General features: G+C 42.4%; 2 protein-coding genes, 1 long non-coding RNA gene, 1 other non-coding gene and 1 pseudogene across 6 annotated transcripts in view; 3 read left to right on the forward strand and 2 right to left on the reverse strand.

Annotated features, from left to right (window-relative positions):
- Positions 1 to 35,826: 35,826 nt before the first annotated feature.
- On the reverse strand, positions 35,827 to 92,560 carry LOC120058543 (ankyrin repeat domain-containing protein 50-like). Of its 2 annotated transcripts, none has more exons than XM_039007325.1 (5): positions 92,360 to 92,560; positions 59,134 to 59,893; positions 43,796 to 44,031; positions 37,946 to 41,495; positions 35,827 to 37,170 (listed from the first exon to the last, which is right to left on the reverse strand). In XM_039007325.1, exons 2-4 carry the CDS (start codon positions 59,553 to 59,555, stop codon positions 37,960 to 37,962), a joined length of 4,194 nt encoding a protein of 1,397 aa, XP_038863253.1. In that variant the 5' UTR covers positions 59,556 to 59,893; positions 92,360 to 92,560; the 3' UTR covers positions 35,827 to 37,170; positions 37,946 to 37,959. The 2 variants fall into 2 exon arrangements, with proteins under 2 accessions (XP_038863253.1, XP_038863252.1); XM_039007324.1 differs by having other exon boundaries at positions 59,134 to 59,899.
- Positions 92,561 to 93,593: 1,033 nt separating this feature from the next.
- Positions 93,594 to 98,879, forward strand: LOC120058554. Of its 2 annotated transcripts, none has more exons than XR_005478022.1 (3): positions 93,594 to 93,747; positions 94,849 to 94,871; positions 98,831 to 98,879. It is a non-coding gene; the product is annotated as an uncharacterized LOC120058554 (long non-coding RNA). The 2 variants fall into 2 exon arrangements; XR_005478023.1 differs by lacking the exon at positions 98,831 to 98,879 and adding an exon at positions 94,978 to 95,660.
- Positions 98,880 to 102,293: 3,414 nt separating this feature from the next.
- On the forward strand, positions 102,294 to 113,317 carry LOC120058553 (annotated as a pseudogene).
- Positions 113,318 to 116,468: 3,151 nt separating this feature from the next.
- Positions 116,469 to 116,545, reverse strand: trnap-ugg. The gene has a single exon. It is a non-coding gene; the product is annotated as a tRNA-Pro (tRNA).
- Positions 116,546 to 133,862: 17,317 nt separating this feature from the next.
- The window catches only part of LOC120058545 (hemopexin-like), a 13,217-nt gene continuing 2,900 nt past the window's right edge, over positions 133,863 to 144,179 (forward strand). Inside the window, exons 1-5 of the mRNA XM_039007328.1 lie at positions 133,863 to 133,998; positions 136,756 to 136,878; positions 140,510 to 140,667; positions 142,653 to 142,806; positions 143,692 to 143,904. Coding sequence (XP_038863256.1) covers positions 133,914 to 133,998; positions 136,756 to 136,878; positions 140,510 to 140,667; positions 142,653 to 142,806; positions 143,692 to 143,904 — 733 coding nt within the window. The 5' untranslated portion in view covers positions 133,863 to 133,913. The remainder of the gene's footprint in view (positions 133,999 to 136,755; positions 136,879 to 140,509; positions 140,668 to 142,652; positions 142,807 to 143,691; positions 143,905 to 144,179) is intronic.

Below are 144,179 nucleotides of genomic sequence, written 5' to 3' on the forward strand. Positions count from 1 at the left end.
AGCTTTCCTCCTCCTCTTCCTCCTCAAGGGGCAGCAGGGCCTCGCTGGAGATCTCCTGCGCCTCCTGGTAGTCTGTCACCTTGCGATGCTGGTGTTGCTCCTTGCTGGGAGACGGGTCCGGCAGGTGGAGGGCCGAGCTGGACAGGGAGATTATGGAGGGGTGGGAGAAGTTGAACGCTGGAGGGGGGAAAACGGGAGGAAGGTGGTTATAAATGGATCTGAATCTGAATTTGGAAAGTAAGGGAAGTGTGCATTGTGTTTGTGGCATGAAGTGGGATGGGAGAAGTTGAACGTTGGAGGTGGGAGATCAGGAACGGAGGTAAAGGAGGTTTATTATCAGGAGGTATAAAAGGCACATTATTTGCATATATCACTTCATTGGACAACAGAGTGGAGGTTAGCTAACCAAACTGGGAGAGCAGGCCCATCATCTTGGGCTCAGACACCGGTCTACCTGCTACCAGAGACGCATAGTCCGGGGAGTCGAACTTGGCCCACCTGGCCTTGGGGTGTAGGTAGCTGCCTTCCCAGCCGTCACACACCTCCACCAGGCCCGAGGGAGAGACAGAGAGCCTGAGGCAGGAGAAGGCCAGAGGGGTGTTGGGCCCCAGCCTCAGCTCTGTCCTCCTCTCCATCCCCAGCACACGCAGTTTGGCATCAGAGCTGCAGTACACCTCGCTCACCTGGAACCAAGAGATAGAAAGAGATTAGACCAGGGCTCTCCAACCCTTTTCCTGACAGCTAGCGTCCTGTAGGTTTACACTCCAACCCTGTTCCTGAGAGCTAGCGTCCTGTAGGTTTACACTCCAACCCTGTTCCTGACAGCTAGCGTCCTGTAGGTTTACACTCCAACCCTGTTCCTGGAGAGCTCCTGTCCTGTAGGTTTACACTCCAACCCTGTTCCTGACAGCTAGCGTCCTGTAGGTTTACACTCCAACCCTGTTCCTGACAGCTAGCGTCCTGTAGGTTTACACTCCAACCCTTTTCCTGACAGCTAGCGTCCTGTAGGTTTACACTCCAACCCTGTTCCTGAGAGCTAGCGTCCTGTAGGTTTACACTCCAACCCTGTTCCTGAGAGCTAGCGTCCTGTAGGTTTACACTCCAACCCTGTTCCTGACAGCTAGCCTCCTGCAGGTTTACACTCCAACCATTTTCCTGAGATCTAGCATCCTGTAGGTTTACACTCCAACCCTTTTCCTGAGAGCTAGCGTCCTGTAGGTTTACACTCCAACCCTGTTCCTGGAGAACTAGCGTCCTGTAGGTTTACACTCCAACCCTGTTCCTGGAGAGCTACCATCCTGTAGGTTTACTCCAGGGCACTCAACCCTGTTTCTGGAGAGCTACCGTCCTGTAGGTTTACACTGCAACCCTGTTCCTGAGAGCTAGTGTCCTGTAGTTTTACATTCCGACCCTGTTCCTTACAGCTAGCGTCCTGTAGGTTTACACCAGGGCTCTCCAAACCTGTTCCCGGAGAGCTACCTTCCTGTAGGTTTACACTCCGACCCTGTTCCTGGAGAGCTAGCGTCCTGTAGGTTTACACTCCAACCCTGTTCTTGGAGAGCTAGCGTCCTGTAGGTTTACACTCCGACCCTGTTCCCGAGAACTAGCTTTCTGTAGATTTACACCAGTGCTCTCCAAACCTGTCCTTGGGGAGTTAGCGTCCTGTAGGTTTTTGGACCCTAATCTAGCGCACCTGATTCTAATAATTGGCTGGTTGATAAACTGGATTGGGTTAATTACAACGGGTTGGAGCTAAAACCTACAAGAAGGTATCTCTCCAGGAACAGGGTTAGAGTGAAACCCCTACATGATGGAAGCTCTCCAGGAACAGGGTTGGAGTGAAACCCCTACATGATGGAAGCTCTCCAGGAACAGGGTTGGAGTGAAACCCCTACATGATGGAAGCTCTCCAGGAACAGGGTTGGAGTGAAACCCCTACATGATGGAAGCTCTCCAGGAACAGGGTTGGAGTGAAACCCTACATGATGGAAGCTCTCCAGGAACAGGGTTGGAGTGAAACCCTACATGATGGAAGCTCTCCAGGAACAGGGTTGGAGTGAAACCCTACATGATGGAAGCTCTCCAGGAACAGGGTTGGAAAGCCTTGGATTAGACCATGCCCACTGGGTACAGACATCAGTGCAATGTTTAGTTTTGATTAACATTTGGTTGAGTTTTCAGCTAAAGTGAATTTAATGTGAAATCATCAAAAGAATTCACCATGGCATTGGATTTAAGTTAAAAGGTAAACAAATCTAAAATCTTAATCCCTTACGTTGATTGCTTTAAAAAAAAATCGAATTCGTTTTTCACGTTGATTCAACGTCATCACATTGAATATTTTGGTTGAAATGACGTGAAAACAACGTTGATTCAACTGGTTTTTGCCAAGTGGATGATGTCATAAAAATCGAGACTTCTACGGTGCACATATGCAATGGGAGCCACGCGAGTCCCATTCCCCCACTTCCTGTTTGTGTCAGACATGGCAGTTGGTCCAAGGTACCCGATATAGTGCATAAAAAAAAATTGCTGAGATTATTCTACATTATTCTGATGTTTATCTAAATCCAGTGTCTCACCAGGTAGAGGCGGTGTACAGAGTCCAGCCAGGGCAGGTTGTCCCTGAGGGACAGCTGTCTGTGTGGGGCCAAGGGACATATTGCTGCCTCCTTCCTCAGGTTGCTGACCTGCACACGGACCCTGCCCACGGCATCCAGGAACTCCTCGTGCAGGAAGTCGCAGCGCACGGGCCCCTCAGTCTGCAGGGAGACCTCCGGGGCACCGGCCGGGTCATCTAACAGGTCCTTCAAGGGACCAAGGGGGAACAGGGAGCGGACCTTACGCACACGCAGCGAACGCTCCACACGCTTCCCGATAACGCAGAGAGGACGGAACATCTGGGCATCACGCAGGTGGGGCATGGCCGTCACATGGGGGCCACACAGACTGGAGGCCACCTGACGAAAAAGAAGAGAGAAAGAGACAAGAAAGGGAAGAGAGAGACAAGGAACAGAAGAGGGAAATAGTTGTGACACGGTGAGTAGAATTACATTTTCATCACATATGGAGGAATGTGGTGAGGTGCAGAAACTGGGAGAAGAGAGAGAGATGTCCTCGTATAAGCTCACAGTCAGAAACAAGCAGGGCACAAACTTCACTTTGATCTGAGATCAAGAGCCGACCCGAGATCAACAGCCGACCCTGGGTCAACAGCAGACCCGAGATCAACAGCAGACCCGAGATCAACAGCCGACCCTGGATCAACAGCCGACCCTGGATCAACAGCAGACCCGAGATCAACAGCAGACCCGAGATCAACAGCCGACCCTGGATCAACAGCAGACCCGAGATCAACAGCCGACCCTGGGTCAACAGCAGACCCGAGATCAACAGCCGACCCGAGATCAACAGCCGACCCGAGATCAACAGCCGACCCTGGATCAACAGCCGACCCTGGATCAACAGCAGACCCGAGATCAACAGCAGACCCGAGATCAACAGCCGACCCTGGATCAACAGCCGACCCGAGATCAACAGCCGACCCTGGATCAACAGCAGACCCGAGATCAACAGCTAATCCGGGATCAACAGCCAATCCGGGATCAACAGCCGACCCGAGATCAACTGCCGACCCGAGATCAACAGCCGACCCGGGATCAACAGCCGACCCGGGATCAACAGCCGACCCGGGATCAACAGCCGACCCGAGATCAACAGCCGACCCGAGATCAACAGCCGACCCGAGATCAACAGCCAATCTGGGATCACCTCTCACAAGACTAATAATACATTTATTGTATTACATTTTTATACAATTTTATTTTATTATTTATTATTTTACTAGAATAGTATCCTGAATGTCCTAAAAGTGTCAAAGTGTGCTGGAGTTTGCGTCTTAGGTTCCTACTCAGCAGCGAGGGCTGGCTGACAGCAGAGACACATGTGTTAAGTTTCATCAACACAATTATTCTGCCCAGCTGCCTCTCTGAGTAATTGCCTGACCAGATGTGAAAATATGTTTTTTCCCCTCCACTTTTACAAATAATACAAATGTTATGTTATGGCTATGTTCATCCAGAAGCGGTGCTCCTAGTGGCCGGGGACTTTAATGCAGGCAAACTTTTGTTTAATGCAGGCAAACTTTAGTATATTTAGTAAATATACCTAATTTCTACTAGCATGTCACATGTGCAACCAGAGGGGAAAAAACACTCTTGACCAGCTTTACTCCACACACACAGACTCATAGAAAGCTCTCCCTTGCCCTCCATTTGGCAAATCTGACCAAAGCTCTATCCTCCTGATTCCTGTTTACAAGCAAAAACTAAAAGCAGGAAGTACCAGTGACTCGCTCAATATGGAAGTGGTCAGATGACACGGATGCTACGCTACAGGACTGTTTTGCTAGCACAGACTGGAATGTGTTCCGGGATTTATCCAATGGCATTGAGGAGTATACCACATCAGTCATCGGCTTCATCAATAAGTGCATCGACGACGTTGTCCACACAGTGACCATAAGTACATATCCTAACCAGAAGCCATGGATTACAGGCAACATCCGCACTGAGCTAAAGGCTAGAGCTGCCGCTTTCAAGGAGCGCAACACTAACCCGGACGCTTATAAGAAATCCCGCTGTGCTCTTCGACGAACCATTCAACAGGCAAAGCGTCAATGCAGGACTAAGATTGAATCCGACTACACAGGCTCTGACGCTCATCGGATGTGGCAGGGCTTGCAAACTATTACGGACTACAAAGGGAAACTCAGCCGCCCAGTGACGCGAGCCTACCAGACAGGCTAAATGCCTTTAATGCTCGCTTTGAGACAAGCAACACTGAAGCATGCATGAGAGCACCAGCTTTTCCGGACAACTGTGTCATCACGCTCTCAGTAGCTGATGTGAACAAGATCTTTAAACAGGTCAACATTCACAAGGCCGCAGGGCCAGACGGATTACAAGGACGTGTGCTCAGACCATGTGCGGACCAACTGGCAAGTGTCTTCACTGACATTTTCAACCTCTCCCTGACTGAATCTGTAATACCTACATGTTTCAAGCAGACCACCATAGTCCCTGTGCCCAAGGAAGCGAAGGTAACCTGCCTAAATGACTACCGACCAGTAAGCACTCATGTCTGTAGCCATGAAGTGCTTTGAAAGGCTGGTCATGGCTTACATCAACACCATCATCCCGGAAACCATAGATCCACTCCAATTCACACAACAGTGGTAGGCCTGATCCCCGACAACGATGAGACAGCCTATAGGGAAGCGGTCAGAGACCTGGTAATGTGGTTCCAGGACAACAACCTCTGCCTTAATGTGAGCAAGACAAAAGAGCTGATAGTGGACTACAGGAAAAGGAAAAGGGCCGAACATGACCCCATTACCATCAACGGGGCTGTAGTGGAGTGGGTTGAGAGTTTCAAGTTCCTTGGTGTCCACATCACCAACAAACTATCATGGTCCAAACACACCAAGACAGTTGTGAAGAGGGCACGACAACACATTTTCCTCCTCAGGAGACTGAAAAGCTTTGGCATGGGTCCTGAGATCCTCAAAACGTTCTACAGCTGCACCATCGAGAGCATCCTGACCGGTTGCATCACCGCCTGGTATGACAACTGCTCGGCATCCGACCGTAAGGCACTACAGAGGGTAGTGCGAACGGCCCAGTACATCACTGGGGCCAAGCTTCCTGCCATCCAGGACCTATATACCAGGCGGTGTCAGAGGAAGGCCCAACATTTTTCCAAAGACTCCAGTCACCCAAGTCATAGACTGTTCTCTCTGCTACCGCACGACACGCGATACCAGAGTGCCAAGTCTAGGTCCAAAAGGCTCCTTACCAGCTTCTACCCCCCAAGCTATAAGACTGCTGAACAATTAATCAAATGGCCACCTGAACTATTTACATTGACCCCCCCCCCTCCCTCCATTTGTTTTTACACTGCTGCTACTTGCTGTTTATTATCTATCCATAGTCACTTTAACCCTACCTACATGTACAAATTACATTGACTAACCTGTACCCCTGCACATTGACTCAGTATATAGCCTCATTATTGTTATTTTATTGTGTTACTTTTTATTTACATTTTTTATTTTGTTTATTTAGTCAATCTTTTCTTAACTCTATTTCTTGAACTGCATTGTTGGTTAGGCGCTTGTAAGAGAGCATTTCACGGTAAGGTCTACACCTGCTGTATTCGGCACATGTGACAAATAAAATGTGATTTGTTATCTTATGTTATGGCTATGTTATCTAATATTATGGCTATGATATGTAATGTTATAGCTATGTTATCTAATGTCATGGCTATGTTAAAGCTATGTTATCTTATGTTTTGGCTATGTTATCTAATGTTATGGCTATATTATCTTGTGATACGCTATGGCTATGTTATCTTATGTTATGGCTATGTTATCTAATGTTATGGCTATATTATCTTATGATATGTTATGGCTATGTTATCTTATGATATGTTATGGCTATGTTATCTTATGATATGTTATGGCTATGTTATCTTATGATATGTTATGGCTATGTTATCTTATGATATGTTATGGCTATGTTATCTTATGATATGTTATGGCTATGTTATCTTATGATATGTTATGGCTATATTATCTCATGATATGTTATGGCTATGTTATCTCATGATATGTTATGGCTATGTTATCTTATGATATGTTATGGCTATATTATCTTATGATATGTTATGGCTATATTACCTAATGTTATGGCTATATTATCTTGTGATATGCTATGGCTATGTTATCTTATGTTATGGCTATGTTATCTAATGTTATGGCTATATTATCTTATGATATGTTATGGCTATGTTATCTTATGATATGTTATGGCTATATTATCTTATGATATGTTATGGCTATGTTATCTTATGATATGTTATGGCTATGTTATCTTATGATATGTTATGGCTATATTATCTTATGATATGGCTATGTTATCTAATGTTATGGCTATATTATCTTATGATATGGCTATGTTATCTAATGTTATGGCTATATTATCTTATGTTATGGCTATATTACCTAATGTTATGGCTATATTATCTTATGATATGTTATAGCTATATTACCTAATGTTATGGCTATATTATCTTATGATATGTTATGGCTATGTTATCTTATGTTATGGCTATGTTATCTTATGTTATGGCTATATTATCTTATGATATGTTATGGCTATATTATCTTATGATATGTTATAGCTATATTACCTAATGTTATGGCTATATTATCTTATGATATGTTATAGCTATATTACCTAATGTTATGGCTATATTATCTTATGATATGTTATGGCTATGTTATCTTATGATATGTTATGGCTATATTATCTTATGATATGGCTATGTTATCTAATGTTATGGCTATATTATCTTATGATATGGCTATGTTATCTAATGTTATGGCTATATTATCTTATGTTATGGCTATATTACCTAATGTTATGGCTATATTATCTTATGATATGTTATAGCTATATTACCTAATGTTATGGCTATATTATCTTATGATATGTTATGGCTATGTTATCTTATGTTATGGCTATGTTATCTTATGTTATGGCTATATTATCTTATGATATGTTATGGCTATATTATCTTATGATATGTTATAGCTATATTACCTAATGTTATGGCTATATTATCTTATGATATGTTATAGCTATATTACCTAATGTTATGGCTATATTATCTTATGATATGTTATGGCTATATTATCTTATGATATGTTATAGCTATATTACCTAATGTTATGGCTATATTATCTTATGATATGTTATAGCTATATTACCTAATGTTATGGCTATATTATCTTATGATATGTTATAGCTATATTACCTAATGTTATGGCTATATTATCTTATGATATGTTATGGCTATATTATCTTATGATATGTTATAGCTATATTACCTAATGTTATGGCTATATTATCTTATGATATGTTATGGCTATATTATCTTATGATATGTTATGGCTATATTATCTTATGATATGTTATGGCTATATTATCTTATGATATGTTATGGCTATGTTATCTCATGTAATGTTATGTTATGTTATGTTAACTTATCTTGTATTATGTGAATGGCTTTAGTATATAACCTCTCTCTCACCTTGTTCTTGACACACTGCCAGATGTCATCAGCCTTGTCCATATCAAGTGATGATATGTATGGACGACCTGTGCTGGAGCAGGCCATGCTGGATTGGCTGGTGTTCTGGGCCATAGTCGGATATGTGGGTAGGTAGGACCTCTGTTGGTACCAGCTCTGGTAGATCTATCTACCCTTTAGGAAGCTGGGGATTCTAAATGGATACTGTATCAGATGGAACCCTGGGTGTCACAGTGCATTGATGATGCCATAAAGAGATTGACCCCTCTGATTCTATTCTGAACATTCCTCTCTGCGTTCCACATTCTACTCGGAACATTACTTTCTTACAATCTAGATAAAGGGTTGCTTGGGAACTTGCCAACCTGGAAGGCAGCAATGGAACGTATGGTAGTTCAATGCAAGCTAAATATAGGGAAGGCACCACAGACATCAAACTGTTCCTAGAGACTTTCGAGCACAGTTCTATCCTGACATACAGCATTCAGCACAAAACTGACATGATTTGATGCCGGCATGTTTTGTTTTGCATGACTTGATGCTGACTTGCCTAGTTAAATAAAGTTTAAATACATTTTTCTTTAAATGTGAAGGAATGTGATGAGGAGATACTTTTTTTATGACTCTAATCCTTCTTCTTGGGCAGACAGTGCCACGGGGCAGGTGTAGATAAAACGATCACCCCAAATGTTTGTCTGTCATACAATAAGGTTTGATGTGTTTGCCTACATGTCATATGATAACGTTTCATGCTCATTATATTGTCTGATGAAGTGTCCTTCTCATCAAAATGATCTAAACCCCTTCACCCTCCTCATCAAGCGATATCCAGTGAAGGAAACAAATATATTAAAAAACATTTGTCAGAGCCGATGAATTCCTTCACTTTGTGTACCGACCGTGAGACTTGGCCCTTGGAAACGGGAGTTGGCTTGGCTGTCTCCTAGCAACAGCCAACAAACTAACAAAACATCCAGGTGTGTGTGTGTGTGTGTGTGTGTGTGTGTGTGTGTGTGTGTGTGTGTGTGTGTGTGTGTGTGTGTGTGTGTGTGTGTGTGTGTGTGTTTGTGTGCGTGTGTGTGTGTGTGTGTGTGTGTGTGTGTGTGTGTGTGTGTGTGTGTGTGTGTGTGTGTGTGTGTGTGTGTATCACTCAAACCACTCAGACCTTCTCATCTATATCACTCAGACCTTCTCATCTATAATGTAGAGTGGTAACGTCAGGAGAAACCTGGGCCGGTGACTGACAGCTAGAGGGTGACTCACACTGACGTTGGCCAACACTACTTACCTCCAGGCTGCACCACAACTGGCCGTGCCCGTCAGGGCGGCGCACAATTGGCCCAGCGTCGTCCGGGGTTTGGCCGGGGGTAGGCCCGTCATTGTAAATATGAATTTGTTCTTAACTGAACTTGCCTAAATAAAGGTTACATTTACTGCCACATGAGCAGCCTGACAGACAGACAGACAGACAGACAAGACACCCTTAGCAAACAACATAAGTGTCTCACAGTCAACGGTCTCTGACACAGCATGAGATGATGAGTCTACTCCACAGTGTCATATAATGTTTACTGTTTTATCATACAAATGTGTTGTCTGTTAACTTTTTATTGCTTTATTATTTAAACCCTTGAATTTAATGAGGAGAGATTGTAGCAGGAGCTCCTATTTCCTCTCTTCAAAGTTTTAGAGGACCATGTGATGAGATCACTGCGGAAAATGTTTTATTGTCAAGACCAGATTTCCACACCTGCCCCGTGGCACTGTCTGCCCAAGAAGAAGGATTAGAGTAATAAAAAAAAGTAATAATTCTGCTATCTCCTCATCACATGGCTGTTCCCAGGGGCATCAGTCTGCTATCTCCTCATCACATGGCTGTTCCCAGGGGCATCAGTCTGCTATCTCCTCATCACATGGCTGTTCCCAGGGGCATCAGTCTGCTATCTCCTCATCACATGGCTGTTCCCAGGGGCATCATTCTGCTATCTCCTCATCACATGGCTGTTCCCAGGGGCATCATTCTGCTATCTCCTCATCACATGGCTGTTCCCAGGGACATCATTCTGCTATCTCCTCATCACATGGCTGTTCCCAGGGGCATCATTCTGCTATCTCCTCCTCATATGGCTGTTCCCAGGGGCATCATTCTGCTATCTCCTCCTCACATGGCTGTTTCCAGGGGCATCATTCTGCTATCTCCTCCTCATATGGCTGTTCCCAGGGGCATCATTCTGCTATCGCCTCATCACATGACTGTTCCCAAGGGCATCATTCTGCTATCTCGTCATCACATGGCTGTTCACAGGGGTATCATTATTGTCATAATACATCAGGAAGACAGATTGGAAGAACAGACATCTTTTTTTCACTGCTGTTTCTCCCTCACTGGTCTGACTAGCTTTGCCTCCTTCTCTGGTCTGACTAGCTTCACCTCCCTCTCTGCGCTGACTAGCTTCACCTCCTTCTCTGGGCTGACTAGCTTCACCTCCCTCTCTGGGCTGACTAGCTTCACCTCCCTCCGTGGTCTGACTAGCTTCACCTCCCTTTCCGGTCTCACTAGCTTCACCTCCCTCCCTGGTCTGACTAGCTTCACCTCCCTTTCCAGTCTGACTAGCTTCACCTCCCTCTCTGGTCTGACTAGCTTCACATCCCTCTCTGGGCTGACTAGCTTCACCTCCCTCTCTGGTCTGACTAGCTTCACCTCCCTCTCTGGTCTGACTAGCCTCACCTCCCTCTCTGGTCTGACTAGCTGCACCTCCCTCTCTGGTCTGACTAGCTTCACATCCCTCTCTGGGCTGACTAGCCTCACCTCCCTCTCTGGGCTGACTAGCTTCACCTTGCTCTCTGGGCTGATTAGCTTCACCTCCCTTTCTTCTCCTATCTAGAGGATTCTGACTGTCTGCCTCCATTTCAAACGCTAATAGACTTCTTATGCCAATGCACTCTTTCTCTCTCGCTCTCCTCCCTTTCTCTTTCTCCTCCCCTCTCTCTTGCAGGCTACTTTCTCTATCAACAAAGACTGTATCAGCTTTCCATAGGCAAGTATTACTGTTAGTGTAGCAACTGCCAAAAGGTTGCTGGATCGAATCCCTGAGCTGACAAGGTAAAAATGTGTTATTCTGCCCCTGAACAAGGCAGTTAACCCACTGTTCCCCAGTAGGCCGTCATTGTAAATAAGAATTTGTTCTTAACTGACTTGCCTTGTTAAATAAAGGTTATATTTAAAATATGTACATTTGAAACTGCATGCAGGGGTTAAATTGTCTTGGTGGAATTTAGTTTATCTTATGATATCCTCCATGGAACCATGCTAATTGGCTCATATACAGTGCATTCAGCAGGTATTCAGACCCCTTGACTTTTTCCACATGTTGTTACGTTACAGCCTTATTCTAAAATGTATTAAATCGTTTTTTCCCCTCATCAATCTACAGTTAGACCACTATAAATCATAGTGGGAGGAACAAGCAAGGAGGTGAGCAGAGCCAAGCACTAGCTAGTGAGATCCTGTTGGCACGTTCTAGCATGTATTTCCTTATTTCCGTTAGGGAGCGCCGCCTCTGTGAAGTGCGAGTGTGCAATAACTCCATTTGCCCTTGCACCAGAGGAGGCTCCTCAGAGGAGGAAGGGGAGGACCATCCTCCTCAGTGAATTAAAAAAAAAATATATATTGTTAAACATTTAAAAAGTTATACATTTTAGATAACACTATACTAAATATATTCACGTCAACAAATAATTGATTTAAAAACACACTGTTTTGCAATGAAGGTCTACAGTAGCCTCAACAGCACTCTGTAGGGCAGCACCATGGTGTAGCCAGAGGACAGCTGGCTTCCATCCTCCTCTGGATACATTGACTTCAATACAAAACCTAGGAGGCTCGTGGTTCTCACCCCCTTCCATAGACTTGCACAGTAATTATGACAACCTCCAGAGGTCGTCCTCCAACCTATCAGAGCTCTTGCAGGGTGAACTGACATGTTGTCCACCCAATCAAAGGATCAGAGAATGCATCTAGTACTGAAAGCACAAGCATAAGTGAGTAGTTGACTCAAAGAGAGACAGACAATAGTTGAACAGTTTTTAACAAATTAATTTCTTTAAAATTGAAGGAGAAGCAAGAGAGAGATTTTTTTTTTTTAATAAAAAAATGTTTCATTTTCTTAGCTAGTTAATGCAGTTAGCTAGTTTAGCTTACTGAAACACAATGCTCAAAACAGAGGGGTGCTATGTTAGCTGGAGTAGCTGTCTATGATTATTCAAAACAACACTGGAACTCTACCAAGTCAAGGTAAACTTTTGGTTTTACCCATTTATTGCCACCTGGGCCAGCTGGTGTAACTGCTAAACTGTTTACTGACTGTACACTGCAAAGTTACTGCATGACTGTAGCGGGTTTACTAACGCGTTAGTTCTATCAGCTGATGTTGACTATGACGTTACTATGACGCTAACGATGTTGGCTGTGTATAGCGGTTATGATATGGTGTGGAAAGGCATTTTCACCTGGTCACGTACAGCTGATGTGTTGTGCATTGAAGTCTACAGATGAAAGGGAAAAGGTGAGAGGAGGAGAGCGCGTAGATGCGAGAAGGAATACACCGCGGCTGATATGTGCACCTACGTCGTACATTTTCATTCATCATTCATAGGCTCCCCTCTGGGCGCAGGTATAGGGCACCCCTCAGCAGGAAAAATAGAACGAGACAATCATTTGTGCCAGGTGTGATATCCCTCTTAAATAGCTCGGGCAAATGTTCCCATTGACCCCGTAAGGCCAGCAGGCTAGTCTTTGTTTTAAATGTTTTATTTCTTATTTCTTATTTCTTACTATTATTATTTTTTTTTTATTGGTGCGTGACTGTTATTGAAAGTTGTATTGTCAATCTTGTTTTGTATTTAACGCCACTTTAAATGTGTACATGACACTGCAACAAAATTTCCCCATGGGGACAATAAAGTAAGTAAGTAAGTAAGGTTGTAGCAACCTCATGATGGGTTTAGGGAACATTTTAGTATGATGTAGTAGCCTAAACCTATCAATGTTACAATGAACTGGGTGAATGGAATATGAATGATAGTCATTCTATACGCTGTAATAGAAATACGGCCATGCTCATTAAAAAATAAAAATCGTTCTTAAATGGTACTGACCGCCACTGCCTTGCACTCCTTCTAAACAATGCCATATTTTAAAACTTTGGCAAAGGGTAAAGTCTACAGAACGTAGTCCACTCTGTTCGTAACAGATGTTAGTTTTGGGAACAAAAAACTGTATTGAGATCAAATGTTTAATTGATGAGAAAATTTGCAAAATGTCGGGCAAAATCCATCTCGCTCCATCTTCTCCGACTGCCAGCCACTGTGCTTCCATATTTGGTGGTGAGTTGTAATGCTTCAGATTTATACATCTGGTGAAACATCTGGCTCATTGTTCTATCTGTGCTTTTCCTTCTGCATCTCTTTCTCCCACTCATCTCATCATTACACAAAGGCCTAATGAAGTTTTGTTGACAATTTAATTAAAGTAATTTGTTGACAATAATATATATATATTTTTAAAACTGTAATTTAGTCTTTTTGCCATTATGTAAATGTTAAAAGTCAGTAAAGTCAAGCAGGTTTGATAATATCTATTTTTCTGTGTGTCTGGGAGGACAATGTGTCACAACGAGTTTGTCAGTTACACAACAACAGGATGCAGCAGGTCTTTAACATCAGACACACACACACACACACACACACACACACACACACACACACACACACACACACACACACACACACACACACACACACACACACAGCCACACACACACACACAGCCACACAAACACACACACACAGCCACACAAACACACACACACACACAGCCACACACACACACACAGCCACACAAACACACACAGCCACACAAACACACACAGCCACACACACAGCCACACACACACACACACACACACACACACACACACACACACACACACACACACACACACACACACACACACACAGCCACACACACACACACAGCCACACACACACACACACAGCCACACAAACACACACACACAGCCACACACACAGCCACACAAACACACACAGCCACACAAACACACACACACACACACACACACACACACACACACACACACACACACACAGCCACACAAACACACACAGCCACACAAACACACACAGCCACACAAACACACACAGCCACACAAACACACACAGCCACACAAACACACACAGCCACACAAACACACACACACAGCCACACAAACACACACAGCCACACAAACACACACACACAGCCACACAAACACACACACACAGCCACACAAACAAACACACACAGCCACACAAACACACACACACAGCCACACAAACACACACACACAGCCACACAAACACACACAGCCACACAAACACACACACACAGCCACACAAACACACACAGCCACACAAACACACACACACAGCCACACAAACACACACACACAGCCACACAAACACACACAGCCACACAAACACACACAGCCACACAAACACAAACACACACAGCCACACAAACACACACAGCCACACAAACACACACAGCCACACAAACACACACAGCCACACAAACACACACAGCCACACAAACACACACATCCACAAAAACACACACAGCCACACAAACACACACATCCACAAAAACACACACATCCACACAAACACACACACATCCACACAAACACACACATCCACACAAACACACACAGCCACACACAGCCACACAAACACACACAGCCACACAAACACATTAAGTGTGATAGCCATAGTCAGACCTCTTAAAAATGATACAGATTTCCCAGAACACTGATCATAGGTCATTACTGTACGTGTTCGGATTATTTTACAGTAATTCGTTGCCGTGAAAAAACATTAGCTTCTTATGGCTGGGGGCAGTATTGAGTAGCTTGGATGAATAAGGTGCCCAGAGTAAACTGCCTGCTACTCAGACCCAGTTGCTAATATATGCATATTATTAGTATTGGATCGAAAACACTCTGAAGTTTCTAAAACTGTTTGAATGATGTCTGTGATGATAACAGAATTCATATGGCAGAAAAAAAACTGGAAAAAATCCAACCAGGAAGTGGGAAATCTGAGGTTTGTAGTTTTTCAAAGTCATTGCCTATCGAATATACAGTTTCTATGGGGTCATATTGCAATACCTAAGGCTTCCACTAGATGTCAACAGTCTTTAGAACCTTGTTTCAGGCTTCTACTGTGAAGGAGGGGGGAATGAGAGCTGATTGAGTCAGGGGTCTGGCAGAATGCCATGAGCTGATCACGCGCGCTCCCGTGAGAGTTAGATGCATTCCATTGCATTTCTACAGACAAAGGAATTCTCCGGTTGAAACATTTTTGTAGATTTATGATAAAAACATCCTAAAGATTGATTCTATACTTCGTTTGACATGTTTCTACGAACTGTAATATGACTTTTTTGACTGAACTTTCGCCTGGACTTGCCTGCGCCTCGTGAGTTTGGATTGTGTACTAAACGCGCGGACAAAAAGGAGGTATTTGGACATAAATGATGGACTTTATCGAACAAATCAAACATTTATTGTGGAACTGGGATTCCTGGGAGTGCATTCTGATGAAGATCATCAAAGGTAAGTGAATATTTATAATGCTATTTCTGACTTCTGTTGACTCCACAACATGGAGGATATCTGTATGGCTTGTTTTTGTGTCTGAGCGCCGTACTCAGATTATTGCATGGTGTGCTTTTTCGGTAAAGTTTTTGGGAAATCTGACACAGCGGTTGCATTAAGGAGAAGTGTATCTAAAGTTCCATGCATAACACTTGAATTTTCATCAACATTTATAATGAGTATCTCTGTGAATTCATGTGGCTCTCTGCAAAATCATAGCATGTTTTTGAACTACTGAACATAACACACCAATGTAAAATGAGATTTTTGGATATAAATATGCACTTTATCAAACAAAACATACATGTATTGTGTAACATGAAGTCCTATGAGTGTCATCTGATGAAGATCATCAAAGGTTAGTGATTAATTTTATCTCTATTTGTGTTTTTTGTGACTCCTCTCTTTGGCGGGAAAAATGGCTGGGTTTTTCTGTGACTTGGTGGTCACCTAACATAATCGTTTGTGGAGCTTTCGCTGTGAAGCATTTTTGAAATCAGACACTGTGGCTGGATTAACGAGAATTTTATCTTTAAAATGGTGCCTAATACTTGTATGTTTGAGAAATTAGATTTATGAGATTTCTGTTGATTTGTATTTGGCGCCCTGCAATTTCATTGGCAATTTCATTGGCTGTTCCGCCGCTAGCGGAACCCCAGTCCTAGACGGGTTTTAAGGCTGCAGACACATCCATAACCTGAACGGAAACCATATTGCATAGCAGAGAGAATACTATAGACATCAAGAAAGCCTGTCAGTTGATTATTGACAAGTTCTTCCAACACTTTTGATAAACAGGGCAAAATAGAAATTGGCCTATAACAGTTAGGATCAGCTTGATCTCCCCCTTTAAATAATGGACGCACTGTGGCTGCCTTCCAAGCAATGGGAACCTCCCCAGAGAGGAGAGACAGGTTAAAGAGGTCAGAGATAGGCTTGGCGATGATAGGGCCTGCAACCTTAAAGAATCAGATGTTTTTTGGTGGTCAAGTTTAAGGAGCTCCTTTAGCACCTCGGACTCTGTGACCGCCTGCAGGGAGAAAATTTGTATTGGGGCTAGTCGCATTAGAAGAGGTGGGAGATGAGGAAATGTTGGATGGGCAAGGAGGCATGGCTGAGTCAAATAGGAATCCTGACTTAATGAAGTGGTGATTAAAGAGCTCAGCCATGTGCTCCTTGTCAGTAACAACCACATCATCAACATTAAGGGGCATGGGCAGCTGTGAGGAGGAGGGTTTATTCTACAGGTCTTTAACCGTTTTTCTCCAGAGCTTCTTGGGGTTAGACCCACAGAGAGAAAACTGGTCCTTAAAAGGTTAAAGTAACTCACTTTGGCCTTTCGGACAGCCTAAGTGCACTTATTTATCATTTGCCTGAACGAGATCCAGTCAGCCTGAGTTTGCGTGTGCTGAGTCTTTCGCCAAACGGAATTCTTGAGGTGGAGTAACTCTGCCAGATCACAGTCGAACCAGGGGCTGAACCTGTTTTTAATTTATATTTTCTTTGTGGGGGCTTGTTTGTTAACAATACCACTGAAAATATATTTTTTTAAAGGTCAGAGTGTCTTCGACAGAGGGGATCAAGCTGATTGTATACCAATTTACAGAGGCCAGGTCATGAAGGAAGGCTTGCTCATTAAAGTTTTTTAGCAAGCGTCTATGACAAATCAGGCCAGGACGTTTCACTGAGCAGCCATTACGAACACAGGCTGTAAAACAGTGATCACTAAGGTCATTACAGAAAACACTAGACTGATACCTATCAGGATTATTTGTAATAGTAACATCGAGTAGAGTAGCTTTTTCTGGGTGTTTGGAGTCATACCTTGTGAGATCGGTAATAATCTGAGAAAGATTTTGGGAGTCCCATTGCAGGAAAAATTCAGACTTAGTGTAAGGGGCCAGGAGAGAGTTTAGGGCAGGTAGGGTACTGGTAGGGTGCTGATGGTGGACGATAACACCCAGAAACAGTCAACAAAGAGCTATTTGAAAGTTTAATGCTTTAAACCAGCTAATCAAATTATTTGGGGACAGACTTGGTGGAGACAACCGAGCACTGAAGGTGTTCCTTGTTAAAGATTGCAAAGCCACCACTTTTGGAAGATCTGTCTGGACGAAAGAGGTTATAACCATAAAGGTTAACATCAGTGTACAGAACACTCTTTCTTAACCGTGTCTAAGTAATGATCAACACATCTGGATTGGAGCTGTGAACCCAAACTTTCAATTGATACATTTTAGGTAATAAGCTTCTAGTGCAGAAAACCCTTTTACGAGAGCAGAAATCAGTGAAGCAGATATTACCGCACAAGTCAGAATTGGGGCTAGCGACAGTAGATGTGCCAGGATGTACAAGCACATTTCCCGATATCATCAGCAGTAATACAATCAGGGCACGGCAGAGGACAGGGAGAGCTCTGCAGTATTTTATGACATTTGAAGATGCATCAGATTGCAACAAGATCATATTGTACAGCAATTCCATCAGGTAACATGAATACAAAGCTGGCGAGAGGTGGTTAGAATAGGATGGGAGGCCAAGAGTCTGTGTAACCAATAGAGAGTCAGATTAAACAAGCCAGTTCATAGTCAATAAAGCACACAGGAGTCATGAGGCAAATAGCATAAAGAACAATAAAAATATAACGACTTGGGGCTAGCCATTGTTAGTTCAAAGTGTCACTCCCCCCCAACAAAATAACTTGAGAGACTAGCTCTCTATGAGTCCAGTAGGCTATTAAAGAGATAAAATAAATAAATAGTAGACCTATACTAGTTAATTAAAGCGTTTGAGTAAGCTCGCATAATAAGCTTCACAAGCTAAATAGCCTACCTAAAATTCCGATCAGTCTAAAGTCTGCTGTGTGTTTAAGTGCGTGTGTACTGGAGGTGAGCGAAAACTCGGGAGAGAGGGGGGAGTGTAGCGGGGGTACCTGTACAAGACAGGGGGAGACAGTCCAGGGCAGAGGGTGAACAGATCACCAGGTGGAATCCAAGCAGCAGTACAGCAGGCAATGGCATTAGATGTCACACCCATTTGGGAGTATTTTTTTCTAACGTACGTAAATCCCAGATAGCTAGCTAACGTAGCTAAATCCCAGATAGCTAGCTAACGTAGCTAAATCCCAGATAGCTAGCTAACGTAGCTAAATCCCAGATAGCTAGCTAACGTAGCTAGCAAGTCTCTGTCCACTGTTTTTTTTCCATGTGCAAAAAGGCTAGCTATATCTCTTCACTTTCGGCGAATGGTCCTTTACGATGTCCAAACAAAGTTGTCGTGGCTGTTGTATTTTGGAGATGTGATCTTCTGATGTGATCAAAGCAACAATATTGTTTCTTATTTACAATAGAAGTGTCCTAGCGGCATATCAGTTCAGAATAGAGATGAATCCAGGGGGTACTGTATTGTAATGAGCTACCACAGAGGGAGGGAGCTTCAAAGGCCTCTGCATTTGGGTGGGCTGGGAAACTCTCCTGCTATTGTTGGGCTCAAGGGCTTTGACATCTCTCACTTCACACCTCAGTGCTATTTGAAGATACAGCCAGATCTGTTCTGTCCTAGCAAGCTTGGTACCCTTAATTTAGCATTCATTCCTTATAAAGGAAAATATATAATTGAAATACATATTTTTTTTCTTGGCTTTAAAAGTAGCTTCAGACTAAACATTACTCAGCTCCAGGTTGGATGGTGTTTTCAGGTTTCTGTTGTGCTTCTTTTGTTGGTCTTTGGTTTTCCAGAGCATTAGCTGTATAGTCCTTGGAAATAAGAATGTTTGGTAGTAGGAATCTTTCCAGGTAATTTTGTCCAAAATCAGGTTGTAGGTTTGGAGTTTTGAATTGTAGTGGAGGGTAGTATCCTGTATATGTCCATGAGGGGAAAAAAACAAGTTTATCTTTTTGTAAAAACATGCTGAAAAATGCGGGAGCCCATCTGCTCATGATCTCTCTACTCTTATCCAATATTTTTCACCGGATTAAGCATTTCCTAATCTAAATTTACAAGTATTACTTCCCATTGCAAAAAAACATTTCACATTCAGCTACAAAGTAACCGGTGATCTAAAGTTTAAATGCAACAATGTTCCTCCTTAACACTCAAGGAAGTCCGAAGTATGATCCCTACAACAGTTGTAACATTTTCCATTCACAGATTCTTCAAATTCTTCAACTTCTTACTTAATCCCGTCGGCCAACATTTGACATGACCATATCCTTTACAATTTCCATACTGTAACGGTTTGGACGCAAATGCTCTCACCGCATGCTTCACATATTCAGGTAGAGTCTCCTCAAACGACGATAATATTGACAGGTTTTTCTCCTTCCATCCGTTTATCATACGGGTCAGGCGACGTGCACTGACCACTCCTGTGATTTTCTGACTAAGGTACTCATCATCTATATCCAAGGAGACTCTAGCTGTAACTCCTTTGGCAGGCGCCCTGCTCCGAAGATCAATACAGGTTACTTCTGACGTGGACAAGTTTGCCAGATGCAGTGCACACTTCTTCTGTTCATCATTAACACAATTAACCAAAACAAGGCCGCTTCTAGTCACCTTGATTGAATCCACCTTTCCCACTACTTTCTTTACAGTCCTCGATATTACAAATTGATTTCCCAAATGAATCTCCTTGTTCCAAAAAAACACATCCCAATAAGAAATGCATTATTGCACCAGTTCTTGTCTTCTACTACAACTTTTGCTTGTTTTGTTTCATTCTTTGATTTCACTATTTTCCATTCATTATCACACACTTCAATTGCCGCACTATAGGATTCAAGCACAGTCACCATTTACTCCTCCTCAACCTATCCCGTCGCCTGTTGGCCTTCGAGAAGGCAGACGTTTCCATATGTTTTTGTAGAAATGGTGCCAACCATTACAAGTCAACGTGATTGGTTTATTCCACTGTCCTAATACAATTGAATGGCAGATGCCTTCTATCAAGCTTCTGATGGCCTAGACTTGGGATTCACTCGTGGCCCCCCCTTTCCAGCATTGGGGAACATCCCGTGTCCCCCCTGCGCGCACGAAACGTCTATTTCTATGGGCATAAGCACTGTTCATGTCTAAAAACTGTTCACAACTCTCTTGTTGGTAGAGAGAATTTTGCAGGTTTAAAGCTTATTTCCTGCATTTCTACACATTTTGTCATGGGGTGCAAATAACATTTTGCCCGTTATTTGCACCCCATGACAAAATGTGTAGAAATGCAGGAAATAAGCTTTAAACCTGCAAAATTCTCTCTACCAACAAGAGAGTTGTGAACAGTTTGTGACATGAACAGTGCTTATGCCCATAGAAATAGACGTATCGTGCCAAAAGAAAAATACTGATTTGGATATTTTTTTCTCTTCAGTGTTAACCCTTTTCTTTCTAACTAAAACTCAGATTAAATCAGAACATTATTTAGATTTGTTATTTTATAAATCCTTAGCCTTTCTCTGAAAGTGTAAAAGGCCCTCATTGTTCCCCACTGTGTTTGGGTTGGTAATATTTTGTAGCCCCCAGAATGCATTTTTTCACTGTTCTGAACGTCTAAAGAATTCACGTGTTCTTCTGAAATATGAACACAGAAATACTTTACTAATTTCGTCCCCCTGGCAGCCTAGGGGCAGCCAGAAGAGACGACGACCATAACGGGACGAGGAGAGGGAGAGGACGGGAGAGAGCGCAGCACTTCGTGTGACAGTTAATCCCCCACCAGTGCAAAGGGATGGAGGAGCTAATGTGTCCTTTGTTAATAAAGAATGTGTTCCATTTGACTTTGTCACAAGATAACCTCTTTTCCATAACAAAATTGAGATCGCTCAGGTTCCCCTCTCTCTCTCTCTCTCTCTCTCTCTCTCTCTCTCTCTCTCTCTCTCTCTCTCTCTCTCTCTCTCTCGCTCTCTTGCTCTCGCTCTCTCTCTCTCTCTCTCTCTCTCTCTCTCTCTCTCTCTCTCTCCACTCTGTGTATAGCACAGCTGAGCACACACAGGTGGACATTGTAAGTGGGAAAGACATGAGGGAAGCAAGACGGACGCTCTTAATGAGCTGTCATGCTATACCTCATAACAACCCTACACTACACACTCAGGAGTGAGGTGGCTAGGGGTTTAAAGAACAGTCTGCGTACACAGCCCCCCACAGCAGTTAGTGTAGCTCAGACCCGTGCTGAGTTCACAGAGGGCTGGAACCACAAGGTTACGAGTATAACCAAATTGTCGGCGCTCCCGTTTCTCACAGAACGCGTCAATATTTCCTCCCCCTTTCGGGAGGGGCCTGTCCCACTACTTCAGTGTCGAGGTATAGCAGCGGCTTGGGCCATAGAGGAATACAGGTACTTCCTACTGTCTGTACCACAGCTTCGGGCTCTCAGAGCATTACTTGGAGTGGCAGCGAAGCTAAGTCAGACGCTGGAGATGCTATCCAATTCCACCGAATTCCTCCCCCGTTTTCGGGCGTGGTGCAGACGGTGACGAAGGCGCCAGAGAAAGTAGCCGCTCTTGTGAAAGGGAACTTTTGGCGAAGGAGGCGGTCACAGTAGTTCCCCAAGAGCAAAGGAACAGTGGGCTATATTTGCCCTACTTCCTAGTGCCAAAGAAGATGGGGGGAATGAGTCCAATATTGGATTTACGCATTGGATTTACGCACTCTCAATGAGAGCGTAGCCAAACGGCCCTTTTGAATGCTTACGACAAAACATCTGCTGGAATGTTTCTACAACAATAACTTTTGTATAAGCATAGACCTAAAGGACGCATACTTTCATGTGCCGGTGCATTTGCGTCACAGGAAGTTTCCGCGTTTTGCCTTCCAAGGGGTGGCGTACGTGTATGCAATCGGATACGCCCTGGCACCTCGCACCTTTTCCAAATGCGTGGAGGCAGCATTGTAACCGTTGCGTCGTCCGTCAAGGGATACGGCTACTAGCCGACCTACTGGTTCTCGCCACGTCAGCAGAGCTGGCGATCGCACACACGACACAGACAGTGATTCATCTCACACGTCTGGGGTTCGCTGTGAATTGGGAAAAGAGCACGTCAGCGGATTGTCTACCTGGGCTTACAGCTAGACACTGTGACTATGAAGGCTCGAATTTCGGATCCTCGGCGGGCTGCCTTGTTGCTGGCCCTACGAAGGTTTTACATGAATCACATGGTGATGGCGCATGCCGTCATGACACTCTTGGGTCTCATGTTGTCTGGCCACTCCGTGGTTCCGCTGGGACTTCTGCACATGCGCAGGACACAGCGATGGTTTTCCCAACTATGACTGGACCCAGTGAGGCACTGTCGTCGGTTGTTGGTAGTTCCCCTCTCGCTCAGAGCAGACCTGAACTATTGGAGAGACCCGTGCATTCTGACGCAAGGGGTCCCAATGGGCAGAGTGTCCTCCTACATTCCAGTGTTTACAGACACTTGTCTGACTGGATGGGGAGGGACATGTCAGACTCGGGTGGTAAGAGGTGCGTGGCCTCCCTCGTTCCGTAACATCAACCTCCTGGAGTTGGAGACAGTTCTACTGGTTCTGACACACTTTGTGTCTACCCTACGGGGTCACGACGTGCTGGTCTGGTCGAGCACAACCGAAACCACAGTGGCCTACATAAATCGCCAAGGAGGAGTCAGGTCTCCTGCACTCCACCGGCTGGCGGAGGAATAGTGGCTGTGGGTTCACGAGCACCTTCGCACACATTTCAGGATATCAGAGCCCACGCCACTCGTGGAGTAGCGGCGTCTTACGTTCCTTTTTCAGAGGAACAGGCGTAGAGGATATTTGTGCAGCGGCGTCGTGGTCGTCTCACCGTCTCCTTTTTATTCCGATTCTACCTGTTAGACGTGTTGTCTAAGTCTCGAGCTCGTTCGGTACTCAGCGTGGCTGAAGGGAGAACTGGACTTCAGAAAAGATGCTAATGGAACGGGTTCCCAATACGGGGACTATCATCTATCTGTTGAGGCAGAGTAGTTGGCCCCATATTCTATTATCTGCCCACGAATCATTGGCTTTGCCTATGGATTGAGTGTGGCGGGTTACCCTGAGGAATCAGTGAAGAGGGTCTTCTACATTGGTTCAGCTTGTACTCAGCTTCGCTGATGGGAAGGCTAGAATTAAGGAGGAGGAAACGCAGGATCAATGGACAGTGTTTCCATCAGGTCCGCTTTCTCCTATTAGAATGACTACATGACGTGACTCCTGAGTGGCACAGCAGAGTCGTGTTATATCCTGCCCACAAGTCTATGACTGTGTTTGGGCGGAAGGATTAGGGATTTAGTGTCTGTAACTGGTGTTACAGTACTATATGACCAATCTTTAAATACCGACAGAGTTTTGAGTTCATCTATCTGCTTGTACAGACTAGTATGGCTCATATTCTGTTTTATCTGGCCACTAGTCATCGGCGTTGCCTCTGGACTGAGTAGGGCGGATTAGACCGAGGACGCAATGCATTGTGACACAGTCTGTTTTCACAGTGTGTTACAGTATTGCTGGACCAGACCTTTTCACTAAGTTGGGAAGTGTTATGTTCGGCAAGGAGTATGTTTTTGGAGCTCTGCACTATTTTCATTCTGTACTGTTAAATCATGACCTGTAGATGTCAGCATTGAGACAAAACAAAATCTAAATTATAAAGTATTTCCTAGAATCAAACCGTTTGGACTATCGTTGTTTACAGTAGTTCATAGGGGACTGTAATCAGAGTACACACACACACTGGAAACTGACCGCACCAGCCTCGTTGTCATGTGATTACTCATAAATGCTTACCATTCATTACAGTTACATGTTGTAAAGTTTAGAAGACTCTAACACTATTTCCCTGTTCAATGTGATATTTTCTGTTTTATTCCTGTGTTGTAAAAATAAATAAAAAATAATTCTTGACTTATCTGGAATCTAGTCACAGTGTCCTCCGGTATTTCCGGAATCTTGTGGACAGTTTAAGAATGTTCCCCCATGTGTCATGTGTTCTTTTTTATTGACAGTGTGATAAACATTTGTCTCAGGCTAGAGGCTATATGCTTCTCCTCCCCTCCCACTCAGCCCCAATCACAACTTATTTAGCTGTCACAGACATATTCTCCACTCTGGGACAGATATATGGGGAGACATAACACCCCAGTACATTCAACACAGACTAGACAGCTGTCCAGCTCCTCTCCTCACTAGTGTGCATCTGAAGGTCTGTTAATTGAAGGATGTGTCACAGAGGAAGCTCGTGATGCTAAGGATTAAATGTGGAAATGCTAATTTATTCATCCAGAATAAACATAGCAGAGGCATCATTACACATCAAGAAGTGTATGTTCTTTTCTGTTAGATATTTTATTTTTTCCTAGTCTGTCTCAGTGCAGTGAAGGACTTGTTTTCCTCTCTGGCTTTCTCTCATATCTCTCCCATGACAACACATTTTCTCCAGCTCATCATCTGCATATTTAATCAATACAACTTCAGCTTTTCATGTTTTTTTTTTCATTTGCATTTAGCTTGCTTTGCACTCAGTTCAACTCAGCACCTCCACCCTAAATAATTTCTGTACTGTGTAGGCTTAAATAAAATCCAATCCCTTCAAGACTCCACCTGGTCCTACAGATATGACCCAATTCCAGCCTTCAAGCGTCACAAGACACCTTTCCCGAGCTGGTGAAGCTTGTAATTATGAACGTGAAGAGCGAGGTGAGAGAGCGTGAGGTAATATGGCAAACATGCGAGGCAGCCGGGGTAATGAGACACAAACCGGTTCCACCTGTCCTCCACATGAACTGTTTCTGCATGTGTACAGTAATAATAAAATACATCATTTGTTAGGTGCTTATATTTATCCTTTTTCCACGCATGAATTTGAAATGTGCTTTTTTGCATATTCCAAACTCTCCCTGAGACACCCTCGGAGAGTGGGGTCATAGGAAGGGGTTCAGTAATTATCAACAGCAACCCTGGAGCAATTAGGGGTAAAAGCCCTTGCTCAAGGGCACATTGACAGATTTCACATCTCGTTGGTGCGGGGATTTGAACCGACAACCTTTTCGGTTACTCGCCCAACGCTCTAAATGCTAGGTTACCTGCCACCCTAAACAGGAAATAACCGTTTCCACCCAGTTCCAAACCGGAGACCTTGAGAACCACTACATCACAGTAAGAAAAGCAGTGTTGTTGCAAGACCGTGTACCGTTTTCTTATATAAATATCATCTTCCCATAACAATCGCTGCCTCTCCTCTTTGACAACACGCTGGTCTTCGTGTTACTAACAGTCATCTTCCTGTGTCGTGTCCCAAACTGCTGAAACCGATAGAGGTTAAATCTGCACTCTCACACCTGTATCAAGTCTCAAGGTTCAATCTGCACTCTCACACCTGTATCAAGTCTCAAGGTTCAATCTGCACTCTCACACCTGTATCAAGTCTCAAGGTTCAATCTGCACTCTCACACCTGTATCAAGTCTCAAGGTTCAACCTGCACTCTCACACCTGTATCAAGTCTCAAGGTTCAATCTGCACTCTCACACCTGTATCAAGTCTCAAGGTTCAATCTGCACTCTCACACCTGTATCAAGTCTCAAGGTTCAATCTGCACTCTCACACCTGTATCAAGTCTCAAGGTTCAAGGTTCACCCTGCACTCTCACACCTGTATCAAGTCTCAAGGTTCAACCTGCACTCTCACACCTGTATCAAGTCTCAAGGTTCAATCTGCACTCTCACACCTGTATCAAGTCTCAAGGTTCAATCTGCACTCTCACACCTGTATCAAGTCTCAAGGTTCAAGGTTCACCCTGCACTCTCACACCTGTATCAAGTCTCAAGGTTCAACCTGCACTCTCACACCTGTATCAAGTCTCAAGGTTCAATCTGCACTCTCACACCTGTATCAAGTCTCAAGGTTCAATCTGCACTCTCACACCTGTATCAAGTCTCAAGGTTCAATCTGCACTCTCACACCTGTATCAAGTCTCAAGGTTCAATCTGCACTCTCACACCTGTATCAAGTCTCAAGGTTCAAGGTTCAACCTGCACTCTCACACCTGTATCAAGTCTCAAGGTTCAATCTGCACTCTCACACCTGTATCAAGTCTCAAGGTTCAACCTGCACTCTCACACCTGTATCAAGTCTCAAGGTTCAACCTGCACTCTCACACCTGTATCAAGTCTCAAGGTTCAACCTGCACTCTCACACCTGTATCAAGTCTCAAGGTTCAATCTGCACTCTCACACCTGTATCAAGTCTCAAGGTTCAACCTGCACTCTCACACCTGTATCAAGTCTCAAGGTTCAAGGTTCAACCTGCACTCTCACACCTGTATCAAGTCTCAAGGTTCAATCTGCACTCAAGTCTCAATAAGGATCATGCTCTCATTGAATTCTACAAGTCGATAGTGTACGAGTTGGGCGAATACAAAAAAAGAGGTGGCATAGTTGTTCATGTTAATGTCTTTGTCAAACAATCATGGTGGTACCGCTATCTCCTAGCTACAGGCATAAACAGTAGACAGACGATGATGATCTAGCGGTAACTGGAGTTGTTGTTTTCACGTGTTAGTGCTACACACATACATGACAAGTAGGACATCAGTATGCATTAGATGAGTCAACACCAAGTCTAAAATATGAATCATTCAGAAGTATCACTCCCCCAGACAGACAGACAGACAGGCAGACAGGCAGACAGGCAGGCAGACAGGCAGACAGACAGGCAGGCAGGCAGGCAGGCAGGCAGGCAGGCAGGCAGGCAGGCAGGCAGGCAGGCAGGCAGGCAGGCAGGCAGGCAGGCAGGCAGGCAGGCAGGCAGGCAGGCAGGCAGGCAGGCAGGCAGGCAGGCAGGCAGGCAGGCAGGCAGGGATCAGACACACTGCTTCCTCGCTCTCAGCCTGGCCTCTATGCAGTTAACACCTCAGCACTGCACTCAACTCTCGATTCAAACTGCACTCAACTCTCGATTCACACTGCACTCAACTCTCGATTCACACTGCACTCAACTCTCGATTCACACTGCATTCAACTCTCGATTCACACTGCACTCAACTCTCGATTCACACTTTATCGCCTGCCTGAATGTTCCTTGATTGCAGTAGTTTTTTCTGCTAAGTGGGAGTGGGGAGCTAGCCTGTGTACTGTAAAAAATGAAACTGAAAATGTAGCTACTTCCCAGGGAGCTCTTCCTAGTCCAGGGTTGAGAGCACAGAAACCTCCACTGCATGGAAAGGAATACAAGCAGAGGCTACAGTGCTGTTCTGTCTGGAACCTCCACTCAACCTTTCTGTTGGAGCGAGGGGAAGATGGGGCCAGTCAAATTCCTACTGTAAAATACTGTCCTGATGCTTAGACAGAGGTCTCAGCTATTAAGGCATTAGGAGGAATACTACTCACTATGTGTCAGTTACTGTATATTATTCTGTATTCAGCACTGTGACTGGCAGGCCTGGGGCTTGTTTTTATTTCACCTTGAAGAGGAGGCCGTGAAGCCAGTTACTGAGACTGGCAGTGAAGCCAGTTAATCAGGCTGGCAGTGAAGCCAGTTACTGAGCCTGGCAGTGAAGCCAGTTAATCAGGCTGGAGGTGAAGCCAGTTACTGAGACTGGTAGTGAAGCCAATTACTAAGACTGGCAGTGAAGCCAATTACCGAGACTGGCAGTGAAGCCAGTTACCGAGACTGGCAGTGAAGCCAGTTAATCAGGCTAGCAGTGAAGCCAGTTACTGAGCCTGGCAGTGAAGCCAGTTACTGAGCCTGGCAGTGAAGCCAGTTACTGAGCCTGGCAGTGAAGCCAGTTACTGAGACTGGTAGTGAAGCCAGTTACTGAGACTGGCAGTGAAGCCAGTTAATCAGGCTGGCAGTGAAGCCAGTTACTGAGACTGGCACCAATACGAGAAGGAAAACCCTCTTCGGACGTGTTGACTCTCCTTCTCCACTTACAAATGATGTTTACATGGTGGAATCACAAAATACATTTATAAAGTGATAAAACTTCATGTAGCTAGTTGTGCAAGACATGTTATAGATAAAATTATAAGTATCGTGTCATGCTTTTCTGTGCGTGCTTTTCTCCTTGGGGAAAATAACAGTTTATTGAAAAGGGGTATGGCAGGTTTTTAAACACCTCCACACTCGCTGGCAGTATACTCTGGCGTAGGTACATCCTCTGCAGAAGTAGGTCATCGAGGAGGTGAACCTACTAGTCTATTGACACTCTCCTCGTCCACTCGGTTTCCGGGTCAAGGAAGAGAGAACAGACTTTTTCCCAGTTGAGAATCTCCCCAGATGATCTGAAGTACCAGTCAAAAGTTTGGACACATCTACTCATTTAAAGGTTTTTCTTTACTTTTACTATTTTCTACATTGTAGAATAATAGTGAAGATATCAAAACTATGAAATAACACATATGGAGTCATGTAGTAACCAAAAAAAAAGTGTTAAACAAATCAAAATATATTTTAGATTCTTGATTCTTGAATGAGTAGGTGTGTCCAAACTTTTGACTGGTAATGTATATATAACCTGAGGCTACCCACTGGTTGAATGAATGTTGTTTCAATGTAATTTTATCAATGTATTGTGTAAAATTGCATTGGATTTGAAAAAAAGTAATCAACCAGTACTATTTATCATCTCATTTCAACCAGCTAAACACTTAAATACAATGACTTAACATGACTAACAGGTTAGTACAGCAATCAAATGTCACCGTAATCATCAGATCAATGTACATGTAGAGATTACATTGGAAATGCCACGTAAATCTCCCCCCCTCAATAAAAAATACTATTAAATTTCATATTTGATTAGACATACACTATATGACCAAATGTATGTGGACAACTGCTCGTCCAACATCTCATTCCAAAAATCATGGGCATTGATATGGAGTTAGTCCCCCCCCTTTGCTGCCATAGCAGCCTGCATTCTTCTGGGAAGGCTTTCCACTAGATGTTGGAACATTGGGGGCGGCAGGGTAGCCTAGTGGTTAGAGAGTTGGATTAGTAACCGAAAGGTTGCAAGATTGAATCCCTGAGCTGACAAGGTTAAAATCTATCGTTCTGCCCCCTGAACAAGGCAGTTAACCCACTGTTCCTAGGCCGTCATTGAAAATAAGAATTTGTTCCTAACTGACTTGCCTAGTTAAATAAAGGTAAAAAATTTAAATAAAATTACTGCAGGGACTTGCTTCCATTCAGCCACAAGAGTATTAGTGAGTTTTTTTTATTTAATTTTTTTTTTTTTTTCACCTTTATTTAACCAGGTAGGCTAGTTGAGAACAAGTTGAGATCATCAGATGATCATGTGCAAGTAGAGATACTGGTGTGCAAAAGAGCAGAAAAGTAAATAAATAAAAGCAGTATGGGGGTGAGGTAGGTAAATTGGGTGGGCTATATACCGATGGACTATGTACAGCTGCAGCGATCGGTTAGCTGCTCAGATAGCAGATGTTTAAAGTTGTTGAGGGAGATAAAAGTCTCCAACTTCAGAGATTTTTGCAATTCGTTCCAGTCGCAGGCAGCAGAGAACTGGAAGGAAAGGCGGCCAAATGAGGTTTTGGCTTTAGGGATGATCAGTGAGATACACCTGCTGGAGCGCGTGCTACGGGTGGGTGTAGCCATCGTGACCAGTGAACTGAGATAAGGCGGCACTTTACCTAGCATAGCCTTGTAGATGACCTGGAGCCAGTGGGTCTGACGACGAACATGTAGCGAGGGCCAGCCGACTAGGGCATACAGGTCGCAGTGGTGGGTCGTATAAGGTGCTTTAGTAACAAAACGGATGGCACTGTGATAAACTGCATCCAGTTTGCTGAGTAGAGTATTGGAAGCTATTTTGTAAATGACATCGCCGAAGTCGAGGATCGGTAGGATAGTCAGTTTTACGAGGGTAAGTTTGGCGGCGTGAGTGAAGGAGGCTTTGTTGCGAAATAGAAAGCCGACTCTAGATTTGATTTTGGATTGAAAATGTTTGATATGAGTCTGGAAGGAGAGTTTGCAGTCTAGCCAGACACCTAGGTACTTATAGATGTCCACATATTCTAGGTCGGAACCGTCCAGGGTAGTGATGCTAGTCGGGCGTGCGGGTGCAGGCAGCGAACGGTTGAAAAGCATGCATTTGGTTTTACTAGCGTTTAAGAGCAGTTGGAGGCCACGGAAGGAGTGTTGTATGGCATTGAAGCTCGTTTGGAGGTTAGATAGCACAGTGTCCAAGGAAGGGCCAGAAGTATACAAAATGGTGTCGTCTGCGTAGAGGTGGATCAGGGAATCGCCCGCAGCAAGAGCAACATCATTGATATATACAGAGAAAAGAGTCGGCCCGAGAATTGAACCCTGTGGTACCCCCATAGAGACTGCCAGAGGACCGGACAACATGCCCTCCGATTTGACACACTGAACTCTGTCTGCAAAGTAGTTGGTGAACCAGGCAAGGCAGTCATTAGAAAAACCGAGGCTACTGAGTCTGCCGATAAGAATATGGTGATTGACAGAGTCGAAAGCCTTGGCCAGGTCGATGAAGACGGCTGCACAGTACTGTCTTTTATCGATGGCGGTTATGATATCGTTTAGTACCTTGAGCGTGGCTGAGGTGCACCCGTGACCGGCTCGGAAACCGGATTGCACAGCGGAGAAGGTACGGTGGGATTCGAGATGGTCAGTGATCTGTTTGTTGACTTGGCTTTCGAAGACCTTAGATAGGCAGGGCAGGATGGATATAGGTCTGTAACAGTTTGGGTCCAGGGTGTCTCCCCCTTTGAAGAGGGGGATGACCGCGGCAGCTTTCCAATCCTTGGGGATCTCAGATGATACGAAGGAGAGGTTGAACAGGCTGGTAATAGGGGGTGCGACAATGGCGGCGGACAGTTTCAGAAATAGGGGGTCCAGATTGTCAAGCCCAGCTGATTTGTATGGGTCCAGGTTTTGCAGCTCTTTCAGAACATCTGCTATCTGGATTTGGGTAAAGGAGAAGCTGGGGAGGCTTGGGCGAGTAGCAGCGGGGGGGGCGGAGCTGTTGGCCAAGGTTGGAGTCTCCAGGAGGAAGGCATGGCCAGCCGTTGAGAAATGCTTGTTGAAGTTTTCGATTATCACAGATTTATCGGTGGTGACCGTGTTACCTAGCCTCAGTGCAGTGGGCAGCTGGGAGGAGGTGCTCTTGTTCTCCATGGACTTTACAGTATCCCAGAACTTTTTGGAGTTAGAGCTACAGGATGCAAATTTCTGCTTGAAAAAGCTGGCCTTTGCTTTCCTGACTGACTGCGTGTATTGGTTCCTGACTTCCCTGAACAGTTGCATATCGCGGGGACTCTTCGATGCTATTGCAGTTCGCCACAGGATGTTTTTGTGCTGGTCGAGGGCAGTCAGGTCTGGAGTGAACCAAGGGCTATATCTGTTCTTAGTTACATCTATGTACCCTGCTTACCTCTATGTACCCTGCTTACCTCTGTGTACCCTGCTTACCTCTGTGTACCCTGCTTACCTCTGTGTACCCTGCTTACCTCTGTGTACCCTGCTTACCTGGATCTTTGGAAGTTTAGAAGTAGTTTCCATTACCCCTATAAATAAACAAGGTCAAATAACATACACTATATATATATAGTGAGGTGGTTGGGTGATAACGCCTGGCTCGCAGTCGACGTTCCAATTCATTCCAAAAGGTGTTCAATAGGGTTGAGGTCAGGTCAGTCAAGTTCTTCCACACTGATCTTGACAAACCATTTTTGTATGGACCTCGCTTTGTGCACAGGGGCATTGTCATGCTGAAACAGTGTGGCCTTCCCCAAACTTTTGCCACAAAGCACAGACCATTATTCCTCCTCCACCAAACTTTACAGTCGGCACTATGCATTGGAGCAGGTAGCATTCTCCTGGTATCCAAACCCAGATTCATTCGTCGGACTGCCAGATGGTGAAGCGTGATTCGTCACTCTAGAGAACGGGTTTCCACTGCTCCAGAGTCCAATGGCAGCGAGCTTTACACTACTCCAACCGACGCTTGGCATTGTGTATGGTGATCTTAGGCTTGTGTGCGGCTACTCTGCCATGGAAACCCATTTCATGAAGCTCCTGACGAAGAGCTCTTGTGTTGACGTTGCTTCCAGAGGCAGTGAGTGTTGCAACAGAGAACAGGCCATTTGATTTTTACACACTTCAGCACTCGGCGGTGCCGTTCTGTGAGCTAGTGTGGCCTACCACTTTGCAACTGAGACGTTGTTGCTCCTAGACGTTTCCACTTCACAATAACAGCACTTACAGTTGACCGGGGCAGCTCTCGCTGGGCAGAAATTTGATGAACTGACTTGTTGGAAAGGTGGCATCTTATGAGAGTGCCGCATTGAACGTCACTGAGCTCCTCAGTAAGGCCATTCTACTGCCAATGTTTGTCTATGGAGATTGCATGGCTGTGTGCTCGATTTTATACACCTGTCAGCAATGGGTGTGGCTGAAATAGCCGAATCATCACATTTGAAGGGGTGTCCACACACACACATACAATACACTATATATATAAATAAACAAGGTCAAATAACATACACTATATATATAGTGTATGTTATTTGACCTTGTTTGACCTTGTTTATTTATAGGGGTAATGGAAACTACTTCTAAACTTCCAAAGATCCAGGTAAGCAGGGTACACAGAGGTAAGCAGGGTACACAGAGGTAAGCAGGGTACACAAAGGTAAGCAGGGTACATAGAGGTAAGCAGGGTACATAGATGTAAGTAGCCTTCTGGATGGCAGACATTACGCCGCATATACCAGTCAGGAATCGCTGCTCAGTCAGGAATCGCTGCTCAGTCAGGAATCGCTGCTCAGTCAGGAATCGCTGCTCAGTCAGGAATCGCTGCTCAGTCAGGAATCGCTGCTCAGTCAGGAATCGCTGTTCAGACTGTGGCTTCACATTTTCATTTCAATATACTGTTACCTCTTTATTTAGGTTGATGGCATGATGTTGATTCATTTTACTCTCAACATTGAAACAAGGTGAAATAAATAATATAATCAAATATAAAATGTTGCATAATTTCACCCACTCAATGGAGTATACCTACCAACCCGCCCCCAGAACAGCCTATGAACGCGTCGAAAGCGTTCCACAGGGATGCTGGCCCATGTTGACTCCAAAGCTTCCCACAGTTGTGTCAAGTCAGCTGGATGTCCTTTGGGTGGTGGACCATTTTTGATACACATGTGAAACTGTTGAGTGTGAAAAACCCAGCAGAGTTGCAGTTTTTTTTTAACAAACCGGTGCGCCTGTCACCTACTACCATACCCTGTTTAAAGGCACTTAAATATTTTGTCTTGCCCATTTACCCTCTGAATGACACACATACACAATCCATGTCTCAATTTTGTCAGGGCTTAAAAGTCCTTCTTTAACTTGTCTCCTCCCCTTCATCTACACTGATTGAAGAGGATTTAACCGGGGACATTAATAAGGGATCGTAGCTTTCACCTGGTCAGTCTATGTCAAGGAAATAGCAGATGTTCCTAATGATTTGTCCACTCAGTGTATATTGAATATAGGATACAAAATATGTTTTACATTTCTATGTGGAATTGTATACATAGTTCTTGCAAATTATGTTGAAATTAGATTGATTTAATCTGACTAACAGGTTATTATATCAATGTATTTAAGTTGAAGTTTCACCGTTTACAACGCTGGTTGAAATGAGATGAAAACAGAAATGGTTGATGACTTTTTCTCAAATCAAAATGTATTTTCCACGTTGACACTTTACATTGAAACAACATTGATTCTACCAGTGGGTTCACTCTCTGTAGCTGAAGAGAAGCCTGCTTTCAGGGCAGCGACCTTCCTGACCTGCTGCAGCTCTGATGTGCATCTCTGATGTGTATCTCTGATGTGTATCTCTGATGTGTATCTCTGATGTGCTGCTCTGATGTGCTGCTCTGATGTGTATCTCTGATGTGCATCTCTGATGTGTATCTCTGATGTGTATCTCTGATGTGTATCTCTGATGTGTATCTCTGATGTGTATCTCTGATGTGCAGCTCTGATGTGTATCTCTGATGTGTATATGTGCTGCTCTGATATGCTGCTCTGATATGCTGCTCTGATGTGCATCTCTGATGTGCATCTCTGATGTGCATCTCTGATGTGCATCTCTGATGTGTATCTCTGATGTGTATCTCTGATGTGCATCTCTGATGTGCATCTCTGATGTGTATCTCTGATGTGTATCTCTGATGTGCATCTCTGATGTGCTGCTCTGATGTGTATCTCTGATGTGTATCTCTGATGTGGATCTCTGATGTGCATCTCTGATGTGCATCTCTGATGTGTATCTCTGATGTGTATCTCTGATGTGCATCTCTGATGTGTATCTCTGATGTGCATCTCTGATGTGCATCTCTGATGTGTATCTCTGATGTGCATCTCTGATGTGCATCTCTGATGTGCATCTCTGATGTGTATCTCTGATGTGTATCTCTGATGTGCATCTCTGATGTGTATCTCTGATGTGTATCTCTGATGTGCATCTCTGATGTGTATCTCTGATGTGCATCTCTGATGTGCATCTCTGATGTGCATCTCTGATGTGTATCTCTGATGTGCAGCTCTGATGTGCATCTCTGATGTGCATCTCTGATGTGTATCTCTGATGTGTATCTCTGATGTGCATCTCTGATGTGCATCTCTGATGTGTATCTCTGATGTGTATCTCTGATGTGCATCTCTGATGTGCATCTCTGATGTGTATCTCTGATGTGCATCTCTGATGTGTACCTCTGATGTGCAGCTGGTCCGTGAGGAAACCACGTCTCTTTCATCTCGGTCTTTGTGACGCAAACATGCCATCTATAACACCTCCGCCTCGTTCCACAGATGCAAGCTGTACACTAAGAGTACAGGCCCACGCTAACACACACACACACACACACACACACACACACACACACACACACACACACACACACACACACACACACACACACACACACACACACCTCAAACAGTGTTTGACATTAGTTACAGCACGTCTGCAATTTTAATTAAAGAACGGCATTTTGCTTTCAAATATGAATAAAATGGTAACAAGAACAAATGGAAGTACTTAGGCCAGATCAATGATTTAAAATGAATAGCTAGCTAAACTCCTACCTTCTGTCTTTCTTTCTAATCTATCTTTAGATTTATGTCATCATTAGCAGTTCCTTTCCAACAGCATTACTCAGAGCGTGCTAGAAGAACATTCCGCCTGCTGGTTGGTTAATGTCATTAACATAGCAGCATTTCAACAGCATTGTAGGCTAGGTCAGGCTTTTGGTAGGACTGCGGTCTTTTCTGCTGACTTGTATGGCTCGTGGCCGCCATAGATGCACGTCGACAGACTCCAAGCCGCCATAGATGCGCGTCGACAGACTCCAAGCTGGTAATACCTGCCATGTCTCGGGGTTTTAAAAGTAGAGAGAGCAAAAGTCTGGAGGAAGATCGAGGCATCAATAGTGCCCTCACACAGGCAGGAGAATCGTTGCTTTCAAAACAGCTACGGTGTGAAAAAGAGCTCCTAATATAAAAACTATCTTAAGTCCTGTGTGAGTGTGTTGTCGTGGGTCTCCTTGCCCATCTAGTCTCATCTTAGTGAGAACCCTTTCACACGTCTATTATGGCTGTTCTGTCCTGGCTTCAAATGAATGTTTTTCATCCACCGTAGACTAGATTTCTGAAGAAGTCCATTGATGATTGGTTAAGCGTCAAACCCTGGTGAGACCACAGCCCTGTGTTGGGCCTGTGTGTCACAGAATTGTCACACACACACACTCTCTGGTCTGTTACTGTGTGTCAGAGAACTGTCACACACACTCTGGTCTGTCTCTGTGTGTCAGAGAACTGTCACACACACTCTGGTCTGTCTCTGTGTGGTAGAGAACTGTCACACACACTCTGGTCTGTCTCTGTGTGGTAGATCAGCAGGAGGGTGGACCGATAGCCCCTCTCCATCCGACTTGTCCATGGCACTCATGACAATGTCAACTCCACTGAAGAGAAGAGGCAAGGCTTTGTGTCTGAGGAATGTGTGTGTGTGTGTGTGTGTGTGTGTGTGTGTGTGTGTGTGTGTGTGTGTGTGTGTGTGTGTGTGTGTGTGTGTGTGTCCCCGCTATTTAGTGACAGCTGCTCAAAACAGGCGACGGAAAAAGTCTGGAATGTAAACGGCTTTGAAGTCTTTCAGTCTCTCCATTCTTCCTCTGGTCCGCTGAGCTGAAGGCGGAGAGGGTGGGGGTGAGAGAGAAGCCCCTTCCGGCTCTCATCTGCCCCGTAAGAACCATTATCCATTCTGAAAACGGACCCTTGAACTCCACGTCCACCTAGAACCTACAACAGAGAACGCTGTCATTAAAATGTCAAGCATTCCTCCAAATGTACCACCTGAAAAAGGACAGGACATGGTTTGCGACGTGCCATCCTTGAGAGGTCACAATGTCATGAAGCTCTGGTTTTAAAAGGTGGTTTATATAATATAATACCACTGTAGACTTGACTTTAACTCTGGGGAAGATCAATGTGATGAAATAGAAAAATGGACACAAAGTAACACCAACTGGTGTCCAAATAACAGTTGCTTTTGAGTAGGAAGTTAGTGAGAATTGATTTCTGACGTAACACCTCTCAACATTCAGCATCTCTTAAGACAATGAAGGAAAACATCAGGGTGCCTTTAGTTTGGAATATACTAATAATATACTAATAATATACTAATGATATACCAATAATATACTAACAATATACTAATAATATACTAATACTATACTAATGATATACTAATAATATACTAATGATATACTAATACTATACTAATGATATACAAATAATATAAAAATAATATACTAATAATATAAAAATAATATACTAATGATATACTAATACTATACTAATGATATACAAATAATATAAAAATAATATACTAATAATATAAAAATAATATACTAATGATATACTAATAATATAATAAAATAATAATAATATAATAATAATATTATAAAATAATGATAATAATAATAATATTATAAAATAATGATAATATAAGCCTCTGTCTCACAGCTTTTACAGTTATTCTACTCTCTTTGGTGACCAACAGGCAGGTACTCACCGTTAGGTCGGAGTTCACAGGGGCGTCTCCCTCTTGTATAAGGCAGCGCTGGTGGGCCCTTCAAACTGCAGCTTAATGGCCTGTTTCAGGTTGAGCTGGGGGTCTGTGGTCGTCATGACCACCATGCAGGGAGGAGATAAGGCACTACCGGGGGTTATAGACATCTTCTGGTTCTCCTCCCATGTCTCTCTCTGGGCCGGGCTCTGGACCAGGTAAGGGTAGCCCATAGGGAGACTGTCCCTGTTTTTGGGGCCATCTTGTCCAGGCGTCACCCCTAGAGAAGCCATGACAGAGTTCCACCTCCCCCCTCCGTACTGAGACCTCTCCTCCTGGATCAAGCTGGGGGAGTTGTGTTTACTGGGATAGTCGAACCCTGCTGGGTAGCCTTTGTAAGTCTGTTCAGAGTCATGCACCATGGCCGTGACTGTGCAGAGGGTGGGTGGAGGAGGGCTGGCCTTAGGGCACTGGGCCCTGTGGCTGGTTCCGTGCAGGCTGCCACGGGCAGAGCCGGGTGGAGGCAGGGTGGAGTGGCGGGAGCGGCAGCGTGGAAGGGAGTGCTGTTGGATCTGCTGGGTGAAGGACAGGCTGTCAGCGGGGACGGTCTGCACCGTGGCCTGGGAGTGGGCTGTGGAGCAGGAGGCTGTGGAGGAGGATGTCTGGGAGCTCTGGATGGAGTGGAAGTGCTCGGCTGTGGAACCTGGGGAGCAGGAGGCTGAGGAGGTGCTAGCACCATGATGACGCCCTGCCTGGGCCACGTTACTCCCTGAGCAGGCGGAGGACGGGCTCTTCACAGTGGATGACCGTGGCGACAGGGTGTTGGGCGGGGGCAGACGGACCGAGTACGGTTTGGCTCCGTAGCTCTCCAGCAGCCTGACGATAGTGAAGTGGCCCCTCTTCCCGGCCACCTTGACGGGGCTGCGGCCGTACTTGTCTATGTGGTCTGGGTTGGCCCCTCCCTCCAGTAGCATGGCAACGATATTGGCGTGGCCCTCCTGAGCCGCAATGCTCAGTGCCGTGGCCCCCTGCTGGCGGCAGGCCAGATCCACGTTGACCCCCCTGACCTCCAGGAGCAGACGACCAGGCTCAACATGACCCCGCCAGGCTATGGAGTGCAAGGGGGGTCGTCCCTCCCCGTCCTGGGTGTTAGGGTCCGCCCCATGGCTCAACAGCAGCCCCACTGCCTCCAGGTTGCCCTGCCAGGAGGCCACGTGCAGCGCCGTGCGCCCCTCCCCGTCCCGGGACTCCAGGGGCACGCCTCCTTTCTCCATGATGAGGGCAGCCATGTCCAGATGATCCTCCAGCACCAGGAGGTAGAGCAGTGGGCGGCCCTCTGCGTCCCGTACGTCCGTGTCCGTGCCCCGCCTCATCAGTAGCTCCACCACCTCAGCGTGGCCCTCCAGGGCGGCGGCGCTCAGCGCAGAGTGGCCGTCGTACGCCCGGTGGTCGATGAGCGAGCGGCGGTCCAGCAGAAGCCTCACCGTGCCACAGTGGCCCTCCTGCGCGGCCAGGATGAGGGGCGTCCGTCCCTCGATGTCCATTTCTCCGACCCGCGCTGTGCTCCCACGCTCCGTCAGGACGGCACAGACCCCCCGGTGGCCCTCGCAGGCGGCGGCGTGCAGCGGGGTCCAGCCCAGATCGTCTTTATGGTTCTCATCCAGCCCTCGGTCCAGAAGTGCTCTGACCACCTCCACGCTGCCCCGTGCTGCTGCCAGGCTCAGAGCTGTACGACCCTCCCCGTCGATGCCATCCACCGTAGCGCCCCAGAACAGCACCCTGCCCACTGTCGCAGAATGGCCCATTGCAGCAGCCGCCAACAGCGGGGTGACGGCAGCAGAAGCGGCGGCGGCGTGTGGCCCGGCGTTCTCGTCTACGTCGGCCCCAGCCTCTAACAACAGTTCTACCACTTCCTCATGACCTTCATACGCCGCCAGCAGCAGAGGGGTCATCCCATCCTGGTCCCTGTGCCCCGGGTCCGCCCCTCGCTCTAACAGCAGGCTGGCCACTTCGCCGTAACCTTTGACTCCAGCCGCTGTGGGCACACAGAGAGAAGCCACTGACAGGGCAGTACGGCCGTCTCCGTCGGCCAGGTCGACCTCTGCCCCGTGGTCCAGCAGGATCTCTACCGCCTCCCGATGGCCCATGTAGGCGGCGGCAATCAGTGGCGTGCGGCCCTCCCGGTCAACCTTGTCCACCTGCGCCCCGTGGTCCAGCAGAGTGAGGAGGATCTCCTCGTGACCCCCCCAGGCCGCCGCTCTTAGCGCCGATCGGCCTTCAGCATCACACCCGTCCACGTCCGCCCCTGCATCAAGGAGGAGGTGCACGGCCTCGGTGTGACCCCCCCAGGCCGCTGACCGCAAGGCCGTCCAGCCCTCGCTGTCTGCATGCTCCACCATCCCCAAGCCGGCCTCCTGCTCCAGCCCTCTGGCCCAGTCCAACAACATCCCCAGCACCCTGACATGGCCCTGCCTGGCAGACAGCGTTAAGGGGGTCTGGCCCTGGTGGTCACTGATCAGAGGGTCAGCCCCTCGGAACAGGAGTAGGTCGGTCACGTTGGCTGAGCCTGCATGGGCCGCACTGGCCAGGAGGGTGCGTCCGTCTGTGGGGTCGGCCCGGTTCACGCTGACCCCGCTGTCCAGTAGCACCCTCACTGTGTCCTGCCTCTCCAGCGCCTGCCCGATGATGGTCCCCCCTCCTCCTGCACAGTGTACCCCCACGCTGGGGCCTCCATCTGGGGCACAGGAGGGAGGGAACACCCCACTCTTCATCAGCAGCTGGAGGACCTCCTGCCTGACCAGGACAGGGGGCTGAGAGGCAGGGGAAGAGGGGGAAAAGGGGCTAGTCAGAGGGGGCACATCAGCCCACAACAGCCACAGGGCCAGGAGGGCAGGGTTGTCCTTGTGCATGCCTGAGCTGACCAGGTGCGAGCCCATTTGACAGGTGTCCTCTGTGTTAAGGTGTGGGGCGCGCAAGGTGAGAGCCATGGCCAGCATGGTGTGTCCCTCAGACATGCTACACAAATACTTCTGGGTGCAGTACTTCACGTCTGTCAGCCACTCTGCAAAACTAGTGTGGAACAGGAGCTTTCTGCCTCCAAGTCCGTCGATGAGCAGCGTGGACAGAGCCTGTAGCCTGCTCTGGAAGTCCAGAGGGCTGAGGGACATGTCCTGGGTCCAGGTGGCGGTGTAGAGCTCCTGGGTGGTGAGGGGCCTGGGGGAGGCCAGGAGGGCGTTGAGGAGGGGCCTGACTTGGAGGAACAGGCCCCTGGGGAAGAGTCTCTGACAGAGCCACAGGTAGAGGCCGTTGAGGGTCCCGGGGATGTCCCGGATCTCCCGGAGACCCACCAAGGCCCCCGCCACGCCGTCTAGAACGCGTTCCAGGAACAGGAAGCAGCCACCACTCTTGATGTGCAGCAGGTTGAGCATGTCGGCCGTCTCGGGGGTCAGCTGTCGGCGGAGCGCCCCCTCCTGGTCCAGCCTCCGCAGGATATAGTGCTGCACGTCACGCACCGGCGCAGGCTTACGCAGATCGTCCAGACACAGCTTACGGAAACCTACCGAGAGGAGAGAGAGAGAGAGCGACAGAGAGAGAGAGAGAGAGAGAGCGAGAGAGAGAGCGAGAGCGAGAGAGAGAGAGAGAGAGAGATATACTGTCACTTAACGTAACTTCAGAACAAACATTAGCTACTTCAGGAAGAGGTATTGGACTGTAGAAACAGATCTATAAAAGGTGTGGTAGCAGCAGTCAGCTTCAGTCAGCCAGAGGGATATCTAGACTACCATATACTGGCATTGGATTCACACTTCCATTTTTCACCGTTGGTGCCAGAGAGATATTTACTGGTGTTAAGCAGTGTGTGGTGGAAATCTCTCCTCCTCTCCAGCACAGACGTGTTCAGATGTCACCCACCCGATAGTAATGAGAGCATGGTGTTCTTCCGCGTTCTAAAATAAAACGACATTTTTTTGTCCTGTGTGGTTACTGAACATTACATCAAGCATTCAGCACGCCTGGGAAAAAGGACAGAAACACAACGGTTTATCGCTTTGTTGATGAACTGTTATTAACAGCCTTTCTGTTCTAGCAGTCACACTCTTTTTTTCTTATTAGCACCGACTTGGCTGATAGCAACTTTTCCCTCGATATAGCAGCTTACTGCGTACGGCCCAGTACATCCCCGGGGCCAAGCTTCCTGCCATCCAGGACCTGTATACCAGGCGGTGTCAGAGGAAGGCCCTAAAAATTGTCAAAGACCCCAGCCACCCTAGTCATGGACAGTTCTCCCTGCTACCGCACGGCAAGCGGTACCAGCGAGCCAAGTCTAGGACCAAGAGGCTTCTAAACAGCTTCTACCACCAAGCCATAAGACTCCTGAACATCTAATCAAATGGCTACCCACTATTTGCATTGCCCCCACCCCCTCTTACACAGCTGCTACTCTCTGTTGTTATCATCTATGCATCGTCACTTTAATAACTCTACCTACATGTACATATTGACTCTGTACCGGTACCCCCCCTGTATATAGTCTCGCTATTGTTATTTTACTGCTGCTCTTTAATTACTTGTTACTTTTATTTCTTATTTGTATTTTTTTGAAACTGCATTGTTGGTTAAGGGCTTGTAAGTAAAGCATTTCACTGTAAGGTTGTATTCGGCGCATGTGACTAATAAAGTTTGATATGTGGTTGTCTCACCTATAACATTCTGACCTTTATTTTAGCTGGGAGTCTCTGCTAAAAGGTGACTAACTGTAAGTCGCTCTGGATAAGACTGTCTTGCTAAATTACTAAGATGGTAGAAAAACGGCATTTACATTACAATACCCAAAACATGGAAAAACAAATAAGAAAAATGTCTATTCTAGAAACGTTTTGTTAAAAAGCCTGACTGGAGATATTGTCCACGCTATATATAGGCTTGTTGAAAACACAGAACTATCAGTTGATCAACATGAGATACTATTGTTAGGCCTGGATTCAATCCTATCAAGCGTTAGAATAGCCCGGCGTTTCCTCAGATGATTTGGCGGTGTCGGAGATGTTAACTGCGTTGGAGCTGTCAAATCGCTGAGCGGCTGCTCTTGACATGGTCCTAACTACATACAAAGGACACAGGAGGTCTGGACCTCGGTAAACTGTTTAAAAATAAATCTATTATAAAAAATATATATATATATATATATATATTTGTACACAAAGAAAATCAGTTACGGTTCAACATCTAAATAGGCTATTTCTCCCAACATCGATCAAAACTCAGAACGCTTATGTTTTATTATTATTGTTGTATTATTATTATTATTGTATTATTATTATTATTGTATTATTATTATTGTATTATTATTATTATATTATTATTATTATTATTATTATTATTGTTGTATTATCATTATTATTATTGTATTATTATTATTATTGTTGTATTATTATTATTGTTGTATTATTATTATTATTGTTGTATTATTATTATTGTTGTATTATTATTATTATTGTATTATTATTATTATTGTTGTATTATTATTATTATTGTATTATATTGATCTGACTGAGTTCTATTACCGCCTGCTTCTTTGTGAACGAGTGGAATCAACAACAGTGGTTTTTGTGTTTTTTTTTCCCCCTTCGCTATGTTCGTCTGCCTCCCGGATTTGCCTTTTTTAGCAGCACATTCACTACTCTCTAACGGCTAAAGAATTAACTTTCCCCGGCACAGGCCGAGACATGAAACGATCAACACCCCAGCTCGCAGACGCCTCTGCTGACTGTGTGGTTTGCTGAGATGCTGGATAAAAGACCATTTTAAAAGCGTCCCGCAACTCCTGCCATGTCTATAGACATCTCCCAAACATACCTGAGAACATCTTACACACAGCCTTGTTCTGTCTGCGCACAGAGCAGACCAGGAGCAGCCAGCTGGGCAGGAGGTGCTGGTGACTGGATAGGAGCTCTGATATAGAGCTGCTCCTCCCTGGAGCCCCAGCACAGCTGGACACCTCACCGGCCCCATACCCCGATTCCAGGGAGTCTACCACCAGGAATAGGGACTGCTCTGGGGGAGGGAGGTTCAGCAAGGGCAACAACACCGCCCTGGAGGGGGGGGGGGGGGGGGGGGGAGAGAGAGACAGAGAGAGAAAGACAGCGAGAGAGAGAGAAAGAGAGACAGAGAGAGCGAGGAGTCATTTATTGAAATGTAATGTAGCTGGTATTTCATCACACATGGAACATAAACAGACCCAACAGCTGCAGCATCATCATTACATCATCATTACATCACATTACATCATTCAGTATATGGACATCATCATGACATCATCATTACATCATTCAGTATATGGACATCAACATTACATCATCATTACATCATTCAGTATATGGACATCATCATTACATCATTCAGTATATGGACATCATCATGACATCATTCAGTATATGGACATCAACATTACATCATCATTACATCATTCAGTATATGGACATCATCATTACATCATCATTACATCATTCAGTATATGGACATCATCATGACATCATCATTACATCATTCAGTATATGGACATCAACATTACATCATCATTACATCATTCAGTATATGGACATCATCATTACATCATTCAGTACATGGACATCATCATTACATCATTCAGTATATGGACATCATCATTACATCATCATTACATCATTCAGTATATGGACATCATCATGACATCATTCAGTATATGGAAATCATCACTACATCATCATTCAGTATATGGACATCATCATGACATCATCATTACATCATTCAGTATATGGACATCATCATTACATCATTCAGTATATGGACATCATCATTACATCATTCAGTACATGGACATCATCATTACATCATCATTACATCATTCAGTATATGGACATCATCATTACATCATCATTACATCATTCAGTATATGGACATCATCACTACATCATCATTACATCATTCAGTATATGGACATCATCATTACATCATTCAGTACATGGACATCATCATTACATCATCATTACATCATTCAGTATATGGACATCATCATTACATCATAATTCAGTATATGGACATCATCATGACATCATCATTATATCTGATTCAGTATATGGACATCATCATGACATCATTCAGTATATGGACATCATCATGACATCATTCAGTATATGGACATCATCATGACATCATTCAGTATATGGACATCATCACTACATCATCATTCAGTATATGGACATCATCATGACCTCATCATTACATCATTCAGTATATGGACATCATCATTACATCATTCAGTATATGGACATCATCATTACATCATCATTACATCATTCAGTATATGGACATCATCATTACATCATTCAGTATATGGACATCATCATTACATCATTCAGTATATGGACATCATCATTACATCATAATTCAGTATATGGACATCATCACTACATCATCATTACATCATTCAGTATATGGACATCATCATGACATCATTCAGTATATGGACATCATCATTACATCATTCAGTATATGGACATCATCATGACATTATCATTACATCATTCAGTATATGGACATCATCATTACATCATCATTACATCATTCAGTATATGGACATCATCATTACATCATCATTACATCATTCAGTATATGGACATCATCATTACATCATCATTACATCATTCAGTATATGGACATCATCATGACATCATTCAGTATATGGACATCATCATGACATCATTCAGTATATGGACATCATCATGACATCATTCAGTATATGGACATCATCATGACATCATTCAGTATATGGACATCATCATTACATCATTCAGTATATGGACATCATCATTACATCATTCAGTATATGGACATCATCATGACATCATTCAGTATATGGACATCATCATGACCTCATCATTACATCATTCAGTATATGGACATCATCATTACATCATTCAGTATATGGACATCATCATTACATCATTCAGTATATGGACAATATCATGACATCATCATTGCATCATTCAGTATATGGACATCATCATTACATCATCATTACATCATTCAGTACATGGACATCATCATTACATCATTCAGTATATGGACATCATCATTACATCATTCAGTATATGGACATCATCATTACATCATTCAGTATATGGACATCATCATTACATCATTCAGTATATGGACATCATCATGACATCATTCAGTATATGGACATCATCATGACATCATTCAGTATATGGACATCATCATGACATCATTCAGTATATGGACATCATCATGACATCATTCAGTATATGGACATCATCATTACATCATTCAGTATATGGACATCATCATGACATCATTCAGTACATGGACATCATCATTACATCATTCAGTATATGGACATCATCATTACATCATTCAGTATATGGACATCATCATGACATCATTCAGTATATGGACATCATCACTACATCATTCAGTATATGGACATCATCATTACATCATTCAGTATATGGACATCATCATTACATCATCATGACATCATTCAGTACATGGACATCATCATTACATCATTCAGTATATGGACATCATCATGACATCATTCAGTACATGGACATCATCATTACATCATTCAGTATATGGACATCATCATTACATCATCATTACATCATTCAGTATATGGACATCATCATTACATCATTCAGTATATGGACATCATCATTACATCATTCAGTATATGGACATCATCATTACATCATTCAGTATATGGACATCATCATTACATCATTCAGTACATGGACATCATCATTACATCATCATTACATCATTCAGTATATGGACATCATCATTACATCATTCAGTATATGGACATCATCATGACATCATTCAGTATATGGACATCATCATGACATCATTCAGTATATGGACATCATCATTACATCATCATTCAGTATATGGACATCATCATGACATCATCATTACATCATTCAGTATATGGACATCATCATTACATCATTCAGTATATGGACATCATCATTACATCATCATTACATCATTCAGTATATGGACATCGTCATTACATCATCATTACATCATTCAGTACATGGACATCATCATTACATCATTCAGTATATGGACATCATCACTACATCATCATTCAGTATATGGACATCATCATGACATCATTCAGTATATGGACATCATCATTACATCATTCAGTATATGGACATCATCATTACATCATTCAGTATATGGACAATATCATGACATCATCATTGCATCATTCAGTATATGGACATCATCATTACATCATCATTACATCATTCAGTATATGGACATCATCGTTACATCATTCAGTATATGGACATCATCATTACATCATTCAGTACATGGACATCATCACTACATCATCATTCAGTATATGGACATCATCATGACATCATTCAGTATATGGACATCATCATTACATCATTCAGTATATGGACATCATCATGACATCATTCAGTATATGGACATCATCATGACATCATTCAGTATATGGACATCATCATTACATCATTCAGTATATGGACATCATCATCACATCATTCAGTATATGGACATCATCATGACATCATTCAGTATATGGACATCATCATTACATCATCATTACATCATTCAGTATATGGACATCATCATTACATCATTCAGTATATGGACATCATCATTACATCATTCAGTATATGGACATCATCATTACATCATAATTCAGTCTATGGACATCATCATTACATCATCATTACATCATTCAGTATATGGACATCATCATGACATAATTCAGTATATGGACATCATCATTACATCATCATGACATCATTCAGTATATGGACATCATCATTACATCATCATTACATCATTCAGTATATGGACATCATCATGACATCATTCAGTATATGGACATCATCATTACATCATTCAGTATATGGACATCATCATTACATCATCATTACATCATTCAGTATATGGACATCATCATTACATCATTCAGTACATGGACATCATCATTACATCATCATTACATCATTCAGTATATGGACATCATCATTACATCATCATTACATCATTCAGTATATGGACATCATCACTACATCATCATTACATCATTCAGTATATGGACATCATCATTACATCATTCAGTACATGGACATCATCATTACATCATCATTACATCATTCAGTATATGGACATCATCATGACATCATCATTATATCTGATTCAGTATATGGACATCATCATGACATCATTCAGTATATGGACATCATCATGACATCATTCAGTATATGGACATCATCATGACATCATTCAGTATATGGACATCATCACTACATCATCATTCAGTATATGGACATCATCATGACCTCATCATTACATCATTCAGTATATGGACATCATCATTACATCATTCAGTATATGGACATCATCATTACATCATCATTACATCATTCAGTATATGGACATCATCATGACATCATTCAGTATATGGACATCATCATTACATCATTCAGTATATGGACATCATCACTACATCATTCAGTATATGGACATCATCATGACATCATTCAGTATATGGACATCATCATGACATCATTCAGTATATGGACATCATCATGACATCATTCAGTATATGGACATCATCATGACATCATTCAGTATATGGACATCATCATTACATCATTCAGTATATGGACATCATCATGACATCATTCAGTACATGGACATCATCATTACATCATTCAGTATATGGACATCATCATTACATCATTCAGTATATGGACATCATCATGACATCATTCAGTATATGGACATCATCACTACATCATTCAGTATATGGACATCATCATTACATCATTCAGTATATGGACATCATCATTACATCATCATGACATCATTCAGTACATGGACATCATCATTACATCATTCAGTATATGGACATCATCATGACATCATTCAGTACATGGACATCATCATTACATCATTCAGTATATGGACATCATCATTACATCATCATTACATCATTCAGTATATGGACATCATCATTACATCATTCAGTATATGGACATCATCATTACATCATTCAGTATATGGACATCATCATTACATCATTCAGTATATGGACATCATCATTACATCATTCAGTACATGGACATCATCATTACATCATCATTACATCATTCAGTATATGGACATCATCATTACATCATTCAGTATATGGACATCATCATGACATCATTCAGTATATGGACATCATCATGACATCATTCAGTATATGGACATCATCATTACATCATCATTCAGTATATGGACATCATCATGACATCATCATTACATCATTCAGTATATGGACATCATCATTACATCATTCAGTATATGGACATCATCATTACATCATCATTACATCATTCAGTATATGGACATCGTCATTACATCATCATTACATCATTCAGTACATGGACATCATCATTACATCATTCAGTATATGGACATCATCACTACATCATCATTCAGTATATGGACATCATCATGACATCATTCAGTATATGGACATCATCATTACATCATTCAGTATATGGACATCATCATTACATCATTCAGTATATGGACAATATCATGACATCATCATTGCATCATTCAGTATATGGACATCATCATTACATCATCATTACATCATTCAGTATATGGACATCATCGTTACATCATTCAGTATATGGACATCATCATTACATCATTCAGTACATGGACATCATCACTACATCATCATTCAGTATATGGACATCATCATGACATCATTCAGTATATGGACATCATCATTACATCATTCAGTATATGGACATCATCATGACATCATTCAGTATATGGACATCATCATGACATCATTCAGTATATGGACATCATCATTACATCATTCAGTATATGGACATCATCATCACATCATTCAGTATATGGACATCATCATGACATCATTCAGTATATGGACATCATCATTACATCATCATTACATCATTCAGTATATGGACATCATCATTACATCATTCAGTATATGGACATCATCATTACATCATTCAGTATATGGACATCATCATTACATCATAATTCAGTCTATGGACATCATCATTACATCATCATTACATCATTCAGTATATGGACATCATCATGACATAATTCAGTATATGGACATCATCATTACATCATCATGACATCATTCAGTATATGGACATCATCATTACATCATCATTACATCATTCAGTATATGGACATCATCATGACATCATTCAGTATATGGACATCATCATTACATCATTCAGTATATGGACATCATCATTACATCATCATTACATCATTCAGTATATGGACATCATCATTACATCATTCAGTACATGGACATCATCATTACATCATCATTACATCATTCAGTATATGGACATCATCATTACATCATCATTACATCATTCAGTATATGGACATCATCACTACATCATCATTACATCATTCAGTATATGGACATCATCATTACATCATTCAGTACATGGACATCATCATTACATCATCATTACATCATTCAGTATATGGACATCATCATGACATCATCATTATATCTGATTCAGTATATGGACATCATCATGACATCATTCAGTATATGGACATCATCATGACATCATTCAGTATATGGACATCATCATGACATCATTCAGTATATGGACATCATCACTACATCATCATTCAGTATATGGACATCATCATGACCTCATCATTACATCATTCAGTATATGGACATCATCATTACATCATTCAGTATATGGACATCATCATTACATCATCATTACATCATTCAGTATATGGACATCATCATGACATCATTCAGTATATGGACATCATCATTACATCATTCAGTATATGGACATCATCACTACATCATTCAGTATATGGACATCATCATGACATCATTCAGTATATGGACATCATCATGACATCATTCAGTATATGGACATCATCATTACATCATTCAGTATATGGACATCATCATGACATCATTCAGTATATGGACATCATCATGACATCATTCAGTATATGGACATCATCATGACCTCATCATTACATCATTCAGTATATGGACATCATCATTACATCATTCAGTATATGGACATCATCATTACATCATCATTACATCATTCAGTATATGGACATCATCATTACATCATTCAGTATATGGACATCATCATTACATCATTCAGTATATGGACATCATCATTACATCATTCAGTATATGGACAATATCATTACATCATTCAGTATATGGACAATATCATGACCTCATCATTACATCATTCAGTATATGGACATCATCATGACATCATTCAGTATATGGACATCATCATTACATCATTCAGTATATGGACATCATCATTACATCATTCAGTATATGGACATCATCATTACATCATTCAGTATATGGACATCATCATTACATCATTCAGTATATGGACATCATCATGACATCATTCAGTACATGGACATCATCATTACATCATTCAGTATATGGACATCATCATTACATCATTCAGTATATGGACATCATCATGACATCATTCAGTATATGGACATCATCACTACATCATTCAGTATATGGACATCATCACTACATCATTCAGTATATGGACATCATCATTACATCATTCAGTATATGGACATCATCATTACATCATTCAGTATATGGACATCATCATGACCTCATCATTACATCATTCAGTATATGGACATCATCATTACATCATTCAGTATATGGACATCATCATTACATCATCATTACATCATTCAGTATATGGACATCATCATTACATCATTCAGTATATGGACATCATCATTACATCATTCAGTATATGGACATCATCATGACATCATTCAGTATATGGACATCATCATGACATCATTCAGTATATGGACATCATCACTACATCATTCAGTATATGGACATCATCACTACATCATTCAGTATATGGACATCATCATGACATCATTCAGTATATGGACATCATCACTACATCATTCAGTATATGGACATCATCATTACATCATTCAGTATATGGACATCATCATTACATCATCATGACATCATTCAGTACATGGACATCATCATTACATCATTCAGTATATGGACATCATCATGACATCATTCAGTACATGGACATCATCATTACATCATTCAGTATATGGACATCATCATTACATCATCATTACATCATTCAGTATATGGACATCATCATTACATCATTCAGTATATGGACATCATCATTACATCATTCAGTACATGGACATCATCATTACATCATTCAGTATATGGACATCATCATTACATCATCATTACATCATTCAGTATATGGACATCATCATTACATCATTCAGTATATGGACATCATCATTACATCATTCAGTATATGGACATCATCATTACATCATTCAGTATATGGACATCATCATTACATCATTCAGTATATGGACATCATCATTACATCATTCAGTACATGGACATCATCATTACATCATTCAGTATATGGACATCATCATTACATCATCATTACATCATTCAGTATATGGACATCATCATTACATCATTCAGTACATGGACATCATCATTACATCATCATTACATCATTCAGTATATGGACATCATCATGACATCATTCAGTATATGGACATCATCATGACATCATTCAGTATATGGACATCATCATTACATCATCATTCAGTATATGGACATCATCATGACATCATCATTACATCATTCAGTATATGGACATCATCATTACATCATTCAGTATATGGACATCATCATTACATCATTCAGTATATGGACATCATCATTACATCATCATTACATCATTCAGTACATGGACATCATCATGACATCATTCAGTATATGGACATCATCATTACATCATTCAGTATATGGACATCATCACTACATCATCATTCAGTATATGGACATCATCATTACATCATTCAGTATATGGACATCATCATTACATCATTCAGTATATGGACAATATCATGACATCATCATTGCATCATTCAGTATATGGACATCATCATTACATCATCATTACATCATTCAGTATATGGACATCATCGTTACATCATTCAGTATATGGACATCATCATTACATCATTCAGTACATGGACATCATCACTACATCATCATTCAGTATATGGACATCATCATTACATCATTCAGTATATGGACATCATCATTACATCATTCAGTATATGGACATCATCATTACATCATTCAGTATATGGACATCATCATTACATCATTCAGTATATGGACATCATCATTACATCATTCAGTATATGGACATCATCATGACATCATTCAGTATATGGACATCATCATTACATCATTCAGTATATGGACATCATCATGACATCATTCAGTATATGGACATCATCATTACATCATTCAGTATATGGACATCATCATTACATCATTCAGTATATGGACATCATCATGACATCATTCAGTATATGGACATCATCATTACATCATTCAGTATATGGACATCATCATGACATTATTCAGTATATGGACATCATCATTACATCATTCAGTATATGGACATCATCATTACATCATTCAGTATATGGACATCATCATGACATCATTCAGTATATGGACATCATCATTACATCATCATTACATCATTCAGTATATGGACATCATCATTACATCATTCAGTATATGGACATCATCATTACATCATTCAGTATATGGACATCATCATTACATCATAATTCAGTCTATGGACATCATCATTACATCATCATTACATCATTCAGTATATGGACATCATCATGACATCATTCAGTATATGGACATCATCATTACATCATAATTCAGTCTATGGACATCATCATTACATCATCATTACATCATTCAGTATATGGACATCATCATGACATAATTCAGTATATGGACATCATCATTACATCATAATTCAGTCTATGGACATCATCATTACATCATCATTACATCATTCAGTATATGGACATCATCATGACATAATTCAGTATATGGACATCATCATTACATCATCATTACATCATTCAGTATATGGACATCATCATTACATCATTCAGTATATGGACATCATCATGACATCATTCAGTATATGGACATCATCATTACATCATTCAGTATATGGACATCATCATCACATCATTCAGTATATTGACATCATCATTACATCATCATTACATCATTCAGTATATGGACATCATCATGACATCATTCAGTATATGGACATCATCATCACATCATTCAGTATATGGACATCATCAAAGGATGCTGCTATCTAGGAAGTGAAACCTACTATGGACTTGCTCCCCCCCCTCACCTAGACCAGTATATGTATTATTACAGTATAGTAAAATACACCTGGACAGGACACCTCTATATGGTGTTCTATACAGTCCCCTGGGACAGGACACTTCTCTATGGTGTTCTATAGAGTCCCCTGGGACAGGACACTTCTCTATGGCGTTCTATAGAGTCCCCTGGGACAGGACACTTCTCTATGGCGTTCTATAGAGTCCCCTGGAACAGGACACCTCTATATGGCGTTCTATAGTGTCCCCTGGGACAGGACACTTCTCTATGGCGTTCTATAGAGTCCCCTGGAACAGGACACCTCTATATGGCGTTCTATAGTGTCCCCTGGGACAGGACACTTCTATATGGTGTTCTATAGAGTCCCCTGGGACAGGACACTTCTATATGGTGTTCTATAGAGTCCCCTGGGACAGGACACATGGTGTTCTATAGAGTCCCCTGGGACAGGACACATGGTGTTCTATAGAGTCCCCTGGGACAGGAGAGTGGCTTCACCACACTTAGGCCTTGTAAAAACCATTGAGTAATCCAGGAAGAGTGGGAGTTTAGTGTGTGTGTGTGTGTGTGTGTGAGTGAGTAATTTAATGCGGGTGAAGACATTATGGCATTGCAGTTATTTTAACAGTGTCTGTCACCCTGCTAGTGTCTGCTTCAGCAGGGATATAAACGCAATGAAGTATTACATATAACACTTGTAAAAGGTTATGTAACAATATTGAAGTCTTTGTTGAACAGCCTTGGTCATTCACAGCCATTCAACAATGGATTCCACACTCCTACACTTAGACTCTTCTAGAAGGATCCAAAGGGAAGGTGTCAGCTCATGTAAACATACAAAACAGCCGTTTTGAATCAAATCAAATGTTATTGGTCACATACACATGGTTGGCAGATGTTAATACGAGTGAAATGCTTCTAGATCCAACAGTAATATCTAACAATTCCCCAACAAAAACTCGGTTTAATGTAAGTGGTTAATCAGAAACAAAGGCACATTCCCTCTGTACCGTCCTGCTCTAACTAACCTCACAATTAAAAGGTAGTTACCTTATACAAACAAATCTAAAAGGGATGGAAAAAGAAAATGTATACAGGTGAAGTCAGAAGTTTACGTACATTTAGGTTGGAGACATTAAAACTTGTTTTTCAACCACTCCACAAATGTCTTGTTAACAAACTATAGTTTTGGCAAGTCGGTTAGGACATCTACTTTGTGCATGACAAGTCATTTTTCCAACAATTGTTTACAGACAGATTATTTCACTTATAATTCCAGTGGGTCAGAATTGTACATACACTAAGTTGACTGTGCCTTTAAACAGCTTGGAAAATTCCAGAAAATGATGCCATGGCTTTAGAAGCTTCTGATAGGCTAATTGACATCATTTGAGTCAAGAGGAGGTGTACCTGCGGATGTATTTCAAGGCCTACCTACCTTCAAACTCAGTGCCTCTTTGCTTGACATCATGGGGAAATCATAAGAAATCAGCCAAGACCTCAGAAAAAAAATTGTAGACCTCCACAAGTCTGGTTCATCCTTGGGAGCAATTTCCAAATGCCTGAAGGTACCACGTTCATCTATACAAACAATAGTTTGCAAGTATAAACACCATGGGACCACGCAGCCGTCATACCGCTCAGGAAGGAGATGCGTTCTGTCTCCTAGAGACAAATGTACTTTGGTGCGAAAAGTTCAAATCAATCCCAGAACAACAGCAAAGGACCTTGTGAAGATGCTGGAAGAAACAGGTACAAAAGTATCCACAGTAAAACGAGTCCTATATCGACATAACCTGAAAGGCCGCTCAGCAAGGAAGAAGCCACTGCTCCAAAACCACCATAAAAAAAGCCAGACTATGGTTTGCAACTGCACATGGGGACAAAAATCGTACTTTTTGGAGAAATGTCCTCTGGTCTGATGAAACAAAAATGTAACTGTTTGGCCATAATGACCATCGTTATGTTTGGAGGAAAAAGGGGTAGGCTTGCAAGCCGAAGAACACCATCCCAACCGTGAAGCACGGGAGTGGGCAGCATCATGCTGTGGGGGTGCTTTGCTGCAGGAGGGACTGGTGCACTTCACAAAATAGATGGCATCATGAGGATGGGAAATTATGTGGATATATTGAAGCAACATCAAGACATCAGTCAGGAAGTTAAAGCTTGGTTGCAAATGGGTCTTCCAAATGGACAATGACCCCAAGCATACTTCCAAGGTTGTGGCAAAATGGACTAAGGACAACAAAGTCAAGGTATTGGAGTGGCCATCACAAAGCTCTGACCTCAATCCTGTAGAAACTTTGTGGGCAGAACTGAAAAGGTGTCTGCAAGCAAGGAGGCCTACAAACCTGACTCAGTTACACCAGCTCTGTCAGGAGGAATGGGCCAAAATTCATCCAACTTATTGTGGGAAGCTTGTGGAAGGCTACCCGAAACATTTGACCCAAGTTAAACAATTTAAAGGCAATGCTAACAAATACTAATTGAGTGCATGTAAACTTCTGACCCACTGGGAATGTGATGGAAGAAATAAGAGCTGAATTAAATAATTCTCTCTACTATTATTCTGACATTTCACATTCTTAAAATAAAGTGGTGATTCTAAATGACCTAAAACAGGGAATTTTTACTGAGATTAAATGTCAGGAATTGTGAAAAACTGAGTTTAAATGTATTTGGCTAAGTTGTATGTAAACTTCAGACTTCAACTGTATATAAATATATGGATGAGTGATGACCGAGTGTCATAGGCAAGATGCAATAGATGGCATAAAATACAGTATATACATATGAGATGAGTAATGTAAGATATGTAAACATTATTAAAGTAGAATTGTTTAAAAGTGACTAGTGAGTCAATGTAGGCAGCAGCCTCTGAGTTAGTGACGGGCGGCAGGTAGCCTAGTGGTTAGAGCATTGGGCCAGTAACCGAAAGGTGGCTAGATCAAATCCCCGAGCTGACAAGGTAAAAATCTGTTATTCTGCCTCTGAACAAGGCAGTTAACCCATTGTTTCCCGGTAGGCCGTCATTGTAAATAAGAATTTGTTCTCAACAGACTTGCCTTGTTTTATTTGCTGTTTAACAGTCTGATGGCCTTGAGCTAGAAACTGTTTTTCAGTCTCTCGGGCCCAGCTTTGACGCACCTGTACTGATACAATACAGCCTCGTGAACACAATATTAAAGGTTGCAGTCCTTGTTTTCCATTACTGAACGATAGACTCAGCTTGAGTTTATGTAAAAGCACTTTGTGCCTTTTAAATTCCTTCTCTTAAAAGTGAATGCGCCATTCCAAAACTTCTTGGTCACAAGCTTGTGTCTTACTAATTGGATAACAGGGAAGGTTTGTGTGTGTGTGTGTGTGTGTCTTGAGCACATGCATGCCCAGAACCACATTAACGGCCCTTTAATTGACTGAGGGCCTTCCTGCTCCATCCTGTCCTCGTGGTCCTGGCCACAGGCTAACCTTTGACCCTCTCAGCCCTGCTGTAAATTGGACACGGTGTGGAGAAGAGGCTGACAACACAGGCCCTGTGAGCCCTAATTCGCCCAAAGTAAAAAATAAAAAAAATGGTTTAAAACAGACGAGCTTTTTAGCAACGGGCCAGCCTTGTGGAACAGCAATTAGATTAGACTAGAGAGAACAGCGTAGTTTAAAGGACGGTTAAGGACAAACTTTACGAGGGAAGATAGCTGGAAGAAAGGCAGTGGAAAAGGTGGTTGGTAGTTGGGTCGACTAGCCATTGTTGATGTTGACAGTGTAAGCTAAGCGGTTATATAGGACTCTAATGGCTCCAGCTAGCATCTGTTCAAATCTAAGGATTCTCTGTATATTCGTTCGCTGCCACTCCAAGCTCACGTTTCCCCTGTTTGTTGACCACTGTTTAGTGTTCACATGACAGTGGCTCAACCACAACCCCTTTCTCTCACTCAGGCGCCAAACACACAAAGATCTCTCCAGGCTATGGGTCAGTCTGAGGGCAAATGTGGAATGTATCCCTAATACTTGACACCAGAAACACAGCAAACAGAGAGGGAGAGCGTTCCTCCACAACCAGCGTCAACATCAGACAGCAGCGGAGAGACAGAGAGGGTCCCCTCGTGAGAATGACGACCTCACCGAGCGGTACCAACGACTCAAAGTCTCTGCGAACTCGAGTGAACGCATTTTTCACGTCTTTGTCTTTGTTTCTAAAAGGACGTGTCATAAATAGCATTGTAGCGTTCATTCAGACTGAGAGGTCGATTGTGAGAGCACTTGAATGGCTTGTATTATGAGGGGAGAAATACATTCTTATACAAACCAAGGAAAGCGGGACAATCGCTCGCTTTTCACTATGGCTCTTTTGGTCTTCTTTGTTTGACTAAACAACACGAGCAGTGACAGGCTTTTAGTACGGAATCTGAATGTTCATGGAAAACTCACTTATTACCTGTAAGAAGTGGTCACGGACAGTCATCTTGGAGAACTGGTCTGCTTGGTGATGATGTCACTTCCCTTCCAAATGCATTAACGCTACTATGACTATTCGCATGCTACTGTGAACAAATGAAACAATGGGTTTCTTTGTCCAGACATATGTATCACTATCAATCATGACGGACTCAATGTTTGAGTTTTGACAAACCTCAAATCTCTCTATAGAAATTTCACATCCATTTTTTTTTTTTTTTTTTTTGCAGACAGAATGTGTTGAATTCACATCAAAAGAGAGCAATTCACAAAGCTGTCTAGATAAGTTGATTAGTAACGCTAGGGAGTAATATAGAGTGCAGACCTTTTGAAGGTGTCATCCGGGTCCCTCTGGCAGTGTAGGGGCTCCAGGGTGGGAGCCACCAAGGGGGTGTCCAGTGTGTCCCTGTACCCCAGGGGGAGGAGGGGGCTGGCCCTCAGCTGATCCACTAGGCCCAGGACAAACCTCCACACCGCCATGCTCCTTCCATCCTCCCGCTGGCAGAAGTGAAATGCAAGGCAGTGGGGTGCCAGCCCCACCTGCAGCCCTGTGTCCGAGGTGGGCCATACTGCCTCCGTGCATAGAGCTGTCTTTCCTGCCCCGGGACCCCCAGTTACCAGGATCCCCGGGGGCCGGCCGGGAGCGGGCTTGGCCTCCAGACAGCGCTGGAGCTTTTCCAGGGCCCATTCCCGGCAGTAGAAGCGGCGGCCCCGTAGCAGGCTGGTGTTATGGCTGCTACCACTCATCGGGCCCCTGGGAACCAACCAGGAGTCACTCCAACACGGGTCCAACGTCCCATACTCCCCAGCGTCTCTTATAGTTTCTCTTTCAATTTGAACGTACTATACAACACCTTTGGTAGCTCTGGCAGTGACAAGGTGACAGGGTACTGTCCTGGAGGTTCTGCGTCAGACGTTATGATCTGGGGACTCCTCCAGATACCATCTCAGAGTCTCTTAATCCTCCCCAGTTGTCTGTAGGCAACTTGGATCAGTCCTCTGGATACTCTGGTGCGTGGCGAGAGATCCTTTCATCTCTCCACAGGTTCCTCCAGTCAATCGGTGTGTCTCTCTGCCGTCTCAACCTGGTCCTCAGGTTAGAAAAAAAAAAAAAACAAGGAAATGGACCATGAATAGAATGTATCTGCCGCTACAGAACTCCAGTACTGACACGCTCGCTCACACACCACTCCTGTCCTCCGTCAGAGAGAGAGGAAAAAAAGAGAGAGAGAGAGACAGAGTGAGAGATTACCACAAGGGCTCACTTAACCACAGATAAAAAATCTCCTTGTTTTATCTCCCCAACCCTTCCTAACATAACATGCTACCTAAATCTTCTGTGTCTGCTGCTGACAGTCCTGCTTCCTCGCTTTTCTCTTCTGGAGTCTCTCTGTACAGTTGGCTCATATGGAATTCCCTCCTCTTTCACACGCCCATTCTCTCTCTCTCCACCCTCCCACCCTCTCAGCTGCTCTCCGGTTTTTCTTGTCCTCTTTTTTTCTCCGCTCCTCCCCTCCCGTTTCTCAGCATGTCAGGGCATGTATTGAAGCAGAGGCATTTAAACTGCAAGCGAGCGAGTGAGGAAAGAAGAGAAAAGAGAGAGTAAGAAACGTGATCCAAGATAGGAGGAGTTGGACGGCTTGTTTGGGGTCAAAGTTCATCCACAGCAGCATGCTTTAACTGAGGCTCACACCCCTCCTGGGTCCACCTAGTCCTGGGTCTGGGAGCGAGGGACGAGCTCCAGCACTCCTGTCTAAATACTCCTCACATGGTTATTATTAAACAGATGTGATAAAAACAGAACCCTGCTGTTGCCGCAGGAACGCAACTGAAGAATAAATGTAACCTTCTTCCGTCGCTGACAAAGCCACTTTGTCGACTTTATAGCAAGCAAAAAAAGGGGGTACTGATGCCGACTGTGCTTAAAATAAATTGAGAGAGCGTGCAAAGCTCAGAGAGGTGTTTCAAATAGGCTACACATGTATTATTGTATCCCTATATGAACTATGAGGTAATGTTAAAATACATGGATTTGGTGTTTCTCTGCGACATCCAGAGAATAAAGGGTATTCAAAGCCCTCTGTGAAGAAGTAACTAGTCTATGGCCGGAGAGTAACAGATGTTCAAAGCATTTCTTTTTTCAACTCGAAGCAATGAGCCCAATCAGTTCTCCATGACAACAAAATCATAAACAGAGTAGGCTAATAAGTGCTTCGTTTTTGAGTTATGCTCAGGTAAAACAACTTGGCTAATATATATTTACAAATCCTATAAATGGAAGCTCAAGGGGTATTCAATTAATTGGAATGACTGCAAATCTCACAGAGTTCAGTTTTTAATTTAAGATCTAACCTAATTGTATTATTAGCTGTAGTAGAAAGCAATGGGTTTGAAGAAGCCTACATAACAAATTAATTAAGTAAAATACAACATCCATTTACAGCCAGCTATGTAAACGCTAACATGGATTTATCCTGCAATAGATGGTCGTTCCATTGGTAATATAAACTCAGTAAAAAAAGAAACGTCCCTTTTTTAGGATCCTGTCTTTCAAAGATATTTGGATTTTTACAAATTAACTTCACAGATCTTCATTGTAAAGGGTTTAAACACCGTTTCCCATGCTTGTTCAATGAACCATAAACAATTAATGAACATGCACCTGTGGAACAGTTGTTAAGACACTAACAGCTTACAGACGGTAGGCAATTAAGGTCACAGTTATTCAAACTTAGGACACTAAAGAGGCCTTTCTACTGACTCTGAAAAACACCAAAAGAAAGATTTCCAGAGTCCCTGCTCATCTGTGTGAACGTGCCTTAGGCATGCTGCAAGGAGGCATGAGGACTGCAGATGTGGTCAGGGCAATACATTGCAATGTCCATACGGTGAGATGCCTAAGACAGCGCTACAGGGGGACAGGACGGACAGCTGATCGTCCTCACAGTGGCAGACCACGTGTAATATCTGCACAGGATCGGTACATCCGAACATCACACCTGCAAGACAGGTACAGGATGGCAACAACAACTGCCTGAGTTACACCAGGAACGCACAATCCCTCCATCAGTGCTCAGACTGTCCGCAATAGGCTGAGAGAGGCTGGACTGAGGGCTTGTAGGCTTGTTGTAAGGCAGGTCCTCACCACACATCACCGGCAACAACGTCGCCTATGGGCACAAACCCACCGTCACTGGACCAGACAGGACTGGCAAAAAGTGCTCTTCACTGACGAGTCACGGTTTTGTCTCACCAGGGGTGATGGTCGGATTCGTGTTTATCGTCAAAGGAATGAGCGTTACACCGAGGCCTGTACTCTGGAGCGGGATCAATTTGGAGGTGGAGGGTCCGTCATGGTCTGGGGAAGTGTGTCACAGCATCATTGGACTGAGCTTGTTGTCATTGCAGGCAATCTCAACGCTGTGCGTTACAGGGAAGACATCTTCCTCCCTCATGTGGTACCCTTCCTGCAGGCTCATCCAGACATGACCCTCCAGCATGACAATGCCACCAGCCATACTGCTCGTTCTGTGAGTGATTTCCTGCAAGGAATGTCAGTGTTCTGCCATGGCCAGCAAAGAGCCCGGATCTCAATCCCATTGAGCACGTCTGGGACCTGTTGTATTGGAGGGTGAGGGCTAGGGCCATTTCTCCCAGAATTGTCCGGGAACTTGCAGGTGCCTTGGTGGAAGAGTGGGGTAACATCTCACAGCAAGAACTGGCAAATCTGGTGCAGTCCATGAGGAGGAGATGCACTGCAGTACTTAATGCAGCTGGTGGCCACACCAGAAACTGACTGTTACTTTTGATTTTGACCCCCCCCCCCTTTGTTCAGGGACACATTATGTCTGTGGAACTTGTTCAGTTTATGTCTCAGTTGTTGAATCTTGTTATGTTCATACAAATATTTACACATGTTAAGTTTGCTGAAAATAAAACACAGTTGACAGTGAGGACGTTTACTTTTCTTGCTGAGTTTACATGCTTGTCTTCTAATGCCTCTATATAATAATCAGATTACATTACAGAGTTTGGCTAATCCAAAAAGTGATGTTACTGAGCACAATTTGACAGTTAACTAGTAACTAACAGATTACATTTAGAAAGTAACCTACCCTACCCTGTCTATGGCAGAATATCCATGACTACATGTATCACTTCAGTAATCAATCCACTTCAGTCAATACATTAATCAATAGATCAGTCTAGTAGGATCTGTTTAAGTGAAATGTGGTCCTGTGGTGGAAGGAATCGTTAGGTACCTGATATGGTAATCCTAGCCTAAAGAGCCATCTGGGGAACTGCCTGCCATTAGACTGACATGGAGACATTCCTGTCGTTTCGCTTGGCCTTTACACAACCCTGCTATTCTTAGTGGCCGTTTCTCTCCTGCTTGTCAACGACACACCCTCCCGTTCAACTGAGGTAACTGATGGATACTGTAAGCAACCCCCCCCCCCCCCCCCGCCTCCCTCCCCAAAAACACATTCCTTACCCCAGGACACTTCCAACGGGTGACTATACAGGAAAATAATGAAAAAAGGGAGCACTCGGTTTCTGCTTTGAGTATTTACTGGCTTGGACTTCGAATGATACATCTGGATTTAAGGGTTTGTTATGAACCCCCAAAATCTGAGGGTGCACAATGTACGTTTCAGATGGCTGGGGGTGTTCCAGAGGGCCCCCCCCCCCCCCCCCCCCCCGATCCTTAAAATTGGAAGAATGTTGCATTTTTCTAACACCTGAAACAGCTTTTTCCTGCAATCTAGAGCCATAATCAATATGCTTAAATTGTATGCACAATTGATTTATTTTATTCTGCATATCTCAGCATACCTTGAGCTGGCTGTATCCAGACTGGTGATTATTTTATTAAGAAACTAATTATGCTTCTCTGAATCTCTGCTAAAATCTGGATAAAAGATTGAAAGGAATGTCAGTCTTAGTATATTTAGTTATTGCTTGCTTTTCTAAAGTCTACCAACCTTGCCAGTATCAAATTCATTTATAAAGCCCTTCTTACATCAGCCGATGTCACAAAGTGCTGTACAGAAACCCAGACAGAAAAACCCAAACAGCAAGCAATGCAGATGTAGAAGCACAGTGGCTAGGAAAAACTCCCTAGAAAGGCCAGAACCTAGGAAGAAACCTAGAGAGGAACCAGGCTCTGAGGGGTGGCCAGTCCTCTTCTGGCTCTGCCGGGGTAGAGATTATAACAGAACATGGCCAAGATGTTGAAACGTTCATAGATGACCAGCAGGGTCAGATAGTAGGCATGCCAGCTAAGACAGAATAGCTAGCTTGTTTAACTAACTTGATTGTTAGCCTGAAATGGCTTCTTGGTAGCTAGTTATGAGGTTGGCAGATTGTGAACCTATCTGGGCTAGCTAAAGCCAACTTCATACAATTCTTAAGTGGCTAGCAGTACGCTATTACAGAACATTTTTAGGAATTTTTCATAAAAGAATAAACAGGACAAATCTGAGGGGACACGTGTCCTTGACCTTTCTGGAATCAACCATTTTTTTTTTTTTATATACCAGTGGAGGCTGCTGAGGGGAGGACGGCTCATAACGGCTTGAACGGAGTAAATGGAATCAAACACATGGAAACGGTGTGTTTCGATGTATTTGATATCATTACACTAATTCCCGCTCTAGCCATTACCACGAGACCATCCTCCCAAATTAAGGTGTCACCAACCTCCTGTGTGTTACACATAACACATGCTAGGAAATTAAGAAATCATTTCAATGTTAAAAATACCTTTCTTTTATGACCATTAGGCTGCATATGTCAATTTGTTTGGCTTGTAAATATGTTACTACCATGTATGATGTTGTTAATGCCGCTTTCCAACAGTAGACTAGTCTTCTAGCAGTATCAAAGGGAACCATCGGTACCGTTGCGCCCAGGGCACGGGCTTTCACTAGTTACTACAGCCACAAAGTCTAAATTGGCTATATCATAAACATTTCTGAAAACAAAACAAAAAAAAACTTGGTTTTTGGTCTTAATTTAAGGTTAGCCATAAGGCTAGCAGTGTGGTTATGGTTAGGTTTAAAAATTAGATTTTAAAAAGGGAAAATGTACAATTGGGCGGGGTTTATAACTTTGTGTCTGTGAGAACTAGCGACGACCTTGGGCACGTTCCCGACACGCAAAGGTAATCAATCACCCAATTTGAAGGCTCTCACAGGTCGTGCAAGGCAGCAGCACAGACCGAATGTTAGTTGTAAAATACCTTTGGCAGCAGGCTACAGGTGCGTGCCGCATCAACTACCGGGCCGACATCGCTGTTGTTAATAAGCTACAATACCGATTCTCGACATTCCTGTCAACTCGCCTGCTCACACACATAATTCATTTATTCTGGGAAGGCTAACCTCATGAAATGACAAAGACAACGGAAGACTTTCACAGACCGATCTCAGTAGGCTGTCGTGAGTGGAACAGGCTACAGGCAATACATAGCCTATCGATAGTCCGTGCTGCTCCGTCGTTGATTGCAATTCAATGATTCCGAGGCATTCCGTCAGCGGAGTTTTCTTCTAATGTTACACCACATGTACAATAATTTAATCCTGAAAAGATTTGATTAACATAATTAGTTCTCCGTGCATGGTTGGTTTACATCTGCACTTTTTAAAATAATATATTCTGTCGATATTTCCATTCATTTAGCTTAGTAGGCTATCACGTGTCGTCAATACGCACACCTCACACAGTTCCGCCCCCAAATAGAAACGTGTGTGGCTGCTACACATTTTCAGACTATATATACATATATTAAAATAAAAAAATCCAGGACATGTTGTTTCCATAGCCGCGGGAAGTAGGGGTGCTGGCGGTGCCCCATGATAAATTGAAATAATTCTACTAAAATAATTGTAAAAAAATATTTTGGGCAAAATTATAAACAATCTTTCTAGACACTCTCTAGCAGTTAGAGGATTAAATCACCTCGAGCTCAATGTTTAAATGGACTGGAAAATAACGGTACGTTTTGCGACTAAAGACACCCTTCCAGCTAGCTGACCACCGATTTACATTGCAATTTATGTAAGTTAGGTTAGGATTTTGAGAGTTTTCAAAAAAGTAATATATATATATATACACATTTTGTGGGAAACGTTGTATATTGTAAAATTAGACTGCAGACCACACATCATCATATCCAACTTTTTACCTTTGGAATATAGCTAACAGCTTTCATGCAAGTATTATTTTTTTTACAGGAAGTCTAGCCAACGCATTTTTTTTGCTAAGCCGCTTATCAAAAAGTTGATAGTAGTAGTATTTCCACTGAAATGTCAAACATGCTAATTGCTAACCCCGTAGGCTAACATTTGTACGACACCAATAATCACAAAACATTGATGGCTTGATAACAAGATAACACTGTTGAACGTCATATATTTCTTAAACGCTGTTGAATATGTCGATAATACAGGGTGCTATGCTAATACTACTCCAGGGAGGATCAATAGCCCCCAAAAAATTCTCAACAAATTTTGAATGATTCTGAGTGAACAGCTGTTTTTTAAAGTATTGGAGCAAGCGCATCAACCATCACCGGTGAGTAGCCTAGTCTTCATCTTCGTCATAGGGTGAGTCAGTCACTATATGCTAATATGCACTATAAATACAATAGTATGTGGACACCCCTTCCATAGACAAACATTGGCAGTAGAATGGCCTTACTGAAGAGCTCAGTGACTTTCAAGTCAGTTCGTCAAACTTCTGCCCTGCTAGAGCTGCCCTGGTCAACTGTAAGTGCTGTTATTGTGAAATGGAAACGTCTAGGATCAACAACAGCTCAGCCACGAAGTGGGCTCTGAGTCTCAGAAGAGTGGAGGCTGGTATAGCAGAGGACCAACTCTATATCAGTGCCCATGATTTTGGAATGAGATGTTCGAAGAGCAGGTGTCCACATACTTTTGGTAATGTTGTGTATTTACAGTGCCATACAAAAGTATTCATCCCCCTTGGCGTTTTTCCTATTTTATTGCTTTACAACCTGTAATTTAAATGGATTTTTATTTGGATTTCATGTAATGGACATACACAAAATAGTCCATATTGGTGAAGTGAAATGAAAAAAATTACTTGTTTAAAACAATTCTAAAAAATAAAAACCGGAAAAGTGGTGCGTGCATATGTATTCACCCCTTTGCTATGAAGCTCCTAAATAAGATCTGGTGCAACCAATTACCTTCAGAAGTCACATAATTAGTTAAATAAAGTCCACCTGTGTGCAATCTAAGTGTCAAATGATCTCAGTATGTATACACCTGTTCTGAAAGTCTCCAGAGTCTGCAACACCACTAAGCAAGCGGCACCATGAAGACCAAGGAGCTCTCCAAACAGGTCAGGGACAAAGTTGTGGAGAAGTACAGATCAGGGTTGGGTTATAAAAAAATATCAGAAACTTGGAACATCCCACAGAGCACCATTAAATCCATTATTAAAAAATGGAAAGAATATGGCATCACAACACACCTGCCAAGAGAGGACCGCCCACCAAAACTCACGGACCAGGCAAGGAGGGCATTAATCAGAGAGGCAACAAAGAGACCAAAGATAACCCTGAAGAAGATGCAAAGCTCCACAACGGAGATGGAGTATCTGTCCATAGGACCACTTTAAGCCGTACACTCCACAAAGCTGGGCTTTACGGAAGAGTGGCCAGAAAAAAATAAGCAAACATGTTTGGTGTTCGCCAAAAGGCATGTGAGAGACTCCCCCAAACATATGGAAGAAGGTACTCTGGTCAGATGAGACTAAAATTGAGCTTTTTGGCTATCAAGGAAAATGCTATGTCTGTCGTAAACCCAACACCTCTCATCACACTGAGAACACCATGTTTTTCATCGGCAGGGACTGGGAAACTGATCAGAATTGAAGAAATTATGGATGGCGTTAAATACAAAGAAATCTTTGAGGGAAACCTGTTTGTCTTCCAGAGATTTGAGACTGGGACTTAGGTTCACCTTCCAGCAGGACAATGACCCTAAGCATACTGCTAAAGCAACACTTGAGTGGTTTAAGGGGAAACATTTAAATGTCTTGGATTGGCCTAGTTAAAGCCCAGACCTCAATCCAAATGAGAATCTGTGGTATGACTTAAAGATTGCTGTACACCAGCGGAACCCATCCAACTGGAGCTGGAGCAGTTTTGCCTTGAAGAATAGGCAATAATCCCAGTGGCTAGATGTGCCAAGGTTTTCAGTTTTTTTTGTCTTATTTCTTGTTTGTTCCACAAAAAATATTTTGCATCTTCAAGGAGGTAGGCATGTTGTGTAAATCAAATGATCAAATGATACAACAGGTGTGTACCTTTCCAAATCATGTCCAATCAATTGAATTTACCACAGGTGGACTCCAAGTTGTAGAAACATCTCAAGAATAATCAATGGAAACAGGATGCACCTGAGCTCAATTTCAATCAATTTGATAATATATTAGAATTTTTTTTACTTTGTTTTTTTTAACTTTTTTGCTTTGTCATTATAGGGTAAAGTTGTTACTTCATCCATTTTAGAATTAGGTTGTAACGTAACAAAATAGTTTTGTAATTGACTAAAAACAACAAGAAATGTTCTTGCTGTGAGCCAAATGGGTAACAGAATGTTGTTTTCCCCAGAATGCAACATCCTATCTAATATCGACTTAAGTGATAATGCCGGAGAACGCCGGTGTTTGGAGGATAGCAACCCTAGATTTGGGGAGGATATATTGGCACAGTTTGACGGCACTTGACTTCGTCTCGGGGCCTAACAACACCTGTGCCAATATATCCTCCAAACACCGGCTTCTCGGGCATGATCACTTTTATACAACGGGTTACCAGCATATTCAAATAATGATTGACATACAAATCTCCGCTGTTGAAAACTAAATGATAGTCTAAAAGAAAGGTGAGATAATGTCTAGATGCCTTTTATATTGGAGATCAAGTTTATAAATTGCCTGGCTGGGCTGATTAGACAGTGGATTGCGCAGTCAGATGGAACAGAGTAAATAGACATTTTAACGTCATAGATTTAGACGGTGGTAACTTGTGGCATAGACACCGGCTGGAATGCGTTTTTAACCAATCAGCTGTTGCATAATAGGCTATTATGACTTCACCAAAGACAGGAATGTTCTAAATTCTAATTATTGCATCATAATTTACACCATCATGACGTCAATCCCGCCCCCCTCCAGACTGTCTAAAAGTCATTCATATCAATCACTTAGCCCAGAAGATGCAGAGCATCCACCAGCCACCCTGTCCGTAGGTGCCACCGCCCCAGGGTGTCCCGACATCACAGGAGAGAAGGCTGGTAACCTGCCTGACTTAACTGCCTCCTCCAGGGTTCTCCCCACTGACCGACCCCTGGTAGTGTAAAGATGTTAGAGTCTGCTTAAATTAAAGAGGGGATTTTTTAACTAACAGTGACCAGACTTTTTTATTATTAGATTGTTTCTAAGAGTCTTAGGGCAGTAGAATCTGGGAATCCACATCTGGGAATTGTGCATCTGCCGCCATTCTCTTTGATGGGCCCTGTTTCAACATGTTGGACATGACTGAGGATGATTCAGAATGGCTAGGTGCTTTTCTTTCACAAAGAAGGACTGTGCTCTCCTTGGTTTACCAGGTCGGGATGGAGCTGCCTACTCGGTGTGGGAGAACATGCCCAGCTGCTGTCTGTGTGAGTGGCATTGACTGTATGAAAGATGAACCGAAGGTGGTCTTGGGGATAATGGGACTGCTGTATGCATGTTGACTGCACATGTCCTCGTGGACTTTGGTGGTATAAAAATAAAATACATTTCAAATAAATACTTTTAACATCTGAATGTGTTTTTTTATAATTTTGTGCAATTCAAATGTTCTGTCAATGGCATTTTATGTTAAGTAGGAAGACAAAAAAAACTTGCGCATTTATGACCGTCTCAGTTAACCATGTCAGCACTCAGGAATATTATTTTATAAAATGTATCTCAGCAATATGCATATAATATTCAACATATTTTTGCTTCAAAAAGAAATAGGCCTAGACATAGTGGATTTTATGTTAGAGAAACGAGGAGAGGGGGGACATATGTAAGGATGAGAATTGGATGTTCATAATTGATTAGTAATGCCTGACCTGTGTCTATAAATTCCTGTCTGTCAAGTGAACTGATTGATAAGGTTGTTGCCTCTATGTCTAGAGAATAAAGACATGTTTTTTACATTGCTCCTGTGTGCTGTCTCTGTAACAGGGTTGGTTATGTTTCCACTTGACACTGCAGAAATATGTATTTTCTTTTGGTTGGTTGAATTTCCATATCAATAAGGTGTTATGCCACATTGGTTACACTTGCAGATAGGGGGAGATTCTGCCCAGTCTGATGTTGACATACAAGTGGTAGGTCATGTTCTGAAAAACTGTATTCTATTTTCACATTTACAAGTTCACCACATTTACCAGTTAACTATGTACATGTCCCGATGTGTATATATAATTGTACGGTACCTGGTAGATATTGGGGTGCATCCTGGCATGTGCTTTTGTATGTTATCGCTGTAAGAGTGAGTTAGCTAGCATGCTCTATTTGTAATGGTCGGATTAGCTCCCCCTGCTAATTCACAGTTATGCTAACAGACGAATCACAAATCAACAGCCATCAACATTTTTGCTGTCCTCCACATCTGATGTGCTACCTTCTGTCTGTCGTCAGAATAAACACCAGTCAACTGGGGCCGCTGGCTGGACAGTCCTTTCTTTAAAAACAACAACTCAAGACCGTTATAAAGTACCATCACATCTGTTACACTGGTGCTGAGACCAGTCTGGTCTTCACTGCACATCTGTTACACTGGTGCTGAGACCAGTCTGGTCTTCACTGCACATCTGTTACACTGGTGCTGAGACCAGTCTGGTCTTCAATGGACATCTGTTAAACTGGTGCTGAGACCAGTCTGGTCTTCACTGCACATCTGTTAAACTGGTGCTGAGACCAGTCTGGTCTTCACTGCACATCTGTTACACTGGTGCTGAGACCAGTCTAGTCTTAACGTTCCTATAGTTGACCTTCTCTGAACCCTTTAAACGTTGCATTACACTTTTTCCCCCTCCAAATGATCTGGTAGCGAGCAGGAGACAGGTGGGTGGCACATCCCACACAAGCTAGCTAGCAAGCCAAGCAATCCACAGCTGATGTTCCAGCCTGTGGTTTGTAGCTAAAAGTTGGATGTCAAGAGAAAACCTAGTTGGCTGTTGTTGACTGATATAGGTAGCAGCGCTAGTTAGCTTAGCTACAAGCAATCGCAACTATAGCTACATTGTAACAGAACTGCAATTTCTACAGTAATTTGGGGTTTTATTAACAGTAAAATACTCTGAAACGTTTTACTGCAGCATACTGTAAGTTATGGTGCATTGTGGGAAAATGTTATGGGCGGGGAAATTGCTGTGTTTTGAGTGGTTCTGTCATTGAACCCTACAGAATACAGTACTGTAAAAAAAATATTTTGACAACTAGTGGGTGCCACTAGTTATTTCTGTCTCATTAACATATTTTGAGGTGTGTCTTGTAAGAGGCTATATTTATTGCACCCATGTGTGAGAATGCTGTACCAATTTCAACTCCTATGTGGTTACAGTGCACCGTCATTTAGAAATGTATAGGGGAATGATTGGAGTGGGAACAAGTCTTAAACCTTAAATGGTTGAATGTTTTTGGTCTGTTTGTCCCTGTAGTCACTGCAAGTTTAAATTCCTCTGTTAAGCCCTCTAGAAGTGACACCAAATATTCATTAATATGCTGTAATGTGTAAACACTTTACCTAGCAGCCAACCTGCTTACACCAATCCCTTGTAATTACAGTACAAAATAATGTGAAATACAAACCCCCCCCCTCAATGAATTTCATTCATTCCGATTTCGGTAGCATTTACCTAATTTCTTTTTACAGTATAATACGTTTTTTTTACGGTATTGTGCTGTGTATCATTACAAAGTTGATACCGTATTTATATTACAGTAGGTGTACTGTAATATGAAATACAGAATTTTACTTTCCACCAAGCTGCCTCTAAGCTTCTGTCAAATTCCCGGTAAAACCTTTACAGTGTACCTAGCTAGTTAGCTGATAGCTAACAACAAAACAATATTGGGAATAGTGAAAAAGCAATGGACAGAAACAATTCACATTTGCTCTTATAGTAAAGCACCCAAGTAGTTCCATAATGCTTTTCCACATCCTGAATCAATCGACTCTTTGACTTGGTTAAACTGCCGCATGTGTAAAACAAACCAAGCCTACTAGCCAGTATGTGTCACCCTGCCCCACATGGAGTTGGTAGCTAATTTGAATATTCAATTCCAGCTACTTTAATATAGGCTTTATATGGGAAGTATATATTGGGGGAGGGGGACTGGGGGACGGGGGGGGTACTGGTTGCTTTAAAGGGACATATCTAATTTTCTGACTCCCTGTGCCAGAAGGATGTATAAATAGATGGAATGTGTCATAGCAGGAAAAGCTGGAATGTGTCACAGCCGTGTGTGTTACTGTCTGACTGGGACAGGAAGTAACTCAGCCAAGAATGGAGGGAAGAGACTCTGGCTTCCAGCACAGGCATTTATTCAATAATTTACAGTACTTCTTTGGATGTTTAGTCTAGAAAATAGCCTATAGCCAGTGCTGCTCATGCTCACTCAGGATGTCAATATTGCCATACGTAATTTGATCGTATTTTGGTCATAAGTCGCCTCAAGTCTGTTACAGTATTTGCGGCCAACATATCCGTGTTATAATCAAGAATCCGGGTGAATGATCATTGCAACAGTCACCACCACCTCTCCCCTGCCGTTGATCTCTTTCCACTAGGCTTGGGTGAAGCATATCAGAAACTAAGCTACTGTAGATGTGTGAGGTTTCAATAATGAGTCAAGGCCTCAACAACAGCTGAATTGTGATCCTGAGAAGTGGGAGCAGGTCACACCACATTTCTTCTCATTTGCATAGTTGTGTTTACTGTATCTGCACCTCAAAGGTTTAATGTCTTATCTCTCTCTCTATCTCTCTATCTCTCTCTATCTCTCTCTATCTCTCTCTCTCTCTATCTCTATCTCTATCTCTCTCTCTCTATCTCTCTGCCTCAAGGCTTGGTTTCCATCTGCCCTCTGTTGGAAGCCACGTTGTTGTGCTGTGAATCCATCGTAATTTCTCTGCAGTGACTCAGAATATACACAGTAGCTTCAGCCTATCTCAGTAGTCCTACTCCAGTCTCCTTTCACCTTGTTTATACCTGGATTTACTTAACAAAAGGTACACCTCAATAGGTGGTCCAGGTATCCTCATGAAATGGCACAGTGGGGGGGTGGGTAGCTTTCCTCTTTTGTTCTCTATTGCTCCTCTACAAGGCCGTAACTTTGTGTTGCATATTTGAGGGGGTCAAATCAAATGTTATTTGTCACATACACATGGTTAGCAGATGTTAATGCGAGTGTAGCGAAATGCTTGTGCTTCTAGTTCCGACAATGCAGTAATAACCAACGAGTAATCTAACCTAACAATTTCACAACAACTACCTTATACACACACATGTAAAGGAATGAATAAGAATATGTACATAAAAAATATATGAATGAGTGATGGTATAGAACGGCATAGGCAAGATGCAGTAGATGGTATAGAGTACAGTATATACATATGAGATGAGGAATGTAGGGTATGTAAACATTATATGAAGTGGCATTGTTTAAAGTGGCTAGTGATACATGTATTACATCAATTTTTCTATTATTAAAGTGGCTGGAGTTGAGTCTGTATGTTGGCAGCAGCCACTCAATGTTAGTGATGGCTGTTTAACAGTCTGATGGCCTTGAGATAGAAGCTGTTTTTCAGTCTCTCTGTCCCAGCTTTGATGCACCTGTACTGACCTCGCCTTCTGGATGATAGCGGGGTGAACAGGCAGTGGCTCGGGTGGTTGTTCTCCTTGATGATCTTTATGGCCTTCCTGTGACATCGGGTGGTGTAGGTGTCATGGAGGGCAGGTAGTTTGCCCCCGGTGATGCGTTGTGCAGACCTCACTACCCTCTGGAGAGCCTTACGGTTGTGGGCGGAGCAGTTGCCGTACCAGGCGGGGATACAGCCCGACAGGATGCTCTCGATTGTGCATCTGTAAAAGTTTGTGTGTTTTTGGTGACAAGCCAAATTTCTTCAGCCTCCTGAGGTTGAAGAGGCGCTGCTGCGCCTTCTTCACAACGCTGTCTGTGTGGGTGGACCAATTAAGTTTGTCCGTGATGTGTACGCCGAGGAACTTAAAACTTTCTACCCTCTCCACTACTGTCCCGTCAATGTGGATAGGGGGGTGCTCCCTCTGCTGTTTCCTGAAGTCCACGATCATCTCCTTTGTTTTGTTGACGTTGAGTGTGAGGTTATTTTCCTGACACCACACTCCGAGGGCCCTCATCTCCTCCCTGTAGGCCTTCTCGTCGTTGTTGGTAATCAAGCCTACCACTGTAGTGTCGTCTGCAAACTTGATGATTGAGTTAAAGGCGTGCATGGCCACGCAGTCGTGGGTGAACAGGGAGTACAGGAGAGGGCTGAGAACGCACCCTTGTGGGACCCCAGTCTTGAGGATCAGCGGGGTGGAGATGTTGTTACCTACCCTCACCACCTGGGGGCGGCCTGTCAGGAAGTCCAGGACCCAGTTGTACAGGGCGGGGTCGAGACCCAGGGTCTCGAGCTTGATGACAAGTTTGGAGGGTACTATGGTGTTGAATGCTGAGCTGTAGTCAATGAACAGCATTCTCACATAGGTATTCCTCTTGTCCAGATGGGTTAGGGCAGTGTGATTACGATTGCGTCGTCTGTAGACCTATTGGGGCGTTAAGCAAATTGGAGTGGGTCTAGGGTGTCAGGTAGGGTGGAGGTGATATGGTCCTTGACTAGTCTCTCAAAGCACTTCATGATGACGGAAGTGATTGTTACGGGGCGGTAGTCATTTAGCTCAGTTACCTTAGCTCTCTTGGGAACAGGAGCAATGGTGGCCATCTTGAAGCATGTGGGAACAGCAGATTGGGATAAGGATTGATTGAATATGTCCGTAAACACACCAGCCAGCTGGTCTGCGCATGCTCTGAGGACACGGCTGGGGATGCCGTCTGGGCCTGCAGCCTTGCGAAGGTTAACATGTTTAAATGTTTTACTCACGTCGGAGTGAAGGAGAGGCCGCAGGTTTTGGTAGCGGGCCGTGTCAGTGGCACTGTATTGTCCTCAAAGCGAGCAAAGAAGTTGTTTAGTCTGTCTGGGAGCAAGACATCCTGGTCCGCGACGGGACTGGTTTTTCTTTGATAGTCCTTGATTGACTGTAGACCCTGCCACATACCTCTCGTGTCTGAGCCGTTGAATGGCGACTCTATTTTGTCTCTATACTGACGCTTAGCTTGTTTGATTGCATTGCAGATGGAATAGCTACACTGTTTGTATTCGGTCATGTTTCCGGCCACCTTGCCCTGATTTAAAAGCAGTGATTCGCGCTTTCAGTTTTAGGGTCAATAGGGTCTGGTGTCAACACCCCTCTTCGGGGTCCGGAGATACTTAAATGAATAGCTGTGGAATGGTTGATTCTGGTTGCTTTTTGAGGAGGAAATACATGTTTTGTATTATTTTTTATATTTTTTTTACATTATCCTTTATTTAACTAGACAAGTCAGTTAAGATCAAATTGTTATTTACAATGACGGCCTACTCTGGCCAAACCTGGACGACGCTGGACCAATTTTCACCGCCCTATAGGACTCCCAATCACGGCTGGATGTGATGCAGCCTGGGTACATCCAAACATGATAATTTGGTCAATATACCCTCCCAATATACCCTTCAATATAACCCCCAATATACCCCCAATATACCCCCAATGTACCCCTCAATATACCCCTCAATTTAAACCTCAATATACCCCTCAAAATACCCCCATATATACCCCTCAATATACCACCAATGTACCCCCTAATGTACCCCCAATATACCTCCCAATATACCCCTCAACATACCCCAATCACTCCTGAAATGCCAAAACGTTTCTATATTCATTTAAACTGTGTTCTTAATAGTTCACAAAGTCAACTTTAACTACATTTAAATGTCATAACTAATTTTGCAATCTGAGTCCAGAAGCTTCTTACTCGGTCATGCAATTTAATTACAGTATTAATTCATAAAACAATACAGTGATAGTCAAAGTAACTCTTCAGTACGGCGTCATGCTGAAGCAATAGACTTTAAAATAAACCAATCAGAATGGCGTCATGCTGAAGCAATAGACTTTAAAATTAACCAATCAGAATGGCGTCATGCTCAACAATAGACTTTAAAATAAACCAATCAGAATGGCGTCATGCTCAACAATAGACTTTAAAATAAACCAATCAGAATGGCGTCATGCACAACAATAGACTTTAAAATAAACCAATCAGAATGGCGTCGAGCAACAACTCATTGTCATTCACCATCAAGTTAAAAACATACGCATTCAATAACCGGTTGCAATGTTACACAAAGGTGGGCATATAATGGTACAGAGAGGGGTCAGCTCTTCAACCTCAATTCACTTAAATGCACCAAATACCTGTTTTACGCCTGTCACTGCACCAAATACCTGTTTTACAATTCTGGCATTTTTATTTTCCTATCTATGGTATCCAGATTCTCCTGGTGGATATGACCGACAGCAACGTGGTTCAATCTACTTTGTGTCTTTGCTGAGCGCAGCCACGTCTTCAACCTCCTGAGGGAACTAAAGCTCCAGTTCACAGGAGGAGACGGGTATGACAAGTAGCATCCTGACCAGAGCTTCAACATCAGGAAATAAAAACACAATCCTCTACAGGAAGTCCTGTTAGAATGTGTGCAGCCTCTGCATTAGAACAAAAATTAGTAGTTGATTAAAACATGTTGCACTGCAAGACAGTGGGTATTAAAAGTCCTAATCATGTTTTTCATGAAATTTGATGATATTTGAAGGAAACCAGATCAATGTAGGATGACCAAAGTATGAACAAAAATAAAAATGACTGTCGCTTCTACATTGATGAAGTTTGATCATAAAGTTACTGGTCTCCTCCACCATGTCAAACACTTAGATTCGTTAAAAATAAAGGACAAGGTGACATCACCTTAAATGAAAAGTCCACCCCAAAACAAATATATTTTGGTATTTGTTTCATTAGTCCATCGTTGATATAGTCCCATAATGTTTTGCTTGTCAGCAATCAAGTTTTCAAGATATGTAACTAACAATACAGAAATCCGAAATGCATCATACGGGGACGAAAAGCTTCAACTTTCTTGGCGTACACATCACTGACAATCTGAAACGGTCCATCCACACAGAGATTGTGATGAAGAAGGTGTAACAACGCCTCTTCAACCTCCAGGAGGCTGAAGAAATTTGGCTTGGCACCTAAAATCCTCACAAACTTTTACAGATGCACCATTGAAAGCCTCCTGTCGGGCTGTATCATCGCCTGGTAACTGCAACTGCAAGGCTTTCCAGAGGGTGGTGCAGCCCAACGCATCACCAGGGGCACACTGCCTGCCCTCCAGGACACCTACAGCACCTGATGTCACAAGAAGGCCAAAAAGATCATCAATGACAACAACCACCCGAGCCATTGCCTGTTCACCCCGCTATCATCTAGAAGGCGAGGTCAGTACAGGTGCATCAAAGCTGGGACCGAGATACTTTCTATCTTAAGGCCATCAGACTGTTAAATAGCCATCACTAGCTGGCCTCCACCCAGTACCCTGCCTTGAACTTAGTCACTGTCACTAGCCGGCTACCACCCGGTTACTCAACCCTGCACCTTAGAGGCTGCTGCCCTGTGTACATAGACATGGAATCACTTTAATAATGGAACACTGGTAACTTTAATAATGTTTTCGTACTGTTTTACTCATTTCATACAGTGCATTCAAAAGTATTCAGACCCCTTGACTTATCCACATTTTGTTACGTTACAGCCTTAGTCTAAAATTGATAAAATCATTTTTTCTTCATCAATCTACACACAATACCCCATAATGACAAAGCAAAAACAGGTTTTTATACATTTTTTCAAATTGATAAAATATGAAATATCATATTTAAAGAAGCATTCAGACCTTTTACTCAGTACTTTGTTGAAGCAACTTTGGGAGTGATTACAGCCTTGATTCTTCTTGGGTATGACGCTACAAGCTTGGCACATCTGAATTTGGGGAGTCTTCCATCTCAAGCTCTGTCAGGTTGGATGGGCAGCGTTGCTGCACAGCTACAGTTGAAGTTGGAAGTTTACATACACCTTAGCCAAATACATTTAAACTCAGTTTTTCACAATTCCTGACATTTAATCCCAGTAAAAATTCCCAGTCTTAGGTCAGTTAGGATCACCGCTTTATTTTAAGAATGTGAAATGTCAGAATAATAGTAGAGAGAATGATTTATTTCAGATTTTATTTCTTTCATTACATTCCCAGTGGGTCAGAAGTTTACATACACTAAATTGGTATTTGGTAGCATTGCCTTTAAATTGTTTAACTTGGGTCAAATGTTTCGGGTAGCCTTCCACAAGCTTCCCACAATAAGTTGGGTGAATTTTGGCCCATTCCTCCTGACAGAGCTGGTGTAACTTTGTCAGGTTTGTAGGCCTCTTTGTTTGCACAAGCTTTTTCTGTTCTGCCCACAATTTTTCTATAGAATTGAGATCAGAGCTTTGTGATGGCCACTCCAATACCTTGACTTTGTTGTCCTTAAGCCATTTTGCCACAACTTTCGAAGTATGCTTGGGGTCATTGTCTATTTGGAAGACCCATTTGCGACCAAGCTTTAACTTCCTGACTGATGTCTTGAAATGTCGCTTCAATATATCCACATCATTTTCCTGCTTCATGATGCCATTTATTTTGTGAAGTGCACCAGTCCCTCCTGCAGCAAAGCACCCCCACAACATGATGCTGCCACCCCTTGCTTCACGGTTGGGATGGTGTTCTTCGGCTTGCAAGCGACCCCCTTTTTCCTCCAAACATAACATAACGATGGTCATTATGGTCAAACAGTTCCATTTTTGTTTCATCAGACCAGAGGGCATTTCTCCAAAAAGTATGATCTTTGTCCCCATGTGCAGTTGCAAACCGTAGTCTGGCTTTTTCATGGCTGTTTTGGAGTAGTGGCTTCTTCCTTGCTGAGCGGCCGTTTATGTTATGTCTATAGGACTTGTTTTACTGTGGATATAGATACTTTTGTAAATTTTCTCCTCCAGCATCTTCACAAGGTCCTTTGCTGTTGTTCTGGGATTGATTTGCACTTTTCGCACCAAAGTACGTTCATCTCTAGGAGACAGAATGCGTCTCCTTCCTGAGCGGTATGACGGCTGCGTGGTTCCATGGTGTTTATACTTACGTACTATTGTTTGTACAGTCATGGCCAAAAGTTTTGAGAATGACACAAATATACATTTTCACAAAGTTTGCTGCTTCAGTGTTTTTAGACATTTTTGTCAGATGTTACTATGGAATACTGAAGTATAATTACAAGCATTTCATAAGTGTCAAAGGCTTTTATTGACAATTACATGAAGTTGATGCAAAGAGTTTCTTTTTCAAGACCTCTGCAATCTGCCCTGGCATGCTGTCAATTAACTTCTGGGCCACGTCCTGACTGATGGCAGCCCATTCTTGCATAATCAATGCTTGGAGTTTGTCAGAATTTGTGGGTTTTTGTTTGTTCACCCGCCTCTTGATGATTGACCACAAGTTCTCAATGGGATTTAGGTCTGGGGAGTTTCCTGGCCATGGACCCAAAATATTGATATTTTGTTCCCCGAGCCACTTAGTTATCACTTTTGCCTTATGGCAAGGTGCTCCATCATGCTGGAATAGGCATTGTTTGTCACCAAACTGTTCCTGGATGGTTGGGAGAAGTTGCTCTCGGAGGATGTGTTGGTACCATTCTTTATTCATGGCTGTGTTCTTAGGAAAAATTGTGAGTGAGCCCACTCCCTTGGCTGAGAAGCAACCCCACACATGAATGGTCTCAGGATGCTTTACTGTTGGCATGACACAGGACTGATGGTAGCGCTCACCTTGTCTTCTCCGGACAAGCTTCTTTTCCAGATGCCCCAAACAATCGGAAAGGGGATTCATCAGAGAAAATGACTTTACCCCAGTTCTCAGCAGTCCAATCACTGTACCTTTTGCAGAATATCAGTCTGTCCCTGATGTTTTTCCTGGAGAGAAGTGGCTTCTTTGCTGCCCTTCTTGACACCAGACCATCCTCCAAAAGTATTTTCCTCACTGTGCGTGCAGAACAACTCTCACCTGCCTGCTGCCATTCCTGAGCATGCCCAGCAAGCTCAGCTCAGGCTTGGGCTGGTGCCCTGATCCCGCAGCTGAATCAACTTTAGGAGACGGTCCTGGCGCTTGCTGGACTTTCTTGGGCGCCCTGAAGCCTTCTTCACAACAATTGAACTGCTCTCCTTGAAGTTCTTGATGATCCGATAAATGGTTGATTTATGTGCAATCTTACTGGCAGCAATATCCTTGCCTGTGAAGCCCTTTTTGTGCAAAGCAATGATGACGGCACATGTTTTGCATGGTTGACAGAGGAAGAACAATGATTCCAAGCACCACCCTCCTTTTGAAGCTTCCAGTCTGTTATTCGAACCCAATTAGCATGACGGAGTGATCTCCAGCCTTGTCCTCGTCAACACTCACACCTGTGTTAACGAGAGAATCACTGACATGATGTCAGCTGGTCCTTTTGTGGCAGGGCTGAAATGTGGTGGAAATGTTTTTGGGGGATTCAGTTGATTTGTATGGCAAAGGGGGACTTTGTATTTCGTCTGATCACTTTTCATAACATTCTGGAGTATATGCAAATTGCTATCATACAAACTGAGGCAGCAGACTTTGTGAAAATGTATATTTGTGTCATTTGTTCTCATAACTTTTGGCCACGACTGTACAGATGAACGTGGTACCTTCAGGCGTTAGGAAATTGCTCCCAAGGATGAACCAGACTTGTGGATGTCTACACATTATTTTCTGAGGTCTTGGGTGATTTCTTTTTGCTTGACATCATGGGAAAATCAAGAGGCACTGAGTTTGAAGGTAGGCCTTGAAATACATCCACAGGTACACCTCCAATTGACTGAAATTATATCAATTAGCCTATCAGAAGCTTCTAAAGCCATGACATAATTTTCGGGAATTTTCCAAGCTGTTTAAAGGCACAGGCAACTTAGTGTATGTAAACTTCTGACCCACTAGAATTGTGATACAGTGAATTATGAGTGAAATAATCTGTCTGTAAACAATTGTTTGAAAAATGACTTGTGTCATGCACACAGTAGATGTCCTGACCAACTTGCCAAAACTATAGTTTGTTAACAAGAAATTTGTGGAGTGGTTGAAAAACAAGTTTTAATGACTCCAACCTAAATGTATGTAAACTTCCGACTTCAAATGTATTTTCAGGTTTCTCGAGATGTTCGATCGAGATGAAGTCCGGGCTCTGGCTGGGCCACTCAAGGGGATTCAGAGACTTGTCCCGAAGCCACTCCTGCGTTGTCATGACTGTGTGCTTAGGGTTGTTGTCCTGTTGCAAGGTGAACTTTCGACCCAGTCTGAGGTCCTGAGCGCTCTGGAGCAGGTTTTCATCAAGGACCTCTCAGTACTTTGCTCCGTTCATCTTTGCCTCGATCCTGACGAGTCTCCCAGTCCCTGCCATTGAAAAACAGGGATGGTGCCAGGTTTTCGGCCATTCAGGCCAACGAATTCAATCTTGGTTTCATCAGACCAGAGAAGCTTGTTTCTCATGGTCTGAGAGCCTTTTAGTAAACTCCAAGCAGGCTGTCATGTGTGTTTTCCTTGTTTCCGTCTGGCCACTCTACCATAAATGGCTGATTGGTGGAGTGCTTCAGAGATGGTTGTCCTGCTGGAAGGTTCTCCCATCTCCACAGAGGAACTCTGGAGCTCTGTCAGAGTGACTATTAGGTTCTTGGTCACCGGCTCAGTTTGGCCGGGTGGCCTGCTCTAGGAAGAATTTTGCTCTTAACTGACTTGCCTAGTTAAATAAATACATTTAAATATGTTTCCCCATTTATCTGTGTCTGGTGTCAGCTAGTTACTGACTAGCTAGGTCTTCATCTGTGTGGTATTAGCTAGTTACTGGCTAGCTAGGCCTTCATCTGTGTCTGGTATTAGTTACTGGATGGAACAAAAGGGTGGGAAAAGTTGTTCAAAACACAGACTCAGTTGTCATGTCACTACATCCATTAATGTGCCACAAGAGACATGCCAAACGGGAGATGTACAAAACATTTTTACACCATTGATGCAATTTCAATGTTGTTTGTGTTGCTTTGTGTATCACCACATTTGCTTGAGATGGAGTAGAGTAGCAGGGGTGACCATGTAGGTGATAGAGGGCGTGTTGACCTCCTGCCCTGTTCCCTGTCACTGTTCCCTGTCACTGCTCACTGCATTCAAGTTGCTTGGCATTTCAAAGAGCTGTCAGTCAAGGCGAGCTCATGAATATAAGCTCCTCGTCCACTCTTGTGTCTAGCATTCCGTCAATTACTAAGGAAAACTGAGTGATCAGATGGTATCGGCTATTATTCAGATTACGTCATTGCTTATTAAGTTAAGAATCCCATTCTGTATCTTACCGCCAGTTTAATCATGGTTGCGCGTTTTTAAACCAGCTCTGAAGGACTGTCATCTTCTGCCTTTTTAAAAAGTTGTTACAGATTTCCGCGTTCTTCCTCATGATCTCTTAAAACCTGTTTGGGATAGGGGGCAGCATTTTCACGTTTGGATGAAAAGCGTGTCCAGAGTAAACTGCCTGCTACTCAGTCCCAGTTGCTAATATATGCATATTATTAGTAGATTTGGATAGAAAACACTCTGAAGTTTCTAAAACTGTTTGAATGATGTCTGTGAGTAAGTATAACAGATCTGGCAGGCGAAAACCTGAGAAAAATCCAACCAGGAAGTGGGAAATTCGAGTTTGTAGTTTTTCAACTCTTTGCCTATCGAATATAGTGTCTATGAGGTCAAATTGCACTTCCTAGGGCTTCCACTAGATGTCAACAGTCTTTATAACCTTGTTTGGTGCTTCTACTGTAAAAGAGGGGGGAATGAGAGGGGATTGAGTCAGTGGTCTGGCAGAGTGCCGTGAGCTGACCACGCGCGTTCACGTGAGAGTTAGCTTGAGTTCCATTGCATTTCTGAAGACAAAGGAATTCTCCGGTTGGAACATTAGTGAAAGCGGAACCCCGTTCCCAGACAGGTTTAAGGCCTCACTCTGTCTTGCTAAGTTCTTCACTGAACCTACAATCTTCGGTAGAAAATGTCTTGCTTCCAGTAGATAACTCTGAGTCCATATGGGTTGGTTCTAGTGCACTCACTGTAACTGAGCTGCAGTGGGAGTGACTTTTAGCATGAGCTGAGAACTTCTCAATAGTCTCGTTCCAATTTCTAAAGCCTGTGTTGACAAATGCAGGGTCTGATATTGTGCCAAAGGGCGACCTCTTATTCAGAAAAAAATGTTGGTGCAATGGAAGCATAAAACTCCCTATAAAAAGAGGTGCTGTAATGCAGCCAGGGGAAATCTTGAAACCACATCTCTTGAAATTACAAAGTCAGCTTGTGTCTGGATAACAATAAACTTGGGATGTGATTGATTTGGCTTTGTGCTGGTGCTAATATCCATCACTTGTATCTGTTTTGTTATAGCACTTGGGCTACAGTCAGCAAAGATGAAGAGTTGAACTGATAGTGCCTTTTAACTCAAAATCTCACCTGATGACCTGTTCCTCCTCTCCCTGCCTCAACATGGGTTCGTCCTCTCTCTCTCTCTATTGCCTGTCTTTGAACCCTGCCAATATCATATGACCAAATGTCATTATCATATGACCAAATGTCATTATCATATGACCAAATGTCATTATCATATGACCAAATATCATTATCATATGACCAAATGCCAATATCACATGACAAAATATCATTATCATGACCAAATATCATAATCATATGACCAAATGTCATTATCATATGACCAAATGCCATTATCATATGACCAGATGCCATTATCATATGACCAAATGTCATTATCATATGACCAAATGTCATTATCATATGACCAAATATTATTATCATATGACCAAATATCATTATCATATGACCAAATGACATTATCATATGACCAAATGACATTATCGTATGACCAAATGCCATTATCATACAACCCAATGCCATTATCATATGACCAACTGTCATTATCATATGACCAAATGACATTATCATATGACCAAATGACATTATCATATGACCAAATGGCATTATCATATGACCGAATACCATTATCATATGACCGGATACCATTATCGTATGACCGAATGCCATTATCATATGACTGAATGCCAATATCACATGACAACATATCATTATCATATGACCAAATATCATAATCATATGACCAAATGTCATTATCATATGACCAAATGCCATTATCATATGACCAAATATCATTATCATATGACCAAATATCATTATCATATGACCAAATATCATTATCATATGACCAAATATTATTATCATATGACCAAATATCATTATCATATGACCAAATACCATTATCATATGACCAAATACCATTATCATATGATCAAATGACATTATCATATGACCAAATGACATTATCATATGACCTAATGCCAATATCATATGACCAAATGTCATTATCATATGACCAAATTACATTATCTATAACCAAATGACATTATCACATGACCAAATGTCATTATCATATGACCACATATCATTATCGTATGACCACATATCATTATCGTATGACCACATATCATTATCGTATGACCAAATACCATTATCGTATGACCAGATACCATTATCATATGACCAAATACCATTATCATATGACCAAATGCTATTATCATATGACAAAATGCCATTATCATATGACCAAATTCCATTACCATATGACCAAATGTCATTATCATTTGGCCAAATACCATTATCATATGACCAAATGTCATTATCGTATGACCAAATGTCATTATCATATGACCAAAATGTCATTATCATGTGACCAAATACAATTATCATATGACCAAATGCTATTATGATATGACCAAATGCCATTATCATATGAGCAAATGCCATTATCATATGAGCAAATACCATTATCATATGACCGAATACCATTATCATATGACCAAATGTCATTATCATATGACCAAATGTCATTATCATATGACCAAATGTCATTATCATATGACCAAATACCATTATCATATGACCAAATGCCAATATCACATGACAAAATATCATTATCATATGACCAAATATCATAATCATATGACCAAATGTCATTATCATATGACCAAATATCATTATCATATGGCCAAATACCATTATCATATGACCAAATATTATTATCATATGACCAAATATCATTATCATATGACCAAATATCATTATCATATGACCAAATGACATTATCATATGACCAAATGACATTATCGTATGACCAAATGCCATTATCATACGACCCAAATGCCATTATCATATGACCAACTGTCATTATCATATGACCAAATGGCATTATCATATGACCGAATACCATTATCATATGACCGAATACCATTATCATATGACCGAATGCCATTATCATATGACCGAATACCATTATCATATGACCGAATGCCATTATCATATGACAAATGCCAATATCACATGACAACATATCATTATCGTATGACCAAATATCATAATCATATGACCAAATGTCATTATCATATGACCAACTGCCATTATCATATGACCAAATATCATTATCATATGACCAAATATCATTATCATATGACCTAATATCATTATCATATGACCAAATATTATTATCATATGACCAAATATCATTATCATATGACCAAATACCATTATCATATGACCAAATACCATTATCATATGATCAAATGACATTATCATATGATCAAATGACATTATCATATGACCTAATGCCAATATCATATGACCAAATGTCATTATCATATGCCATATTACATTATCATATGACCAAATGACATTATCACATGACCAAATGTCATTATCATATGACCAAATGTCATTATCATATGACCACATATCATTATCGTATGACCACATATCATTATCGTATGACCAAATACCATTATCGTATGACCAAATAGCATTATCGTATGACCAAATATTTATTATCATATGACCAAATATTATTATCATATGACCGAATACCATTATCATATGACCAAATACCATTATCATATAATCAAATACCATCATCATATGACCAAATGACATTATCATATGACCTAATTCCAATATCATATGACCTAATGTCATTATCATATGACCAAATTACATTATCATATGACCAAATGACATTATCACATGACCAACTACCATTATCATATGACCAAATGGCATTATCATATGACCACATATCATTATCGTATGACCACATATCATTATCGTATGACCACATATCATTATCGTATGACCAAATACCATTATCGTATGACCAGATACCATTATCATATGACCAAATACCATTATCATATGACCAAATGCTATTATCATATGACCAAATGCCATTATCATATGACCAAATGTCATTATCATTTGCCCAAATACCATTATCATATGACCAAATGTCATTATTATATGACCAAATGTCATTATCATATGACCAAATGTCATTATCATGTGACCAAATACAATTATCATATGACCAAATGCTATTATGATATGACCAAATGCCATTATCATATGAGCAAATACCATTATCATATGACCGAATACCATTATCATATGACCAAATGTCATTATCATATGACCAAATATCATTATCATATGACCAAATATCATTATCATATGACCAAATGCCATTATCATATGACCAAATATTATCATATGACCAAATGCCATTATCATATGACAAAAATGATGTGGTTAGCTTATCAACATGAATTAGGGCCCCGTGTGGCTCAGTTGGTAGAGCATGGCGCTTGCAACGCCAGGGTTGTGGGTTCGATTCCCACGGGGGGCCAGTACAAAAAAAGTATGAATATATGTACTTGTAAGTCGCTCTGGATAAGAGCGTCTGCTAAATGACTTAAATGTAAATGTAATTAGATTCTGCTTTTATTAGCCACATTATTTATTTACTGTGTCAAAAAAACCTAATTTTTCTCAAAACATATGTGTTTTACCCTTAAGTGTGTATTTATTTGTGGGATATTTTTTTTTTCAACAGGAAAAGTTCCAATATAGCTTGAATGCCTCCTAAAACACTTTTTTAATAATGTTCAGTAAATAGTTAAATAATTGTTAAATGTAAAGATGTATGTATGTATGTATGTATGTATGTATATGTCTGCTAATACAGGGCTATTAAAGGCCCAGTGCACTACTTTTGGTAAAAATATATATTTTTCAAAATATACTATACTTATTTTTTATTTTAATTGTTTTATATTCTTCTGATTCTTCAGGGGGTGCTGCAGCACTCTCAGCAGCCCTTCTTCCAGTGGCTATGTGCTTGTGTAATTCTCTCCCAGGTTGACGGTATAACAAACAGAGTGTGAAGAAGCTGACTTGGTAGCTCTCAGCACGAACGTGCATTATTTAATTCCCCTTGTAAATTGTTTATCACGTTCATATTTCCCCATATATCTAGTAATTCATGTATCCTACATGTATATACTGTTATTTTCCACTTTTGCCAGTATCACAAGTATTTACTGTACACAAGGGTAATTATGTGTTGTGGAAATATTTTATCGAGTTGCATCCCATAGGGCGGTGCACAATTGGCCCAGCGTCGTCCGGGTTTGGCCCCGGGGTAGGCCGTCATTGTAAATAAGAATTTGTTCTTAACTGACTTCCCTAGTTAAATAAAGGTTACATTGTGACGCATTTCAGTTTCATATTTACAGCGCCTTCGGGAAAGTATTCAGGCCCCTTTACTCTCTTCACATTTTGTTATGTTACAACATTATTCTGAAATGGATAAGAAAAAAATTATCCTCAGCAATTTATAATGATGAAGCGAAAACAGGTTTTTAGAAATGTTAGCAAATTTATTTTCAAAACAAACAGAAATACGTTATTTACATAAGTATTCAGACGCTTTGCTATGAAACTCGAAATTGAGCTCAGGTGCATCCTGTTTCCATTGATCATCCTTGAGATGTTTCAACAACTTGAATAGAGTCCACCTGTGGTAAATTCAATTGATTTGACATGATTTGGAAAGGCACACACATGTCCACATAAGGTCCCACAGTTGACAGTGCATGTCAGAGCAAAAAACCAAGCCAAGAGGTCCAAGGAATTGTCCGTAGAGCTCCAAGACAGGATTGTGTCGAGGCACAGATCTTGGGAAGGGTACCAAAAACATTTCTGCAGCATTGGGTCCCCAATAACACAGTGGCCTCCATCATTCTTAAATGGAAAAAGTTTTGTTACCGCTGTATCCACACCCAGTGTTGTTTCTAATGCTTGTACCACTCATCTGACTTCAGATTGTGTTATGTTGTTTCTGTCTGTCTTTTTCAATATTAAATTCAAGCATTTAATTTTTCTATTTCTCTTAACGTTGGAGTATTATTTGACTTCCAGTATTTCAGTAATAGCTTCTTCAATTTAAGTGACAAAGAATATTGTCCAACCCATTCGGTATCTCACTATCAATCAATCAAATTTATTTCTAAAGCCCTTTTTACATCAGCCGATGTCACAAAGTGCTGTACAGAAACCCAGCCAGAAAGCCCCAAACAGCAAGTAATGTAGATGTAGAAGCACAGTGGCTAGGAAAAACTCCCTGGAAAGGCCAGAAGCTAGGAAGAAACCTAGAGAGGAATCAGGCTCTGAGGGGTGGCCAGTCCTCTTCTGGCTGTGCCGGGTAGAGATTATAACAGAACATGGCCAATCAGAGTTAGAGAGATAGACGATACTGTCCAACGATACCCCCGGAAAGGGCCAAACGGGCAGGATATAACCCCACCCACTTTGCCGAAGCACAGCCCCCACACCACTAGAGGGATATCTTCAACCACCAACTTACTACCCTGAGACAAGGACGAGTATAACCCACGAAAATCTCCCCCACGGCACGAACCCGGACAGGAAGATCACGTCAGTGACTCAACCCACTCAAGTGACGCACCCCTCCTAAGGACGGCATGGAAGAGCACCAGTAAGCCAGTGACTCTGTAATAGGGTTAGAGGCAGAGAATCCCAGTGGAGAGAGGCGAACCGGCCAGGCAGAGACAACAAGGACGGTTTGTCGCTCCAGTGCCTGTCACCCCCATAGGCCTTGTCTTGAAATATGCAGATAGACGGATTACAAGTAAACTTACATTGTAAAACTTCTGACAGCCAGCTTTATAGCACTTTCAGAAGGCGTGAATTATTAACTCATTGTCAACATGACTCTGCTGTTGTGCTGTAGAATTTGTGAATTTTTGTCTCTTGTATAATACATTCTGTAAATTAGTTTATACTGGATTAAGTGTACATTTTAGTTAACTGTAATTTAATTGGTTATGTTCCAACACTACCTCCATCTTGTACCGATACCAGTTATTTTTAAATCTTGGTTCCAATAGTTTATATATTTTTCTTAGAGGTTGTCAGTTGGATAGGCTCTCTGAAAGGTTTTCTACGGCGTACCTGTCATGTGAGTGTATTTTTCTGACCCAGATAGGATTCCCTCAATATTTCTCTGCTGTCCAAAAGCTATCAGGTTGAATTTTCGTGATATAAAAAATAATAATATAAATATAAATAATATAAATATAAAACTTTTTAGTTGCAGAAAGTTTTCATACCCCTTGATTTATTCCACAGTTTGTTGTTACAGCCTGAATTTCAAAATGTATTAAATATATGTTTTCTCACCCGTTAGGGTTGGGGAGAAAAGATAAGCCATTCTAGTTAAATTTGTCTTTTGTTTCTGTTTGTACTTCTATCCATGTCATTAAAGACTGTCTGCTGTCATTCTGATCTAAGAATATTACTCCTGCTTATTATGAAGAAAAAATACATCTGTTTAACTTTGTAAACTAAAGGTGTGTTTAGAATTATTTTTGTTGTATTAATGCTATTTAATCTCTCCTCAGACTAATATTATTCTGTTTGTCCTGTGGGTACCTTTGCCACTGTTCCACCCCTTGTGTATTTGCGCTGTCATGGTGTATCAAAACATAATAACCCATTGTGACAAAGTGTAAACATGATTTTAGAAATGTTTGCAAATGTTTTGAAAATGAAATACAGAAATATCTAATTTACATAAGTATTCACACCTTTGAGAAAATACTTTGTAGAAGCAGCTCTGACAGCTGTGAGGCTTTCTGGGTACGTCTCTTAAGAGCTTTGCACACCTGGAGTGTACAATATTTGCACATTATTCTTTTCAAAATGTTTCAGACTCCTGTCAAGTTGGTTGTTCATCATTCCTTGACAGCCTTTTTCAAGTCTTGCCATAGATGTTCAAGCAGATTTAAGTCAAAACCGTAACTAGGCCACTCAGGAACATTCTATGTCGTCTTGGTAAACAACTCCAGTGTATATTTGGCATTGTGTTTTAGGTTATTGTCCTGCTGAAAGGTGAATGTATCTCCCAGTGTCTGTTGGAAAGCAGACTGAACCAGGTTTTCCTCTGGGATTATGTCTGTGCTTGGCTCTAGTCCATTTCATTTTATCCCCAAACAAACGTCCTTGCCGATGACAAGCATACCCATAACATGATGCAGCCACTACCATGCTTGAAAATATGAAGAGCGGTACTCAGTGATGTGTGTTGGATTTGCCCCAAACATAAGGCTTTGTATTCATGACAAAGTTAATTTCTTTTCAGTTGTATTTTAGTGTATTGTTGCCAACAGGATGCATGTTTAGGAATATTTTAACTCTGTACAAGATTCCTTATTTTCCCTCTGTCAATTAGGTAAGTATTGTGGAGTAACTACAATGTTGTTGATTCATCCTCAGTTTTGTCCTATCACAGCCATCTGTAACTGTTTTACAGTCACCATTGGCCTCATGGTGAAAATCCCTGAGCGGTTTCCTTTCTCTCCAAAAATGGAGTTAGGAAGTATCTTTGTATTGACTGGGTGTATTGATACACTATCCAAAGTGTAATTAATAACTTCACCATGCTCAAATGGATATTCTATGTCTGCTTTCTTTTTTTTTTTTTACCCATCTACCAATAGGTGCCCTTAGTTGCGAGGCATTGGAAAACCTCTCTGGTCTTTCTGGTTGAATCTGTGTTTAAAATACACTGCTTGACTGAGGGACTTTACAGATAATTGTATGTTAAACACTATTATTGCACACAGAGTGAGTCCATGAAACTTTTTATGTGATGTGTAAAGCACATTTTTACTCCTGAACATATTTAGGCATCGCCATAACAAAGGGGTTGAATACTCAAGACATTTCATCTTTTCATTTTTTTTTACTAATTAGAAATATTAGAAAAAACATAATTCCACTTTTGACATTATGCGATATTGTGTATAGGCCAGTGACACCAAATCTCAGTTGAACCCATTTTAAATTCAGTCTGTAACACAACACACTGTGGAAATGGTCAAGGGGCTGTGAATGGATTCTGAAGTCACTGTGTTTGAAAATGTCTACATTCGTCAGTCTAAACAAAAAAGCTTTTTAACTTCTGTCATGGAAATAGTAGTATTTCCTGTTCCGACGTCATTAACGGTTTCTCTGCCTTTAGTTTTCCATTTGGGTCTATTCTATTTCCAGAAAAGCCAAGGATAGTTCGATAGGGTTGTGGTTTTTAGGGAGTGATATTGGTTATTGTAGAAAACGTTTCATTTTCTTCCATTTTGTTCCAAACTATGAAGTTATTGATGTTCTTAGCTTTTATTAATTTTGAAAAAAAACGAAAACGTGAAAAGATTCTGTGAAAAAAATTAAAAATAATTCTGGGGATTGAGAATGCGAATACAACAGAGGTTCTCAAAGACCATGACTGACATAATGAACGTTGCTCTGGTTTGAACCTAAACTCCAGGTCATGTAAATATGAAGGAGATAAGGACCACGTACTGCATGTCGTTAATTATTATTGTTTTAAATGGCCATGGCCACCCTGTACAGTTGGGCCCATGCAAGAGCAGGGTTGAAGGCATGAACTTAGAGGTGGAAAAAGGTAACTATTTGCTATTTGAAGAATCTCAAATCTAAAATATATTTTGATTTGTTTAACACTTTTTTTTGGTAACTACATGATTCTATATGTGTTACTTCGTCGTTTTTTGATGTCTTCACTATTATTCTACAATGTAGAAAATAGTAAAAATAAATAAAAACCATAGTGTTGTATAATGTTTGACCCCGGCAGTGTATAATACCGTTCAGGTAATCGGTGTGTCCAGACTCTTAGGAATTTGAAATTCTGCTCTTAATCTGATTTTAAGGAATTTACCTTCAAATTTGATGATTTGATAATTCTCTCGTCTTCTCGGCGGAGGAACTGTTTCGGCTGTTGACGAGTTAGCCCCATTCATCATCAACGCATCTTGGCGACAACATCAGCCTTTCCAGACTCTGAAGTCAGGAGGACTTTGAGTTAGGTGTCAGTGTCACGTCCTGACCAGAGTTCTTGTGTGTTTTGCTTGTTTTAGTGTTGGTCAGGACGTGAGCTGGGTGGGCATTCTATGTTGTGTGTCTTGTTTGTCCGTTTCTGTGTTCGGCCTAATATGGTTCTCAATCAGAGGCAGATGTTTTGTGTTGTCTCTGATTGGGAATCATATATAGGTGGCTTGTTTTGTGTTGGGGATTGTGGGTGGTTGTTTCCTGTCTCTGTGTTTTCTCTGCACCAGCTAGGACTGTATCGGTTTGCCACTTTTTGTTATTTTGTATTGTTGTAAGTGTTCACTGTTTCGTTTAATTAAACATGTTGAGCACTGGCTACGCTGCTTGTTGGTCCGATCCCTGCTACACCTCCTCTTCTCTTGAAGTTACAGTCAGCCAGGCTGGAACAATCAAGCACTTCAAAATTATAAAGGGTTTAGGGTTAGCCCTTTATAACAATGTCTCGAGGACAGACTTCGTAAATATTGAGCGTCTGACAAAATTACGAAAGATTTTAGCTTTTGAGTTTATGCTGCACCTTTTCCCTTTTTAATGATGATATGACTTTATCCCACAACACTGCATTTCTCAATTGCTCAGAAAACAGATCTCTCTCTCTCATCCTAAAAATGTTATATGATCCCTGACCCCCTTTACCCTCATGTCAATCATTAACCATTACACCCACCCCTCAGCTCACCGACCGCCGACAACCGCCCACCACAATACCCCCCCCCCCCCCCCCCCCCCAACCCCATCTCCGGTATAAAGGTCCAGCTGCAGCCCAGGCAACTTTACACTGTGCTCTCTCCAGAACTTTCTCCTGGACACAGACGACTGCTCTCTGTCTCTCTGTCTCTCTGTCTCTCTGTCTCTCTGTCTCTCTCTCTCTCTCTCTCTCTCTCTCTCTCTCTCTCTCTCTCTCTCTCTCTCTCTCTCTCTCTCTCGCTCTCTCTCGCTCTCTCTCTCTCTCTCTCTCGCTCTCTCTCTCTCTAGCTCTCTCTCTCGCTCTCTAGCTCTCTCTCTCGCTCTCTAGCTCTCGCTCGCTCGCTCTCTCTCTCTCGCTCTCTCTCTCTAGCTCTCTCTCTAGCGCTCTCTCTCTAGCTCTCTCCCTCTCTCTCTCTCTCTCTAGCTCTCTCTCTCACTCTCTAGCTCTCTCTCTCACTCTCTCTCTCTCATCATGGGACTGCTCTCCCAGACACTGTGCCTGGCCCTGGCTTTCTGCCACGTCGCCCCACAGTAAGTAGCCACGCTGAGCATTCTGCGCTCACCCTCATATTCAGTGTGGATATTATTTATGCATTATAGAGATGTTGTTAGTGCCAACCATAATGTCTAGGTGACTTCAGATACGACTAGTTGAAAACATGCTTTCAGATTTGTTTGTCTGGTCTGGTCACACTACAGTGGGATGTCAATAACACAGAGGACAGTAGGCTGGTCACACTGCAGTGGGATGTCAATAACACAGAGGACAGTAGGCTGGTCACTGCAGTGGGATGTCAATAACACAGAGGACAGTAGGCTGGTCACACTGCAGTGGGATGTCAATAACACAGAGGACAGTAGGCTGGTCACACTGCAGTGGGATGTCAATAACACAGAGGACAGTAGACTGGTCACTACAGTGGGATGTCAATAACACAGAGGACAGTAGGCTGGTCACTGCAGTGGGATATCAATAACACAGAGGACAGTAGGCTGGTCACTGCAGTGGGATGTCAATAACACAGAGGACAGTAGACTGGTCATTGCAGTGGGATGTCAATAACACAGAGGACAGTAGACTGGTCACACTGCAGTGGGATGTCAATAACACAGAGGACAGTAGGCTGGTCACACTGCAGTGGGATGTCAATAACACAGAGGACAGTAGGCTGGTCACTGCAGTGGGATGTCAATAACACAGAGGACAGTAGACTGGTCACTGCAGTGGGATGTCAATAACACAGAGGACAGTAGGCTGGTCACACTGCAGTGGGATGTCAATAACACAGAGGACAGTAGGCTGGTCACTGCAGTGGGATGTCAATAACACAGAGGACAGTAGGCTGGTCACTGCAGTGGGATGTCAATAACACAGAGGACAGTAGGCTGGTCACTGCAGTGGGATGTCAATAACACAGAGGACAGTGGTCTGGTCACACTGCAGTGGGATGTCAATAACACAGAGGACAGTAGGCTGGTCACTGCAGTGGGATGTCAATAACACAGAGGACAGTAGGCTGGTCACACATGTTTTGTGCTTTCTCAAGGCCTGATTATATAAACATGTTTTCTATCTGGATCAACTGTACACTGCTGAGATAACAAGGTCTGCATTTCATCTTGTCTTTTCAGGAACCTTGAAGTCATTGTGAAAGGTGAGTTTGAGGAAAGGAAAGGGAAGGGGATACCTAGTCAGTTTTACAACTGAATGTATTCAACTGAAAGGTGTCTTCCGCATTTAACCCAACCCCTCTGAATCAGACAGGTGCGGGGGGTCAACCTTCATCAACATCCACGTCTTCGGCGCCCAGGGAACAGTTGTTGTTGGGGGTTAACCGCCTTGCTCAAGTGCAGAATGGCAGATTGATTTGATTTTGAAGGCAACCCTGCCATTAACTACTTGTCATTTTCAATTAGTTTATTTCTATGTTATGACCTGGTTCAAAGGCTATACCGCATCAAGTGCAATGTAAGAACAATCAACACAGACAACTGAGCAATGGTCGCTAATATCCAGAGAGAAAACACCACTGGCATCATATTTCGCTGGTGTATTTTGTCAGAATAAGATCAATCAGGATAGATTTCACTGGGTCTTGTGGATTTGGCCGTGTAGGCTTGGTTATCAGCTGGGTGAAATTTAGCTCAGCACAAATATCTTTCAAAACAATTCAGACTAAGATCGTTCATTATTAATAGTTCAAAGTTATCATTCTTAGATAGCAAGTCAGTTTGTCAGGAGAACATGGGGGAAGCCAAGGGAGCAGGGCGATTTAAATTCCCACTAACGTTAGCTGGATATTAATACCAAAGCCAACATAGGTTTTCAAACTGCTTAGGAAGCTGCTAAGGAGCCTTTTGGTCCTAGACTTCACGCTCCAGTATCACTTGCGGTAGCAGAGAGAACAGTCTATGACTTGGGTGACCGGAGTCTTTGACAATTTTTTTAGGCTTTCCTCTGACACCGCCTGGTATAGAGGTCCTGGATGGCAGGAAGCTTGGACCCAGTGATGTACTGAGCCGTACACACTACCCTCTGTAGCGCGTACGGTCAGATAGCGAGCAGTTGCCGTACCAGGCGGTGCTCTCGATGGTGCAGCTGTATAACTTTTTGAGGATCTTTTTATAACTTTTTATAAACGGATAAAGGATAACTTTTTGTGGACACCAAGGAACTTGAATCTCTGAACCTGCTCCACTACAGCCCTGTTGATGAGAATGGGGGAGTGCTCGGTCCTCTTTTTCCTGTAGTCCACAATCATCTTCTTTGTCTTGATCACGTTGAGGGAGAGGTTGTTGTCCTGGCACCACACTACCAGGTCTCTGACCTCTTCCCTATAGGCTGTCTTGTCGTTGTCGGTGATCAGGCCTACCACTGTTGTGTCATCGGCCAACTTAATGATGGTGTTGGAGTCGTGCCTGGCCGTGCAGTCATGAGTGAACGGAGTACAGGAGGGGACTGAGCACGCACCCCTGAGGGGCCCCTGTGTTGAGGATCAGCGTGGTGGATGTGTTGTTACCTACCCTTACCACCTGGGAGCGACCCGTCAGGAAGTCCAGGATCCAGTTGAAGAGGGAGATGTTTTGTCCTAGGGTCCTTAGCTTATTGATGAGCTTTGAGCGCACTATGGTGTTGAACGCTGAGCTGTAGTCAGTGAATAGCATTCTCACATAGGTTTTCCTTTTGTCCAGGTGGGAAAGGGCAGTGTGGAGTGAAATAGAGATTGCATCATCTGTGGATCTGTTTGGGCGGTATGCAAATTGAAGTGGGTCTAGGGTTTCTGGGGTAATGGTGTTGATGTGAGCCATGACCAACCTTTCAAAGCACTTCATGGCTACAGACGTGAGTGCTACGGGTTGGTAGTCATTTAGGCAGGTTACCTTAGTGTTCTTGGGCACAGGGACTATGGTGGTCTGTTTAAAACATGTTGGTATTACAGACTCGGACAGGGAGAGGTTGAAAATGTCAGTGAAGACACTTGCCAGCTGGTCAGCGCATGCTCGCAGTACACGTCCTCGTAACCCGTCTGTTGACCTGTTTAAAGGTCTTACTCACATCAGCTGCGGAGAGCGTTATCACACAGTCTTCCGGAACAGCTGGTGCTCTCATGCACGTTTCAGTGTTATTTGCCTCGAAGCGAGCATAGAAGTAGTTTAGCTCGTCTGGTAGGCTTGTGTCACTGGGCAGCTCTCGGCTGTGCTTCCCTTTGTAGTCTGTAATGGTTGCAAGCCCTGCCACATCCGACGAGCGTCAGAGCCGGCGTAGTACGATTCGATCTTAGTAATGTATTGACGCTTTGCCTGTTTGATGGTTCGGCGGAGGGCATAGCGGGATTTCTTATAAGCTTCCAGGATAGAGTCCCGCTCCTTGAAAGCGGCAACTCTAGCCTTTAGCTCAGTGTGGATGTTGCCTGTAATCCATGGCTTCTGGTTGGGGTATGTACATACGGTCACTGTGGGAACGACGTCATCGATGCAATTATTGATGATGTCAATGACTGATGTGGTGTACTCCTCAATGCCATCAGAGGAATCCCGGAACACTATTCTCCCAGACCTTCCCGCTGAAAAACATCCCCACAGCACGATGCTGCCACCACCATGCTTCACTGTGGGGATGGTGCCAGGTTCCCACCAGATGTGATGCTTGGCATTCAGGCCATAGAGTTCAATCTTGGTTGATCAGACCAGAGAATCTTGTTTCTCATGGTCTGAGAGTCTTTAGGTGCCCTTTGGCAAACTCCAAGTGGGCTGCCATGTGCCTTTTACTGAGGAGTGTCTTTCGTCTGGCTACTCTACCGCAAAGGCCTAATTGGTGGAGTGCTGCAGAGATTGTTGTCCTTCTGAAAGGTTCTCCCATCTCCATGGAGGAACTCGAGAGCTCTGTCAGAGTGACCAATGGGTTCTTGGTCACCTCCCTGACCAAGTCCCATCTCCCCCGATTGCTCAGTTTGGCCTGGTGACCAGCTCTAGGAGGAGTCTTGGTGGTTCCAAACTTCTTCCATTTAAGAATGTTGGAGGCCACTGTGTTCTTGGGGATCTTCAATGCTGCAGAATTGTTTTGTCACCCTTCCCCAGATCTGTGCCTCAATAAAATGCTGTCTCGGAGCTCTACGGGCAATTCCTTTGACCGTATGGCTTGGTTTTTGCACTGTCAACTGTCGGATCTTATATAGACAGGTGTGTGCATTTCCAAATCATGTCCAATCAATTGAATTTACCACAGATGGACTCCAATCAAGTTGTAGAAACATCTCAAGCATGATCAATGGAAACTGGAGGCACCTGAGCTCAATTTAGAGAATCATAGCAAAGGGTTTGAATACTTACGTAAATAATGTATTTCTGTTTTTTTTATTTTTAAATACATTTGCAAAATGTTTAAACCTGTTTTTCGCTTCGTCATCATGGGGTATTGTGTGTAGATTTCTGAGGATTTTTATTTAATTGAATCTATTTTAGAATAAGGCTTTAACATAACGTGGAAAAAGTCAAGGGGTCTGAATACTTTCCAAAGTAACTGTACATAATAGACTGATAATCTTCAGCTTTACTTATGAAACAGCCTACAAGGCAGAATCCTGATTTATAGACCTCTGAGGTTGCTTATGAATCTAAACAAGCTCTGTGGCTGATATTGTATCTGATCAGCCCGTCAGCAAGGGAGTTCACACACTCTGTACATTTTTTATATTATCCATAAATATGACTTATAAACTTATCAATTCATTTATAAAGCATGATGTTAGTATGACATGTACAATCAATAAAAACGTTGATCAATATATCATCAATACTTCCACTTCCATTCATAGAGTTTATTTTGTGATCTCGACAAAACAGCTTTTGTTATGTCGTGATCATAAAGGTAAATAACATGAAGGAATATTTGTTTTTGGTCATATGTCTTCTCTGGACTTGCGTACTATATAAATTCAGGGGGGAAAAAAGAAACTACCCTTTTTCAGGATCCTGTTTTTCAAAGATAATTCTTAAAAATCCAAATAACTTCACAGATCTTTATTGTAAAGGGTTTACCCCCTCCAGGTGTCGCCCATCCTCCCCATTATCCCCTGTGTATTTATACCTGTGTTCTCTGTTTGTCTGTTGCCAGTTCGTTTTGTTTCGTCAAGCCTACCAGCGTTTTCCCCTCTGCTCCTGTCTCTCGATTGTTCCTGTTTCCTAGTTTTCCCGGTGTTGACCATTCTGCCTGCCCCAACCCTGAGCCTGCCTGCCGTCCTGTACCTTTACCCCACCTTTCTGGATTACTGACCTTTGCCTGCCCTTGACCTGCATTTTGCCTGTCCCTGTTCGATTAATATACTGTTGTTACTTCGATGTTGTCTGCATCTGAAACGTGATACGACCTTAACCCAATTGAGATCGAATGGGATGAGTTGGACCGCAGAGTGAAGGAAAAGCAGCCAACAAGTGCTCCTTCAAGACTGTTGGAAAAGCATTCCAGGTGAAGCTGGTTGAGAGAATGCCAAGAGTGTGCAAAGCTGTCATCGAGGCAAAGTGTGGCTACTTTGAAAAATCTAGAATCTAGAATATATTTTGATTTGTTTAACACTTTTTTGGTTACTACATGATTCCATGTGCTTTTTCATAGTTTTGATGACTTCACTATTATTCTACAATCCCAGTGGGCTACAAAAATAAAGAAAAACCCTTGAATGAGTAGGTGCCCATACTTTTGACTGGTGCTGTATGTGGACACTCGTTCAAATGAGTGGATTCGGCTATTTCAGCCACATCCGTTGCTGACAGGTGCATAACATTGAGCACACAGCCATGCGATCTCCATAGACAAATATCGGCAGTAGATTGACCTTACTTAAGAGCTCAGTGACTTTCAACGTGGCACCGTCATAGGATGCCACCTTTCCAACAAGTCAGTTCGTCAAATTCCGGCCCTGCTACAGCTGCCCCGGTCAACTGTAAGTGCTGTTGTTGTGAAGTGGAAACGTCTAGGAGCAACAACGGCTCAGATATAAACAATATAAAAGATACCATACATTTTCAATACGCACAAAAAGCTTATTTCTCTCTAATTTTGTTTTACATCCCTGTTAGTGAGCATGTCTCCTTTGCCAAGATAATCCATCTACCTGACAGGTGTGGCATATCATATCATTACACAGGTGCATCTTGTGCTGAGGACAATACAAGGCCTCTCGAAAATGTGCAGTTTTGTCACAACAATACAATGCCACTAACGTCTCAAGTTTTGAGGGAGAGTGCAATTGCCACGCTGACTGCAGAAATGTACACCAAAGCTGTTGCCAGAGAATTGAATGTTAATTTCTCCTCCATAAGCTGATTACAACTCCATTTTAGAGAATTTGGCAGTACGTCCAACCGGCCTCACAACCACAGACCACGTGTATGGCTCAGTGTGGGCGAGCGGGTTTGCTGATCTCAACGTCGTGAACAGCATGGCCCCATGTCGCAAGAACATATACACACTTTCTGGAAGCTGAAAAATGTCCGCCCTGCTAGAGCTGCTCCGGTCAACCGAAAGTGCTGTTATTAAAAGGTAGAATGTTTAGGAGCAACAACGGCTCAGCCGCAAAGTGGTAGGCCACACAAGCTCACGGAACATAACCGCTGAGTGTTGAAGCGCATAGCGTTTAACAATCGTTTGTCCTCAGTTGCAACACCCACTACCGACTTCCAAAATGCCTCTGGAAGCAACGTCATGAAATGGGTTTCCATGGCCGAGCAGCCGCAACACAAGCATAAGATCACCATGCGTAATGCAAAGCGTCGGCTGTTCTGGTGTAAAGCTCGCCACAGTTAGACTCTGGAGCAGTGGGAACATGTTCTCTGGAGTGATTAATCTTTCCCAGAAGAGTCGAGGCTGTTATAGCAGCAAAGGGGCGACCAAGTCCATAGTAATGCCCAGGATTTTGGAGTGAGATGTTGGGGATGGTCATCTGCACACAGCAGAGACACATAACAGGGGGGGGGAGCTGAAACAGCACATTGTGAGAACAGCAGAGACACATAACGGGGGGGGGGGGGGGGGGGGTTAAAACAGCACATTGTGAGAACAGCAGAGGCACATAACGGGGGGGGGGGGGGGGCTAAAACAGCACATTGTGAGAACAGCAGAGGCACATAACAGGGGGGGGGTTAAAACAGCACATTGTGAGAACAGCAGGGGCACATAACGGGGGGGGGGCTAAAACAGCACATTGTGAGAACAGCAGGGGCACATAACGGGGGGGGGGTTAAAACAGCACGTTGTGAGAACAGCAGGGGCACATAACAGGGGGGAGTTAAAACAGCACGTTGTGGGAACAGCAGAGGCACATAACAGGGAGGGGGGTTAAAACAGCACATTGTGAGAACAGCAGAGGCACATAACAGGGGGGGGGGGGTTAAAATAGCACATTGTGAGAACAGCAGAGGCACATAACGGGGGGGGGGGGGGGTTAAACAGCATATTGTGAGAACAGCAGAGGCTCATAACAGGGGGGGAGTTAAACAGCACATTGTGAGAACAGCAGAGACACATAACAGGGGGGGAAGCTAAAACAGCACGTTGTGAGAACAGCATAGGCACATAACGGGGGGGGGGGGGGGGGGGGGGGACAACATGGTAGCAGTACCAATCAACAATGGCATTGTTTTCAGTTAACCTCTTACTGCAGTGGGCTAAATCAGGGTCACACATAGGGATTCTGGGTAGTCTTAAACAAATCTACTTTGAAACAGAAGTATATACACCTCACACACACGTTTATGGGCTTTAAAAAAAAAAAGACGACACCTGTACCACGTCAGGTATAGAGTTGAAATGTATTCAATGTTGAGTTTGCATCCCAATATTACACGTTATTTACATCACAGAAGACTGAACTATAACACAACTGTTTGACATAGAAACACCAGATTTTCAGTTTGAAAAGAAATTATGCTTATTCATCTGAAATACCCAAAAAAGGCCACTATGTAATTTTATATAATTCCAAATAAACTGAAAGTTACCAACATTATGGTAGTTTACTGGTCAACTTTGAAAGTTTCCAGTACTATACCCTCCCTTTGTATCAGGAATCGAGGTAAGACCCAGATGCAGACACGTAAAATAATCCAACAGGGGCAGGCAATAGACAGGTCAAGGCAGGCAGGGGTCAGTAAACCAGAAGTGGGGCAACGGTACCAGACGGCAGGCAGGCTCAGGGTAGGCAGAGGTCAGCAATCCAGAGGTGGGGCAAAGGTACAGGTCGGCAGGCGGGCTCAGGAAGAGTGGTCAGGCAGGCGGGCTCAGAGTCAGGACAGGCAAGGGTCAAAAACCAGGAGGGAGAGAAAAAGAGAGACTGGGGAAAAGCAGGAGCTGAGAACAACAACACTGGTTGTCATGACAAACAAGACGAACTGGCAACAGACAAACAGAGAACACGGGTATAAATACACAGGGGATAATGGAGAAGATGGGCGACACCTAGAGGGGGGTGGAGAAAGTCACAAAGACAGATGAAACAGATCAGGGTGTGACACTTTGAAAGTTTCCAGTAATACACCCTCCCTTTGCAACCCTAGCTGGACCAGATCACCATGGAGCCCAGATGGACCGTTGTGAAGAGATTGAGTTTGATGCGATCACCCCACGGACGCCAAGAGAATCACCTACTTCTTCAAGGGTAACTAACTGACACGTTCCATTATGCACCACAATTTAAATAAGTAGCTAGGTTTCCATCCAATTGGCGACAGATTTTCATGTGAATATTCAAAAGTCCGCAAAAATGAAAATATAAGTATTTTCCTCACCAGTCGTGCGTTTCCACCAAACGGATTTGTAGCAGATTTAAAAATCAATGCGTGACGATGTAGTGCACTGTAACGATCGTCTAAGGGAGGAGACCAAAACATAGAATGTCCACCCCAACTCACGGCCTGACCAAACCAAAATAGAGACATAAAAAAGGATCTCTAAGGTCAGGGCGTGGAGATGTAGTGCACACAAAATGTACTTTTTTCACTTATGTTTTTATGTACCTAATAAAAATCGAAAGTTCAATGTGTTTCCCCATCTCATTTTCAACTCTAACGATTTAGATTTGTCACAAAAAACTGTTAAGTTAAATAGCAAATGTTCCTGGTCTTGGCATCTGTGCTCTAGCCAAGAGCTGGCAGACACAGAGCGGTTAGGCCAGTCTACATGATGAGATTATTATGGACAATGAGACCCTTCTATATTTATTGGAAAAAGAGCATAAAGATTACCGTGCACTTTCACAACCCTGTGAAGTTATAGCATCATTTATTTTGTCAGTAGCCTAATTAACTGTGTGGTTTCCCGAGTCGTAGTTTGAGGACCACACACCGTGCCATCACTTTATTTAACTAGGCAAGTCAGTTAAGGACAAATTCTTATTTACAATGACGTTCTACCAAAAGGAAAAAGGCCTCCTGCGGGGACGGGGGCTGCGATTAAAAATATAGGACAAAACACACATCACGACAAGAGAGACAACACAACACTACATACAGAGAGAGACGTAAGATAACAACATAGCAAAACAGCAACACACGACAACACAGCATGGTAGCAACACAACATGACAACAACATGGTAGCAACACAACATGACAACAACATGGTAGCAATACAACATGACAACAACATGGTAGCAACACAACATGACAACAACATGGTAGCAGCACAACATGACAACAACATGGTAGCAACACAACATGACAACAACATGGTAGCAACACAACATGACAACAACATGGTAGCAACACAACATGACAACAACATGGCAGCAACACAACATGACAACAACATGGTAGCAACACAACATGACAACAACATGGTAGCAACACAACATGACAACAACATGGTAGCAACACAAGATGACAACAGAACAACATGGTAGCAACACAACATGACAACAACATGGTAGCAACACAACATGACAACAACATGGTAGCAACACAACATGACAACAACATGGTAGCAACACAACATGACAACAACATGGTAGCAACACAACATGACAACAACATGGTAGCAACACAACATGACAACAACATGGTAGCAACACAAGATGACAACAGAACAACATGGTAGCAACACAACATGACAACAACATGGTAGCAACACAACATGACAACAACATGGTAGCAACACAACATGACAACAACATGGTAGCAACACAACATGACAACAACATGGTAGCAACACAACATGACAACAACATGGTAGCAACACAACATGACAACAACATGGTAGCAACACAACATGACAACAACATGGTAGAAACACAACATGACAACAACATGATAGCAACACAACATGACAACAACATGGTAGCAACACAACATGACAACAACATGATAGCAACACAACATGACAACAACATGGTAGCAACACAACATGACAACAACATGGTAGCAACACAACATGACAACAACATGGTAGCAACACAACATGACAACAACATGGTAGAAACACAACGTGACAACAACATGGTAGCAACACAACATGACAACAACATGGTAGCAACACAACATGACAACAACATGGTAGCAACACAACATGACAACAACATGGTAGCAACACAACATGACAACAACATGGTAGCAACACAACATGACAACAACATGGTAGCAACACAACATGACAACAACATGGTAGCAACACAACATGACAACAACATGGTAGAAACACAACATGACAACAACATGGTAGCAACACAACATGACAACAACATGGTAGAAACACAACATGACAACAACATGGTAGAAACACAACATGACAACAACATGGTAGAAACACAACATGACAACAACATGGTAGCAACACAACATGACAACAACATGGTAGCAACACAACATGGCAACAACATGGTAGAAACACAACATGACAACAACATGGTAGCAACACAACATGGCAACAGAACAACATGGTAGCAGCACAACATGACAACAACATGGTAGAAACACAACATGACAACAACATGGTAGCAACACAACATGGCAACAGAACAACATGGTAGCAGCACAAAACCTGGTACAAACATTATTGACATGAAGTTATATCAATATTTGTGCATAAAGGCGTTTCCCCCGCCATTTCTCACATAATTAATTTTACAGACACAAAAAGATCCCACCGGGTCAAATGAACAAACGATCTGTCGGCATTCATAAAATTGTACTGAAACTTTATTTAAACTTCACTTTATTTTTTATATACGGTATGACTTTACTTGCATAAAAACTGTGGATGGAAACGTGGTTAATGAGTGACGTGGTTAATGTGGTTAATGAGTGACGTGGTTAATGTGGTTAATGAGTGACGTGGTTAATGTGGTTAATGAGTGACGTGGTTAATGTGGTTAATGAGTGACGTGGTTAATGTGGTTAATGAGTGACGTGGTTAATAAGTGACGTGGTTAATGTGGTTAATGTGGAAACGTGGTTAATGAGTGACGTGGTTAATGTGGTTAATGAGTGACGTGGTTAATGTGGTTAATGAGTGACGTGGTTAATGTGGTTAATGAGTGACGTGGTTAATGAGTGACGTGGTTAATGAGTGACGTGGTTAATGTGGTTAATGTGGAAACGTGGTTAATGAGTGACGTGGTTAATGAGTGACGTGGTTAATGAGTGACGTGGTTAACGTGGTTAATGTGGAAACGTGGTTAATGAGTGACGTGGTTAATGAGTGACGTGGTTAATGTGGAAACGTGGTTAATGAGTGACGTGGTTAATGTGGAAACGTGGTTAATGAGTGACGTGGTTAATGTGGTTAATGTGGAAACGTGGTTAATGAGTGACGTGGTTAATGTGGAAACGTGGTTAATGAGTGACGTGGTTAATGTGGTTAATGTGGAAACGTGGTTAATGAGTGATGTGGTTAATGTGGAAACGTGGTTAATGAGTGATGTGGTTAATGTGGTTAATGTGGAAACGTGGTTAATGAGTGATGTGGTTAATGTGGAAACGTGGTTAATGAGTGATGTGGTTAATGTGGAAACGTGGTTAATGAGTGACGTGGTTAATGTGGAAACGTGGTTAATGAGTGACGTGGTTAATGTGGTTAATGAGTGACGTGGTTAATGAGTGACGTGGTTAATGAGTGACGTGGTTAATGAGTGACGTGGTTAATGAGTGACGTGGTTAATGAGTGACGTGGTTAACGTGGTTAATGTGGAAATGTGGTTAATGAGTGACGTGGTTAATGTGGTTAATGTGGAAACGTGGTTAATGAGTGACGTGGTTAATGTGGTTAATGTGGAAACGTGGTTAATGAGTGATGTGGTTAATGTGGAAACGTGGTTAATGAGTGATGTGGTTAATGTGGTTAATGTGGAAACGTGGTTAATGAGTGATGTGGTTAATGTGGAAACGTGGTTAATGAGTGATGTGGTTAATGTGGAAACGTGGTTAATGAGTGACGTGGTTAATGTGGTTAATGTGGAAACGTGGTTAATGTATCATGTGTCTATGTACTGATTTTTTTTTTTTACTTTCAAATAAAATCAATCAATCAATCATCAGCCATGAACCCCATCTGTCTCTCAGTATTGATGAGTCATAATTCGACTATTATCTATTATTGGTCAGTATTATTATTGATCAGTATTATTATTGATCAGTATTATTGCTACTATTGTCACGGATCCCTCCGGGAACTTTCATTACGCTCACCTGTCCCCTTTTCCCACGGATTAGTACTTGTATAAGTGTGCCCTTTGGTTTCCATTGGGACTGTTGATTATTGTTACAATGTCCGTTAGTGCGTGTGAGTACCTGTGCTGTGTGTTTTTGAACTTTCGTGCCCTTGTGGATTGTGCAGATGATTCCGGGTCTCGTCCCGTGTGTTAATCATTGTGCGCGTGTGTTATTTATTCGAGGTACTCCTCGCTCTTTTGTTTTGGGTTTCTACCCTGTGTTTTGTTATATGTTTGTTTGGTCTTCGTCCCCGTGCCTTTACACGGCGCACCGTAATTTGGGCTTAATTAAAAAACCTTTTTACGCATTCCTGTATCTGTCTCCCGAATCATTTATGCCAACGTGACAACTGTTATTGATCAGGATGTTTAGATGCATCCCAGACCTCTCTAGAAAACAGTGATAGAAAGTTGTTGCCTAGTGGACGATCTTTATTAATCTGAGTTGACCGACTGTGTGGATTTGCTTCTGCCAGGTGACCACATGTGGGCCGGCTTCCACGGTCCCTCTGAGCTGATCAACGGTTCCTACAAGGAGCTGGACGAGCATCATCACCTAGGTCACATTGATGCCGCTTTTTGTCTCCACCAGCCTAACGATGAAGACCATCTGCATACCTACTTCTTCCTGGTATTAACATTTCACTTCCTGTTTTTACCATTCCAGTGAGCAAAATGTGTCGAACGACGTCTTTTCAACGTCTTTTAAATCCCCAAATTGATTTTCAACTCCTAGGGATATCTACTGAAACATTGGCAGGGTTGGGTAGGTTACTTTCTAAATTCTAATTTGTTACAGTTGCTAGTTACCTGTACAACATTGTAATCAGTAATGTAACTTTTGGATCATCCAAATTCAGTAACATAATTGGATTACTTTCAGTTACTTTTGGATTACTTTCAGTAATAGGCATTTAGAAGAAGACAAAAACGATCCATCAAACGCATTTGGTGTGTCATCGTAGTGGTCTCTGATTGTTGGTCATCATTTGGTGTGTCATCACAGTGGTCTCTGATTGGTAGTCATCATTTGGTGTGTCATCGTAGTAGTCTCTGATTGGTGGTCATCATTTGGTGTGTCATCGTAATGGTCTCTGATTGGTGGTCAGACTCACTCAGGTGGAACAATTCTGAATTAAAAACAAAGATGTAATAATGTAATTTTTTGTCAAACATCCTTTCTGAATTTAAAAGTAATCCAAGAAGTAATCATTTAGTTTTTCAAAAGTATCTGTAATATTTTCTGGTAACGTAACTGATTACATTTACCGTTGTTTGTTGTTGTAATCAGATAACATCTCTCCGGGAAGAAGAAGAAGGGCGGTGGTGTATGTTTCATGATTAACGACTCATGGTGTGATTGTAACCACGTACAGGAATTCAAGTACTTTTGTTTACCCAACCTAAAATACATTCACAAGCATTTTGCTTCACCCGCAATAACATCTGCTGAACACGTGTATGTGACAAATACAATATGATTTGATTTGACATGTAACTAATTACATCAGTTCCTCCACAAACCTGAACATTGGTCCTGTCCAGAAACACCCTCTATACCCAGATATTAAAAAGACTGGATTGGCCTTAACAATATGGTAGTAGCTCCACCCTCTTCTCCTGCATCTCCCCCTCTCTCCACTCTAGGACAACAAGGTACTAAACGATATGGTAGTAGCTCCACTCTCCTCTCCTGCATCTCCTCCACTCTCCTCTCCACTCTAGGACAACAAGGTACTATACGATATGGTAGTAGCGCAACCTTGCCCTCTGATAGGTTATAAAGATTTCTCTCCTCTCTCCCACTCTAGGACAACAAGGTACTATACGATATGGTAGTAGCGCAACCTTGCCCTCTGATAGGTTATAAAGATTCCTCTCCTCTCTCCTCTCTAGGACAACAAGGTGTTCAGCTACCATGAGCGTAGCCATGTCCTGGAGACGGGCTTCCCCAAGGACATCTCTGAGGTGGCCTACCTCTGACCTCTGTCCTGTGTTTCTCTGGTGCAGGACACCAAAGTGTTCAGCTACTACAAGCACCAACTGGAGACGGGCTTCCCCAAGGACATCTCTGAGGTGTTCCCTGGTATCCCTGACCACCTGGACGCCGCCGTGGTGTGTCCCAAGGGGAGATTGTCGCCGAGACTCTGTCATATTCTTCAAGGGTAATAAATGTCCCATATCTCTATCAAATCAACAATCAATCTCTATCAAATCAACAATGCGCAAATGTAGCATTTTGAATTAAAAACATTTAAATACCTGTCCTCTGTAGCTCAGTTGGTAAGGCGCTTGCAATGCCAGCATAGTGAATTTGATTTCTGGCACCACTCATAAGTAAAACATTTATGCACACATGACTGTAGACGGCTTTGGATAAAAGCTAATATATAATGCTATTATATATTATTGACTCCAACCCTGCTTCCCCCCCAGTGCATAACGTGTTCCACTTTGACACATACACTAAGGCTACACTAAGAAGGTAAAGGCTACACTAAGGCCACACTAAGGCTACACTAAGAAGGTAAAGGCTAGCCAGTTGGACCCACCTCCCCAACTGCACCTCAGCCCTTCGCCGGTCGGATCACTACTACTGTTTCCATGGACACCAGTTCACCAAGTTCCACCCTCGGTCCGGAACTGTGACGGGGAAGTACCCCAAAGACGCCCGCGACTTCTTCATGAAGTGCCCCAACTTCAGTGAGTCCAGGGGGTGCAGCTGAACAGAGATTTCAAACACAGCTGACATCTTAAAGTTGACCAGACATTTTGTATGGTTGTTATTAAAGGTAGACTCAGCAAGAAAATAAATAGCAGTAGTGTGTGAATCTCTTCAACAACTACTTCTTCGCTGTTTTATGTCCCGTAGCTACCACGTTGTACTGTAGCAGCGCGAAGCGAACCCGTGCAGTGAACCCGTGCAGCGTGAAGCGAACCCGGGCAGCACCGTGCAGCGTGAAGCGAACCCGTGCAGCGCCGTGCAGCGTGAAGCGAACCCGTGCAGCGTGAAGCGAACCCGTGCAGCGTGAAGCGAACCCGTGCAGCGTGAAGCGAACCCGTGCAGTGCCGTGCAGCGCGAAGCGAACCCGTGCAGTGCCGTGCAGCGCGAAGCGAACCCGTGCACATGCGCAGATAGCATTCCGCTACACCCGCAATAACATCTGCTAAACACGTGTATGTGACCAATAACATTTTATTTGATTTGTGTGACTGTGTGAGAGAAAAGTCTTGCATCGCTGAGCCTACTTTTTTTTAATGTGCGTCTGGTGAAGTTTCTGATTTGATCATGATGCCACCCTGGCCGTTTGAGCGACCACACGGAGAGGGAGCGTTGCAGCCACGCCCCCCTGGACGCCATGACAGAAGACGCCCGGAGAAATCCTTCGCCTTCAGAGGTGTGTATGGCTTTGTTTTGACCCGGTGTGTGTGTGTACCTGTGAGTATTCATATTGTGTTTAACCTCTGGTTGTGTACCTGTGTGTGTATTCATATGGTTGTATTAACCTGCACTGTAGCCTTTTATTGTAAAAGACAAATGTTTTGACCTATCTGGTTAAATAAAGACAAAATAAAATAAATACTCCTATCTTAAAAACCTCTTGGCAATAGGGGGTGCTATTTGCACTTTGTAATAAATTCGTTCCCAAATTAAACTGCCTCGTACTCAATTCTTGCTCGTACAATATGCATATTATTATTACTATTGGATAGAAAACACTCTCTAGTTTCTAAAACCGTTTGAATTATTTCTCTGAGTGAAACAGAACTCATTCTGCAGCACATTTCCTGTCAGGGAGTGAGATTTCAGAAATTGAGGTCCCTGTTCTGAGGTCAGTTTATAAGTCCCTATGTAAGCCATCGGGCTACATGCACTGCATACGTCTTCCTCTAGATGTCAGTAAGCGGGGAGAATTTGAATGGAGTGGATTGCGCAATCTGGGGCCCTATATAAGACCGTGGAACGGAAGTACCGTTCTTTTCAACGGTGCGCCTGGCGCATCAGGGACATCACAATGGCCTTCTGCAAAGCTTTCGTTTTAGCAGTTCTGTATCTCCGGTCATGTTTTTATTCGTTATAGTTGTTAAAGACATCATAAGGTAGTTAATTTAAACCGATTTATAGCAGTTTATATCAGTTTATTGCGATTTTCCTGGATTTCTTTGTGATGCGCTTTCACGAGTTGGACACCTCTCCAGTGGGTGGCTAACGTTAGCGGCTATTTCGACAGGACAAGAGGACATCTTTCAACCAAAAGACGATTGTTCTGGAGAAAGGACACCTTGCCCAAGATTCTGATGGAAGCTCAGCTAATAGTAAGCAGTCTTTATGCTGTTAATTCGTACTTATGTTGACAAATGTCAAATAATAATTCCGCCATGAATTATGGTGCGGTCTCGCTTTAGCGCACGCTGTATTGCGCAGTAACGTTAATTTTAAAAATCTAACACAACGATTGCATTAAGAACTAATTTATCTTTCATTTGCTGTCCAATCTGTATTTTTTTGTCAAGTTTATGAATAGTTTTCGATTAGATTAGGTGCCTCTCCAAGATGGCGCCGGACAGATTGCTTGAAGTTTTGGCCACTAATCACATTGTATAACCACGATTTGTGCCGCTAAATATGCACATTTTCGAACAAACTCTATATGCATTGTGTAATATGATGTTATAGGACTGTCATCTGAAGAATTCTGAGAAGGTTAGTGAAAAAATTTATATATTTTGGTGGTTTATACGTTATCGCTATTTTTAGCTTGAATCAATGCTGTTGTGATGTTTGCTATTGTGGTAAGCTAATATAACGCTATATTGTGTTTTCGCTGTAAAACACTTAGAAATCTGAAATATTGTCTGGATTCACAAGATCTGTGTCTTTCATTTGCTGTACGCTGTGTATTTTTAAGAAATGTTTTATGATGAGTAATTAGGTAATACACGTTGCTCTCTGTAGTTATTCTAGTCGCTTTGGTGAGAGTTGTGATGGTGGCTGCAATGGTAAACTATGATTTATACCTGAAATATGCACATTTTTCTAACAAAACATATGCTATACAATAAATATGTTATCAGACTGTCATCTGATGAAGTTGTTTCTTGGTTAGTGGCTATTTATATCTTTATTTGGTCGAATTTGTGATAGCTACTGATGGAGTAAAAAACTGGTGGAGTAAAAAAAGTGGTGTCTTTTGCTAACGTGGTTAGCTAATAGATTTACATATTGTGTCTTCCCTGTAAAACATTTTAAAAATCAGAAATGATGGCTGGATTCACAAGATGTGTATCTTTCATCTGGTGTCTTGGACTTGTGATTTAATGATATTTAGATGCTAGTATTTACTTGTGACGCTATGCTAGGCTATGCTAGTCAGCTTTTTTACTGATGGGGGTGCTCCCAGATCCGGGTTTGGGAGGAATTAGAGGTTAAATCTTTCCAAAACTGTCTGCCCGCTTATTACAGGTGATTATTACTTGCAGAAGAATGGGTGGAGTAATGATGGCTGGCATGCCTTCCCAATCGCTCAAACCTTCAAGGAACTGCAGAGGTGACAGCAGCCTTCTTTTACGCTGGCCACCTGCACTTAATCAAGGTGAGAGAGAGGGAGGGAGGGAGGGAGAGAGAGAGGGAGGGAGAGAGGGAGGGAGAGAGGGAGGGAGGGAGGGGGAGGGAGAGAGAGGGAGGGATGGAGAGAGAGAGGGAGGGAGGGAGGACGATGGGAAGGAGAGAGAGAGGGAGGGAGAGAGGGAGGGAGAGAGGGAGGGAGGGAGGGGGAGGGAGAGAGAGGGAGGGATGGAGAGAGAGAGGGAGGGAGGGAGGGAGAGGGGGGGAGGCAGAGAGAGAGAGAGGGAGGGAGGGAGGGAGGGAGAGAGGGAGGGAGGGAGAGAGGGAGAGAGGGAGGGAGGGAGGAAAAGGCCATGGGCCCCATCACACATTAGCTGGAGCTGATTTCCAGTGTTTGTCCCTCGATGGGCTTCTTCTAATAACAATAACAATAATTGTATTTATATTTATATTATATTGATATTTCCACCTTTTACATAGTGAGGTGGGAAACTCGCCTCTTACACAACCAATGTGTAGCACCCACTTGTAATGTTTCTTCACTGATGTATGTTGTGCCAACAGGAAGAGCAGCTGTTTCTGTATGAGTCTGGTGGGCAGCTTTACCGCCTGGTGGTGGGATTCCCCTGTAAGATGCGCTGGAGATCCAAGGCCCGCTGGACACTGCTTTTAGCTGTGGAGAACATTCCATTTTGCACGTCATCAAGGGTGCGGTACTAACCTTCTTTATTTCCCCCCTCCATACATTTACAGGCACGCGTAGAGCGTAGTGTAATGTATACCGGAAAAAGTATTAACATATAAACACAACAATCATCACTTCCGTGTCACATGACCTGATCCCCATACCTGGGTCGTATTTATTAGTGTTCATCGTAGCAAAACGTTTTAATAAAAACAGAAAACCAAAGCAATCGTTTTCTTACAGGTATTCTTACCCTCTGTTTCAGTCCATTTGGTGCCCTAATGAATATGACCCTTGTCACATGATAAGATCTTCATTCCTCTCCAATGCAGTGAACCAGATGTTTGACATTGAGCTGGTCTCCACTCCGAGAGGAGTGGTCAGGGAGTCCAGGCTGCCCTTCCCCGAAGGTGGACGCTGCCGTGTGTGGCCCCGACGGAATCAGGGTGTTTGTGGGAGCAGGTTACTTCCACTACGAGACCCCTATGCTGCTGGCTTACAGCAAGATCATGCCCTGAGCCACACAAGATATCGCTGGAGATGTTTGGCTGTGGATGTAACGGATGTGAAATGGCTAGCTAGTTAGCGGGTACGCGCTAATAGCGTTTCAATCGGTTACGTCACTTGCTCTGAGACTTGAAGTAGGGTTTCCCCTTGCTCTGCAAGGGCCGCGGCTTTTGTGGAGCGATGGGTAACGCCGCTTCGTGGGTGACTGTTGTTGATGTGTGCAGAGGGTCCCTTGTTCGCGCCCGAGGTCGGGGCGAGGGGACGTACTAAAGTTATACAGTTACATGGACACCATGGGACGAATCAGTCGCTGACTATGCACGCCCCAAATCCTCTAACTTGAGATCCTCTTAACTCTGACTTTTGCCTTATTCATTCAGTAGCCCTGTCCAGCAGTCAAATGACCTAGTGGCCTCATGGGTGGAATGTTATTCATATTTTTCATAATTTTATAAATAATAAACGTAATTAAAAGAATATGTGGATAAATCTGGTGTTTCTATGTCAAACGATTTTGCTATGATTCAGTCTTCTGTGGTGTATATAACGTGTAATATTGGGATGCAAACTCAAAATTGAATACATTTCAACTCTATATCTGACATGGTACAGGTGTCGTCTTTTTTTTTTAAGCCCATAACCATGTGTGTGAGAAGTGGATACTTTTGTTTCAAAGTAGATTTGTTTAATATTACCCAGAATCCCTCTGTGTGACCCTGATTTAACCCACTGCAGTAAAAGTTTAAGGTCACTGAGAGTTTTGTATTTAAACTTGAGTCATTCATGTGTATCTCAAGTTATCCTGATGATTTGATGAGGCATCGATTGGGTTAAGTCAAGACTGACAGTTTCTGATCAAATGTACCGTGTTTTCATTGAGAATTTAATGTCAGTATTTATATTTGCAACCAGGAAGAATGATCCTACCTCATATCTCTACTTCTACTTCTATATCTAATGTTAAATACAGCTGTTGTCTGTCTGACATGAACAAATAGTATTACACAGATAATACTTCTGCTTTTATTGTGTCCATGTCTTCCCAACGAATATCACAGTCACTCTTTCAATAAACTTACAATATAACACAGTTCCAATAACCTTTAGTGTTTCATACTATACATATCTATATATATATATATCCCCTCTCACTATACTAAAAAGAGAACATCAAAGTCTTATATGGCTCTGGGATCAGAACTATATAAATCTATTTTTTGTTGTTGTCACATGCTCCGAATACAATAGGTGTAGTAGACCTTACAGTGAAATGCTAACATACAAGCCCTTAAAACCAAACATTGCAGTTTTAAGAAAATACCTTAAAAAAATAGATAAGAGATTAATCAAATGGCCAATCAAATGACTATTACATTGACCCCTCCCGATTTGTTTTGTACTGTACCCCCACACACTGACTCGGTACCGGTACCCCCTGTATATACAGTTGAAGTCGGAAGTTTACATACACCTTAGCCAAATACATTTCAACTCAGTTTTTCACAAATCCTGACATTTCATCCAAGTAAAAATTCCCTGTCTTAGGTCAGTTAGGATCATCACTTTATTTTGAAGGGGGTGAAATTTCAGCATAATAGTAGAGAGAATGATTTATTTCTTTCATCACATTTATTGCTTTCATCACATTCCCAGTGGGTCAGAAGTTCACATACACTCAATTAGTATTTGGTAGCATTGCCTTTAAATTGTTTAACTTGGGTCAAACGTTTCGGGTAGCCTTCCACAAGCGTCCTACAATAAGTTGGGTGAATTTTGGCCCATTCCTCCTGACAGAGCTGGTGTAACTGAGTCAGGTTTGTAGGCCTCCTTGCTCGCACACGCTTTTTCAGTTCTGACCACAGATTTTCTATAGGATTGAGGTCAGGGTTTTGTGATGGCCACTCCAATACTTTGACTTTGTTGTCCTTAAGCAATTTTGCCACAACTTTGTAAGTATGCTTGGGGTTTTTGTCCATTTGGAAGACACACAACTCTCGTACATACTCGGGAGAGGCGAAGGTCGAGAGCCATGCGTCCTCCGAAAACACGACCCTACCAAGCCTCACTGCTTCTTGACACACTGCTCGCTTAACCCAGAAGCCAGCCGCACCTGATGTGTCGTAGGAAACACAGTACAACTAGCAAACAAAGTCATCATGCGCCCGGCCCGCAACAAAGAGTGACTTAAGCGCTATGGGACAAGGACCTCCCGGCCGGCCAAACCCTCCCCTAACTCGGACGACGCTGGACCAATTTTGCGCCACCTCATGGGTCTCCCGGTCGTTGCACAGCCTGAAATCAAACCCGGGTCTGTAGTGATTTCTCTAGCACTGCAAGGCAGTGTCTTAGACCACTGCGCCACCCGGGAGACCTATCACTTAGCGGCTGAGCCATTGTTGCTCCGAGACGTATCCACTTCACAATAACAGCACTTACATTTGATCGGGTCAGCTCTAACAGAAATTTGACAAACTGACTTGTTGGAAAGGTGGCACTTTGAAAGTCACTGAACTCTTCAGTAAGGCCATTCTACTGCCATTGTTTGTCTATGGAGATTGCATGGCTGTGTGCTCGAATGTATACACCTGCCAGCAACGGGTGTGGCTGGCAGGTGTATACACCTGTTTGGTGTAGAAGCCAAGTTTGGGGCGGCAGCGTAGCCTAGTGGTTAGAGCGTTGGATTAGTAACTGAAAGTGTTGCAAGTTCAAATCCCCGAGCTGACAAGGTACAAATCTGTCGTTCTGCCACTGAACAAGGCAGTTAACCCACTGTTCCTAGGCCTTCATTGAAAATAAGAATTTGTTCTTAACTGACTTGCCTAGTTAAATAAAGGTTTTTTAAAAATTATAATTAAACGGGTGTGGCTGAATTAGACAAATCTACTAATTTCAAGGGGTGTTCACATAGTTTTGTATATATACTGTATACACTACCATTCAAAAGTTTGGGGTCACTTAGAAATGTTCTTGTTTTTGAAAGAAAAGCTAATTTTTTGTCCATTAAAATAACATCAAATTGATCAGAAATACAGTGTAGACATTGTTAATGACTATTGTAGCTGGATAAGGCTGCTTTTTAATGGAATATCTACATACAGTGGCTTGCGAAAGTATTCACCCCACTTGGCATTTTTCCTATTTTGTTTCCTTAGAACCTGGAATTAAAATAGATTTTTGGGGGGTTTGTATCATTTGATTTACACATTTAAGTCATTTTAGCAGACGCTCTTATCCAGAGCGACTTACAAATTGGAAAGTTCATACATATTCATCCTGGTCCCCCCGTGGGAATTGAACCCTGGTCCCCCCGTGGGAATTGAACCCACAACCCTGGCGTTCCAAGCGCCATGCTCTACCAACTGAGCCACACAGGACCACATGGTAGACAACATGCCTACCACTTTGAAGATGCTAAATATTTTTTATTCTGATACAAACAAGAAAGCTGAAAACTTGAGCATTCATAACTATTCACCCCCCAAAGTCAATACATTGTTGAACCACCTTTTGCAACAATTACAGCTGCAAGTCTCTTGGGGTATGTCTCTATAAACTTGGCACATCTAGCCACTGGGATTTTTGCCCATTCAAGCAAAAACTGCTTCAGCTTCTTCAAGATGGATGGGTTCCGCTGGTGTACAGCAATCTTTAAGTCATACCACAGATTCTCAATTGGATTGAGGTCTGGCCTTTGACTAGGCCATTCCAAGACATTTAAATGTTTCCCCTTAAACCACTTGAGTGCTGCTTTAGCAGTATGCTTAGGGTCATTGTCCTGCTGGAAGGTGAACCTTCGTCTCAGTCTCAAATCTCTGGAAGACTGAAACAGGTTTCCCTCAAAAATTTCCCCGTATTTAGCGCCATCCATCGTTCCTTCAATTCTGACCAGTTTCCCAGTCCATACCAATTATAAACATCCCCACAGCATGATGCTGCCACCACCATGCTTCAATGTGGGGATGGTGTTCTCGGGGTGATGAGAGGTGTTGGGTTTGCGCCAGACATAGCGTTTTTCTTGATGGCCAAAAAGCTACATTTTAGTCTCATCTGAACAGAGTACCTTTTTCCATATGTTTGGGGGAGTCTCACATGCCTTTTGGCGAACACCAAACATTTTTTCTTATTTTTTTCTTTAAGCAATGGCTTTTTTCTGGTCACTCTTCTGCAAAGCCCAGCTCTGTGGAGTGTTCGGCTTAAAGTGGTCCTATGGACAGACATTCCAATCTCTGCTGTGGAGCTTTGCAGCTCCTTCAGGGTTATCTTTGGTCTCTTTGTTGCCTCTCTGATTAATGCCCTCGTTGCCTGGTCCGTGAGTTTTGGTGGGCGGCCCTCTCTTGGCAGCTTTGTAGTGGTGCCATATTCTTTCCATTTTTTAATAATGGATTTAATGGTGCTTTGTGGGATGTTCCAAGTTTCTGATATTTTTTTATAACCGAACCCTGATCTGTACTTCTCCACAACTTTGTCCCTGACCTGTTTGGAGAGCTCCTTGATCTTCATGGTGCCCCTTGCTTAGTGGTGGTGCCCCTTTCTTAGTGGTGTTGCAGACTCTGGGGCCTTTCAGAACAGGTGTATATATACTGAAATCATCTGACAGATCATGTGTCACTTAGATTCCAGACAGGTGGACTTCATTTAACTAATAATGTGACTTCGGAAGGTAATTGGTAGCACCAGATCTTATTTAGGGGCTTCATAGCAAAGGGGTGAATACATATGCACGCACCACTTGTCCGTTTTCAAATTTTTCAAATTTTTTGAAACAAGTACTTTTTTTCATTTCACTTCACCAATGTGGACTATTTTGTGTATGTCCATTACATGGAATTAAAATTTTTATTAATTTAAATTACAGGTTGTAATGCAACAAAATAGGAAAAATGCCAAGGGGGATGAATACCTTTGCAAGGCACTGTAGGCTTACAGAGGCTCATTATCAGCAACCAGCACCCCTGTGTTCCAAAGGCACGTTGTGCTAGCTAATCCAAGTTGATCATTTTTAAAGGCTAATTGATCATTAGAAAACCCTTTTGCAATTGTGTTAGCACAGCTGAAAACTTTTGTTCTGATTAAAGAAGCAATAAAACTGGCCTTCTTTAGACTAGTCGGGTATCTGGAGAATCAGCATTAACAGTACTAATAACAGTACTGATAACAGTACCAATAGCAGTACTAATAACAGTACTAATAACAGTACTAATAACAGTACCAATAACAGTAATAATTACAGTACCAATAACAGTACTAATAACAGTACCAGTAACAGTACTAATACCAGTACCAATAACAGTACTAATAACAGTACCAATAACAGTACCAATAAAAGTTCCAATAACAGTACCAATTACAGTACCAATAGCAGTACTAATAACAGTACCGATAACAGTACCAATAGCAGTACTAATAACAGTACTAATAAGAGTACTAATAACAGTATCAATAACGGTAATAATAACAGTACCAATAACAGTACCAATAAAAGTTCCAATAACAGTACCAATTACAGTACCAATAACAGCACCAATAGCAGTACTAATAACAGTACTGATAACAGTACCAATAGCAGTACTAATAACAGTACTAATAAGATTACTAATAACAGTACTGATAACAGTACCAATAGCAGTACTAATAACAGTACTAATAAGAGTACTAATAACAGTACTGATAACAGTACCAATAGCAGTACTAATAACAGTACCAATAACAGTACTAATAACAGTACTAATAACAGTACTAATAACATCACTAATAACAGTACTAATAACAGTACTAATAACAGTACTAATAACATCACTAATAACAGTACTAATAACAGTACCAATAACATCAAGAGTTCTCATTCTAATTGTATGTGTTCTTTTGATATAATTTAACAGGCAGTGTTGTTGTTTTTTAAACACATGAATCACGACGTGAGTCATGTGTCCAACGGAGGAATTACCAGTCCCCCTGAGGGCCCTTCGGTAAACATGCAAAGTGATTTTCTTCACATGACTGCCTGTAAAAGGAAAACATATATGTTGGTAGGACAGTTACTCCAAATGGATTGAAGGACTGGTTTTCTGATCCACGCACGTACATTTTTTATTTTTTTAAGGGATCTCATATCTGTATTCCCAGTAATCTGAAATCCACAGATTAGGACCCAAGTTAATTTATTTCAATTGACTGATTTCCTTATTTGAACTGTAACTCAGTGCATTTAAAAAAAAAAAAGTTACATATTGTGTTAATTTTTTCGTTCAGTGTAACACGTCATTTTGGTAGTAGCAATCTGAATAATTTTAAACCCACTACCAACTCGCCTGCTGTTAATGCTACCAGGAAATTATGGAAATTACCGTCTTGGGACAGAGCCAGATGCTTATGCTTATTGGTTGCTTTGGTCAGGGTCACCAGGTGTAAAAAAATAAAGAAAACAATGTTTCAATGACCAGTCAAAACCCACCCACAAGGCTAGAAAACCTGCCCAAAATGAGTTTGCTGCAGAAAGACAGGACTTGCCACATTTATTCAATAGGTGTCTCCATAATGACAATTTAAATACAACTGGTAAAATTCCTTTAGCTTGTTCTCTGCATTTCTTCGTTATTGGTTCATCACACCAAATGAGTTAATCAGAACTATACTCAGCAAAAAAAGAAGCGTCCCCTTTTTCAGGACCCTGTCTTTCAAAGATAATTCGTAAATATCCAAATAACTTCACAGATCTTTATTGAAAAGGGTTTAAATACTGTTTCCCATGCTTGTTCAATGAACCATAAACAATTAATGAACATGCACCTGTGGAACGGTCGTTAAGACACTAACAGCTTAGAGACGGTAGGCAATTAAGGTCACAGTTATGAAAACTTAGGACACTAAAGAGGCCTTTCTACTGACTCTGAAAAACACCAAAAGAAAGATGCCTAGGGTCCCTGCTCATCTGCGTGAACGTGCCTTAGGCATGCTGCAAGGAGGCATGAGGACTGCAGATGTGGCCAGGGCAATAAATTGCAATGTCCATACTGTGAGACGCCTAAGACAGCGCTACAGGGAGACAGGACGGACAACTGATCGTCCTCGCAGTGGCAGACCACGTGTAACAACACCTGCACGGGATCGGTACATCCAAACATCACACCTTGCGGACAGGTACAGGATGGCAACAACAACTGCCCGAGTTACACCAGGAACGCACAATCTCTCCATCAGTGCTCAGACTGTCCGCAACAGGCTGAGAGAGGCTGGACTGAGGGCTTGTAGCCCTGTTGTAAGGCAGGTCCTCACCAGACATCCCCAGCAACAACATCTCCTATAGGCACAAACCCACCGTTGCTGGACCAGACAGGACTGACAAAAAGTGCTCTTCACTGACGAGTCGCGGTTTTGTCTCACCAGAGAGGGGGTCGGATTCGTGTTTATCGTTGAAGGAATGAGCGTTACACTGAGAACGGTACTCTGGAGCGGGATCGATTTGGAGGTGGAGGGTCTGAAATGGTCTGGGGCGGTGTGTCACAGCATCATCAGACTGAGCCTGTTGTCATTGCAGGTTACTGGGAAGACATCCTCCTCCCTCATGTGGTACCCTTCCTGCAGGCTGATCCTGACATGACCCTCCAGCATGACAATGCCACCAGCCATACTGCTCGTTCTGTGTGTGATTTCCTACAAGACTGGAATGTCAGTGTTCTGCCATGGCCAGCGAAGAGCCCGGATTTCAATCCCATTGAGCACGTCTGGGACCTGTTGGATCGGAGGGTGAGGGCTAGGGCCCCCCAGAAATGTCCGGGAACTTGCAGGTGCCTTGGTGGAAGAGTGGGGTAACATCTCACAGCAAGAACTGGCAAATCTGGTGCAGTCCATGAGGAGGAGATGTACTGCAGTACTTAATGCAGCTGGTGGCCACACCAGATACTGACTGTTACTTTTGATTTTGACCCCCCTCCTTTGTTCAGGGACACATTATTCCATTTCTGTTAGTCACATGTCTGTGGAACTTGTTCAGTTTATGTCTCAGTTGTTGAATCTTGTAGTGAATGGTTAAAACGCATGTTTTTTTCAGACAGGCTGTTAATGTAAGTCATATTGCTCTACAAATAATTATATTTCTAACTGGAGTATATAAATCGAATAAGCCCCAATATTTTGCTTTTAGGCTTCTTTTATTTCATACAAAATGTCAATTCATGTGTGGCTGCAGGCAGCCTGATGCCTGAGTCATCCATCCCTCTGGAGCAAGATGGAAAGGAAAGAGAGAGAGAGGAGATCCATCATGAGTCCATCATGAATCCTCCATGAGTCCATCATGAATCCTCCATGAGTCTAGTACATCAAGAGAGTTTTAATAGTCAGTAATGGAGTTAATCAGTTCATGATTAACAGGATGCAAGTTAAGTATTTATAATTAAGCATTTCAGGGTAAGGTCTACTACACCTGTTGTATTCAGAGCATGTGACAAATACAATTTGATTTGATTTGATCTGACTTCAAACTTTCTGGCCAATGCTAGCTTGCTACATATAGGGCTCCAGACCAAAACAAAATCATCACCTGTTCCTGAATCACCCCGAAGTACCTGAACCATCCCGAAGTACCTGAATCATCCCGAAGTACCTGAATCATCCCGAAGTACCTGAACCATCCCAAAGTACCTGAATCATCCCAAAGTACCTGAATCATCCCGAAGTACCTGAATCATCCCGAAGTACCTGAACCATCCCGAAGTACCTGAATCATCCCGAAGTACCTGAATCATCCCGAAGTACCTGAATCATCCTGAAGTACCTGAATCACCCCGAAGTACCTGATTCACCCCGAAGTACCTGAATCATCCTGAAGTACCTGAATCACCCCGAAGTACCTGAATCATCCCGAAGTACCTGAATCATCCCGAAGTACCTGAATCATCCCAAAGTACCTGAATCATCCCGAAGTACCTGAATCATCCCGAAGTACCTGAACCATCCCGAAGTACCTGAATCATCCCGAAGTACCTGAATCATCCCGAAGTACCTGAATCATCCCGAAGTACCTGAACCATCCCGAAGTACCTGAATCATCCCGAAGTACCTGAATCATCCCGAAGTACCTGAATCATCCTGAAGTACCTGAATCACCCCGAAGTACCTGATTCACCCCGAAGTACCTGAATCACTCTGAAGTACCTGAATCATCCCGAAGTACCTGAATCATCTCGAAGTACCTGAATAACCCCGGAGTACCTGAACCATCCCGAAGTACCTGAATCATCCCGAAGTACCTGAATCATCCCGAAGTACCTGAATCCTCCCAAACTGAAGATAAACTCTCCGAAATTAAAATACTTGCCAACATGTGTCTACTCTAGGATTCTAGGTCTTTCACAGTGATTTAAAAGGCTAATTAGAGTAGCCTGAAATAGATAAATGAGGCTGTCAGACATTCAAATAAAAAGGTCAACATTGGAATAATATTTAAATCTATTTTGCATTAATATACATAAATAATTAGCCTAAGTCTAAAAGTGTATCCTAAGTTAAATGCTATTGGTTACAGCCTCTCATGTCCACACCGATGCTGACATGAAGGACGCACCAGAGAATGTAGCCCGTCTTTAATAACCTTTATTTTTTCTTCAGAAATGTAAGCTAAACGGCCGTCATGTTTGACAGTTATAATGTAAGATAATTAACATTAAGGTCTAAAGTCTTGATTCTGTAGAACTCACAGTTCATTCAGATCAAATGGGCACAAGAACAGAGAAAACTAAAGGCCAGTTCCTGTTGCACAGCGTACACTTTTACCCACCTTCACAATCCGAGCGAAGCCAGTCACAAATCACAATCCAGGTCATATTAGTAACCCTTGTTGCTGATTGCGTCTCTACATCCTCCCCTGGATCATCACATTATACCTCTTTCATGTGACTTTGCGCTCTCTAAAGTGTTTTCCAGCTAATTTTATTTGGGAACATTTGCTCATGGCTTTACTACCATGTGCATATTGTTGAGTTTATAATGTGAGGAAATAATAGTTTGTCAACATTTTAAGCTAAAAGTTATGGTCTGTTGCAGTAGGCCTAGTTGTATTCATTTTGAAAATGTCATCCCATAACTGTCCCAGAGTCTGATATGTCATACCAGAACTGACCCAGTCTGATATGTCATCCCAGAACTGTCCCAGAGTCTGATATGTCATCCCAGAACTGTCCCAGAGTCTGATATGTCATCCCAGAACTGTCCCAGAGTCTGATATATCATCCCAGAACTGTCCCAGAGTCTGATATGTCATCCCAGAACTGTCCCAGAGTCTGATATATCATCCCAGAACTGTCCCAGAGTCTGATATGTCATCCCAGAACTGTCCCAGAGTCTGATATATCATCCCAGAACTGTCCCAGAGTCTGATATGTCATCCCAGAACTGTCCCAGAGTCTGATATGTCATCCCAGAACTGTCCCAGAGTCTGATATGTCATCCTAGAACTGTCCCAGAGTCTGAATTACCATCCCAGAACTGTCCCAGTCTGATATGTCATCCCTGAACTGTCCCAGAGTCTGATATGTCATCCCAGAACTGTCCCAGAATCTGATATGTCATCCCAGAACTGTCCCAGAGTCTGATATGTCATCCCAGAACTGTCCCAGTATCTGATATGTCATCCCAGAACTGTCCCAGTATCTGATATGTCATCCCAGAACTGTCCCAGTCTGATATGTCATCCCAAAACTGTCCCAGAGTCTGATATGTCATCCCAGAACTGTCCCAGAGTCTGATATGTCATCCCATAACTGTCCCAGAGTCTGATATGTCATCCCAAAACTGTCCCAGTGTCTGATATGTCATCCCAGAACTGTCCCAGAGTCTGATATGTCATCCCAGAACTGTCCCAGAGTCTGATATGTCATCCCAGAACTGTCCCAGAGTCTGATATGTCATCCCAGAACTGTCCCAGAGTCTGATATGTCATCCCAGAACCGTCCCAGAGTCTGATATGTCATCCCAGAACTGACCCAGAGTCTGAAATGTCATCCCAGAACTGTCCCAGAGTCTGATGTCATCCCAGAACTGTCCCAGGGTCTGATATGTCATCCCAGCACTGTCCCAGAGTCTGATATGTCATCCTAGAACTGACCCAGAGTCTGATATGTCATCCCAGCACTGTCCCAGAGTCTGATATGTCATCCCAGAACTGTCCCAGAGTCTGATGTCATCCCAGAACTGTCCCAGAATCTGATATGTCATCCCAGCACTGTCCCAGAGTCTGATATGTCATCCCAGCACTGTCCCAGAGTCTGATATGTCATCCCAGCACTGTCCCAGAGTCTGATATGTCATCCCAGAACTGTCCCAGAGTCTGATATGTCATCCCAGAACTGTCCCAGAGTCTGATATGTCATCCCAGAACTGTTCCAGTCTGATATGTCATCCCAGAACTGTCCCAGAGTCTGATATGTCATCCCAGAACTGTCCCAGAGTCTGATATGTCATCCCAGAACTGTTCCAGTCTGATATGTCATCCCAGAACTGTCCCAGAGTCTGTTTCAACGGTCCCAGACATATCACTGGGACTACAGGACGCCCTGGCTGTATAGTATACCCAGAATGAAAGCATATTGTTCCATCCTCTTTCTCTCTCTCTGATACCGTTGAATGATTATTTCTCAGTTTCTCTCCCTTTTTGTGTTGTCTGTAATAAACTCAGAGGCTAGCTGCATGCTGCAGCTCTCTCTCAACACACACATACTCCTCCGGGCCTCCTGCTCCCTCCTCACTCACTCAGTCACGCAGCAATAGACTGTCGCTGGCCTCACTGCCTGATAGTCAGCAGCAGCAGGTCACAGTGAAATAATGAATCCGTTTTTTTTTAAACACCATGAAGGACACGATGCACTTTAGAAGTAGCCCATAAAACCTGTAACTCACGACCAATACATTTTCACACCAGAGAGAGATTGAGTGTAGATTGTGTGTAATGAGGTGTTGGCAAAGCCGAAGCCATGGCAGGGCCAAACTGGGCAGAGGCCCTGCCAGATTGAACACTGGCCCACCGAATCAAAAGGTTGCAGGTTTGAATCCCCCAGTTGACTAGGGGAAAAATCTGCCAATGTGCCCTTGAGCAAGGCACTTAACCATACGTTTCTCTGGATAAGAGTTTCTACTAAAATCATTTGTTGTTTGTGTTTTCTCCCCAAAAATTACACAAATTATCTCGTTCTTCAACACCAAGCCTAGGCGTCTACGCCTTGTACTGTAAAACGTGAAACACACAAGAAAGGTAAGCCTGAATACTTGTTTGCTCATATTCCAATCCAGTGCCGAGCTGGTGTCCGGCCGATACGCTGACCATGGTCCGGAATCCACCTAATGTGTCTAGATTAGATTACAAGTTTAACAGGCACAAGTACAGAGTTGGTGATGCACAGTAAAAATCTTAAAGTCTGAATTCAAACAAATGCAGAGAGAAATAAAAATAATACAAGTAATAAAAAATAAAAAATATATATACGTATTAACACTGTAACAATGGTAAATATATACATATTAACACTGTAACAATGGTAAATATATATGTATTAACACTGTAACAATGGTAAATATATACCCATTAACACTGTAACAATGGTAAATATATACATGATAACACTGTAACAATGGTAAATATATACCCATTAACACTGTAACAATGGTAAATATATACCCATTAACACTGTAACAATGGTAAATATATACATGATAACACTGTAACAATGGTAAATATATACGTATTAACACTGTAACAATGGTAAATATATACATATTAACACTGTAGCAATGGTAAATATATACATATTAACACTGTAACAATGGTAAAAATATACATATTAACACTGTAACAATGGTAAATATATATGTATTAACACTGTAACAATGGTAAATATATACCCATTAACACTGTAACAATGGTAAATATATACGTATTAACACTGTAACAATGGTAAATATATACATATTAATACTGTAACAATGGTAAATATATACATGATAACACTGTAACAATGGTAAATATATACATATTAACACTGTAACAATGGTAAATATATACATATTAACACTGTAACAATGGCAAATATATACATATTAACACTGTAACAATAGTAAATATATACATATTAACACTGTAACAATGGCAAATATATACAGTGGGGAGAACAAGTATTTGACACACTGCCGATTTTGCAGGTATTCCTACTTAGAAAGCATGTAGAGGTCTGTAATTTTTATCATAGGTACACTTCAACTGTGAGAGACGGAATCTAAAACAAAAATCCAGAAAATCACATTGTATGATTTTTAAGTAATTCATTTGCATTTTATTGCATGACATAAGTATTTGATACATCAGAAAAGCAGAACTTAATATTTGGTACAGAAACCTTTGTTTGCAATTACAGAGATCATACATTTCCTGTAGTTCTTGACCAGGTTTGCACACACTGCAGCAGGGATTTTGGCCCACTCCTCCATACAGACCTTCTCCAGATCCTTCAGGTTTCGGGGCTGTCGCTGGGCAATACAGACTTTCAGCTCCCTCCAAAGATTTTCTGTTGGGTTCAGGTCTGGAGACTGGCTAGGCCACTAGCCACCCCCCAGGACCTTGAGATGCTTCTTACGGAGCCACTTCTTAGTTGCCCTGGCTGTGTGTTTTGGGTTGTTGTCATGCTGGAAGACCCAACCACGACCCATCTTCAATGCTCAAACTGAGGGAAGGAGGTTGTTGGCCAAGATCTCGCCATACATGGCCTCATCCATCCTCCCCTCAATACGGTGCAGTCGTCCTGTCCCCTTTGAAGAAAAGCATCCCCAAAGAATGATGTTTCCACCTCCATGCTTCACGGTTGGGATGGTGTTCTTGGGGTTGTACTCATCCTTCTTCTTCCTCCAAACACGGCGAGTGGAGTTTAGACCAAAAAGCTATATTTTTGTCTCATCAGACCACATGACCTTCTCCCATTCCTCCTCTGGATCATCCAGATGGTCATTGGCAAATGACGTGTACACCGAGGAACTTCAACCGGACCGTAACCTTAAAAAATAACTAAAGTTGTATTACAAAAGTAGTTTGAAATGTTTTGGCAAAGTTTACAGGTAACTTTTGAGATATTTTGTAGTCACGTTAACTTCTCTGCGCTACGGATCCCTTTTACAGGATCATTTTCCTAAACAACCGCTGAATTGCAGGGCGCAGAATATTACTAAAAATATTTATAATCATGCAATCACAAGTGAAATTTACCAAAACACAGCTTAGCTTGTTGTCAATCCAAGATTTTGTAAGTGTATCAATCAATGTTAGAACAGCTAGCCCCAAATTAGTCACGAAAGTCAGAAAAGCAATAAAATGAATCGCTTACCTTTGATAATCTTCGGATGTTTGCACTCACGAGACTCCCAGTTACACAACAAATGTTCTTTTTGTTCGATAAATACTACTTTTATAACAAAAAAACGCCATTTGGGTTGCGCGTTATGTTCAGAAAACCAAAGCCTCGTTCCGTTCGACGAAAATTCCAAAAAGTATCCGTAATGTTCGTAGAAACATGTCAAATGTTTTTTTATAATCAATCCTCAGGTTGTTTTTAACAAACATAATTGATAATATTTCAACCGGACCGTAATCTATTCAATAAGAGAGAAAAAGAAAATGGAGAGCTACCCTCTCGCGCGCAGGAACTAATCAGAGGACACCTGACTAGTTTTGAAAAATCTCGCTCATTTTTCAAAATAAAAGCCTGAAACTATGTCTAAAGCCTGGTCACAGCCTGAGGGAGCCATTGGAAAAGGAATCAGGTTGATACCCCTTTAAATGGAAGAAAGACGGGCCAGGAAACACAGATAAAAAATCTAAAAAATCACGTCCGGGTTAGATTTTGTCATGTTTTCGCCTGCAGAATCAGTTTTGTTATACTCACAGACAATATTTTGACAGTTTTGGAAACTTTGGAGTGTTTTCTATCCTAATCCGTAAATTATATGCATATTCTACGATCTGGACCTGAGAAATAGTCTGTTTACCTTGGGAACGTTATTTAAAAAATAAAAATAAATCTGACCCCTAGCGTCAAGAGGATAAATCTTCTTAGGGCTAGGCGTCCTGCCAGCGGGACACCTGTCGACAACTTCCGGTGAAATTGGAGGGCGCGCAATTCAAACAAATCATAAAAATTATGCATATTAAACATCTACGTACATAAAAGTGTATTATATTTGTTAAAAGCTTAAATTCTTGTTAATCTAACTGCATTGTCCGATTTACAGTAGGCTATACAGCGAAAGCATGCCATACTATTGTTTGAGAACGGAGCCCCACATCAAAATATTTTTCAACCAGCACAGGCTTCGTAAAATCACAAATAGCGATTAAATATTCACTTACTTTTTGAAAATCTTCCTCTGATTTGCAATCCAAAGGGTTCCAGCTACAACATGCATGGCCGTTTTGTTAGATAAAATCCTTCTTTATATCCCAAAAAGTCAGTTTAGTTGGTGCCATCGATTTGAGTAATCCACTCGTTCAACAATAATAGAAAGGAATCCAAAAAAGCTAGCACTAAACTTTGTTATAACCAGTCCAACCATGTTTCTATTTAATCCTCAGGTACCCTAAAATGTAATTAAACTATAATATTTATAACACATATAATAATTTCATACGGAAAGAAGTATGTTCAATAGGAAAGCAACATTAGCAGTTGCGCGTCCTCTTCGTCAGGCGCACACAGACTGATTTCCAATTATGACTCCCAGTACTAAAACTCAAAATTGTTCCTCATTTGTGAATAAACAAGCCTGAAACTGTAAACAAAGACTGTTGACATCTAGTGGTAGCCGTAGGAATTGAAATCTGTGAGCTGGAAGTGTGAATTGCATATGACTTATAGCTTTCCATTGTAAGAGCATGGGATCTCAAAAATAAAACATTCTGGTTAGTTTTTCATTGGATTTTCTCCTACCAGATAAATTGTGATATAGTTTCATACAATCTTTGAACATTTCAACAAACTTCAAAGTATTTTCTATCCAATAGTTCCAATTATATACATATCCTGGCTTCTGGGCCTGAGTAACAGGCAGTTTATTTTGGGCATGTCAGTCATGTGGGAATTTTGAAAAAAGGACCCTAGCCCTAATTATTATTAATCCCCAGTGATGCGTATCACAGTAGTGTAGTGGAGGGATACGTATCATAGTAGTGTAGTGGAGGGATACGTATCATAGTAGTGTAGTGGAGGGATACGTATCATAGTAGTGTAGTGGAGGGATACGTATCATAGTAGTATAGTGGAGGGATACGTATCATAGTAGTATAGTGGAGGGATACGTATCATAGTAGTATAGTGGAGGGATACGTATCATAGTAGTGTAGTGGAGGGATACGTATCATAGTAGTGTAGTGGAGGGATACGTATCATAGTAGTGTAGTGGAGGGATACGTATCATAGTAGTGTAGTGGAGGGATACGTATCATAGTAGTGTAGTGGAGGGATACGTATCATAGTAGTGTAGTGGAGGGATACGTATCATAGTAGTGTAGTGGAGGGATACGTATCATAGTAGTGTAGTGGAGGGATATGTATCATAGTAGTGTAGTGGAGGGATACGTATCATAGTAGTGTAGTGGAGGGATACGTATCATAGTAGTGTAGTGGAGGGATACGTATCATAGTAGTGTAGTGGAGGGATACGTATCATAGTAGTGTAGTGGAGGGATACGTATCATAGTAGTGTAGTGGAGGGATACGTATCATAGTAGTGTAGTGGAGGGATACGTATCATAGTAGTGTAGTGGAGGGATACGTATCATAGTAGTGTAGTGGAGGGATACGTATCATAGTAGTGTAGTGGAGGGATACGTATCATAGTAGTGTAGTGGAGGGATACGTATCATAGTAGTGTAGTGGAGGGATACGTATCATAGTAGTGTAGTGGAGGGATACGTATCATAGTAGTGTAGTGGAGGGATACGTATCACAGTAGTGTAGTGGAGGGATACGGGTTTGATATGGGTTTGAAAAGTGTGAGAGTGAAACCATAGCGTAGGCTTATAATGCTCAACACCACGGGCAGGTGACGGGCAGTCGTATAAATAAAATTCAGTCCCTGACAGCTCCGAACTCCGCTCTGTTCTCATATTCCTGATATTTGCATTCACAACGACAATCGGGCATTTATTCCCATGTCTCATGAGTTCTACAGTTAGCCTAGACTCTTTATTTTGCTTCTCGGTAGAAGAGCTTTAGGGACCGGCTATGAGACTTAGGCCAGGGCCCTGATTCGATCCGGTAGCAATCACCAGTTCCCCTATAGATGAAATAGCCTACAGAAATCATGTGGCAAATACTACAGCCTAGAAAATGTATACAAGAATAGTAATATTAGGGTAGAAATCTGTGGAAACCATGGTGTATGGAATTAGATGTAGGGTAGAATCTGTGGAAACCATGGTGTGTGGAATTAGATGTAGGGTAGAATCTGTGGAAACCATGGTGTGTGGAATTAGATGTAGCGTAGAATATGTGGAAACCATAGTGTATGGAATTAGATGTATGTAGAATATGTGGAAACCATGGTGTATGGAATTAGATGTAGGGTAGAATCTGTGGAAACCATGGTGTATGGAATTAGATGTAGGGTAGAATATGTGGAAACCATGGTGTATGGAATTAGATGTAGGGTAGAATCTGTGGAAACCATGGTGTATTGAATTAGATGTATGTAGAATATGTGGAAACCATGGTGTATGGAATTAGATGTAGGGTAGAATCTGTGGAAACCATGGTGTATGGAATTAGATGTAGGGTAGAATATGTGGAAACCATGGTGTATGGAATTAGATGTAGGGTAGAATCTGTGGAAACCATGGTGTATGGAATTAGATGTAGCATAGGCCTTTTTTTGTAACCCAGAAATCTGCCATTATTTTAGCCTACAGATGTTTATCATAAATATATTACATCTTACATTCCCCAGGCAGGCCGATTTCGGGTAAAATTAGAGTATAGCCACTTTTCCATGAACGATGACAGCACCGCTGATGTCTGGGTATTTTGGCAGCATTTGGCAGGATTGACAGACACTGCTCCTCCTACTGTACCTGTGTGACGCGTCACAACATGGAAAACACTGACTCCAAACAGAAGCCCCATAGCTTTAGTGTGATATGGGCTTTTCACATTGGCATTTTTACCTTTATTTAACTAGGCAAATCAGTTAAGAACAATTTCTTATTTTAAATGATGGCCTAAGGAACAAGTGCCTTGTTCAGAATGACAGATTTTTACCTTGTCAACTCAGGCATTCAATCTTGCAACCTTTTGGTTACTAGTCCAACTCTCTAACCACTAGGCTACCTGCCGCCACAAAATGTTTGACATTTGGAGGAATGTTTATGTTATTTGAAACTCAGCACAGCCCATTATTTGCACCAAGTTTTCATTATACGATGTGTTCAATTGTACGGTTGAAAAAAACAAATGAAAATCTCCATAATTATCAACACACCAGAGCATAGTGCTAATGCTTGGGGTATGTACAGGGTTCAATTCCCACGGAGGGACCAGGATGAATATGTATGAACTTTCCAATTTGTAAGTCGCTCTGGATAAGAGCGTCTGCTAAATGACTTAAATGTAAATGACTCACACGGCATTATAGGGGGTCAACATTCTGTCGTTCCCTTCAAAGGAATTCTACTACTGATAGTGTTCTCTGAGAATGCTTGGAAATAGTTTATCGGGAAAGAATGATCAAACTCGCAAAATACATTCTTCATTCCGGTATGTTAAACATGCAGAGAGGATCAGTAGCAGAGACTCCACTATGTCGTAGATCAAAGACACATTTATATTCTGTACAATACAGTGCAGAGGACAAAACATATGCTGTCAACAGACATTATGCATGAAATATAACATCATTGTGTTTAATATAACTTCACTATGTATCCTGACAATGCTGTCTTGCCAAGGTTCCGGGGTGAAATTGACCAACCCACCAAATTACAGAGGTGTGTATGCGTGGGAATGAGTACTATCCAATACCAAAATTCAGGAAAGGGGGATATCTAGTCAGTTGTACAACTGAATGTATTCAACTGAAATGTGTCTTCTGCATTTAACCCAACCCCTCTGAATCAGAGAGGTGCGGGGGGGGCTGCCGTAATCGACATCCACGTCTTCGGCGCCCGGGGAACAGCGGGTTAACTGCCTTGCTCGGGGGCAGAACGACAGATTGAGTAGTACTGACGCTTTAGCTTGACCCCTGACCTCTGTCAATTGGAATAATCTAGATGGTTTGTGATTGTGACAAGATACAGTACCTACATAACTGACTAACAGAGCAAAATGATGTCTGTGACATCTATGCCATGGTACCATTTTGCAATATTCATATCAACTCCAGTTGGATAATTAAGTGGTTAATTGCGCAATGTTCCAAATGCCAAACCAGTGGCAGGACTTGGCTCTGTCCAGAACCCAGTGACTCTGTCCAGAACTCAGTGACTCTGTCCAGAACTCAGTGGCTCTGTCCAGAACCCAGTGACTCTGTCCAGAACCCAATGACTCTGTCCAGAACCCAATGGCTCTGTCCAGAACTCAGTGGCTCTGTCCAGAACCCAGTGACTCTGTCCAGAACTCAGTGACTCTGTCCAGATCCCAGTGACTCTGTCCAGAACCCAGTGGCTCTGTCCAGAACCCAGTGACTCTGTCCAGAACCCAGTGACTCTGTCCAGAACTCAGTGGCTCTGTCCAGAACCCAGTGGCTCTGTCCAGAACCCAGTGACTCTGTCCAGAACCCAGTGACTCTGTCCAGAACCCAGTGGCTCTGTCCAGAACCCAGTGACTCTGTCCAGAACTTTTTTTAAGTGGGTAATTGTTTGATCCCTTCAGGCTATTTACTTCAGTTATTTATATATATATCTACATAATTTAATTAGATATGGTAAGCAACTGTAAATGATCTTCCTTAATTAAACTACAAAACCATATGTCTTTTATGCAAATTCTAATTCATAATGTTTCAAATGTCTGCAGACAGAAAAGGAATGATCTCCCTTGAAAATACAAGCCTCAAATACACATTATCCCAGTAGGCCTGTAAAATATTCACCTTATAAACGTTAGCTAACATTGATATAAAGGGTTCTGAAGTACAATGGTCAGCGGTTTTATTTATTTTAGTCTCTACATATTTACCTTGCGGACAGGGAGAAAGGTCCTGATTGTAATCCTGACCCAAGCATGCTCTGGAGTCATCCCTGATCATAAACACAATGTTTGTCTGTGGATACACTGTCTGCAATGTCTTACATAATTCTGGACATAAGCCTGGACATCTACCTCTATTGATTCTGGTATCTGATTGAAGGGATGGATTCACCTTGACCAATGGCAGACACACACACAGAATCTCTCCCTGTTTGCAAACGTGTAGGCGTCTTTGTGGGACGGCATGTGATGCCAGGTCTGCCCACGGCTGTGCTCTGGACTGCACACGCACGCACGCACGCACGCACGCACGCACGCACGCACGCACGCACGCACGCACGCACACACACACACACACACACACACACACACACACACACACACACACCCCACCTCCTTTGCACTACCCACCTGACTCATCCAGTCCTGGTGTCTATGGTGACAGCCCACAGCCCTGGCTCAGGGATAAAAGACCCGTCCAGCCGCAGACCAGGCACCTTTAGCCAGAACTTTCTCCTGTACCCGAAGGACAACATGAAGCTGCTCTCCCAGACACTGTGTCTGTGCCTGGTGCTGGCTCTCAGCCATGCCCACCACCATGCTGGACATCAAGATGGAGGTGAGTGTCGGGAGAGGGCCCTGTGTTTTTCGCTATCATGTGACACAAGATTTAATTCTGTATTATTAAACCTTATCCACAAAGTAGAATTACAACAAAAATGAAAGCGATTGTCTGAGGATGGTGAAAACTGGACAGTTTGATGGGAAAAAAGTTTTGAAGAAAGTTTCACATACCAGGTATGTCACATGATGCTGTAAAAACCCAGGGACCTAACCAGTGTCCTTAGATTACTAAGTGTCCTTAGACAGAGACCTAACCAGTGTCCTTAGATTACTAAGTGTCCTTAGACAGAGACCTAACCAGTGTCCTTAGATTACTAAGTGTCCTTAGACAGAGACCTAACCAGTGTCCTTAGATTACTAAGTGTCCTTAGACAGAGACCTAACCAGTGTCCTTAGATTACTAAGTGTCCTTAGACAGAGACCTAACCAGTGTCCTTAGATTACTAAGTGTCCTTAGACAGAGACCTAACCAGTGTCCTTAGATTACTAAGTGTCCTTAGACAGAGACCTAACCAGTGTCCTTAGATTACTAAGTGTCCTTAGACAGAGACCTAACCAGTGTCCTTAGATTACTAAGTGTCCTTAGACAGAGACCTAACCAGTGTCCTTAGATTACTAAGTGTCCTTAGACAGAGACCTAACCAGTGTCCTTAGATTACTAAGTGTCCTTAGACAGAGACCTAACCAGTGTCCTCAGATTACTAAGTGTCCTTAGACAGAGACCTAACCAGTGTCCTCAGATTACTAAGTGTCCTTAGACAGAGACCTAACCAGTGTCCTTAGATTACTAAGTGTCCTTAGACAGAGACCTAACCAGTGTCCTTAGATTACTAAGTGTCCTTAGACAGAGACCTAACCAGTGTCCTTAGATTACTAAATGTCCTTAGACAGAGACCTAACCAGTGTCCTTAGATTACTAAGTGTCCTTAGACAGAGACCTAACCAGTGTCCTTAGATTACTAAGTGTCCTTAGACAGAGACCTAACCAGTGTCCTCAGATTACTAAGTGTCCTTAGACAGAGACCTAACCAGTGTCCTTAGATTACTAAGTGTCCTTAGACAGAGACCTAACCAGTGTCCTTAGATTACTAAGTGTCCTTAGACAGAGACCTAACCAGTGTCCTTAGATTACTAAGTGTCCTTAGACAGAGACCTAACCAGTGTCCTTAGATTACTAAGTGTCCTTAGACAGAGACCTAACCAGTGTCCTTAGATTACTAAGTGTCCTTAGACAGAGACCTAACCAGTGTCCTTAGATTACTAAGTGTCCTTAGACAGAGACCTAACCAGTGTCCTTAGATTACTTTTAGCTAGACACTACTCATAGTCCCCAGAAGACAACTGAACCAGGTGACTTTTAGCTAGACACTACTCATAGTCCCCAAAAGACAACTGAACCAGGTGACTTTTAGCTAGACACTACTCATAGTCCCGAGAAGACACCTGAACCAGGTGACTTTTAGCTAGACACTACTCATAGTCCCGAGAAGACACCTGAACCAGGTGACATTTAGTTTGACGCTACTCGTGGTCCCCAGAAGACACCTGAACCAGGTGACTTTTAGCTAGACACTACTCATAGTCCCGAGAAGACACCTGAACCAGGTGACTTTTAGTTTGACGCTACCCGTGGTCCCCAGAAGCCACCTGAACCAGGTGACTTTTAGCTAGACACTACTCATGATGAAATTGCTGTACAATATGATCTTGTTGCCATCTGATGCACATTCAGATGTCATAAATCAGCACTGCAGAGCTCTCCCTGTCCTCTGCCGTGCCCTGATTGTATTACTGTTGATGAAAAAAACAAAACACAAAACATCCGGGTCAGATGGTTTAGACCCTTTCTTCTTTAAGGTTGCTGCACCTATCATCGCCAAGCCTATTTCTGACCTTTTTTTTTAACCTGTCTCTCCTCTCTGGGGAGGTTCCCATTGCTTAGAAGGCAGCCACGGTGCGTCCTTTAATTTAAGGGGGAAATCAAGCTGATCCTAACTGTTATAGGCCAATTTCTATTTTGCCCTGTTTATCAAAAGTGTTGGAAGAACTTGTCAATAATCAACTGACTGGCTTTCTTGATGTCTATAGTATTCTCTCTGCTATGCAATCTGGTTTCCGCTCAGGTTATGGACGTGTCACTGCAACCTTAAAGGGCCTCAATGACGGCACCTTCTAAGCTATGTTGTGCTTATATTTTTATTGACTTGTCCAAAGCTTTTGATACGGTAGACCATTCCATTTTTAAGGAGTATCGGTGTCTCTGAGGGGTCTTTGGCCTGATTTGCTAACTATGCTGATGAGATATCGTTATAAACACGACCATATACACAAACACCTGCTATACTGATGAGTGAGACAGGAAGCGATGTGAATTATAGAGTTACTAGATGAATGAAATGACAATCCATCCAGCCTTTCTGATTCAACTTTGTAACTACATTAGTAACAGCAGAGATTTTAGAGGAAGGGATTCAAAAAAGGGACGTTTCCCGTTGAACAAATGTTTCACCGTTTCAGTTTGCCAAGTCCCCCCCCCCCCCTCGCCCCCCTGTTCCCCCCTGCCTAGGCAGATTAATTGCCACAGGCACTTTGAGAACTAGCACAGACCTCAAACAAAATTGTATTTCTCCTAGCAAATTTACTTAATGGAAAAACTTCCATTTGGTCTTGTCTTAAAATCGCCCAAAATTTACTCCGGTGACTGTGTGTGGGAAGAAACAGTAATATTTAATTTATCCTATGGCTTTCTCAGGAGATGAGGGACATGAGGGACACGACCATGCCCATCACGCTGGTGTTATGCTCGACCGCTGCCAGGGGCTCGAGATGGACGCTGTTGCTGTGACTGAGGAAGGAATCCCTTACTTCTTCAAGGGTGAGTCATGGGCAGAGACGACTCTAGTCCAGCTAGAACCAACTGTCACTCATTTAGTCATTGGTCACAAGCAGAGTATGTGAGCGGAGCTGGAGAAGCTAAGCGTTGAGCAATATTCACAAACCTCGGCCTTCTCGGACCCTCCGATTTCGCTCCAGTAGCTCTTCAAGTAGCGCTCTAAGTAGCGCTCCAGTAGCTCTTCAAGTAGCTCTACAAGTAGCTCTTCAAGTAGAGCTCCAAGTAGCGCTTCAAGTAGCTCTTCAAGTAGCGCTCTAAGTAGCGCTTCAAGTAGCTCTTCAAGTAGCGCTCCAAGTAGCGCTATAAGTAGGTCTTCAAGTAGTGCTCTAAGTAGCGCTTCAAGTAGCTCTTCAAGTAGCGCTTCAAGTAGTGCTCCAAGTAGAGCTCTAAGTAGAGCGTCAAGTAGATCTTCAAGTAGGTCTTCAAGTAGCGCTCTAAGTAGAGCTTCAAGTAGCGCTCTAAGTAGAGCTTCAAGTAGCTCTTCAAGTAGCTCTTCAAGTAGGGCTCCAAGTAGAGCTTCAAGTAGGTCTTCAAGTAGCGCTCTAAGTAGAGCTTCAAATAGCTCTTCAAGTAGCGCTCCAAGTAGCGCTCCAAGTAGCGTTTCAAGTAGATCTTCAAGTAGCTCTTTAAGTAGATATTAAAGTATATATTCAAGTAGCGAATCAAGTAGCGCTCCAAGTAGCGCTTCAAGTAGTGCTCCAAGTAGCGCTTCAAGTAGAGCTTCAAGTAGCGTTCCAAGTAGAGCTTCAAGTAGATTCAAGTGGTGCTTCAAGTGGTGCTTCAAGTAGATTCAAGTAGCTCTTCAAGTAGCTCTTCAAGTAGGACATCAAGTAGCGCTCCAAGTAGTGCTCCAAGTAGCGATTCAAGTAGTTTCAAGTAGCGCTCCAAGTAGCGCTTCAAGTAGATCTTCAAGTAGAGCTTCAAGTAGAACTTCAAGTAGCGCTTCAAGTAGCTCTTCAAGTAGAGCTTTAAGTAGAGCGTCAAGTAGCTCTTCAAGTAGCTCATCAAGTAGCTCATCAAGTAGCGTTTCAAGTAGCGCTCCAAGTAGCGCTCCAAGTAGCGCTCCAAGTAGAGTTTCAAGTAGCGCTTCAAGTAGCACTCCAAGTAGAGCTTCAATTAGAGTTTCAAGTAGATTAAAGTTGCACATCAAGTAGATTCACGTAGAACTTCAAGTAGCTCCAAGTAGATTCAGGTAGCGTTTCAAGTAGATTCAAGGTGCTTCAAGTAACTCCAAGTAGATTCAAGTAGATTCAAGTAGATTCAAGTAGCGCTCCAAGTAGCGCTCCAAGTAGCGTCAAGTAGAGCTTCAAGTAGTTCTTCAAGTAGAGCTCCAAGTAGCGTAAAGTAGCGCTTCAAGTAGATCTTCAAGTAGCGTTCCAAGTAGCGCTCCAAGTAGAGCTCCAAGTAGCGCTTCAAGTAGCTCTTCGAGTAGCGCTTCAAGTAGCGCTTCAAGTATCACTCCAAGTAGCGCTTCAAGTAGCGCTCCAAGTAGCGCGTCAAGTAGCGTTTCAAGTAGCGCTCCAAGTAGCGCTCCAAGTAGCGCTCCAAGTAGCGATCAAGTAGGGCTTCAAGTAGGGCTTCAAGTAGGGCTTCAAGTAGCGCTTCAAGTAGCGCTTCAAGTAGAGCTCCAAGTAGCGCATCAAGTAGCGCTTCAAGTAGCGCTAAATTCAGGAGCTCAGGGCATCCCCGCCCCAGAATGCATTTGTAGTCTACTTGTGTGCTGCTAACAGCCCCCTTGCTTTAGCTACTGTCATGGGAATTCTCGAAATATTTTCATAAAGAAACTCATAAAAACACACAGGTGCTAAATCAAGGTGATTTACACTTCGATCACACCGACAGCGAGTTTTTGGCATTTTGGGACACCAGAAATACATTAATTTCCAATGAAACGCTACGTTTGCCTTGCAGCATTGCGTTGCAGTTGCAGTGTGTTCGGTGTCGTGCTTACGTTGGATTTATCAAACGTACATGCAATGACACTGTCGGTGTGTTCGAAGCCTGACAAAGATGAGGGAGTGTAGTGATGTAGTGTCCACTGTTATGTGTAAGGCTCGACTGCCACCTGCTGGTACGGTGCTAAACTGTTAGGTTACAGACTGAACGTCATTGTTCTACGCGCGGAATATGACAGTTGTTACACGCTGGCTACATGAAATGTCCACACCTAAAGAATCATTGACGAAGCTGAAATGACACTTATACCAAAAGTATAATGGTGTACTTAGTGCACATGCTAAAATAAAGGAATGAGGTGGGTAGATAAGTGTGTCATTGTAGCAAAGCATTTATAAACAAAACATCTGATCTTTTAAACGTTTCGTTCATTTTCGTTCTAGTGTCTATACAGAAGGCCATAAATGAATTTGGCACAACAGGCCTGGCATATTCCCACGTTCAAGGAGCTTTCCGTTTTTTATTGGGTAATTTTGACTATAAACCTTTAAGACTACCTATAGAAACATCAAAAAAACAACTTTGCATCTCTGCTCAGCCTGGAAAGGCTGACCAAAAGGGTGTTTATCATCCCCAGTGAGTAAGTGTAGAGAGGATATTCTCCGCTGACGGCCTGCTCTCCAGGTACCATCACATGAGCCTGAAGCCACAGACAGGCCAAATTAATTCTAAAAATGAATTCAAAGGCACTAATAAGTCATTTTTCATTTAATTTGTATTTCATTCTAAGTAAGTCAGAGCCTATATACGCAATTTATAGACTATAAAAGATTTAATACAACGAAATGTTGTTTAATAAATGATGAGCGCGTTATGTCCCTACCAGTCTATTGTGTCGCACTCGCAAATGCTTCACAATGTATTTTTTTTTGTAGGCTATAGCCTTGAAATAATTGAAATAATATAGCCTAAAATAATTCATTTTCATTCCTTCTTAGGCTTCCTGTCTGGCTCCTGACCTATTTAGAGTGTTTATATGCTGTTTACAGTAATATGACATGTAACCTATTGAAATTATGTTGGCTTCTTACATTCACCTTATCCTGTTTATTCAAATACTTTTCATTAAAATCCATATGGTTTGTTTCAATACTTAAAAAAACAAATTGGTTGTTGCAGGTAGTCACAAAAATAGATGTGTGTTGGTTAAATAGTGATTTTAATGATTGGAGCGAATTTGGAGTAGCGTTTTTTTTTGTTGTTGCGGAAAGGACACGGAGAGCTGAATACAAGCACCTCTCCGTGATCGATGAGCAGGATTTTCAACCGCTCAACTCTGCTCACATACTCTGGTCACAAGTCATGTCCTTTCTGTCATCGAACAGGTGCTCTATTTTATAAAGCCCTTTTTTACATCGGTTGTTGTCACAAAGTGCTTTACAGATACCCAGCCTAAAACCTCAAAGAGCAAGCAAATCTCAAAGAGCAAGTAATGCAGAGGCAGAAAGATAGTGGCTAGGAAAAACTCCCTACAAGGTAGAAACCTAGGAAGAAACCTACAGAGGAACCAGGCTCCAAGTGGTGTCCAATCCATATTGTTTAGCTACTGCATACTGAATCAGTTTTGTAAGCTCCAAGTTGAGGAAACTAGGGTTGGCTCTGTGGATTGTCCTTTTCTCTATTCCCATGGTGGCTGACCAAATGCGTTCCCTGCCAGGTGACCATGTGTTCAAGGGTTTCCACGGTAAAGCCGAGCTCTCCAACAAATCGTTCGTTGAGCTGGACGACCATCACCATCTGGAGCACGTGGACGCTGCCTTCCTCATGCACTTTCCAGACAAACCCACTGAGCATGACCACATCTTCTTCATGCTGGTACAGTCCATACCTTAAAAACACTTGGTACAGTCCGCACTGTCCATATATACTGCATCCCTTAGAAACACTTGGTACAGTCCATATATACTGCATCCCTTAGAAACACTTGGTACAGTCCATATATACTGCATCCCTTAGAAACACTTGGTACAGTCCATATATACTGCATCCCTTAGAAACACTTGGTACAGTCCATATATACTGCATCCCGCTACAATAACTCATAAAAGTTCCAATGTTGTTCTGAAGAACTCATACATGTTCTAATGTTGTTCTAAAAGACTCATACATGTTCTAATGTTGTTCTAAAGGACTCATACATGTTCTAATGTTGTTCTAAAAGACTCATACATGTTCTAATGTTGTTCTAAAGGACTCATACATGTTCTAATGTTGTTCTAAAGGACTCATACATGTTCTAATGTTGTTCTAAAAGACTCATACATGTTCTAATGTTGTTCTAAAGAACTCATACATGTTCTAATGTTGTTCTAAAAGACTCATACATGTTCTAATGTTGTTCTAAAAGACTCATACATGTTCTAATGTTGTTCTAAAAGACTCATACATGTTCTAATGTTGTTCTAAAGGACTCATACATGTTCTAATGTTGTTCTAAAGGACTCATACATGTTCTAATGTTGTTCTAAAGGACTCATACATGTTCTAATGTTGTTCTAAAGGACTCATACATGTTCTAATGTTGTTCTAAAGAACTCATACATGTTCTGTTGTTCTAAAGAACTCATACATGTTCTAATGTTGTTCTAAAGAACTCATACATGTTTTAATGTTGTTCTAAAGAACTCATACATGTTCTAATGTTGTTCTAAAGAACTCATACATGTTCTAATGTTGTTCTAAAGAACTCATACATGTTTCTAATGTTGTTCTAAAGAACTCATACATGTTCTAATGTTGTTCTAAAGAACTCATACATGTTCTAATGTTGTTCTAAAGGATTCATACATGTTCTAATGTTGTTCTAATGGACTCATACATGTTCTAATGTTGTTCTAAAGGACTCATACATGTTCTAATGTTGTTCTAAAGAACTCATACATGTTATAATGTTGTTCTAAAGGACTCATAAATGTTCTAATGTTGTTCTAAAGGACTCATACATGTTCTAATGTTGTTCTAAAGAACTCATACATGTTCTAATGTTGTTCTAAAGAACTCATACATGTTCTAATGTTGTTCTAAAGAACTCAAACATGTTCTAATGTTGTTCTAAAGAACTCATACATGTTCTAATGTTGTTCTAAAGAACTCATACATGTTCTAATGTTGTTCTAAAGGACTCATACATGTTCTAATGTTGTTCTAAAGAACTCATACATGTTTCTAATGTTGTTCTAAAGAACTCATAAATGTTCTAATGTTGTTCTAAAGAACTCATACATGTTATAATGTTGTTCTAAAGTATTCATACATGTTCTAATGTTGTTCTAATGGATTCATACATGTTTCTAATGTTGTTCTAAAGAACTCATACATGTTCTAATGTTGTTCTAAAGAACTCATACATGTTATAATGTTGTTCTAAAGGACTCATACATGTTCATGAAAGTTATAATGAACATTTCAAATTTCCATCCAACAAGAACTCATAAAAGTTATATTGTTGCTCTGAGTAGAGGATGAGTAGCTCTGAGTAGAGGATGAGTAGAGGTTGAGTTTCTCTGAGTAGAAGATATGTTTCTCTGAGTAGAGGATGAGTAGCTCTGAGTAGAGGATGAGTAGAGGTTGAGTTTCTCTGAGTAGAAGATATGTTTCTCTGAGTAGAGGATGAGTAGCTCTGAGTAGAGGATGAGTAGAGGTTGAGTTTCTCTGAGTAGCGGATGAGTTGCTCTGAGTAGATATATATTTCATATTATTCACTAAAGAAGCCAGGGCCTAAATCCACTATTTTTTTTTTTTTAGCTCACTGACTGAGGTGGCTGACCTCTGACCTCTGTCCTGTGTTTTCTCTGGTGCAGGACACCAAAGTGTTCAGCTACTACAAGCACCAACTGGAGACGGGCTTCCCCAAGGACATCTCTGAGGTGTTCCCTGGTATCCCTGACCACCTGGACGCCGCCGTGGTGTGTCCCGCTCCCGACTGTGAGGAAGACACCGTCATCTTCTTCAAGGGTGAGTCAATATCTCAATATTGTGTGATCGATCTCGTTGCAAGGAAACTCTCCAAAAACCTATGGAAGATAACAAGGTATTGTAAAGGCTCTGAAAATAGATCGCCACCATGTGGTGGTTTCCGATAGAGGTGCCGGTTTAGAGTATAGCATAGGGTGCGCCCTATGTGTTACCCTATGCTTATTACCAGTCAATACTATTAGCACCGCCAATGCTACTATATCCATTACTACTGTGTGCTAGCCCATTGCTTTACCATTGCTGTTTGTATATATTACATCGATAGTACTAATGTATAGCCAATACTGCTGTTAGTCTGTTGTAATATACAGTATATTACCTGTTTATTTTGTTCCGTTACACTACCACTATACACTATCATGTTCACTTCTACCTCGTTCACTTCCTGTTTGTTGTGTGTGCTTGTCATGAGTGTGGCAATAAACATGTGTTCTGGACACTACTGGTCTCCTACTGGTCACTTCCAGTAGGCCCAGATCTGGTCAAGGCGATGGATCCAGGGCTGGCACTGAATCTGGTGGTGTCAGGTCCACGCCGAGCAGATCTGCAAGTACAAGACCAGCATCGGAGTTGAGTCCGGTGACGGCTGGTCCAAGAGCCACACTAGCTGGAGTGTCGTTTGAGGTGCTGGCTTGAGCACCGATGGCTGCAGGTCTGGCTGGCAGTCTGCAGATGGAGGTGGAGCAGGCTGGAGCGCTGGCGACGTCTCGACTTGCTCTGTTTGGTCGCACGGCAGTCTGTAGCACCGGCACCGTCTGTAGCACCGGCACCGTCTGTAGCACCGGCACCGTCTGTAGCACCGGCAACGGCTTATCTGGCTCAGCAGCTGCTCCTGGTAAAATTGTCCTTATCATTTATTCCCAGGCGATGAAATCTACCACTACAATGTGAAGACGAAGAAGGTTGAGGAGAAAAAGTTTGAGGGCATGCCCAACTGCACCAGCGCATTCCGCTTCATGGAGCATTACTACTGTTTCCATGGACACCAGTTCTCCAAGTTCGACCCGAAGACTGGGGAGGTGCACGGGAGGTACCCCAAGGAGGCCCGCGACTACTTCATGAAGTGTTCCAAGTTCGGTGAGTGACAAAAGACAACAGCAAGATTGGGTATGTGTTTGAGAGAGCGAGAGATTAAGAGAGAGAGAGAGGCGGTAAAAGAGCGAGAGAAAGAGTAAGAGTGGGAGAGAGAGGGAGAGAGAGAGAGAGAGACAGATATTAAGAGAGAGAGAGAGATATTAAGAGAGAGAGAGGGGGGGAAGAGAGGGGGCAAAGAGAGTGAGAGAGAGAGAAAGTGGGAGAGAGAGGGGGGAAGAGAGAGAGAGATAGAGGGGGAGAGAGAGAGAGGGGGGAAA

This window comes from Salvelinus namaycush, chromosome 13 (genome assembly GCF_016432855.1).
Source record: "Salvelinus namaycush isolate Seneca chromosome 13, SaNama_1.0, whole genome shotgun sequence".
Lineage (NCBI taxonomy): Eukaryota > Metazoa > Chordata > Actinopteri > Salmoniformes > Salmonidae > Salvelinus > Salvelinus namaycush.

What these genes read in the sequence shown, in the direction of transcription:
- LOC120058543 (XM_039007325.1), bottom strand. Translation starts at nt 59,555, where the DNA reads ATGAGTGGTAGCAGCCATAACACCAGCCTGCTACGGGGCCGCCGCTTC. An exon ending in CCGGATGACACCTTCAAAAG is followed by an intron (nt 44,032 to 59,133) that starts GTCTGCACTCTA and finishes CCCCCCCTCCAG; the next exon opens with GGCGGTGTTGTTGCCCTTGC. An exon ending in TGTGTGTAAGATGTTCTCAG is followed by an intron (nt 41,496 to 43,795) that starts GTATGTTTGGGA and finishes TCCTCTCGGTAG; the next exon opens with GTTTCCGTAAGCTGTGTCTG.